This window comes from Patella vulgata, chromosome 8 (genome assembly GCF_932274485.2).
Source record: "Patella vulgata chromosome 8, xgPatVulg1.2, whole genome shotgun sequence".
Lineage (NCBI taxonomy): Eukaryota > Metazoa > Mollusca > Gastropoda > Patellidae > Patella > Patella vulgata.
Genome location: NC_065886.2, coordinates 51,978,047 through 52,106,835, shown reverse-complemented (window position 1 = coordinate 52,106,835; position 128,789 = coordinate 51,978,047). Strand labels below are relative to the sequence as shown.

The 128,789-nt window shown below is 37.8% G+C and overlaps 12 protein-coding genes and 3 long non-coding RNA genes across 16 annotated transcripts; 7 read left to right on the top strand and 8 right to left on the bottom strand.

Moving 5' to 3' along the window:
* Positions 1–11,577: 11,577 nt before the first annotated feature.
* LOC126831068 (uncharacterized) lies at positions 11,578–19,825 on the bottom strand. Its single transcript, XR_008789024.1, has 5 exons — positions 19,692–19,825; positions 18,036–18,209; positions 16,706–16,903; positions 16,030–16,091; positions 11,578–15,059 (listed from the first exon to the last, which is right to left on the bottom strand). It is a non-coding gene; the product is annotated as an uncharacterized LOC126831068 (long non-coding RNA).
* A 9,821-nt stretch (positions 19,826–29,646) lies between these two features.
* Positions 29,647–32,804, bottom strand: LOC130014062 (uncharacterized). Its single transcript, XR_008789025.1, has 3 exons — positions 32,704–32,804; positions 32,032–32,093; positions 29,647–31,061 (listed from the first exon to the last, which is right to left on the bottom strand). It is a non-coding gene; the product is annotated as an uncharacterized LOC130014062 (long non-coding RNA).
* A 266-nt stretch (positions 32,805–33,070) lies between these two features.
* On the bottom strand, positions 33,071–36,410 carry LOC130010527 (uncharacterized). 2 transcript variants are annotated; one of them, XR_008789022.1, is made up of 3 exons: positions 36,091–36,410; positions 34,500–34,673; positions 33,071–33,282 (listed from the first exon to the last, which is right to left on the bottom strand). It is a non-coding gene; the product is annotated as an uncharacterized LOC130010527 (long non-coding RNA). The 2 variants fall into 2 exon arrangements; XR_008789023.1 differs by having other exon boundaries at positions 34,500–34,751; positions 36,091–36,120.
* A 9,513-nt stretch (positions 36,411–45,923) lies between these two features.
* LOC126831067 (uncharacterized) lies at positions 45,924–57,298 on the bottom strand. The gene is made up of 3 exons (XM_050561689.2): positions 57,252–57,298; positions 53,454–54,051; positions 45,924–51,851 (listed from the first exon to the last, which is right to left on the bottom strand). Exons 2-3 carry the CDS (start codon positions 54,019–54,021, stop codon positions 51,256–51,258), a joined length of 1,164 nt encoding a protein of 387 aa, XP_050417646.2. The 5' UTR covers positions 54,022–54,051; positions 57,252–57,298; the 3' UTR covers positions 45,924–51,255.
* A 1,584-nt stretch (positions 57,299–58,882) lies between these two features.
* Positions 58,883–61,067, top strand: LOC126831077 (tubulin beta chain-like). The gene is made up of 3 exons (XM_050561700.2): positions 58,883–58,939; positions 59,212–59,511; positions 60,881–61,067. Exons 1-3 carry the CDS (start codon positions 58,883–58,885, stop codon positions 61,001–61,003), a joined length of 480 nt encoding a protein of 159 aa, XP_050417657.2. The 3' UTR covers positions 61,004–61,067.
* A 3,318-nt stretch (positions 61,068–64,385) lies between these two features.
* On the top strand, positions 64,386–66,512 carry LOC126830375 (tubulin beta chain-like). Its single transcript, XM_050560761.2, has 3 exons — positions 64,386–64,442; positions 65,008–65,307; positions 66,390–66,512. The coding sequence occupies exons 1-3, from the start codon at positions 64,386–64,388 to the stop codon at positions 66,510–66,512; spliced, it is 480 nt and encodes a 159-aa protein (XP_050416718.1).
* A 2,282-nt stretch (positions 66,513–68,794) lies between these two features.
* LOC126830376 (tubulin beta chain) lies at positions 68,795–70,492 on the top strand. The gene is made up of 3 exons (XM_050560762.2): positions 68,795–68,851; positions 69,011–69,310; positions 70,370–70,492. Exons 1-3 carry the CDS (start codon positions 68,795–68,797, stop codon positions 70,490–70,492), a joined length of 480 nt encoding a protein of 159 aa, XP_050416719.1.
* Positions 70,493–73,932: 3,440 nt separating this feature from the next.
* On the bottom strand, positions 73,933–75,903 carry LOC126831074 (tubulin beta chain-like). Its single transcript, XM_056102910.1, has 3 exons — positions 75,847–75,903; positions 75,069–75,368; positions 73,933–74,055 (listed from the first exon to the last, which is right to left on the bottom strand). The coding sequence occupies exons 1-3, from the start codon at positions 75,901–75,903 to the stop codon at positions 73,933–73,935; spliced, it is 480 nt and encodes a 159-aa protein (XP_055958885.1).
* Positions 75,904–78,122: 2,219 nt separating this feature from the next.
* Positions 78,123–79,894, top strand: LOC126831075 (tubulin beta chain-like). The gene is made up of 3 exons (XM_056102909.1): positions 78,123–78,179; positions 78,354–78,653; positions 79,772–79,894. The coding sequence occupies exons 1-3, from the start codon at positions 78,123–78,125 to the stop codon at positions 79,892–79,894; spliced, it is 480 nt and encodes a 159-aa protein (XP_055958884.1).
* A 3,700-nt stretch (positions 79,895–83,594) lies between these two features.
* LOC126831076 (tubulin beta chain-like) lies at positions 83,595–85,285 on the bottom strand. The gene is made up of 3 exons (XM_056102908.1): positions 85,229–85,285; positions 84,755–85,054; positions 83,595–83,717 (listed from the first exon to the last, which is right to left on the bottom strand). The coding sequence occupies exons 1-3, from the start codon at positions 85,283–85,285 to the stop codon at positions 83,595–83,597; spliced, it is 480 nt and encodes a 159-aa protein (XP_055958883.1).
* Positions 85,286–90,122: 4,837 nt separating this feature from the next.
* LOC126830377 (tubulin beta chain) lies at positions 90,123–91,931 on the bottom strand. Its single transcript, XM_050560763.2, has 3 exons — positions 91,875–91,931; positions 91,241–91,540; positions 90,123–90,245 (listed from the first exon to the last, which is right to left on the bottom strand). The coding sequence occupies exons 1-3, from the start codon at positions 91,929–91,931 to the stop codon at positions 90,123–90,125; spliced, it is 480 nt and encodes a 159-aa protein (XP_050416720.1).
* A 4,306-nt stretch (positions 91,932–96,237) lies between these two features.
* LOC126830379 (tubulin beta chain-like) lies at positions 96,238–98,361 on the bottom strand. Its single transcript, XM_056102907.1, has 3 exons — positions 98,305–98,361; positions 97,520–97,819; positions 96,238–96,360 (listed from the first exon to the last, which is right to left on the bottom strand). The coding sequence occupies exons 1-3, from the start codon at positions 98,359–98,361 to the stop codon at positions 96,238–96,240; spliced, it is 480 nt and encodes a 159-aa protein (XP_055958882.1).
* Positions 98,362–99,931: 1,570 nt separating this feature from the next.
* Positions 99,932–102,105, top strand: LOC126831078 (tubulin beta chain-like). Its single transcript, XM_050561701.2, has 3 exons — positions 99,932–99,988; positions 100,226–100,525; positions 101,983–102,105. Exons 1-3 carry the CDS (start codon positions 99,932–99,934, stop codon positions 102,103–102,105), a joined length of 480 nt encoding a protein of 159 aa, XP_050417658.2.
* A 3,258-nt stretch (positions 102,106–105,363) lies between these two features.
* On the top strand, positions 105,364–108,053 carry LOC126830380 (tubulin beta chain-like). The gene is made up of 3 exons (XM_056102906.1): positions 105,364–105,420; positions 105,645–105,944; positions 107,931–108,053. The coding sequence occupies exons 1-3, from the start codon at positions 105,364–105,366 to the stop codon at positions 108,051–108,053; spliced, it is 480 nt and encodes a 159-aa protein (XP_055958881.1).
* Positions 108,054–112,355: 4,302 nt separating this feature from the next.
* On the top strand, positions 112,356–114,622 carry LOC126831071 (tubulin beta chain-like). The gene is made up of 3 exons (XM_056102904.1): positions 112,356–112,412; positions 112,587–112,886; positions 114,500–114,622. The coding sequence occupies exons 1-3, from the start codon at positions 112,356–112,358 to the stop codon at positions 114,620–114,622; spliced, it is 480 nt and encodes a 159-aa protein (XP_055958879.1).
* Positions 114,623–128,789: the final 14,167 nt, after the last annotated feature.

The window sequence follows — 128,789 nt, the reverse complement described above, 5'->3', positions numbered from 1 at the left end:
CCTTGCCACGTACAACCGGGGATTCGAAACCACGCCAGTTGACTCAATGACAGACTTTATGATACAGCGCTCGCACGCTAACCATTCAGCCATCCAACCCCCCCACTAGGATCTGAAAGAGTTGTTATATAACAGGCGTTCTGAATGATGTGACGGATTAGCCAATGAAACGGTCTGTTACGGCGAGTTCTTGGCGTACTGTGCACGGAAGTGTGGGTAAACCACTAGAAACGTCAACGCTGATTGATTAATCAATGCTCGTATGACCTCTGACGCGACCCCCCACTATAACTGGTCAGATCTTCATGTAGTGTAGGCCATTGAAAGTATAAAAAACGAAACGAAATATAGATTTATATTTTAATCAGATTGGCCAGAACTTGAATCAATAAAAAATGGCGCAATTAAAACAAGTCAAAATGTTACCGATCACTACAATCAAAAAAGTGAGTGTGTGTATCTTTAAACGGTTATGGCATGGGAATGCCAAGGGGGACTTATGTCTGGACAGGAATATTAATAGAAATTGTTATCGATCGACGACATGCGAGTGTCCTTTTAAACGGACCTGACTGGACAGGTATATTTATAGAAATTAATAAGTATACATTCGATATAAAAGAGATATTAAACAAAGAGACAAATGGGGTTTAACGTCCACTCGACACAAACTAGGTCATTTCGAGACCAACATATGGTTCAATTTTAATGAGCTAATAATGTTCTTAACCATTGCTTCAAGAACATGCTGGCCACTAAACTCATCAATAAATACCAAGTTTTAGTTAAATGTTTTGTATCTACAGTGCTTTCAAGACCCACACCTTTGAGCTACATTATTTATGACCCACGTTAAATAGTATACATACCTTTAGATGTTATTGTTATGGAGACAGTCTTTGAAGAAACTCTTCCATCTTCATGTTTACACTGCCAGTGAGTTGTACCAGTATGGTTAGCAGATAGAATAATTAACTGATGGTCATAAGTATTGTTGTCATATTTGATAATGGTACAGTTGAATTCATTCATGTTGTCTACCTTACATGGTGCATCAACAGCCTCACGTCTTGTTTTAGCTATCCTTGTATTATTTCTATAGAAATCAATAGGAATGTATTGAGTTTTACACGTGACACTGTATGAATCTCCTATACTAACTTCTCTTACATTACTAGTTATAGTCATAAAATTCCCTGAAACATTGAAAACAATATAATATATTAATAAGATAATGTTTGAAATAACCCTTAAAATCGGTAAATTAATGTTCACATGAAAGTCTACAAGTCCATTCACCAGATAATATCATTAATTTGGTTTTGCAAGATTCGTATTTGGGGATTTGTAGTTAGAAATTGTTCAGGATTCGTTTTTAGTTTTATGTTTCTGACGAATTGTGTATTTAATTTTTTGATTTTCTACAATATTTGTTATCTTTATATTAAAATACAATTAAATTTCACAAAGATACAATTTACAAATCTGATATGACAAAAATGTCTGATATACAGACACGTTTTCGATATATAAACAGGGGCGGATCCAGGAATTTGTGCAGGAGGGGGTTTGCCAGGTTCCTGAGACAATGTATCTCCCCCCCCCCCTCCCAGATGGTGTATATTGTCATTTTGGCGTATATACATATACATTGAGCTTTTTTTGAACAGAGAAATTCAACACCTCGTTCAACGTCAATTTTTATTATGAATTAATACGATGACATTGTGATTCAATTTCATGGATGCAAAACATTAATTGTGATATCACATAATGTCTATATCATTATCTCGTGCTTTGAGTGCCCATCCTGTCCCACATCTGACGATAAAGGATAAAGCAAACGGCCGAGAAACTTTTCTCATAAAAGGTGTTGTTTTACAAAAAAAAATATGTAGCTGAATTAAGGACAATGAACTTAATGACCATGAATTAAGGCTCGTGAATTAAGGACCATAAATTAAGAACCATGAATTAAGGACCATTAATTAAGGGCCGTGATTTAAGGACCATGAATTAAGAAAGATGAATTAAGAACGGGGTGTTCTCATCCAGCTCAAAATATTGATTAAGGGGATTAAGGGTTTAGGGCTGGGGGTTTATGGTCTGTAGCTGAAATGTGTTCACCTAATTAGATATGGATTAACCGTTTAATAAGTGTCATGTGAACTGTGTTTAATAAGTGTCATGTGAACTGTGATTTTTTACAAAGTAATGAATCAATTTGGTTCAATTAAAACCTATTTAAGGGAGTGACATCTTCAGTTGATATGTCAAAATGGCAAATGTAAATGTTCAGGTGCGGTTCTTACCAACATCTAATGATGGTCGTATATGAAATGTTTAATTGCCCATATGAAATATATATTTTTAATGTTGATGCTCATTTCATACTGCTATTTAGTTATTTATTTTTTATATTAAGTTTTTCCATTTACATTAAAAGTGTTAAAATAAACATGTTTTACTATAATAAATGTTGAATAAAACATTATCAAATGATTTTGTTTTACTATTAGGTTTAACCTAATGAAATAAACAGTGCCCAATGTGAAACAGACTACAGCTAATCCTTCTTTAGAAATTCCAATTAACACCTTAGTCACGCTAACATGATTATTTAAGTTTTGAGCTGGGTGAGAATGAACCTTAAGAACAAAGAATTTTTTGCTGATCTAATATAGATATAAATAATGGACAACAATATTTACTGAAAAATATACAGGCGTAGATTTACATGGTTCCTTACATTTCTGGGCCTAAAACTATCATGTATATTTAAGTGACAACAAAAAAGGTTGGCATAATTGTACTCCAGAATTTTAGGCGTTATCAATACCATTTCATTCAATTCACATTTTGGGCATGTGCTTTTTTGATAAAATAAAATTAATTCATGGAGTTTCTTCACAAAAATAGATAAATATTATTGAATACATCATAATGGTTGATAGTATTATGAATAACGGTACAAAATGACACATTTACAGAAGTCATATCAGGGATTCGAGTTAGATAATTTTCGTTCTAAGCAAGATTCATGACGGCCAAACTTATCGATGCAAGTATTGATGTTTGCTTCCAATGCATCAAAGCGTAAAATGTATTTGATGTCAGTGCTACAAACACTGAGATTTTATTAAGAGGTCACTCCCGTTAATCAGTCAGTGGCTGCTTAATACAGATTCTACTGTATAAACAAATGCAATGTCTGGCTCTCTTAAATGTTAAAATTTGTTTTAGTGTGTCATAGAATTTGTTTATATGTGTCAAGTGTGAATTGAACGAAATAGGAAATAAAATGAAACGAAATGGGGTTTAACGTCCTACTGTTCTGCTCCTATACTGGCCTAATGAAGACGGGCATACGCCATACAGTGTGCTTTGAGGGAAATTTTGCCCGGGCAGCGGCACTATCGCCTACTCTTATATCGAATTCCAACTGCCAGGGGATCTTTTACGTGCATTCCAATATATACACGGGACCTCAGTTTTTCGTCTCATCCGAACGACTAGACAGCTGTCCTTGTCAGGCAGGCTAATACTGAGATGTTGATAACAATGACAGGTTTATCATATCGAACTGGCTGTAGATAATCAATTTATCAGCAACACATCAATATGCAGTGTGCCATGACAACCTGTTCTTTTGTTCAAACTAACAAATGAAAATCTTATAGTTGGTGACGTCAACCATCTAGTTTTTGAAATCTCCCAGTTGAACTTCAGTGCGACTGGCAATCTGGTTAAAACACAAATCCTATTTCGTTTCGTTTTTATAGTTCAAAATTTCGTTTTACTTGTCTTTCCTACACTGGGATCTGGAAGAGTTGTTATTTAACTCGTGTTCTGAATGGTGTCAGGGATAAGCCAATGAAACGGTCTGTTAAGGCGAGCTTTAGGCGTGTTTTGCACGGAACTGTGGGTAATCCACTAGTAACATCAATGCTGATTGATTAATCAAATTTCTGACGTCATAGGGTCATAAGTCGGTCTTTTGACCCCTGACGTGACCTATCGCTACAACTTGTCAGATCTTCATGTAGTGTAGGCCATTGAAAGTATAAAAAAACGAAACGAAATATAGATCTGTATTTAATCAGATTGTGCGACTGGTTGACAACTGGGGAGTCCCAAGATCAATCACAACAACTAAACACCCTCTCCCGATCAACTTGCTCGGTCAATGTAGGGTTCGAACACACGACTTACCAACTTAGCCACCGTGGCTCCTCTCAACTAGTTGCATTTACCCTATTAAGCTTAGACACCGACCGTGTATAACATACATACTTTCTGACAACGACCGGATTCAATAAATATATGTACAGTCAAATAGTTAAAGTAGTCGCTATCAATAGAAAATTGAATTTCAACTGTATTCGAGATTTTAAAAAGAAATGGATCCCATTAATAAGCTTCGCCAAACCGGTCCACAGTTTAAGCAATCTCATTAAAACACAGATCCTATTTCGTTTCGTTTTTTGTAGTTTTTTATATTTGTCTTTACTACACAGATCCTATTTCGTTCCGTTTTTTGTAGTTTTTTTTTATACTTGTCTTTACTACACTTGGATCTGGAAGAGTTGTTATATAACTCGCGTTCTGGTTGATGCGATGGATTAGCCAATAAAACGGTCTGTTACGGCGAGTTCTTGGCGTGCGAAGCACGGAATTATGGGTATCTCACTAGAAACATCAACGCTGATTGGTTAATCAAATGTCTGACAGCATAGGGTCAAAAGCCGCTGGACGTAAAACTTTAGGAACGAACGTATGACCTATCGCTACAACCTGTCAGATCTTCATGTAGTGGAGACCATCGAAAGTATAAAAAACGAAACGAAATATAGATCTGTATCTTAATCAGATTGCAGTTTAAGTCATTTAAAAAACATTTAAATCCCAAAGTACCCCCCAGCAGATATTTCAAACGAGTCGTAAAGTAGTAAATTAAAGAAAATAGATAACGTGTCATCAAATATCCTACCAACCCTTGTGTATTGTTTGGTGATTTGTTCGCGAGGATTTCCTAGTACTAATTTATAGTGGGCAGTAACCTCTCCTACTTTTTGGGGTTAAGATCCATCTCAGTGTATTTTAAACATACAGTAAAATTATTACGATTATTTATCGAGGGAGATCCTGACTGTATATTATGTATGTTTAAATTTGACAAGCTATCTTAAAGACCATATTAAACAATGCATGCATGATGTCGACAACATAATAAACGTGACCAGTTGATTTAAGGCCATCCCCGGCTGTCTTTTGGAATGGTTGTGGAATATGAAGCGCCTGTGTCATTAGACAGATGTATTCATATAACTTAATACCCCCAGTCGGCTAATGCAGTCAAGGTATCAGTTTTTATATCATCTCCCTTGATATTGTAAAAATGTCGTACTGTATGTCATCGATGGGGACAGTTATCAGTGAAGACGATGATTCGATCAACACGCAGCTTAATTATCGCCCTGAAAAGTTGTTCTTAGTGTTTAACGTCCGCTTCGACCGAAGGTGACATCGCAGACAAGTTGTCTTTTTTATTTTTATTATCTTAGCGCACGCGTAGGGGTCTTTCCTGTGCGGGGAAACCGGAGTATCCGGAGTAAACCCACGAGGTTGAGAAGGCGCCCCTATCTACAAACCACATTCGCTCATACCAGGGATGGAAACCACAACCGTAAGCCAGAGGTGACAGCAAGCCAGCTAGAGGTCATCCCAACCCCCCATCTATATCTGATAGGGAGAGGTGACAGCAAGCCAGCTAGAGGTCATCCCAACCCCCCATCTATATCTGGTAGGGAGAGGTGACAGCAAGCCAGCTAGAGGTCATCCCAACCCCCCATCTATATCTGATAGGGAGAGGTGACAGCAAGCCAGCTAGAGGTCGAAGCCGGACACCTTACAGATCACTAGGCCATTCTAACACCCCCCCCCCCCCCGCCCTAAAAGGCGATAACATTTAGCTATTCAGCAGATAAATCTGACAATATACGAAATATAAGAGTTCGAACCTACCTGAAGAATAAACAAATAAACTTTTTAAACAACAGACATATAATCCACACTTGTAAGCTGCCATCTTGATTTCTGAATCACAAGTTAAATTCGACTATTCGACGATATGATACATTTTTAAAGAATGTAGATTACAGTTATATGGCCACTTATGTCTAATTTACTTTCCCAATCTGTTCACATTGACATCTATGTCATACATTACTCAGAATTAAACAAACTGTAATAAAAATAGCACCACACAATGTCCGCCATGTTTCCGTTTTCCTCTTCCCCTGCATTTCAGTTAATTCAATTGAAGTGAATTAATAATAGTATTATGTGTGTGTGTGGTTTTTGCTTGTCATCTTAAACATACATTATGCAAGAGCTTAATCTGCCTGTTGCAGATCTTTCGTTACATCTGAAATGTTATCTAAATTATCAATTAGACATTATTAACTTATCCAGACCATAATCAACTCTCGATATGATCGCTAGTCTCCAATCTGCTGCTCAACGCTCAATGATGATTAAATCCAAAAATGGATAATCGAGACTATGTTATTTTTTTTTTATCTTATCGACTTTGGTAATGATGATCGAAGCTAGGTCTAAAATTCAAAAGCTGATATCTCGGTTCAGAGTGGAGCAATTTGACAAATTTGCAGCATATTCCCTTTACATTATCTAGTTTTTAACTATTATAGTGAGAACTGCCAGCTCTTTATCTAATCTTACATAATGACCCTTTAATATAAGTCTACTTTATAATACCGTTTATATTTTATATAAAAATACATAAATAGTGCATACATTTATAATACCGTTTCTATATTATATAAGAATACATAAATAGTGCATACATTTATTAAGTGAAATGGGGTTTAACGTCCAACTTTTCTGCGCCGACTGGGTTAATGAAGACGAGTGAAATTTGTTCGGACATCGACGCTACGGACTACCCCAATTTCTAACTCCATCTGTCAATGGTTCTTTAACGTGTACACGGGATCTTGAAAGTTCCATCCGAACATCTGGACACTGTCCTTGACAGACCAAGACCCCCCCCCCCCCCCCCGTCTTGCACAACTGATGCTGGAAAATCAGACAACTTTCACAAGGTTGCTTTTCAGCAGTAAAAAATTACTTGCCATTTTCCTACGAAGTTTTCATAGCCAATGTAAACGATTTCCCCCCCCCCCTCCACAAATCATTTCTACTTTCTACGATATTACTCTTTGAGAGGCAGTGGATAGGATTTCATATTTGGTCATAATCAGCTATGTATTCTTACCCTTAAATGACAGATTGTCTAATTTTGCGCTTGAGTATTTGGATGCCTGAGTAAATAGGAACCCTAGCGAATTGCCCTATTTTATGACAAACGGACTTAATGCTTGGGTTTAGAATACACGCTATCAGTTGTGGATCTAGAAGCTGTGGGGTAGGGGGTGGTTCCAAATCTAGGGCGCCATCCATAATCCCACCCCATAATAACTGGCTATAACTCTGCCTGAGCACCCCGGTAGAACATAGGTCTTATTACCTAAATTATATTATAGTTGTTCGTCGATCGTTATCTTGCCGACAACTAGTTTTATTCAAGTTGACATAAAGCTCATGTCATATTATTATTGATTTTGTTATTGATATTTGTCAACCTTAGAGAAGTGACAATAACGCCGAGGAACCTGAAAAGGAGGGGGGGGGCAGTGGGAGCTCCCCTGAGAAATTTTTGGAAATTTAAGCCAATATCCTGGTTTTGAAGTCATTCCTAGGAGCAAATTCTTGTGAACTAGAGGAACAGAAATGGTACAGAATCTTGAGATCTGCCTGACAATTCCGCCTGTTTTGTGGGAGGTGATATAATATACTGAGCGCCATGGAAAACGCATCACTTAGTTTTTCGTATAACAAAATGATCCTGTAAACATATCTTATTTATTTTGCTTCTTATTGTGAACAATATTCAAATGGGAACACGTCAATAACAACACATTTGTACACTTATGGATGTTTAATCTGTAATCAACGGTACAAAGTTAGAGGGGTCAAAACCAAAAGTACGACACAGATGTCAGTAGCGCGTGTGTCCTCCACGGGCTCTTACGCACGCTGTGCAGCGACATCGCATGGAATTAACCAATGTTTGAAAGAAGGCCTGGGGCAAATTGTTCCATTCTTGGACAAGAGCAGCTTTTAAAGCAGCAATGTTGTGCATCTGTGGTCTCCAATACAGACGGCGTCCAATCTCATCCCAGACATGTTCTATCGGTGCCATGTCCGGAGACATGGCTGGCCAGACGAGACATTGATGTTGTTAGCAGCCAGGTAGTCCATACTAAATCGGGCGGTATGCGGACGTGCATTATCCTGTTGGAAGTGCTGAAGGTGTGGGTGTGCTCGAAACATCGGAACAACAATTGGTTGCAAGACATCATCACGGTAGGCTACAGCATTAACGCGACCCCTGCAAATGTGTAGGGCGGTCCGATGATGAAATGTGAAGCCTCTCCAGGCCATTACACTTCCCCCACCCCATCGATTCGTTTCGAAGACGCAGCAGTCTGCAAGACGTTCCCCAAGACGTCTCCACACACGTTGACGGCCATAAGCGTGATAAAGATGAAAGCGACTCTCATCACTGAAGAGCACACTTTGCCAGTCTACTCTTCTCCATGTCTGGTGTCCTTGAGCCCATATCAAACGCCGCTGACGGTGATGATCCCCGAGGATAGCTCCAACATATGGTCGTCGTGCACGGAGTCCTACTTCTCTTAGACGACGTCTTACGGTGTTGGCACTTACTGGTCCTTGTCTTCCGACGACTGCTGCACTTGTTCGAGTCGTTGGGCGGAATCTGTCACGCAGAAGAGTGACCCGGATGTAGCGGTCTTGAGCCTGGGTTGTAACGCGTTCTGGACCAGGACGTTGACGGTCACGTGTTGATCCAGTAACTCGAACACGTTCCACCAACCTTACAATAGTGGACTGATGACAATTGAAGTGTCTGGCAATAGCGCGTGTAGACATGCCAGCCCGGGACATTCCCATGGCTTCATTCCGTTGATTTTCAGTAAGTCTCGGCATCTCTAGCTCGATTCCATCACACGTCCAACAACAAATTACGACAGATTGACGTTTCACAGTTCATGTACTGCACATTAAGTTGAAAACATGCTTTTAAAGGGCTCACACACAATGCTGCCCGTGAATATTGGGGTTTTCATGTGCATCTCGTGCAATTTTTTTTTGTGTGCACACGGGCCGATATTTTTTGCGTTTGGGAGCATAGTGTGAAACAATAGTTCATAGTATTGCATAATATTATACATACAAAACCACCTAGTAATAAAATATTTGGGAAAAAAAGTGATGCGTTTTCCATGGCGCTCAGTACTCACGAACTAGTGGTACTACTAACTGGGCGGTTTACTATAACCGTGGATATTGATGTGATATTTCCTGGCATTTGACTTCATTGATTGTTAATTCCACCGGTTTTGTTAAAGTTTGACAGAACATTTGACCCACTCTCTAGTGCTATTACTAACTGGACGATTCGCTATAACCGTGAATATGATATAGTGATGAGATAGTATATGATCACAGATCAGGAGTGGAAGAATGATGATATAATGGAATGGAGCGCCCTAGGCGCGAAAAAATTTCAGACAGCTACGTTTAATATTTATGTTATTGAACTTTTAGTGCCATATACGGAAACCCCAACGCATACCCTAAAGCTAACCTACAGTCTCGCCATGTGCCCTAACCTTATTTACATCTCATCGACCTTGACAAAATCTTGAGTTGGCCTGAAGAAATAGTTCTAGCCCCAGCAGGTCCTACTGGTCCCAGTATTCCCCACATAGATCTAGCCCCAGCAGGTCCTACTGGTCCTAGTATCCCGCACACAGATCTAGCCCCACCAGGTCCTACTGGTCCTAGTATCCCCCACACAGATCTAGTCCCACCAGGTCCTACTGGTCCTAGTATCCCCCACACAGATCTAGCCCCACCAGGTCCTACTGGTCCTAGTATCCACCACATAGATCTAGCCCCACCAGGTCCTACTGGTCCTAGTATCCCCCACACAGATCTAGCCCCACCAGGTCATACTGGTCCTAGTATCCCCCACACAGATCTAGCCCCACCAGGTCCTACTGGTCCTAGTATCCCCCACACAGATCTAGTCCCACCAGGTCCTACTGGTCCTAGTATCCCCCACACAGATCTAGCCCCACCAGGTCCTACTGGTCCTAGTATCCCCCACACAGATCTAGTCCCACCAGGTCCAACTGGTCCTAGTATCCCCCACATAGATCTAGTCCCACCAGGTCCAACTGGTCCTAGTATCCCCCACACAGATCTAGCCCCACCAGGTCCTACTGTTCCTAGTATCCCCCACAACAGATAAACAAACCGACAAACGACATTCACAAATATATATGTAGATAAATCAGCGGCTATCGTCACGTGACTACAAACAACATCTTTAATTGAATATATATATATTCTTTAAAGCAAGATTTTAAAAAATATAATCAAAAATATCATGAGTATTCTTTTAGATTACAATAACTTTACAATAAGATGCATTATGTAAGAGCTAAATCTGTTTTGGCTGCAAACACACACGCCTATAATCAACTCTCTAGACCATCGGGAGGCAGAGATTTGTAGGGATTAGAACAAAAATCGAACCCTGGCTGGATATAAAAATTTAACGATATAACAGATATACGAGACTAATTTTCGCTTGCCCAGTTCCGTTGCTACAATAATAAGCAATGCTACATCTTCCTACACTCGTAACTTCGCTCAGAATGAAGTAATTTGAATGAAATTTTCATTATATTCATTTTTCATTATCAATTTTTGGAACTATTATAGCAAGAGCGGTCAGCTCTTTATCTAAATCTCACATAATGCATTTTTAAAACCTTAACATATCAAAACAAAGACTAAATAGACTTTTAAATAAACAGGGTCACTACTCTGCGACGTTTCGATTAGGCTTCTATAGTCATTATCAAGCAATGTATGACTAGAGAAGCCTAGTGGAAACGTCGCTCAGTAATTAGCAGTGTTTGTATTCCATAGAATTGTCACCTGTATACTCTAGTTTAATTACTAAATGCCATTGAAACAATTTAAACATACTTTTATCAATATTAAGACTAAACCATTAAACAAAGCAAAAAAAAAGGGTCGTTTTTTTTTAAAAAAAAAAATACAATAACGTTACATTAATTATGTTAAAAGTCCCAAATATACGGAAGCGTATAGGGGTCATGCAAAATTTTGTAGAAGACCTCGAGATCCTGCGATCCTGTGATACTTTCTCGAGATCTCAATTTAATGTTCTCGAAATCCCCTAATAATTTTCTCGAGAATCTATCATCCTGTGTTAACGATCTCGAGAATTCGAGTTAATGTTCTCGGGATCTTGCCGTCCTGTGTAAATTTTCTCGAGATCTCGGGTATTTTCATATGCGTACACGTAGTTTTAACGTTTTCTCAGCGCCCCACAACCTGTCGTTTTGGAGCCCCCCCCCCCCCCACACACACACTTTCCCGAAAACCATAATAGGACGATAGAGCCTACAGTTTACTGTAAAGCATTGTGGCCATGAGAGGACGGTCCCTGTCGCTTCTAGCTTCCAGCGCACCTCATCAATCTGGAGTTATCCCCCTTATCCGAAAAACCTTGTTAACGCAATAGAGGCTACAGTTTTTAACTGATTTTGTTTTTTAAATGTGGTGTGAAGCACTAGGACCTTTCGATTTTCAGTACTCCGCAAACTTTGTCCGTATTTCTTTCAGATATGTGACAATGTGAGGACGAACCCTATCGATATTCAGCATTCGGTGACCTTCTGTTCCTTAATATACCCCGCTCCCCGCCCGCTCCCTGAAAGCTTTGTTCACGCCATAGAGGTTTCACTTTTACAATTTTGTGTGAAGCTTTGGGGTCATGAACTTTATCGATATTCAGTGGTTAACGACCTTCCGTTCCGGGGTTATACTCTCCATTCTTTGAAAACCTTGTTTTTAACGGATTTTCGAAATTCAGTGTTCCGCGACAAGGATGACCCCTGTTATTTTTCAGCAATATAAGTTTTTTTGTCCCAGAGATGTAACAAGCACGTGAACACGATAGAGATAAGATTTCTTGAAGAATGCTAGATCCTTATTCAATTTATTAAACATCCAAGTTTTCCTTTCGAATAATCTGCTGTTGAGGCATAGATTATTATTATTATTGTTCGATTTATATAGCGCTTCATTACACGTGAAGTGTTTCTAAGCGCATATCAAAAACATATACTTCAAACACACAGAAACAATCAAAATCAGGAGAACATAATTAAACACAGCTGTCTGTTAGGCGCTATTATTCAAAGGTTTATATCAACAAATCAACCGGCTAATCTCTATATTGAACCCAGTCGAGGTATTACCTGATGAACACCTACACCAAGTAGAGTTCAAAAATAAAAACGAAGTTTAAAAGAATCAACTTCATTAACAAAAATTAAACAATCAAAAACTAAACAGATAAATCAAATTCAAACGAAACAAAGAAAACAAAGAAAATGAAAAGAGCAGTTCATTTATGGAAGCGTATTTGGGTCACTATTTATTGAGACATGCTGCGTGGGCGGATCTCCACACTTTGTGTGGCTATCGTTCAAATTTATTTTGAATCATTAGTGTCATAAGCAGAGAAACCCTATTTATTTTCGGCGGAACAATGAACCTTATTGATTTGCAGCGATCCCTTATGAACGCGTTAGAGCCCAGAGTTTTTCAAGATTTTTGATTTAAAATCTGCCCCGAAGCATTTCTGCCACAAGTCAATAAACTCTGTGTCTAGCTTTATTCTAAAACAAAATATGGTCCGAAAACCATGCAAAAGATGACATATTCTATTAAACGTCGAAGAAACATTAAATTGAAATAATTTAACAAGCATGTCTGTAATTCAAATTTGGGCCATAAGACGATGAAACGTATCGATTTTAATCATATTTCAAATTGAGTGTAAATCATGGGTACCCTTTGTAACAAATGTTTTTTTTTTATCAAATCGGGTGCAAAGTATTGGGCCAATGGTTGCATCACTCCGCGGAGACACTATATCGTATAAGGTTTCATATTAACTCGGGATCTCGCGAAAATTTACACAGGATGTCAATATCTCGAGAATATTAACTCGAATTCTCGAGAAAATTTACACAGGATGTCAATATCTCAGGAAAATTATCAGGGGATTTCGAGAAAATTAAATTAAGATCTCGAGAAAATTATCAGGTGATCACGGGATATCGAGAAAGTATCACAGGATCGCAGGATCTCGAGACCTTATACAAAATTTTGCATGACCCCTATACGCTTCCGTAATAGAATAAAGAATAAAAAATATACAGTGTAATTTTAATTAAGGTCTACATTATCCTAATTCTGCCCATTCTCCATAAAGGTCATATTTTTAAAAAAAAAAAAAATCTTTGAATAAGTTATATCCCTTTAAAGGAAAATATTTTCAAAATCTTACTCTACACGGGAATGAACTTGTATTCGATTCAAGTAATTTCTAAATGAAGACAAATAGTTATATACCTAGCCGTATTATATGAAACCTGCATTAGTAAACCATGAATATAAAAACAACACCGCGCGTAAAAACGTTGCCAGGTCTCTTTGAAAGGGGTCAAATTTGTAACATTCTTTTAAAAATTATTTGCCCAGTTTGATTCACTAAAATATGTCTGGGACGAAATCTTTTAAGTTAAACCTGAAACATATAGCTAATATGTATATACGAATATTAATTCTGCATATTAATAAATTAGAGAATAATATAGCTAACATACAGTAATATAAAACAGTGTGGAATAATACAAACTAATGAATTATAGAATAATATTTATTTTTTTAGAAATATTTAACAAATCTACTATCATTTACATGACAGTTTATAAGTCTTCATGCATGCAAATTCTTAAAGTGAACAAATATAGCTAATATACAGATATATATTAAATATTGTGGAAAAATACAAACTAATAAATTATAGAATAATAAAACTTTTTATATAAATATTTAACAAATCTACTATATTACATGACAGTTTATGAGTCCCCATGCATGCAAATTCTTAAACGTGAATAATATATCTAATATAAGTCCTCGTGCATGCAAGTTCTTAAACCTGAAAAATATATCTAATATAAGTCCTCGTGCATGCAAGTTCTTAAACCTGAAAAATATAGCTAATATAAAAGAATGTTAAATATTGTTTAAAAATACATTTGGAATAATAAAGAAATTGTGGAATAATAAAAATGTTTTGTAAATATTAACGATGCATTATGTAAGAGCTAAATCTGCGAATTGTAGCTTTTTATTTTGGCTTTAAATCTTATAAAGTTTATTATTTAGACATTTATTCACATGACAAGCCTATAATCCATTTATTCACATGACAAGCCTATAATCCATTTATTAGACTGTCCATTGAAATGCGATCGCCATGTAATGGTTTAATATAAAAATGGAGAAGCGAGACTGAGTCTCGATTAACAAATAACGTTGCTACGGTAATGAACATTATTTGACACATCTTGTCAAAACTTCGAACAGTGATAACTTGATTAATATTTAATTTTGAATTATCTATTTTTGAACTATTATAGCAATAACGACCAGCTCTTTATCTAAATCTGGCATAATGCATCTTTAAAAAAAAATCAACCATAATTACATAGGGATATACTTGAGAGTTTTTGAGTCCTCGTGCATGCTATTTTTTTTAACGGATGAATGGCGATTAAAATTCTTGTCAACATTCGCTTACGAATTCGTCCGCGCTGTGACAGAAAACTAATATCCAGGACCTTGATAGTAATTCCAAGTAAAATTTGTCCGTGTTAGTTATGTTGCTTTTTGGTAGCGTAATTTATTTCTGCATATTCTACAGTTAGTGCGGCGGCTGGTATGTCTTGACTTTCAACAATAGGATTGCGTTGAACTTGTGAATAAATCTGTAAAAATATATGATAAATAAATAGAAGCAATACGGCAGTTACATCCTCATTCAGTGCTGGTATCGTTAGTTTCATATTGCTTAAAATACGATTCGGGTAAAGTACATTATTAAATCTAACGAAATACATCTTAAGTCCCGATCCAGTGATTTTGGGTGTGGAACTTAAAATTAAAATAGTAGCAATGTTTGTGGGCGTAAGCTGGTTGGAGCCTGGGATGTACACAATGTCTATCATCGATTCATGGCTAATGTTATCCTAGAATAAAAACATGGTATTTTTTAGCCATCTACGGGTGTATCTAATAAATGAATGCAATCTTGATCTAATAGATAAGTTTATCCGTGGTAAAACTCGCCGGTCATACATCGGCCATTTTGAATGTCACATGATGTATCCTTTCGTCGATCGCTTCACAAAGGTCCACGATGGCGGCTCAAACTGGCGTTTCTTCAGAAATTTCACGTATTTAGCCGAAGCACTCACATTGTGCGCTAAAAATAGTTCCCGGTAAATCATCAAATTAACTTTTGATGTGGAAAATGTTCCAAGGATCTTTAATATGTAACTCATGCAACGAATCGATGTATAATTGTCGAGAATTCGGCAGCAATTCATTCTAACAAATCCTGCCAATCAGTAGCCACTGGTGGCGGTGCTTAGGAACCGATTAAACGCTGATTAATGGCCGGCGAGTTTTACCAGAAATAAACAATGGGTTAAGTTATCTCTGGAATCGAGATTGAACTGAATGCTGAAATAAAGCGAATGAAAAATTTATTGTCAAAATAGCGTGTGTTTTACAATAAGCAGGGTTCTCGAAGATCAACATATAGTCAAGATGTAAGCTATTTTAATATATTAGAATGTATAAATTAATATGCTAAACATAAACTAGAATACAACAGAACCTGGATATCACAAAAGCCCACGATAACTCCACAAAGTATCAATTATAAAAACTTACCGCTTGTTGATCGGGTAAACTATAAGGCGGTTGTTCTGGGTTTTGCTGGAAAGTTGTGGTTCCTTTTTAACAAGAAAAAGTATATTAAGTTAACTACTACTAGATATTTGGGACTTTTGTATTTAAAAAAAACGCATTCAAGGTATTGCATGGTGGAGTTTTTCTGTCAGTAATTTAAAGTTCAAATTCATATTTTTTGGAAACAGTTCAGTAACACCAAAATGTTACTGTTACCCCGCGTGATTCTCAGATATAACCTTAATTATCCCCCCTTTGTCATTACTCATCCGCCATTAAAGATTCTATAACTAATCAAGGATACAGTGCTAGGACTACAGTTATTTCCCTTCATTTCCATAGTTTCTTTCATATTTCCCTTCAATTTTTGATCTAGAAATGTGGGGGAGAAAACTGATTTATATCTTTTGACAGGGTTTTTATCACAGTAAACAATCTTGGTATGGGAAAGCGAATTAGGACACCTCGGACTCATTTATTAAAAAATCTTGGTGGATCAACCCAATCCAGTATTCTTTCATATGATCATGGAATATTTGGATCCTTATGGTTAAAATGATTAATTAGAAACCATGAAAGGTTTACAACAATATAATAGTCTAAGAAAAGGCCTGAATTTAACACAGAAGATATCCACGCCGAAGAAAAAATAAATTACCTTTGTTGGTGTTTTTATTGACTACACCATAAATTTTATTAGGATCATAAGCACCAGTCTTGTTTGAGTTATCTCTGTTATCATTCCAGGCGGGTAAATCATCCATAGCCTCGTAATCTCCACCCATCGCGATCGTATTTACACTCGGGTACATCTTACTTTCCTCAACCACTGGGTCTGAATTCTCAGTTTTCTTTCCTGTTAGGTAAATAAAATAATTGTTACTATTTTAACGTAAAGGTATCTTCCTTTGAAATCTTTTACAGCAAAACATAGTCATGATGATATGACACAGACATTAGGTAACAATGCTCCTTCGTATAGTATAGTAGGATGCAGACCACTATTAATTTCCCTATTGACTTCAATTTAATTCTGGTCTCTTTGCCCTGCTTCATTTTTTTCCCAAATTTGCATTGGGCTGACTGCTTTTCACTACAGACAGAGAAGCAAATGGTCATGTATTTGCACCAAAATTTGTTTGAGGTTGCCCACCAAAATTTTGAGATACACAACCTTGAAGTAGCATATTAAAAACATGTAACTATTCGCCGTACATATCACCGTAACCAACCTGATAACTCTGTTATCCTCCTGCCTCTAAATCATACTGGAAAATGTGAATTCAAACCCTCTTCGTCCATTCTAGACCAAAACAATCAACAAAAATGGACATGCAAAAGGGGAGAAATATATAGGTCTGCCCCAGAACAGTGGTGTGCTAAATTTACAAGGGGCAGGATCAGCTCATGACTGAAGAATAAAAACGTCTGATAGTGAGAGTCATGGTTAAGTCAAAGGCTTTTCCAGGACTATCTGAGATATTCACGTGCTTTCTTGGGTGAGTCAGGATGAAACCTGAGTTCATCAATTTGACCCAGAGACAAAAGGTCGAAGTATACAGTCGAGGCCGGAAACGACTTCTTGGCGTCCGATGCACGGAACTGTAGGTACACCACTAGAAACGTCAACGTTGATTGATTGATCAATGTCTAACGCCATGGGGTCAAAAGCCGCTCGTACGACCCCCGACGCGACCTTCCAGTAAAACTGGTCAGATCTTCATGTAGTGTAGGCCATCGAAAGTATTTAAAAAAACGAAACGAAAAATAATCTGTATTTTAATCAGACTGAAGGACACTGTTTCGATAGAATGCCTATTATCACTAACTGAACAATTCAAGCATGTTAGAGATAAATATATCAAATAGTTCCACCTGTAGGTCGTTTACAGTAATCGTGGATGATACAATGGACAGAGGGGAAGATAAGTCAAATAAACTTCCACATAAAATGTTGGCGTATGAAAGAAATGAGAAATAAGCCTTACTTGGTTCTGTGTTCTGTTGTCTATGGCGACTGGCTACGTAAATAAAACATCCAATAAACAACAAACCAAACAGGCAACCAGCTCCAATTACAGCAAATAATGTAATATTTGAATCAGCAATATTTTCCATTTGGCCACCAGTGGTCGTGTTTTCAGCATTTTTCTGTGTTTGATCTGTGGTATATAATATTATAGATGTCACAGTACTAGTATATATTCCACCAGCATTCCTTTCCGCAACTGTCGTATGACCTATGTAAAAAGGTATTGTCACTTTCAAACAGACGATTAATAGTAGATACCCACTGATTTACCGATACTCTAAGTGAAATGAAATGAAATGGGGTTTAACGTCCTACTATTCTGCTCCTGAAGACGGGGGTAATCTGAGAATCTAAGAACTAGTCTTCTGAATAAAGCAGAAAACAGCCCATACATTAACTCTAAAGATGTATGTGTATCAAAATGGAATTGACAGTTCTGTCTGACATTCGACAAACCTGAACTCAATCTGATTAAAACGCTGATCCTATTTCGTTTCGTTTTTTAAAGTTCAAAATTTTGTTTTACTTGTCTTTACTACACTCGGATCTGGAAGAGTTGTTATATAACCCGCGTTCTGGATAATGTGAGGGATTACCCAATGAAACGGTCTGTTGCGGTGAGTTTTTGGCGTGAGGTACATGGAACTTGGCTGATTGGTTAATCACATATCTGACGTCATATGGTCAAAGGCCGCTCATATGACCCCTGAAGCGACCTTTCACTCAAACTGGCCAGATCTTGATGTAGTAGAGACCATCGAAAGAATAAAAAAAGGAAACGAAATGTAGATCTGTATTTTAGTAAGATTGACCAGAACTTAAATATGCAATAAAAAATGGCGCAATTAAAACAAGTCAAAATGTTACCGATCACTACAATCAAAAAAGTGAGTGTGTCTCTTTAAACGGTTCTGGCATGGGAATGCCAAGAGGGACTTATGTCTGGACAGCAATATTAATAGAAATTATTATCGATCGACGACAATCAACAATGTGCGAGTGTCCCTTTAAACGAACCTGGCTGGACAGGTGTATTTATAGAAAATTTATATATGATAGAGATATTATACAAAGTGTGCACCACCATAATTCCATAAAATAATTTAAAGTCAATAGTTTTTTATAAGCAATATGTTTATTCAGATTTGTATCTGAATAGGGATTGGGGAACATTTCAACATATTGTTTGCCAAATATATAATAAATTCACACATGTTAGAATTGCCAGGTATTAAAACTACAAGTCAGACAGAAGACAGATTGCTCAAATTTGATGGGGTTTTTTCCTTCCATTGAGTGTAAAATCATTTATAGAACAACATAGAATAATATATATATATATATAGAGAGAGAGAAATGGGGTTTAACGTCCACTCGACACAAACTAGGTCATTTCGGGACTAACATATGGTTTAATTTTAGGGGTCTTCAGCAGTGGGAGGAATGGTTAATGAGCTAATAATGTTCTTAACCATTGCTTCAAGAATATGCTGGCTACTAAACTCATTCACAAATACCACGTTTTAGTTACATTTTGTATCTACAGTCCTTTCAAGACCCACCTTTGGGCTACATTTATAGATTTATGACCGCCGTTAAATATTATACATACCTTTAGTTTTTATTTTTATGGAGACAGTCTGTGAAAAATATCGGGCATCTGTTATATGTTTACACCGCCATTGAGTTGTACCAGTACGGTTAGCTGATAGAATAATTAACAGATGGTCATAAGTAGCGTTGCCATATTTGGTTATGGTACAGTTGAATTCATTCATTGTGCTGGCGATTATCCTACAAGGTGCCCCAAGATTATCACGTGTTGTTCTAGCTAAGGGTGTATCGTTTCTATAGAATTCAACTAGATGGTATATAGTTCTACACGTGACACTGTATGAATCTCCTATACTAACTTCTGTTACATTACTAATTATAGTCAAATTATTCCCTGAAACATTGAAAACAATATAATATATTGTGCTGGTCATAAGTATCTTTGTAATATGTGGTTATGGTACAGTTGAATTCATTCCTGATGCTGGTGTTTACCCTACAAGATGCCCCAGCATGAACACGTGTTGGTCTAGCTATGAGTGTATCGTTTCTATAGAAATCAACTGGATTGTATTGAGATCTACATGTTACACTGTATGAATCTCCTATACTAACTTCTGTTACATTACTAATTATAGTCAAAACATTCCCTGAAACATTGAAAACAATATAATATATGTAGAGAATGTTTGAAAATAATATTGTTGCGAACGATATACATGTATGTATGAGAAATCCCGAAGTGGACTGGACCCATAAATATCAAACTCATGGCTTCGAGTGTTGATGGGTGAAAAAAATAACACAAAAACGATGTTGATGGTACGAGCTCTTAAGTGTATGACACATGCTTTATAAGGGATTCGACTGAGCTATTAGGGAAATTTTGCCCGGACAAAGGCGCTATGGCATACTTTTATATCGAATGCTGTTACACTTTTAGGTTCCTTGAATCGGTTCTGGATGACAGCACTGGTTTAAACTTCATATGATACTTTTATTTTTCTTTAAACATATCATGTATAAGGTTCCTTGTCTTTAGCAGCATTGTTTCCAGCTCGGCTCTCTGGCCATACTCCTCGCAGTGTTTCGTTTGATTATACCCAATCCCACTTAACACTGCTGTAAAGGAAACAAATTTCTGTTCCTAATTATGACTGGTCAATAGTCTGATTAAAAACCAATAGCTTACTGCGCAACAATATCATTACGCTTTAAAGAGAGCTCCAAAATGGACCAAATATGTTTACATTACGTTACGTCATGAGTCATGATTTTAATATGCCCAATTAACCAGTGCATAGCAGAATATTGCTGAAAACTAATTGCGTGATAAACGACGCTATCAAAACGAATACAATGTAAACAATACTGTTTTGAAAAATAATTTCGCCGTATTTAATACCTTAAATCACTGTCCAAAGTTTTAGAGAAGATCCCAAATTAAAAGAAGGGCTGTCATGTTGCTGTACTTGGGATAGATTTGATTGAACGGGAAGAATTATGGAAGCCTATAACTACCATTCATAATTTCTACTTTTCGCCTCTTCAGAACACAAAAGTCGAAAAGTCGAAGTTACGACAAAATGTGAGGCGACAAGACGGTATACAAGCCCAAATCAACTCGAAAATAGGAAATTAAGAAATAACACACAGCGATAATAGCGCACCTCGTTTTTTCCTAATTTCTTGTTTTCGACTTGCATTTTGGCTTGTATACCGTCTTGTCGACTTTCGACTTTCGATATTTTTGTATTTATTGATGTCAGTAAGAAGGCGCCAACACGCGTACCAAGCCAAAATGCAACTCGAAAAGTAGAAATTAGGAAATTAACACACCACGCTATTAGCGACTTTTCGCCTAGGAAGTTGTCTCAGTTTTCCAGGTCGCATTTGAATACGTGCAATCAGGGCTCACACTGTATTTCATTCTTTTCCGTCAAAATGGATAATAATTTTTATATAAAAAAAATGTTCATATTTTTTTCCGCCAACTGGGATATTTTATCTGCCAAAAATGTCTGATAACCCCCCCCCCCCCCAAAAAAAAACACCTTAGGCTATAACAATTTAATTTATTATATAGGCCTATTATAAAACAAATTTCCCGTACCGATATATACAATATACAACAACATACATGGGGATTGGGTGGTCTAGTGGTTTAACACGTGCGCGTGAAATCACAAGGTCTAACATTGATTCAAGTGGTGTGGTTTCGATTCCCCGCTTAAACATGACAAGGGAGTAGGGTCGCTTGTCCAACCTTGTGGGTTTTCTTCGGATACCCCAGCTTCTATCCACTGCTAAAGACACCAACGTGCAAACGAATTATTGAAATAATTTAGTTTGCAACGAATGGATGTTAAGCCAGCCTGGAGGTCGGGTGTTCGATCCCTGCATTGGCCGAGAAAGTCCATCCAGATTTTCTGGCGGATTCCCCCTTGTCAGTGATGCAGGACGGGAGAGGGACTTCTCGGGCTATTGCTTCAGGATATGGTCTCTGACCTGGATTCACTACAATCGTGTGTGTGTGAGTTAGTTGTATTTTACGTCCGCCTCCACCGAGGTGATATCGCAGACAATCGTTTTGATCTGGTCTTGTATAGTACTGGGCAAGATCGATGTCGATGCACTGTAACCTGATTGGTCAGTATTCAGTCTGGGATTGGTTACGCCCCGATCGGACAGATAGTTTTGACCAATCAGCTAAGGACAGGTGTTATATTTCAGACCATATTGTGGCCGGAGGTTGAAGTTGGTTATTATATAATACCAGGTTATGCTTTCAGTACAGATTACTTTAGAAGACAAAGGACATTACGTAACATGGACCAGCTGTAATGACTTCACTAATGACTTCCGCGTGGCCATTGGGCGTGTCCAGCCAGTGCCAATCTCGACCATCTGTGGGTCATAATATGATAAGGTTGTTTTAAACAATTTCATGTATGGAAGGTGTTAATTGACATTTTCCTAAATAATCTCAATTGTGTAATAATTCCAACTGCCAAGGGATCTTTTACGTGCACGCAAATGTGTATACGGAAACAGTTTTTCGTACCATCCGAACGACTAAACACTTTCTAACAAATAATAAAATAAATATGATCATGTGTACTATACATTTTGACTAACTAAAATGTCTGTTCCGTATGCATTCCAATGTGTTATTATTAAATTCCAGAGTTTCATATGTTGAGACGTCTTCACGCAGTCTGGAAAGGTCGATATTGAATTATTAATTACCGTATAGGAATTAAAATGGATACAAAATGGCGAACATGCTCTCCATAAAACCGAACGCAGACGAGGGAACACAAATCACGTGATTTCAAAATGGCACACATATCACATGACATTTTAATTTCATGTGATCCCTGATTCGTGCTGAGTGGAAAATAAATGTTCCGCGACTATTCAGCTTCAACGCAGACGACGAACTGATTTCCAAATATTTAACAAGTTCGATTGCACGAAAACTTTTTTGGGAACATTTTTGTTCGTGTTTTTTCGACCCGCAGACGGCGAACAAATTGATCGGAACAATGATTTCATGATTGTTTAGCTAGCACGTTCGGCTTATAGCTGAGAAACTTTAACCAAGCAAATAAACGTTTCTACTTCTGACACAACAGCGTCGTGATGTAATTTTAGTTAGTTTAAAATGTTGTTTTAAATCAGAAAAATAAACGAAATTTTAATTGGAGAGAGAGAGAAATGGGGTTTAACGTCCACTCGACACAAACTAGGTCAATTCGGGACTAACACATGGTTCAATTTTATTTCAATAATTCGCTTGCGCGTAGGGGCCTTTTAGCAGTGTGAGGAAACCGGAGCACCCGGAGAAAACCCACGAGGTTGGACAGGCGACCCTACTCCTTGTCACGTACAACCGGGAATATTCGAAACCACACCTTATGATACAGCACGCGCGTGCTATCCATTCGGCCATCCAATCCCCCCAATTTTAATTGGACTAGCATACTGTATACGTCTATTCATCTAACAGACTCTCTTCATAATAAATTACCGATTTTCTTCAGCTTACGAAATATTTACTTACTGGGGGCGGGGGTATATAAGGGTGATGTAGTAAATCCTTGGCCCTCTCTAACTCCTGCACCCCCACCCCCACCCCCTCCCAGTAAAAGTATTTTTATCCATATTATACCAGTGCAATGTTTTGTTAATCAGTTCAATCATTTAATAAATTAATCAACTTCCAGCAACATTAAAACTTTTAGTAGGTAAAATCTATAAAATATTACCTGCATCAGAATAATACCAATTCCACATGAAACAAAATAACACTCCTATCTTGTAGAACAACATGTTTACTACAACTGAACTGTAGTGTTAACTAACTGTAACATTTTAAATTTTAAAAATATTAAAAACAACACCACAATGTATCTTCCTAGTAGTGTCGACTATCAGGATGGTGACAGGGGCGGATTCAATTGCAAACACGGGCGACCCAAAAAGTCAAATAGGAAAAGGGCCATTTGTACCTCACTTTGGCAGATATTAGGAACATATTTTGTCAGTTGGTCTGTTTGTTTTGTTGTTTTTTAGGGGGGCGAGAGGATACGTACAGTTTGTTTGATAGAAAATTGAATAATTGGACCTGCCGTTATTTATAGTTTTGAAGGGATGTGCATTGTAAATTACATTCCTTGTATGCACATCAGATTTTTAAAATGTTTTGGTGAAGTGCAATGAACAGTTACGGTCAGATTTTTTAATATGCAATTTGATTTTTTAAGTAGCCTTTGAAACTCTCAATTGCAAAATTCCAAAAAGTCAGGGAGGGACATGGTACACGTGGTACTGAAAAGGTATTTGCAATGTCTGTGTAGTTTGTCTTTTCCGGGGAGACACGGTGGCTCAGTGGGTAGACGTTGGCTCGCTAACCGTGTTCAATTGCCAGGTCCCATTTACACATTGGCATGCACGTAAAAGAACAATTTGACGGTTTGAATCCGAAATAAGAGTAGGTCGTAGCACCGCTGTCCGGGCAAAATTACCCTCATAGTACACTGCATGGCCTATGCCCATCTTCATTAGCCCAGTTGGAGTATAGGACGTTAAACCCCATTTCATTTCATTTTATCTTTTCGGTTTTGTTTGTGTGAGTTGCCTCCCACACACCGGAACTTACTATTAGAAATAAATCAGTTTTATTTGACCCGATTCTTATAACTTCATGAATAGTTCAAATAACATGGCAAAACTAAATAAATAGAAAAGACAATAATACTATAAAATAAAATATCGTTTTACCCGACACATTAGTCTTGACATCGGCGGAGTATATATTACCATTTCATATTGTACCGACATACGTTGATTGATATCTAGATATTAATCTTGTAATAAAAATATCGTTTCAAGTTTAATTAACAATATTTAATCATACATTATGCAAGAGCTAGATCTGCCTATTGCAGGTGTTTTTTTAGGCCTGAAATGTTATATAAACTATTAAACATACATTATGCAAGAGCTAAATCTGCCAATTGCAAGTCTTTATTTTGGCCTGAAATGTTATATAAATTATTAATTAGACATTAATTAACTTATCCAGATCATAATCAACTCTGCGATATTTAGCGGATTGGAACACATTTTTTGAAAAATAATTAAACGTAAACGTGGATAATCGAGACTTTGTTTTTTATCGTATCGACTTTAGTAATGATGATCGCGGGTAGGCCTAAAATTTAAAAGTTAATATCTCAGTTCAGTGCCGAGCAATTTGACTAAAATTTTCAGCAAATTCCCTTTACATTATCTAGTTTTTAACTATTATATCGAGAACTAATCTCCCATAATGCCTCTTTACTGAAAATGAAGTAGAGTGGAATTAAAATCAATCAATTGTTGCTGTTCTTCTTGGTGTTTAACGCCCGCTTCAATCGAGGAAGATATTGCAGACACGTTGTCCTATTTTCATTTTCTTAGCGCCTTTTCTCCAAGGAACATACGCTCACGCCTGAGATTGAGATCGGCCAGCTAGAGATTGATGCCTGACACCCTAGACCCCTAGTCCCCCCCCCACCCCCAACTTAGTTTGTGATTGCTGTAGAAAACATATGCAATTACGGAAAACCATTAGGGCCAATCTCGTAATTACGACATAGGTAGTTCGTAATTACAACCCTTTTTTTGATCTCCACTTGTCTAAATGAGGACATGATATTAATGATGCATTTTAACGGCGTTTTTCTAGCTTCAAATGTTATATTAATTATTATTTAGACATTTATTCACATAAAAAGCTCTTAATCAACTCTCTATGGCATATTGAGTGCCGAGTTGATTAGACACGTCTGCCTTAAACAATAATATGACCGGCGTCGCAAAATTTGTGACTATTTTTGTCAAATTTCCGAATATTTGACTGAAATTTTCGATGTACTCATTTTACATTATCTATTTTTGATCTATTGTAGAAAGAACGACCAGCGCTTTATCTAAATACTAGCAGGATACCCGGCTTCGCTCGGGGGGTCATAACTCCGAAACCGGAAGTGGTAGAATAACACCACCTGGCCTATGTTACTCCCCGGTCCGAGCTACCCCTATACCCCAAATTTCAGACACGGGGCAGACCTAGTGTAGCCGCCAACCCCGAACAGACCGGCTTCGCTCGGGGGTCATAACTCCGAACCGGAAGTGGTAGACTAACGCCACCTTGGCTATGTTACTCCCCGGTCCGAACTACCCCTATACCCCAAATTTCCGACTCGGGGCAGGATACCCGGCTTCCCTGGCCTATGTTACTCCCCGGTCCGAGCTACCCCTATACCCCAAATTTCAGACTCGGGGCAGACCTAGTGTAGCCGCCAACCTCGAACAGACCGGCTTCGCTCGGGGGTCATAACTCCGAAACCGGAAGTGGTAGACTAACGCCACCTGGTCTATGTTACTCCCCGGTACCAGCTACCCCTATACCCCAAATTTCAGACTCGGGAGAGGATACCCGGCTTTGCTCGGGGTCATAACTCCGAAACCGGAAGTGGTAGACTAACGCCACCTGGCCTATGTTACTCCCCGGTCCGAGCTACCCATATACCCCAAATTTCAGACTCGGGGCAGACCTAGTATAGCCGCCAACCCCGAACAGACCGGCTTCGCTCGGGGGTCATAACTCCGAAACCGGAAGTGGTAGACTAACGCCACCTGGCCTATGTTACTCCCCGGTCCGAGCTACCCCTATACCCCAAATTTCAGACTCGGGGCAGACCTAGTATAGCCGCCAACCCCGAACAGACAGACAGACAATCGACAGTCACAAATATATATATACTAGCAGGATACCCGGCTTCGCTCGGGGGTCATAACTCCGAAACAGGAAGTGGTAGACTAACGCTACCTGGCCTATGTTACTCCCCGGTCCGAGCTACACCTATACCCCAAATTTCAGACTCGGGGCAGACCTAGTGTAGCCGCCAACCCAGAACAGACCGGCTTCGCTCGGGGATCATAACTCCGAAACCTGAAGTTGTAGACTAACGACACCTGGCCTATGTTACTCCCCGGTCCGAGCTACACCTATACCCCAAATTTCAGACTCGGGGCAGACCTAGTGTAGCCGCCAACCCAGAACAGACCGGCTTCGCTCGGGGATCATAACTCCGAAACCTGAAGTTGTAGACTAACGACACCTGGCCTATGTTACTCCCCGGTCCGAGTTACCCCTATACCCCAAATTTCAGACTCGGGGCAGACCTAGTGTAGCCGCCAACCCCGAACAGACAGACTTCGCTCGGGGGTCATAACTCCGAAACCGTAAGTGGTAGACTAACGCCACCTGGCCTATGTTACTCCCCGGTCCGAGCTACCCCTATACCCCAAATTTCAGACTCGGGGCAGACCTAGTGTAGCCGCCAACCCCGAACAGACAGACAGACAGACAGACAGACAAACGACAGTCACAAATATATATATAGATGATATATACAGATAGATATATCTACAGTGAATTATATTATAGTTTTGGAGCCCCCCCCCCCTCCCACACACACACACACACTTTCCCGAAAACCATAATAGCACGATAGAGCCTACAGTTTACTGTAAAGCATTGTGGCCATGAGAGGATGGTCCCCGTCGCTTCTAGCTTCCAGCGCACCTCAATCTGGAGTTATCCCCCTTATCCGAAAAACCTTGTTAACGCAATAGAGGCTACAGTTTTTAACTGGTTTTGTTTTTTAAATGTGGTGTGAAGCACTAGGACCTTTCGATTTTCAGTACTCCGCAAACTTTGTCCGTATTTCTTTCAGATATGTGACAATGAGAGGACGAACCCTATCGATATTCAGCATTCGGTGACCTTCTGTTCCTTAATATACCCCGCTCCCGGCCCGCTCCCGGAAAGCCTTGTTCACGCCATAGAGGTTTCACTTTTACAATTTTGTGTGAAGCTTTGGGGTCATGAACTTTATCGATATTCAGTGGTTAACGACCTTCCGTTCCGGGGTTATACTCTCCATTCTTTGAAAACCTTGTTTTTAACGGATTTTCGAAAATCAGTGTTCCGCGACAAGGATGACCCCTGTTAATTTTCAGCAATATAAGTTTTTTTGTCCCAGAGATGTAACAAGCACGTGAACACGATAGAGATTAGATTTCTTGAAGAATGCTAGATCCTTATTCAATTTATTAAACATCCAAGTTTTCCTTTCGAATAATCTGCTGTTGAGGCATAGATGCTGCGTGGGCGGATCTCCACACTTTGTGTGGCTATTGTTCAAATCATTAGTGTCATAAGCAGAGAAACCCTATTTATTTTCGGCGGAACAATGAACCGTATTGATTTGCAGCGATCCCTTATGAACGCGTTAGAGCCCAGAGTTTTTCAAGATTTTTGATTTAAAATCTGCCCCGAAGCATTTCTGCCACAAGTCAATAAACTCTGTGTCTAGCTTTATTCTAAAACAAAATATGGTCCGAAAACCATACAAAAGATGACATATTCTATTAAACGTCGAAGAAACATTAAATTGAAATAATTTAACAAGCATGTCTGTAATTCAAATTTGGGCCATAAGACGATGAAACCTATCGATTTTAATCATATTTCAAATTGAGTGTAAATCATGGGTACCCTATCGATTGTCCGTTTTTTCTTTCAGAAGTTTTCCTTTGTAACAAATGTTTTTTTTTTTTATCAAATCGGGTGCGAAGTATTGGGCCAATGGTTGCATCACTCCGCGGAGACACTATATCATATAAGGTTTCATATTAACTCGGGATCTCGAGAAAATTTACACAGGATATCAATATCTCGAGAATATTAACTCGAATTCTCGAGAAAATTTACACAGGATGTCAATATCTCAGAAAAATTATCAGGGGATTTCGAGAAAATTAAATTAAGATCTCGAGAAAATTATCAGGTGATCACGGGATATCGAGAAAGTATCACAGGATCGCAGGATCTCGAGACCTTATACAAAATTTTGCATGACCCCTATACGCTTCCGTAATAGAATAAAGAATAAAAAATATACAGTGTAATTTTAATTAAGGTCTACATTATCCTAATTCTGCCCATTCTCCATAAAGGTCATATTTTTAAAAAAAAAAAATCTTTGAATAAGTTATATCCCTTTAAAGGAAAATATTTTCAAAATGTTACTCTACACGGGAATGAACTTGTATTCGATTCAAGTAATTTCTAAATGAAGACAAATAGTTATATACCTCGCCGTATTATATGAAACCTGCATTAGTAAACCATGAATATAAAAACAACACCGCGCGTAAAAACGTTGCCAGGTCTCTCTGAAAGGGGTCAAATTTGTAACATTCTTTTAAAAATTATTTGCCCAGTTTTATTCACTAAAATATGTCTGGGACGAAATCTTTTAAGTTAAACCTGAAACATATAGCTAATATGTATATACGAATATTAATTCTGCATATTAATAAATTAGAGAATAATATAGCTAACATACAGTAATATAAAACAGTGTGGAATAATACAAACTAATGAATTATAGAATAATATTTATTTTTTTAGAAATATTTAACAAATCTACTATCATTTACATGACAGTTTATAAGTCTTCATGCATGCAAATTCTTAAAGTGAACAAATATAGCTAATATACAGATATATATTAAATATTGTGGAAAAATACAAACTAATAAATTATAGAATAATAAAACTTTTTATATAAATATTTAACAAATCTACTATATTACATGACAGTTTATGAGTCCCCATGCATGCAAATTCTTAAACGTGAATAATATATCTAATATAAGTCCTCGTGCATGCAAGTTCTTAAACCTGAAAAATATATCTAATATAAGTCCTCGTGCATGCAAGTTCTTAAACCTGAAAAATATATCTAATATAAATCCTCGTGCATGCAAGTTCTTAAACCTGAAAAATATATCTAATATAAGTCCCCATGCATGCAAGTTCTTAAACCTGAAAAATATATCTAATATAAGTCCTCGTGCATGCAAGTTCTTAAACCTGAAAAATATATCTAATATAAATCCTCGTGCATGCAAGTTCTTAAACCTGAAAAATATATCTAATATAAGTCCTCGTGCATGCAAGTTCTTAAACCTGAAAAATATATCTAATATAAGTCCTCGTGCATGCAAGTTCTTAAACCTGAAAAATATAGCTAATATAAAAGAATGTTAAATATTGTTTAAAAATACATATGGAATAATAAAGAAATTGTGGAATAATAAAAATGTTTTGTAAATATTAACGATGCATTATGTAAGAGCTAAATCTGCGAATTGTAGATTTTTATTTTGGCTTTAAATCTTATAAAGTTTATTATTTAGACATTTATTCACATGACAAGCCTATAATCCATTTATTCACATGACAAGCCTATAATCCATTTATTGGACTGTCGATTGAAATGCGATCGCCATGTAATGGTTTAATATAAAAATGGAGAAGTGAGACTGAGTCTCGATTAACAAATAACGTTGCTACGGTAATGAACATTATTTGACACATCTTGTCAAAACTTCGAACAGTGATAACTTGATTAATATTTAATTTTGAATTATCTATTTTTGAACTATTATAGCAATTACGACCAGCTCTTTATCTAAATCTGGCATAATGCATCTTTTAAAAAAAAAATCAACCATAATTACATAGGGATATACTTGAGAGTTTTTGAGTCCTCGTGCATGCTATTTTTTTTAACGGATGAATGGCGATTAAAATTCTTGTCAACATTCGCTTACGAATTCGTCCGCGCTGTGACAGAAAACTAATATCCAGGACCTTGATAGTAATTCCAAGTAAAATTTGTCCGTGTTAGTTATGTTGCTTTTTGGTAGCGTAATTTATTTCTGCATATTCTACAGTTAGTGCGGCTGCTGGTATGTCTTGACTTTCAACAATAGGATTGTGTTGAACTTGTAAATAAATCTGTAAAAATATATGATAAATAAATAGAAGCAATACGGCAGTTACATCCTCATTCAGTGCTGGTATCGTTAGTTTCATATTGCTTAAAATACGATTCGGGTAAAGTACATTATTAAATCTAACGAAATACATCTTAAGTCCCGATCCAGTGATTTTGGGTGTGGAACTTAAAATTAAAATAGTAGCAATGTTTGTGGGCGTAAGCTGGTTGGAGCCTGGGATGTACACAATGTCTATCATCGATTCATGGCTAATGTTATCCTAGAATAAAAACATGGTATGTTTTGGCCATCTACGGGTGTATCTAATAAATGAATGCAATCTTGATCTAATAGATAAGTTTATCCGTGGTAAAACTCGCCGGTCATACATCGGCCATTTTGAATGTCACATGATGTATCCTTTCGTCGATCGCTTCACAAAGGTCCACGATGGCGGCTCAAACTGGCGTTTCTTCAGAAATTTCACGTATTTAGCCGAAGCACTCACATTGTGCGCTAAAAATAGTTCCCGGTAAATCATCAAATTAACTTTTGATTTGGAAAATGTTCCAAGGATCTTTAATATGTAACTCATGCAACGAATCGATGTATAATTGTCGAGAATTTGGCAGCAATTCATTCTAACAAATCCTGCCAATCAGTAGCCACTGGTGGCGGTGCTTAGGAACCGATTAAACGCTGATTAATGGCCGGCGAGTTTTACCAGAAATAAACAATGGGTAAAGTTATCTCTGGAATCGAGATTGAACTGAATGCTGAAATAAAGCGAATGAAAAATTTATTGTCAAAATAGCGTGTGTTTTACAATAAGCAGGGTTCTCGAAGATCAACATATAGTCAAGATGTAAGCTATTTTAATATATTAGAATGTATAAATTAATATGCTAAACATAAACTAGAATACAACAGAACCTGGATATCACAAAAGCCCACGATAACTCCACAAAGTATCAATTATAAAAACTTACCACATGTTGATCGGGTAAACTATAAGGCGGTTGTTCTGGGTTTTGCTGGAAAGTTGTTGTTCCTTTTTAACAAGAAAAAGTATATTAAGTTAACTACTACTAGATATTTGGGACTTTTGTATTTAAAAAAAACGCATTCAAGGTATTGTATGGTGGAGTTTTTCTGTCAGTAATTTAAAGTTCAAATTCATATTTTTTGGAAACAGTTCAGTAACACCAAAATGTCACTGTTACTCTGCGTGATTCTCAGATATAACCTTAATTATCCCCCCTTTGTCATTACTCATCCGCCATTAAAGATTCAATAACTAATCAAGGATACAGTGCTAGGACTACAGTTATTTCCCTTCATTTCCATAGTTTCTTTCATATTTCCCTTCAATTTTTGATCTAGAAGAGTGGGGGAGAAAACTGATTTATATCTTTTGACAGGGTTTTTATCACAGTAAACAATCTTGGTATGGGAAAGCGAATTAGGACACCTCGGACAAATTAACAAATCTTGGTGGATCAACCCAATCCAGTATTCTTTCATATGATCATGGAATATTTGGATCCTTATGGTTAAAATGATTAATTAGAAACCATGAAAGGTTTACAACAATATAATAGTCTAAGAAAAGGCCTGAATTTAACACAGAAGATATCCACGCCGAAGAAAAAATAAATTACCTTTGTTGGTGTTTTTATTGACTACACCATAAATTTTATTAGGATCATAAGCACCAGTCTTGTTTGAGTTATCTCTGTTATCACTCCAGGCGGGTAAATCTAGAAGAGTGGGGGAGAAAACGGATTTATATCTTTTGACAGGGTTTTTATCACAGTAAACAATCTTGGTATGGGAAAGCGAATTAGGACACCTCGGACAAATTAACAAATCTTGGTGGATCAACCCAATCCAGTATTCTTTCATATGATCATGGAATATTTGGATCCTTATGGTTAAAATGATTAATTAGAAACCATGAAAGGTTTACAACAATATAATAGTCTAAGAAAAGGCCTGAATTTAACACAGAAGATATCCACGCCGAAGAAAAAATAAATTACCTTTGTTGGTGTTTTTATTGACTACACCATAAATTTTATTAGGATCATAAGCACCAGTCTTGTTTGAGTTATCTCTGTTATCATTCCAGGCGGGTAAATCATCCATAGCCTCGTAATCTCCACCCATCGCCATCGTATTTACACTCGGGTACATCTTACTTTCCTCAACCACTGGGTCTGAATTCTCAGTTTTCTCTCCTGTTAGGTAAATAAAATAATTGTTACTATTTTAACGTAAAGGTATCTAGGTATCTTCCTTTGAAATCTTTTACAGCAAAACATAGTCATGATGATATGACACAGACATTAGGTAACAATGCTCCTTCGTATAGTATAGTAGGAGGCAGACCACCATTAATTTCCCTATTGACTTCAATTTAATTCTGGTCTCTTTGCCCTGCTTCAATTCTCCCCGAAATTTGCGTTGGGCTGACTGCTTTTCACTACAGACAGAAGCAAATGGTCATGTATTTGCACCGAAATTTGTTTGAGGTTGCCTACCAAAATTTTGAGATACACAACCTTGAAGTAGCATACTAAAAACATGTAACTATTCGCCGTACATATCACCGTAACCAACCTGATAACTCTGTTACACAACCTTGAAGTAGCATACTAAAAACATGTAACTATTCGCCGTACATATCACCGTAACCAACCTGATAACTCTGTTATCCTGCTGCCTCTAAATCATACTGGAAAATGTGAATTCAAACCCTCTTCGTCCATTCTAGACCAAAACAATCAACAAAAATGGACATGCAAAAGGGGAGAAATATAGTGGTCTGCCCCAGAACAGTGGTGTGCTAAATTTACAAGGGGCAGGATCAGCTCATGACTGAAGAATAAAAACGTCTGATAGTGAGAGTCATGGTTAAGTCAAAGCCTTTTCCAGAACTATCTGAGATATTCACGTGCTTTCTTGGGTGAGTCAGGATGAAACCTGAGTTCATCAATTTGACCCAGAGACAAAAGGTCGAAGTAAACAGTCGAGGCCGGAAACGACTTCTTGGCGTCCGATGCACGGAACTGTAGGTACACCATTAGAAACGTCAACGTTGATTGATTGATCAATGTCTAACGCCATGGGGTCAAAAGCCGCTCGTACGACCCCCGACGCGACCTTCCAGTAAAACTGGTCAGATCTTCATGTAGTGTAGGCCTTCGAAAGTATTTAAAAAAACGAAACGAAAAATAATCTGTATTTTAATCAGACTGAAGGACACTGTTTCGATAGAATGCCTATTATCACTAACTGAACAATTCAAGCATGTTTGAGATAAATATATCAAATAGTTCCACCTGTAGGTCGTTTACAGTAATCGTGGATGATACAATGGACAGAGGGGAAGATAAGTCAAATAAACTTCCACATAAAATGTTGGCGTATGAAAGAAATGAGAAATAAGCCTTACTTGGTTCTGTGTTCTGTTGTCTATGGCGACTGGCTACGTAAATAAAACATCCAATAAACAACAAACCAAACAGGCAACCAGCTCCAATTACAGCAAATAATGTAATATTTGAATCAGCAATATTTTCCATTTGGCCACCAGTGGTCGTGTTTTCAGCATTTTTCTGTGTTTGATCTGTGGTATATAATATTATAGATTTCACAGTACTAGTATATATTCCACCAGCATTCCTTTCCGCAACTGTCGTATGACCTATGTAAAAAGGTATTGTCACTTTCAAACAGACGATTAATAGTAGATACCCACTGATTTACCGATACTCTAAGTGAAATGAAATGAAATGGGGTTTAACGTCCTACTATTCTGCTCCTGAAGAACTAGTCTTCCGAATAAAGCAGAAAACAGCCCATACATTAACTCTAAAGATGTATGTGTATCAAAATGGAATTGACAGTTCTGTCTGACATTCGACAAACCTGAACTCAATCTGATTAAAACGCTGATCCTATTTCGTTTCGTTTTTTATAGTTCAAAATTTTGTTTTACTTGTCTTTACTACACTCGGATCTGGAAGAGTTGTTATATAACCCGCGTTCTGGATGATGTGAGGTATTAGCAAATGAAACGGTCTGTTGCGGTGAGTTTTTGGCGTGAGGTACATGGAACTTGGCTGATTGGTTAATCACATATCTGACGTCATATGGTCAAAAGCCGCTCATATGACCCCTGAAGCGACCTTTCACTCAAACTGGCCAGATCTTGATGTAGTAGAGACCATCGAAAGAATAAAAAAAGGAAACGAAATGTAGATCTGTATTTTAGTAAGATTGACCAGAACTTAAATATGCAGTAAAAAATGGCGCAATTAAAACAAGTCAAAATGTTACCGATCACTACAATCAAAAACGTGAGTGTCTCTTTAAACGGATCTGACATGGGAATGCCAAGAGGGACTTATGTCTGGACAGCAATATTAATAGAAATTATTATCGATCGACGACAATCAACAATGTGCGAGTGTCCCTTTAAACGAACCTGGCTGGACAGGTGTATTTATAGAAAATTTATATATGATAGAGATATTATACAAAGTGTGCACCACCATAATTCCATAAAATAATTTAAAGTCAATAGTTTTTTATAAGCAATATGTTTATTCAGATTTGTATCTGAATAGGGATTGGGGAACATGCATAAGTCATTATGAAATACATTTCAACATATTGTTTGCCAAATATATAATAAATTCACACATGTTAGAATTGCCAGGTCTTAAAACTACAAGTCAGACAGAAGACAGATTGCTCAAATTTGATGGGGTTTTTTCCTTCCATTGAGTGTAAAATCATTTATAGAACAACATAGAATAATATATATATATATAGAGAGAGAGAGAAATGGGGTTTAACGTCCACTCGACACAAACTAGGTCATTTGGGGACTAACATATGGTTTAATTTTAGGGGTCTTCAGCAGTGGGAGGAATGGTTAATGAGCTAATAATGTTCTTAACCATTGCTTCAAGAAAATGCTGGCTACACCTTTGGGCTACATTTATAGATTTATGACCGCCGTTAAATATTATACCTACCTTTAGTTGTTATTGTTATGGAGACATTGTTTGAAACAAATCTGGTATTTGTATGTTTACACTGCCATTGAGTTGTACCAGTACGGTTAGCAGATAGAATAATTAACAGATGTTCAAAAGTACGGTTGCCATATGGGGTTATGGTACAGTTGAATTCATTCATGGTGCTGTCGTTTACCCTACAAGGTGCCTCACCATGACGACGTGTTGGTCTAACTATGAGTGTATCGTTTCTATAGAAATCAACTCGATTGTATTGAGATCTACATGTTACACTGTATGAATCTCCTATACTAACTTTTGTTACATTACTAATTATAGTCAAAACATTCCCTGAAACATTGAAAACAATATAATATATGTAGAGAATGTTTGAAAATAATATTGTTGCGAACGATAAACATGTATGTATGAGAAATCCCGAAGTGGACTGGACCCATAAATATCAAACTCATGGCTTCGAGTGTTGATGGGTGAAAAAAATAACACAAAAACGATGTTGATGGTACGAGCTCTTAAGTGTATTGACACATGCTTTATAAGGGATTCGACTGAGCTATTAGGGAAATTTTGCCCGGACAAAGGCGTTCGAAAAGTCGAAAAGTCGAAGTTACGACAAAATGTGAGGCGACAAGACGGTATACAAGCCCAAATCAACTCGAAAATAGGAAATTAAGAAATAATACACAGCGATAATAGCGCACCTCGTTTTTTCCTAATTTCTTGTTTTCGACTTGCATTTTGGCTTGTATACCGTCTTGTCGACTTTCGACTTTCGATATTTTTGTATCTATTGATGTCAGTAAGAAGGCGCCAACACGCATACCAAGCCAAAATGCAACTCGAAAAGTAGAAATTAGGAAATTAACACACCACGCTATTAGCGACTTTTCGCCTAGGAAGTTGTCTCAGTTTTCCAGGTCGCATATTTGAATACGTGCAATCAGGGCTCACACTGCATTTCATTCTTTTCCGTCAAAATGGATAATAATTTTTATATAAAAAAAATGTTCATATTTTTTTCCGCCAACTGGGATATTTTATCTGCCAAAAATGTCTGATAAAAAAAACCCCAAAACACCTTAGGCTATAACAATTTAATTTATTATATAGGCCTATTATAAAACAAATTTCCCGTACCGATATATACAATATACAACAACATACATGGGGATTGGGTGGTCTAGTGGTTTAACACGTGCGCGTGAAATCACAAGGTCTAACATTGATTCAAGTGGTGTGGTTTCGATTCCCCGCTTAAACATGACAAGGGAGTAGGGTCGCTTGTCCAACCTTGTGGGTTTTCTTCGGATACGCCAGCTTCTATCCACTGCTAAAGACACCAACGTGCAAACGAATTATTGAAATAATTTAGTTTGCAACGAATGGATGTTAAGCCAGCCTGGAGGTCGGGTGTTCGATCCCTGCATTGGCCAAGAAAGTCCATCCAGATTTTCCGGCGGATTCCCCCTTGTCAGTGATGTAGGACGGGAGAGGGACTTCTCGGGCCATTGCTTCAGGATTTGGTCTCTGACCTGGATTCACTACAATCGTGTGTGTGTGAGTTAGTTGTATTTTACGTCCGCCTCCACCGAGGTGATATCGCAGACAATCGATGATGATGATGATGAGTTAATTGTATTTTACGTCCGCTTCCACCGAGGTGATATCGCAGACAATCGTTTTGATCTGGTCTTATATAGTACTGGGCAAGATCGATGTCCAGCCTTGAATTCCAGATACAACACCCATGCACTGTAACCTGATTGGTCAGTATTTAGTCTGGGATTGGTTACGCCCCGATCGGACAGATTGTGTAATAATTCCAACTGCCAAGGGATCTTTTACGTGCACGCAAATGTGTATACGGAAACAGTTTTTCGTACCATCCGAACGACTAAACACTTTCTAACAAATAATAAAATAAATATGATCATGTGTACTATACATTTTGACTAACTAAAATGTCTGTTCCGTATGCATTCCAATGTGTTATTATTAAATTCCAGAGTTTCGTATGTTGAGACGTCTTCACGCAGTCTGGAAAGGTCGATATTGAATTATTAATTACCGTATAGGAATTAAAATGGATACAAAATGGCGTACATGCTCTCCATAAAACCGAACGCAGACGAGGGAACACAAATCACGTGATTTCAAAATGGCACACAATTTCATGTGATCCCTGATTCGTGCTGAGTGGAAAATAAATGTTCCGCGACTATTCAGCTTCAACGCAGACGACGAACTGATTTCCAAATATCTAACAATTTCGATTGCACGAAAACGTTTTTGGGAACATTTTTGTTCGTGTTTTTTCGACCCGCAGACGGCGAACAAATTGATCGGAACAATGATTTCATGATTGTTTAGCTAGCACGTTCGGCTTATAGCTGAGAAACTTTAACCAAGCAAATAAACGTTTCTACTTCTGACACAACAGCGTCGTGATGTAATTTTAGTTAGTTTAAAATGTTGTTTTAAAACAGAAAAATAAACGAAATTTTAATTGGAGAGAGAGAGAAATGGGGTTTAACGTCCACTCGACACAAACTAGGTCAATTCGGGACTAACACATGGTTCAATTTTATTTCAATAATTCGCTTGCGCGTAGGGGCCTTTTAGCAGTGTGAGGAAACCGAAGCACCCGGAGAAAACCCACGAGGTTGGACAGGCGACCCTACTCCTTGTCACGTACAACCGGGAATATTCGAAACCACACCTTATGATACAGCACGCGCGTGCTATCCATTCGGCCATCCAATCCCCCAAATTTTAATTGGACTAGCATACTGTATACGTCTATTCATCTAACAGACTTTCTTCATAATAAATTACCGATTTTCTTCAGCTTACGAAATATTTACTTACTGGGGGCGGGGGTATATAAGGGTGATGTAGTAAATCCTTGGCCCTCTCTAACTCCTGCACCCCCACCCCCACCCCCACCCCCTCCCAGTAAAAGTATTTTTATCCATATTATACCAGTGCAATGTTTTTTTAATCAGTTCAATCATTTAATAAATTAATCAACTTCCAGCAACATTAAAACTTTTAGTAGGTAAAATCTATAAAATATTACCTGCATCAGAATAATACCAATTCCACATGAAACAAAATAACACTCCTATCTCGTAGAACAACATGTTTACTACAACTGAACTGTAGTGTTAACTAACTGTAACATTTTAAATTTTAAAAATATTAAAAACAACACCACAATGTATCTTCCTAGTAGTGTCGACTATCAGGATGGTGACAAGGGCGGATTCAATTGCAAACACGGGCGACCCAAAAAGTCAAATAGGAAAAGGGCCATTTGTACCTCACTTTGGCAGATATTAGGAACATATTTTGTCAGTTGGTCTGTTTGTTTTGTTGTTTTTTAGGGGGGCGAGAGGATACGTACAGTTTGTTTGATAGAAAATTGAATAATTGGACCTTCCGTTATTTATAGTTTTGAAGGGATGTGCATTGTAAATTACATTCCTTGTATGCACATCAGATTTATAAAATGTTTTGGTGAAGTGCAATGAACAGTTACGGTCAGATGTTTTAATATGCAATTTGATTTTTTAAGTAGCCTTTGAAACTCTCAATTGCAAAATTCCAAAAAGTCAGGGAGGGACATGGTACACGTGGTACTGAAAAGGTATTTGCAATGTCTGTGTAGTTTGTCTTTTCCGGGGAGACACGATGGCTCAGTGGGTAGACGTTGGCTCGCTAACCGTGTTCAATTGCCAGGTCCCATTTACACATTGGCATGCACGTAAAAGAACAATTTGACGGTTTGAATCCGAAATAAGAGTAGGTCGTAGCACCGCTGTCCGGGCAAAATTACCCTCATAGTACACTGCATGGCCTATGCCCATCTTCATTAGCCCAGTTGGAGTATAGGACGTTAAACCCCATTTCATTTCATTTTATCTTTTCGGTTTTGTTTGTGTGAGTTGCCTCCCACACACCGGAACTTACTATTAGAAATAAATCAGTTTTATTTGACCCGATTCTTATAACTTCATGAATAGTTCAAATAACATGGCAAAACTAAATAAATAGAAAAGACAATAATACTATAAAATAAAATATCGTTTTACCCGACACATTAGTCTTGACATCGGCGGAGTATATATTACCATTTCATATTGTACCGACATACGTTGATTGATATCTAGATATTAATCTTGTAATAAAAATATCGTTTCAAGTTTAATTAACAATATTTAATCATACATTATGCAAGAGCTAGATCTGCCTATTGCAGGTGTTTTTTTAGGCCTGAAATGTTATATAAACTATTAAACATACATTATGCAAGAGCTAAATCTGCCAATTGCAAGTCTTTATTTTGGCCTGAAATGTTATATAAATTATTAATTAGACATTAATTAACTTATCCAGATCATAATCAACTCTGCGATATTTAGCGGATTGGAACACATTTTTTGAAAAATAATTAAACGTAAACGTGGATAATCGAGACTTTGTTTTTTATCGTATCGACTTTAGTAATGATGATCGCGGGTAGGCCTAAAATTTAAAAGTTAATATCTCAGTTCAGTGCCGAGCAATTTGACTAAAATTTTCAGCAAATTCCCTTTACATTATCTAGTTTTTAACTATTATATCGAGAACTAATCTCCCATAATGCCTCTTTACTGAAAATGGAGTAGAGTGGAATTAAAATCAATCAATTGTTGCTGTTCTTCTTGGTGTTTAACGCCCGCTTCAATCGAGGAAGATATCGCAGACACGTTGTCCTATTTTCATTTTCTTAGCGCCTTTTCTCCAAGCAACATACGCTCACGCCTGAGATTGAGACCGGCCAGCTAGAGATTGAAGCCTGACACCCTAGACCCCTAGTCCCCCCCACCCCCAACTTAGTTTGTGATTGCTGTAGAAAACATATGCAACTACGGAAAACCATTAGGGCCAATCTCGTAATTACGACATAGGTAGTTCCGTAATTACAACACTTTTTTGAGGTCTCCACTTGTCTTAACGAGGACATGATATTAAAGATGCATTTTAACGGCGTTTTTCTAGCTTCAAATGTTATATTAATTATTATTTAGACATTTATTCACATAAAAAGCTCTTAATCAACTCTCTATGGCATATTGAGTGCCGAGTTGATTAGACACGTCTGCGTTAAACAATAATATGACCGGAGTCGCAAAATTTGTGACTATTTTTGTCAAATTTCCGAATATTTGACTGAAATTTTCGATGTACTCATTTTACATTATCTATTTTTGATCTATTGTAGAAAGAACGACCAGCGCTTTATCTAAATACTAGCAGGATACCCGGCTTCGCTCGGGGGTCATAACTCCGAAACCGGAAGTGGTAGAATAACGCCACCTGGCCTATGTTACTCCCCGGTCCGAGCTACCCCTATACCCCAAATTTCAGACTCGGGGCAGACCTAGTGTAGCCGCCAACCCCGAACAGACAGACAGACAGACAGACAGACAAACGACAGTCACAAATATATATATAGATGATATATATAGATAGATATATCTACAATGAATTATATTATAGTTCTCGAGCCTTATTTGAGGGACTGTTAATCACACATGACACAATTATATAGAATACAAGTTACTTGAAGAGTTTATTACAGCGACGTTTCGACGAGGTTTCTCTCGTCGTTATCATGCAAAGAATGACAACCATAGTGCACTGAAGATATATATATACAAAATATGGAACAAAGACAAACACCTATATTCCATAATGCTGATTTAATGGGCTCATGGAATTAATTATTGATATTAATGAGAGCAGGACACAAACGCGCTGACTGCAACCTAGTTTTTGTATGGGCGATGGCCCAGCTATCCGGCAAATCTGTGTATGGCGACCTTTAAAACATGTCGTAATTAGGAGATGATTACGTCGTATTTTTTTTCCATTTGATTGGCACTAGTGATCTTTCATATACTTATAGGAACTTAATCCATTTTGTATTTTAGAAAAAGAAAAATATATATAAGCTTATTTTTGTGTGGAGTCTTACACAGTATAGGCCTATACATTCACATATAGGCCCATACTCTATTCTCATTTTAACTATTCTGTCTTTAGATCTACAACTGTATAATACAGGTATTTAATTAAATAAATAAAACAGAATTAAAGACATGTAAAAAAAATACAAGAAAATAAAACAAGAATGATATATGTTGTAGGTAGGTCTACAAGGCTTAATTATCCGGCCCTAATCTGTTACAGGGCCGGAATATGGTTACATGGAACACCTGTCTGAACATGTTACTGAGGTCCCTTGTATCTGGCCCTAATCTGTTACATGTCACTGGGGCCCTTGCATCAACAAGATACATGTTATATGTCTACATGGCTAATTATCTGGCCCTAATCTGTTACAGGGCCAGATATGTTCGGGTGGGACAAATACGTTCGGGTGGGACGAAAAACCGAGGTCCCGTGTACACATTGGCGTGCACGTAAAAGATCCCTTGGCAGTTTGAATTCGATATAAGAGTAGGCCGTAGCGCCGCTGCCCGGGCAAAGTTTCCCTCATAGCACACTGTATGACGTATGCCCGTCTTCATTAGCCCAGTTTAGGAGCAGAACAGTAGGGCGTTAAACCTCATTTCACAATCTGTACGTTGGTATGGTAGACATATAATCTATTTAATTGCCACAAACCTATACAACATAATAAATAAAATCATCAAATTATTAATACAAAATACAACACTTTTTAGGAGTAATCTGGTGGCCTCTGGCTGCGTCCTAGCCCCCCCCCCCCCTCCCACCCTTCTATAATTCGGCCCCGATCTTTTATGACTACTTTCCTTTTACTATATTGTCCTATCTTGCTCTAAGATGTAAAACTATTAAACATGCATTATGCAAGGGCAAAATCTGCTTATTACAAGTCTTTCTTTAGGCCTGAAATGTTATCTAAATTATCAATTAGACATGTTAAAACATATCCAGACCATAATAAACTCTTGATATCAACGCTAGCCTTCGATGTTGGCTGGATTAGATTCCTATATGCCGCTTAACGGCCATTGATAATTAAATCAAAACAGTGGATAATCGAGACTATGCTGTTTATATTAATGATTTTAGTAATGATGACCGAGACTATGCGAAAATTTCACCCGCTTCATTCTCGGCTCATAGTGGATCAATTTGAATGAAATTTTCAGCAAATTGCCTTTACGTTATCTAGTTTTTAACTATTATAGAGAGAACTGCCATCTCTTTATCTTATCTCCCATAGTGTATCTTTAATTAAGATTATTACAACAGATATGATGACTCTAGTCACAGTTGTACGGGATAACGATGTTTTCTAGAGTTAACCAATTCTCTTCATGTATTCATTAAAATATATCCGGGACGGCTCCTTGAATGACATATTTGAGTTGGTAATGTATTGTATTATATAAACTTGAAACCAGGAAGATATATCTGCTGGTATTCAGAGATATGTTGTAATCTACATCCTCTTGTACAGTCATCAGTTTCCTTTATCCTGGTTCTAATATAGCATACTTACAACCTACTATACTAAGCAGCAAAAGAAACGTCGGGTTGGTATGTTACTCTGAATAGACGCATTGCATAAAACTTGCCAAATGTTTTTATTGTATATTTGTGACCACATCTCCAACTTTACCTGAGCAATAAGGCTCCTTCCCAAACACAGAATTGAACCCAGGAAATGTTCTAAAAAAACGCAACCTGACTTCTGAGATGGTAATGTGTTCTCCATGATTTTCATGTAACTCATATTGCAAGTGCTGTTCAAAAAGGCCAGCCCTATAAAATTGATCCCCATACCTGGTTGAATCATTCACACTATGTCAGCGGAATGCCACGACTCACGGCAGCTCAGAGGAACCAGGTGCTTGGAAGACTCAACGCTGGTCACACTTCCCAAGCCGTTGTCAATCATTTCCAGGTCAATGTTTGGACCATCTACCGGATTCAGCAACACATTCGGGCCACCAACACCACGGATAATCGCCCCCGAACTGGTAGACCAAGGGTTACCACAAGGCGACAAGACCACCATGTTGTGCGACAGTACGTGCAGAATCCCTTCACACAGGCATCTGAGACAGCACGTCAGACAGTGGGAACACACGGAAGACCCATCAGTACCGATACAGTGTGCCGACGTCTCACCAGAGAGAACATCCATTGCCGTAGACCTTACCGTAGACCGATCCTCACCCCTCGCCATTGACGTGAACGTCTATAGTTTGCCCAACAACACCAGAACTGTCGACACAGGCTATGGAGAACTGTTTTGTTCACAGATGAGAGTCGGTATTGCGTATCAACTGCAGATGGCAGGACCAGAATATGGCGTCGACGTGGCCAGCGTTATTCTGACCAATGTGTCATGTAACGAGATTCATGGGGAGGTCCAAGCATAATGGTTTGGGTGGAATCGGCCTGTGGTCCAGAGAGAGGAGGTGACATCACAGCAGTGCGCTACATCAATCAAGCTCTCGGACCCACGTCATACCACATTTCGCACGTCATCTTTGGGGTGCAATTCACAGGAGACTTAATAACGCTGTACCGAGATTGCGCAAGGCTTTTCTGAGAGTGTGGTTCCAGGTGCCAATGACATTCATCAATCGTCTGGTCTGTGTACAGACTCTAAACCTTCTCGTAACGTCTTGGAATTGTGATGAATTAATCACTTGTGTGTCAACATACTGTTCACAAAAAATTGCCTTGATCCATTTAGTAAGTCGTTTTCTGGAATGATTTGATTAAAGTGCCTCTCTGATTTTGAAATCGTACTGACGTTTTTTTTTTGCTGTTTAGTATATATTTAACATTATAAACTATTATTACTGGCTCAATAACCAGAGGATCCGGGATTCAATTCTGGTGATTTCCTCTTGTTCATGATACAGCCTGGCAATGAACAATGTCTAGTCATTTGGATGGGACAAAAACTATGAGGGTTTGTGTGCTTGTTGGCGTAAAAGCAGGATCGTAACTAGCTCAGAGCAACAAGGGGGGCGGGATGTGTTCTCAGGGGTGCTGTAATATTGACGGACAATGTATATTTTTTAGGGTCGAAATTTTTTCACGGGGTGGGGGGGGCCGAAACTGTTTGCAGGGGAAAGCCCCCCTGTGCCCCCCCCCCCCACCTTGGTTATGGACCTACGTAAAAGAATCTCTGATAATTGGAATGGAAATAAAAGAAGCCTTAGCGCATCTGTCCAGACAAAATATCTCCCATATAGAAGACTTATTCTGATTAAAACACAGATCCTATTTCGTCTCGTTTATTATAGTTCAAAATTCCGTTTTTCTTGTCTTTTCTACACGAGGATCTGGATGAGTTGTTATCATTGACGTGTTCTGGATGGTGTTAGGGATTAGCCAATGAAAGGGTCTATATGTGAGTTTTTACCGTGAGCTGCACGGAACTGTGAGCGATCAACTAGAAACATCAACGCAGGTTGGTTAATCAAATGTCTGACGTCATAGGGCCAAAAGCCGCTCGTATGACCTATGACGTGACTTCCACTACAACCGGTCTGATCTTCATGTAGTGTAGGTCATCAAAAGTATAAAAAAACAAAACGAAACGAAATATAGATCTGTGTTTTAATCAGATTGCTTTTGAAATTGAAACCCCAAAATGTTAAAATTCAATATCCTGAAGTTCGATAGGGTTCTTCAGTCGGTCGACAACTCTGACCAGTAGGTTAGAGATTCCACAAGAAATTATGACAACAGTCATATGTAACGATTTGACGGACGAAGGTGACAATATACGTCCACCTTAAAGGTGGGCAAACTACGAAAATAAAGCATAGGTGCAAAAGATGTATATTTAAAAAGAAAAGTTTAACAAGTGAATAATTAAAATAATATAATATAAATTCCAGATCAGATTAACAGATATTGATACATATTAAAATTATTATCAAAGAAACTTCTTATTTAATTACAACCATTTATGATACAATCATTGTAAATTTGGTATAAAGTCCATTTAAAACGAAGGCATAAAAGTGAGCAAATATAATCAGTGAAACCAACAGAAACCCGAGAAGAGGTTGGAGGCAAGAAAGCGATCTGATTATAATTTTTATTTTGAGATTGTAATCAAACCAACTGTCTATCTATGATCAAGATATTCTGTCAGGTAACACATTCAATAGAGTCTCAGATTGTAATCAAACCAACTTTCTATCTATGACAATGATATTCTGTCAGGTAACACATTCAATACAGTCTCAGAATGTAATCAAACCAACTTTCTATCTATGATCAAGATATTCTGTCAGGTAACACATTCAATAGAGTCTCAGATTGTAATCAAACCAACTTTCTATCTATGACAATGATATTCTGTCAGGTAACACATTCAATACAGTCTCAGATTGTAATCAAAGCAACTGTCTATCTATGATCAAGATATTTTGTCAGGTAACACATTCAATAGAGTCTCAGATTGTAATTTAACCAACTTTCTATCAATGACAATGATATTCTGTCAGTTAACACATTCAATAGTCTCAGAGTGTAATCAAACCAACTTTCTATCTATGACAATGATATTCTGTCAGGTAACACATTCAATAGAGTCTCAGAATGTAATCAAACCAATTTTCTATCAATGACAATGATATTCTGTCAGGTAACACATTCAATAGTCTCAGATTGTAATTTAACCAACTTTCTATCAATGACAATGATATTCTGTCAGTTAACACATTCAATAGTCTCAGATTGTAATCAAACCAACTTTCTATCTATGACAGTGATATTCTGTCAGGTAACACATTCAATAGAGTCTCAGAATGTAATCAAACCAACTTTCTATCAATGACAATGATATTCTGTCAGGTAACACATTCAATAGTCTCAGATTGTTATCAAACCAACTTTCTATCTATGACAATGATATTCTGACAGGTAACACATTCAATACAGTCTCAGAATGTAATCAAACCAACTTTCTATCAATGACAATGATATTCTGTCAGGTAACACATTCAATAGAGTCTCAGATTTCCCTTATTTCATATGTGACCTATTATCAGGATGTAAAGTAATTTTGAATAATAGTATGATCATTGATTTCTTTAAAAAAAAATACAATAACAACTTATTTTTAACAAATCGCCCAAAATCAATAGAATTCTTCGTCTCATGACCTTAAACACTGTGTATAAATTTAAAGTCAATCGGATATTAACTTTGGCCCCTAGAGCGTCCACCGAGGGACGGAGGCGACGAAAATATACAACCACATTTACATTTAACAATTAAGTTAAAATTAATTATGTCAAAATCTCATTTAAAATATGGAAAGTTAAAATAAAAATCTTTATTGTTGCCATTGCCATAATATTAAATTAAATGACTCCAAAAGAAATTCTTAACACATTATATATGCATACTGTAAAATGTACATGTCTTGTTTAAGAAGCTACAATGTAGAACTTCGAAAATTGAGCTCATCGTTAGTTTGAAATTAAAAAATATAAAACTAAAATATAACAAAACTATAACACTAGTAAGACAATTTTATCACGAAAGGTGATACAGACAAGTGTGGTGCCAAATATTAACACAAAGCTTCCTCAACAAAACAAGCTTCATCAAACTCAACTGTTAAAAATAGATTGTTCAAACTCATTTGAAACAAACCAACTGTTAAAGAGGCATAAGGGAGATTAGATATCTAGAGTTGATTATGGTCTGGGTAGGTTAATTAATGTCTAATTAATAATTTAGATAACATTTCAGGCCTAAAGAAAGACCTGCAATAGGCAGATTTACCTTTTGCATAATGTATGTTTAAACAATTGTATAAGGTTAAAACCTTTAATGTTATGACAAATCTATAAAACAATTGCACTTCATTTTTTCACAACAGGCAAATTATTCTTAATATATAAAAGTAATACTTAAAGATAATAATATAATTCTAATGAACTAATTTTTTCTCAATAAGAGAGAGAGAGAGAGAGAGAGAGAGAGAGAGATAGATCATCCACTTGACACAAACTAGATCGTTTCGGGACTAACGCATGGTTCAATTTTAGTTCAATAATCCGCTTGAGTGTAGGGGTCTTTAGCAGTGGGAAGAAACCGAAGCACCCGGAGAAAACCCACGAGGCGGGGCAGGTGAATAGTTTCTAATGTCGAAACAACATCTGTCTTTTTTATATAACGGTATCTTTTGAAATTACATCAGTAATTCAAGTAGCAATATTGAAATTCGCGTGTCGCAAAAATGTAGTACATATTATGGTTACTCTGATTATGCACGACGATATTCAAGGGGGCGCTAGTTTCGCCAGCGGTAAAGTAGCAATCTGTTTCACAGAGAATTACGAGTCTCGTATAATAATATGTTTCACAGAGAATTACGAGTCTCGTATAATATCTGTCATAGATGACTGCCTTAACACGTGCTGTCACAGCACGCGGTGTGAATTATTGGCTGAATGGCGCGTGCATTGTTTACATAAGACATAACTGCTTCGGAGAGAATGCTGCATTTTAGTCATTTTAATACCCATTTACACTAAATCGGAAATAATTTTTAACTACAAATACGTCAAACGCCTTTATTTATTTTTCCAATATATACAAAAAATGCTTTAGAATTTAATTTGTCGCAGGAAAAAAGTTAATATTTCTAGCTAATTAAGCCACATCAATGTCATCCTTATCAGTGATTGTCGCGGCCAAGCAAATATTCACTGCGGATCAGTGTGGTAAAGTAGTGGTAAGGATTTACGTCATAATTGTATTGACGGTAATGTTATAAGAGATGGTCTAAAACGGATAATGTGTGCAATGTGGATAATTATATATTTATCTTATGTCACAACTCAAAATTACCACGGTCACTGTGTTTTCTATAGAGCACGTGGTAATACGTGTGAGTGACTGGAATGATTTTTTTTTTTTTCTACGGCCAATCCAGTTCATCATTTGTCTTTAACCAAGAAAGAAATTTCGATAATAAAAGCTATTTAAATAGCCAAAAGGGAATATATAGGTGAATATTCCATTAAATATTAATTATTATAAGCCCTATTAGTCCAATATTTAATTGTATGTGTACTGACACAAAGTGGTGTAGACAAAGGAATTCACGAAACCTTACCATAAACAAAAAAACACGGAATATAAATTTAATTTGAAAAGGTTTCGCGCGTTATAAAAAATGACCGACAGTGAGAATTTTGACGTGGGAACCATGGTACCCTTAAACACTGTCACCCTTTTGTTATTGTTATCTGAACACAAAACAGTTTACATCCACTTTAAATATGTGTATAGAAGAGTCGTACACTATCCCAAACAATACTTCGTGTATTGGCTATACAGACAAAGTAATTAATAACAATAAAATTATTAAACATAATATATCAAATTATTAAACATAATATTATCACAGTAATAAAATTATCACTAGTAATACAATTATCAAACATAATATATCACTAGTAATAAAATTATTAAACTTAATATATCAATAGTACTAAAATAAAATTAAGTGAAATGGGGTTTAAGGTCCAAAGTAGTAATAAAATTATTACACATACATATATATAAACAGTATTTACCATGTAAAATAAGGCTTTTTTTTAAATGTGGTTAATATACATTTACCTACAACATAATATCATTTTCCTCTAAAGGTAAATAATTGTAACCTGTCACACAAAACTTTAAGAAGAAACACGGCCATTGCAGACTCTTGTTAAAGTTTAGTCATAATCTTCTACCTATTAAAATAGTTTCAACAGTGCAAGACTTGAAGTACAAGCTATTCCACCTTTAAAGGGACATTAGGTAAGATTAGATAAAGAGTTGACAGTTCTTGATATAATAGTTAAAAAAAAAAAACCAGATAATGAAAATAGAATATGCTGAAAATTTCAGTCAAATTGCTTTACTCTGGACAGAGATAATAGTGATTCAATTTTAGCCTAGTCTCGATCATCATTACTAACATTGGTACGATAATAAACAAAGTCTTGATTATCCATTTTTACGTTAAATTATCCCATCACAAAATGTATTCCCATCTGCTAAATATCACAGGATAGCAAAGGCATCTAGAGTTGATTATGGTCTGGATAAGTTAATTAATGTCTAATTATTAATTTAGATAACATTTCAGGCCTAAAGAAAGACCTGTAATAGGCAGATTTAGCGAAATTGCATAATGTATGTTTAAGCAATAAATTAAAATGACAGTGACATGTGCGCATAATATAATTTTTATTCTTTCAACAAATGAGAGAGAGATTAGGTCATTTTGGGACTAACATATGGTTCAATTTTATTTCAATAATCCACTTTCGCGCATTTGTCTTTAGCAGTGGGAGGAAACTGGAGGACCCGGGGAAAACCCATGAGGTTGGACAGATGACCCTACTCCTTGTCATGTACAACAGGGGAATTGAAACCACACCAGATGACTCAAAGACAGATCTTATGATACAGCGCGTGCTACCCCTCCCTCATATTGTTTAGTGTATAAATCCCAAGCACCCCATTAGCAGTTCTGATAAAGAAGTGAAAGTTATAATATTTTCTTTGAAAAAAAAACAATAACAAATTTTGATAAATGTAACAACTTCTATTTAAGAATTAAGTTAAATTTATTCTGTCCCAATCTTGTTTAAAATAAGGAAACTTAATCCTCGGTTCAGTGTGGCAGTTCACAATTTCAAATCACTAAGACACAGTATGAAATCTACAGGAGTCTAAAGCAAATTGAAATAATTTCAAATCAATTTGTTTAAATCAACAGTAGGCTTATTCCAGATTTTGAAATATCAAGGCCGACAACAATAATCTTTATTTTTATTCTTTGCCTTCTATTCGTGGATATATATTTAAGAAAGAGTTTAATAAGATTAGTCCTTGTTATAAATCCACAACAGAGCAACCATAACTACATGTTTGTCAGACCCATATCCATAGATTTGTTCTCTTTAGAAAAAGAGTTAGGGGGAGAGAAATGGGGTGTAACGTCCACTCGACACAAACCAGGTCATTTCGGGACTAACATATATGATTCAATTTTATTTCAATAATTCGCTTGCCCATAGAGGTCTTTAACAGTGGGAGGAAACCCATAAGGTTGGACTTTAGAAATACCAACTCTTAATTCTTTACCTGGAGAGAATCATAAGATGGAGGATTGGGTCCTTGGGGTGGCATTTGAGGCATTGGTGGAGCGGCCCCTCCATGATAAACAATCTGTCTTTGAAAGAACAAGATGAATTTTATATCATATGAACCAGAAAATCCACCTTGATAATGAATTTCAGGAGTCTGGAGAACACTAGCCAATTCCCAACCATTTCGTCCCATTTCTTGTACCCTGCCTTCCCAACCACATTCAGAATGTGCTCCGCTAAAACCAGCTCTAACCGGCACCATATGTTCTACATACGTTCCCTGGTACCGTGGCCTTGGGTCTTGTGCTGCGGACGACGGCTTTTCGAAGAACCACATGCTGCTTACCGCCGAGGTGGTTGACAGAAATTTGGGATTTGTCTTGCCACTGTCGAGAAAAACTTCAACCAGTCGCCATCCCTGTGACAGATAGTTTCCCAATATTCCTGCCCAGTCACATCCAATCGTTATTGAACGTCCGAAGTTGACGTATATTTCTATGTTGACTGGTACTATTTGGTAAGTGTAGATTTCAGGATTGGGATGAGTTGGTATCTCATAAAATAAATCAACGCCATGTACTGGAAGAAAACAAAAACAAATAACATTAAAATAAATCAACACCATATATTGGAGGAAAACAAATGAAATAAAATGGGGTTTAACGTCCTACTGTTCTGCTCTGAACTGGGCTAATGAAGACGGGCATATGCCATACAGTGTGCTATGAGGGAAATTTTGCCCGGACAGCAGCACTACGGCTTACTCTTATATCAAATTCCAACTGTCAAGGGATCTTTTACGTGCATGCCAATGTGTACACGGGACCTCGGTTTTTCGTCCCATCCAAACGACTGGACAGCTCTCCTTGTCAGGCCCTTCGTCCTGCTGGAAGAAAACCAACAAATAACATTAAAATAAGTCAGAGAGAGAGAGAGAGAGAAACAGAGAGAGGGAGGGAGAGAGATGGGGATAAATGTCCATTAGACACAAACTAGATCATTTCGGGACTAACATATGGTTCAATTTTATTTCAATAATTCGCTTGCGCATATGGGGTCTTTAGCAGTGGGAGGAAACCAGAGTTTGGACAGGCGACCCTACTCCTTGCCACATACAACCGGGTAATAGAACCCACGCCAGTTGACTCAATGACAGACCTTATGATAGACCTTATGATACAACGCGCAAACGCTAACCATTCGGCCAACCAACACCTGCTAAAATAAATCAATATCATGTACCAGAAATAAAATACAAATAATATTAAAAATAAATCAATAAAATAGGTTATTGTGTGAATCAAAAGGACCAATGATTTTTTAGAGTATTCACAATGTTCTGATAACAACTGGGCCAATTTTGTATGATCCTGATTATCAATTCAACCAGAATGTTTGAAAAAAAAAATTTAAACATCAACACCATTTAAAGATACATTATGGGAGATAAGATAAAGAGTTGACTGTTCTCGCTTTAATAGTTAAAAAAAAAATAAAATAAAGTAAATAGAATATGTTGAAAATTTTAGTCAAATTGCTCCACTCTGAACCGAGATATTAGCTTTTGAATTTTAAATATAGCCTCGATCATCATTACTTAAGTCGGTACGATAAAAAACATAGTCTCGATTATCCATTTTTGGATTTAATCATCAATGAGCGTTGAGCAGCAGATCGGATTCAAATCCAGTAAATATCGCAGGCTAGCGATGGCACCAAGAGTTGATTATGGTCTGGATAAGTTAATTAATGTCTAATTAATAATTTAGATAACATTTCAGGCCTAAAGGGTCATTATGGGAGATTAGATAAGAATTGACAGTTCTCGCTATAATAGTACAAAAAATAGATAAAGAAAACAGAATATGCTGAAAATGTCAGTCAAATTACTCCACTTTGAACCGAGATATTAGCGTTTGAATTTTTGGCTAGTCAATAAAGTCGGTACAATAATCCATTTTTACTTTAATTATTTTTCAAAAAATGTATTCTAATCCTCTAAATATCGTAGGCTGGCGATGACATCGAGAGTTGATTATGGTCTGGATCAGTTAATTAATGTCTAATTAATAATTTAGATATCATTTCAGGCCTATAGATCATAGACCTGCAATAGACAGATTTAGCTCTTGCATAATATATATTTAAAGAAACAAGAAAATAGTTGAGCGAAAAACTTACTTGGGGAGCGTCCTGCAAAACCTGCAGAAAATCCTTGAGATATTTCTTGTCCTGTCAATTCCACACACAGTAGACGGCCACCAATTTGTGTATTATTAATAATAGACTGTGTTAGTGATGAAGCATCAGCTACAGATGCTGAATTACAACTGATGATTCCATTATATACAAATTGTGTTTGAATAACAGATTTTTCCACCTGTAATCTCCATCCCTCGTTTTGATACGGATAACGACATAAAATACCTTGAAAAGGTACACTGACAGACGTGCAAAACAAACCTCCCTCGCGAAGCTGTTGTGGAGTCCTGACAAAACTCAACAATCTAAAACCCTCTGCATATTGTGAAGCTAGAAATGGGTAGTAGGAATCTACACTGCTGGTAACTAGTTCCTGACCAGCTCCACCACCAAAAGCAAACTTAGCACCAATGGAAACATTTGTGTTGATAAATTTGTATTCTGGGGCTGGACCAGGATAAGGAGGCTCTTGTTGTTGAACATATTTTGGTTCTTCACCAGATTTACTCAGCACCTGTCCTTTGTTACTACTCTGCTCAGCACCCATTGTAATTATTCTTTAATTATTCTTTAATTCCTAAAACATAAAATAGTCAAATATTTAGAAAATGCAAATAATGTATGAATAATGAAATTAACAATAACAAAATGCAAAACTGACCTTCATCGACAGTCGTAAAGAATATCATTTCATTACTGTACTTTTTTTAAAGCCTAGAAAAATTATTGCCCAGAAATGAAATGAAACAGGAACGTCTTACTGCGACTGGGCTAATGAAGACGGGCATACACCATACAGTGTGCTTTGAGGGAAATTTTGTCCAGGCAGTGGACAGTCAAGGGATCCTTTTTACGTGCACACTAATCTGTATACAGGACCTCGTTTTTTCATTCCATCCTAACAACTATAAATTGTCCCTTGCCAGGGCCCCGGTCCTGCACCACTGACCAGGAAGAACCATTCCGAAAAATCCAGATGAACTTTCTCGGCCAATGCAGGGAATGAAAACGAGACCTCCAGGATATAGCGAGCCAACATCTTACTCACTGAGCCACCGTAGCTCCCCAGGAATTACTTGCGTAAGTAGGTGTTTAAGTATCAATAATATTTCATCAGTTTGAAAGGTGAATCTCTATATTGTCTTCTCAGACAAAATATCAACTTTATCCTACATAGTTGAACATAACAGGGGAGATAACTCTGAAATTGGAATTGAACAGTTTGGAAATGAAATGAAATGGGGATTAACCTACTATTCTGCTCTGAACTGGGCTAAGGAAGACTGCTATACAGTGTGCTATGAGGGAAATTTTGCTCATACAGCAGCACTGCGGCCTACTCTTATATCAAATATTAATTGCTGAGGGATCTTTTCGTGCACTCCAATGTATACACAGACATCGGTTTTCGTATCATCCGAACGACTAGACAGGTGTCCATGTCAGGTTCTACACCACTGACAAGGGGAAACCATATTGGAAAATCCCGACGAACTTTCTCGGCCAATGCGAACATTTTAGATTTCTTTTAGATACTCCTTTACCACCAAGAAATGTAAATTTGAAAACGATCTGACAAGAACTGTAATGTGCAGCGCTTTCACAGAAAAAGTTGGACAGTTTGTATTTATAGTCAAACTACAATCCTGTTCACCTGTTCCCTTGGGTAAATTCAGTGATAAATAATTACTTGTAAAGATATTTTCCTTCAATGGCCTATATTTCATGTAGTACATAGTCGATTATGACTCACACTAGTATTATACAAAGTTTGGAAATTATTCCCTTGTTGTTAGCCCGTTTCTCATTTTGAGTAAAATCTGTATCACTATGGAAATGAAATGAAATGAAATGGGGTTTAATGTTTTACTGTTCTGCTCCGAACTGGGCTAATGAAGATGGGCATACACCACACAGTGCGCTATGAGGGACTGCAGCACTACAGCCTACTCTTATATCGAATTCCAACTGTCAAGGGATCTTTTACGTGCACGCCACTGTGTACACAGGACCTCGGTTTTTCGGCCCATCAGAACGACTAGATAGCTGCCCTTGTCAGGCCCTTCGTCCTGCATCACTGAAGGGGGAACCACACCTGAAAATCTGGATGAACTTTCTCGCCAATGTAGGGATGGAACACCCGACCCCCAGGCTAGCAAGCCAGCATTTTATCCACTTAGCCACCGTGCCCCCCATTATCACTATAGGCCAAGGACTATACTGTGCAGCGGACGCTTGCAGCTGGCCCTGGATCCATTTACTGATCTGATATCGTTGTTTGTTTGTAATGTATGTATATTGTCTTATCCGTAAATTTGTGTTGTGTAATTGTCAAGGAATCATGGGGTTTAACATCCACTCTTCAACACAAACTAGGTCATTCCGGGACTAGGGCATGATTCAATTTGTTTTTCAATAATACGCAAGTGAGAGAAGAGAGAGAAATGGGGTTTAACGTCCACTCGACACAAACTAGGTCATTTCGGGACTAACATCTGGTTTTAATTTTATTTCAATAATTCGCTTGCGCTTTAGCAGTGGGAGGAAACCAGAGGACCCAGACAAAACCCACGAGGTTGGACAGGCAACAATACTCCTTGTCACGTACAACCGGGGATTTGAAACCACGCCAGTTGACTCAATGACAGGCCTTGTGATACAGCGCGCAGGTTTTAACCATTCGGCCATCCAACCCCCCCAATACGCAAGAGTCTTTAGTAGTAGTAGGAGGTAACAAATGACCGGAGAAACCCATGAGGTTGGACTGGTGACCCCCTTTCTAGGTAAAAACAAACATGTCTGTAGTTATAGGCTAAATTTTGATCTATGTTACGGGATGGATAAGTTGTTTGGCTCTCTCGTGGTAGCACTTTAAAATAAACCTTTTGTAAGGCCTACCTGTAGTGGTAGTTGCAGGCCCGGGACTGTACAGGCAGTGGACGCTTATGGCTGGCCCCCAGATCCATTCACTTGATTTGATATTTGTTTATTTGGTGCAATGTCTATTTTCTGTCTTGTCCGCAGGTTTATCTTGTAGGTTTTTGTTTTATGTGTAGTGTGGTCCTCCTGCACTTACTACTATATTTAGTAACGATTTCTGAGTGATAGAGGCTAGGGCTTAGTTATAGGTTAGCCGCCTCTATCAGACATCATTACTAAAGTATAAGGAATTTTGAACGGCACACTACGAAAATTATTCACTAAAGAAGCCAGCTATTTGATTCAATTGATTGGTGAAATTCGAAACACTGCAATAAGTAGCCTAAGTCCATAGCTGTGTTTGTCTTTATTTAGTCTGAGTCATTCTATGTGTCTATGACTAGTCTAGGGTTGTATACAACGTCTATGACTTGTCATGTCTTCATTTTGCAAAATTCTGATATTTTTCATATATATAATATATTTACAAGTGTGCCACTATTTTTTCATGTGTTCCAAGGTGTGCCGTTGGCAAAAAAAGGTTGAGAACCTAGGGGCTGCGGTACATATAATCATATATATAATTTTATATACACGTATACCTATCGATTATCACGATAGGACGCATAGCATAACCATGGATGATGGATTGATGGACCGTATCGTATCTAAGCTCAGATCATGCAGCCCTGGACTCGATCACGTTACCACTCAGTCGAGTTTAAAAAAAGTAAACTTGATTTTGATTTACGTTCAGTCGTACCAGAAGACTTACGAAGTTACGTTCAGTCGTGTCGTATGACATAAAGCCAACATACTGTTACGATATAACAAATTATTTTGACATGCCATATTTACCTTGTTCAAGTCCAATTTGACCTCATTTCGCAACTTAACAACAAAGGGTAAATAACTCAGTAGTAGAGCAGGATTCAGACTAGTAAATAAGTAATTACAAAAGCAACAAAGGGCAAATAACTCACTAAATTAAACAGGGATCAGACTAGTAATTATCTTGACTTCAAAGTTAGATGCATGTTATTCCGTGGCCTATAACATTTTTATGAACATTCCGATGATTTTTATTTTTTTTTTAAACACAAAAAGCCTTTATCCGATCAAATATTGAAGGTGTTGACCATCTCGATTTTTTTGCTATCACCGATAAAAGAAATCTATAGACTGACAGAAAATATAAATTCAAACTATCTTCTACGATTCTAGACGGATGAAAGTATACCTACCACCTAAGTATACCTAGTATAACTACCACCTAAAAGAAAGATCCGATATAGGAGAGGCTCAAGATTGTCCCATCGATCGATGGCTGTTAAATGTTGACTGCATGGAGAGAGAGAGAGAGAAAGAGAGGGAGAGAGAGAGAAATGGAGTTTAACGTCCACTCGACACAAACTAGGTCATTTCGGGACTAACATATGGTTTAATTTTATTTCTATAATTCGCTTGCGCGTAGGGCCTTTAGCAGTGGGAGGAAACCGGAGGACCCGGAGAAAACCCACGAGGTTGGACAGGCGACCCTACTACTTGTCACGTACAACCGGGGATTCGAAACCACGCCAGTCGACTCAATGACAGACTTTATGATACAGCGCGCACACGCTAACCATTCAGCCATCCAACCCCCTTGACTGCATGGCGACCAGTTGTTTTCAGTAATACTGTTTAACAAGGCTAATATACAACCAGACATAAACATAATAATATAGGTTAGGCTTACTACACAGTGTATATTACAAAGATGTCAGATATTTTGTCTCAAAATAGTCCCCGGTTGTACGTGACAAGGAGTTGTGTCGCCTGTCCAACCTCGTGGGTTTTCCACGGTTTCCTTCCATCGCTATAGATCCCAACGCGCAAGCAAATTATTGAAATAAAATTGAACCATATGTAAGTATCGAAATGACCTGTTTTGTGTCGAGTAGAAGTTACCCCCCTCTCTCTCTCTCTCTCTCTCTCTCTCTCTCTCTGGGCATTGGACTCCATTTACTAAATCGGCAGTAAATCACACAATTATGAGATATATCTAATTATTTAGAAATTGTTCCTGTTTAAACTCGATTACATACAATAGCTTGCAACAGAATCGCTTGTTTATCAAACGTCATTTTAGCCTTTATTTGATTTGATTTAAGTATTTGAATTTTCCAACACCCTATTTGAGAAATGTTGAGGTTTGAAACCGTAAGCTGTAAAATATAGTATATTTAACCCAATCCAAAAATTGGATATGATTTGGTTTCATGAAGTAATAACGACACTGTTACTATAAACTATAAAAACAAAGAGAGATTATCTCGTTGTGTATTAATCCATTTAATCCTCTTATTTAATACGATTAATAGGATTAATATTACCTTGGAGACACGTGGCATGATGTATATGTATATAAGTTAACATTGAATCTATCTTCCATATTCGCATCAAGACTTCCGCAGTTGTCTTCACAGTTAACCCTTTAAACTTTCAACATGAGAGAAATCGTTCATATGCAAACTGGTCAATGTGGTAACCAGATCGGAGCTAAGGTTAATATACTGCAATCTTTGAGAGAGAGAGAGAGAGAGAGTGAGAGAGAGGGAGGGTGTTAACGTCCACTCGACACAGCCTAGTTCACTTCGGGACTAACATATGGTTCAATTTTATTTCAATAATTCGCTTGCGCGTAGGGGTCTTTAGCAGCGGGAGGAAACCGGAGGTCCCGGAAAAAACCCACGAGGTTTATAATCATGAATCTTTTTGTTATAAGATTTAAAAATGGATTCCAGATCTTTAATCAAATTGTAATCTTATTTTTCAGTTCTGGGAAGTAATCTCTGATGAACATGGTATCGACCCAACTGGAACTTACCACGGTGATTCTGATCTTCAGTTGGAGAGAATCAACGTTTATTATAATGAAGCTACAGGAGGAAAATATGTTCCCAGAGCTGTTCTCGTCGATCTGGAACCTGGTACCATGGATTCTGTACGATCAGGACCTTTTGGTCAGATCTTTCGTCCAGATAATTTTGTCTTTGGTCAGAGTGGTGCTGGCAATAACTGGGCTAAAGGTCATTATACAGAAGGTGCCGAGTTGGTTGATTCAGTTCTGGATGTGGTCCGTAAAGAAGCTGAAAGCTGTGACTGTCTACAGGGATTCCAGTTGACCCATTCTCTAGGTGGTGGAACTGGTTCTGGTATGGGAACTCTCCTCATCAGTAAAATCCGTGAAGAATATCCAGATAGAATTATGAACACCTTCTCTGTCTGTCCTTCACCTAAGGTAAGAATATTTAGCTGTATACTTGGACAAAATCGTGCTGTATTAAAATTACTTTCCTAAACAGTGTTGCATTTGGCTACTAACGCCAACATTCGATTTTTGCAATAGTCCAGTATGAGAAATGAAATGAAATGGGGTTTTAACGTCCTACCGGTCTGCCCCGACTGGGCTAATGAAGACTTGATATGAGGGAAAATTTACCCGGGCAGTGGCACTATGGCCTACTGTTATATTGAATTCCAACTGCCATGGGATCTTTTACGTGCATGCCAATGTATACACGGGACCTAGGTTTTTCGTACCATTCGAACGACTAGACAGCTGTCCTTGTCAGGGCAGCCGTACTGCACCACTGACAAGGGGGAACCACGTCGGAAAATCCCGATGAACCTTCTCGGCCAATGCAGGAATTGAACACTCGACCTCCAGACTAGTGAACCAGCGTCTTACCCACTTAGGCACCGTGGCTCCCAGTTTTTTTTAAAACCATCTTATTTGTGTATAATTTCAGGTATCTGATACAGTTGTAGAACCGTACAACGCTACTCTCTCAGTTCATCAACTTGTAGAAAATACAGACGAGACCTACTGTATTGATAACGAGGCTCTCTATGATATCTGTTTCCGTACCCTCAAACTGACCACACCTACATACGGTGACCTCAACCATCTGGTGTCAGCCACCATGTCTGGGGTGACCACCTGTCTACGATTCCCTGGTCAACTGAATGCTGATCTACGTAAACTGGCTGTCAACATGGTACCTTTCCCACGTCTACATTTCTTTATGCCTGGTTTTGCTCCCCTCACCTCTCGTGGTTCCCAGCAGTACCGAGCTCTCACTGTACCCGAACTCACCCAGCAGATGTTTGATGCCAAGAACATGATGGCTGCCTGTGATCCTCGTCACGGACGTTACCTAACAGTAGCTACCATGTTCAGAGGTCGTATGTCCATGAAGGAGGTGGATGAACAAATGTTGAACGTTCAGAATAAAAACAGCAGCTACTTTGTTGAATGGATTCCCAACAACGTAAAAACAGCTGTCTGTGATATTCCACCAAGAGGTCTGAAAATGTCAGGAACATTTATTGGTAACAGTACAGCTATACAGGAACTGTTTAAGAGAATATCTGAACAGTTTACAGCTATGTTCAGAAGAAAGGCTTTCCTCCATTGGTATACTGGTGAAGGTATGGATGAGATGGAATTTACGGAAGCTGAATCTAACATGAATGATCTGGTATCTGAATATCAACAATACCAGGATGCTACAGCTGAAGAGGAAGGAGAATTTGATGAAGAAGAAGGCGAAGAAGAAGGTTAAATATCAGATAGAGAAATCTAAATAAAGTATTATAAATTGTTTTAATTATTGTTATATATTTATTATGCAGAATGTAAAACAGGAATAAATTGATTCATTGTCTTTTTGTTCTCATGTTACTAATGATAATGCATGTTTAATGTTTGGCATCTGTGGGAAACTTGGAACAAAACATGTAGCGTTTAACTGACAGACAAAAATATTATGATCCTTCTTCTTGTTCTGCAATCTGATTAAAATACAGACCTAAATTTCGTTTCGTTTTTTTATACTTTCGATGGCCTACACTACATGAAGATCTGACCAGTTCTGCTGGGACGTCGCGTCAGAGGTCATGCGAGCGGCTTTTGACCCTATGGCATCAGATACTTGGTTACGTCAAAAATTCGCCGTCACAAACCGTTTCATTGGCTAATCCATCACATCATCCAGAACGCGGGTTTTATAACAACCCCCTCCAGATCCTAGTGTAGTAAAGACAAGTAAAACAAAATTTTGAACTATAAAAACGAAATGAAATTATCTGTGTTTTAATCAGTTCCTTGCTTTGCTTCTGTTTGTTATCATAAATCGCCAGTACGCAAAGTAATGTTCTCGATTACCAAGACCACTTTTTACATAGGGAGCTGAGATGCTGAATTTGCAGAAGAATAACCATTATCAAGAACTGTTGTGCTCTTGGTTTTTCTATTTGATTGACAAAGAAAAAAGTTTTGAACAATTCCTTAATAGTAAGTTCAGGGGGACTGCGCCACACACAAACAATTACACAAAACAAATCTACGGACAAGACACAAGACACAAAACACAGAAATCACAAACAAACATATATTAAGTGAATGGATCCGGGGTCTAGCCGTAGTGTCCACTGCGCTGTACAGTCCTGGGCCTAATACTGATACTGACGTCACTCAAAAATGAAAACCAACAATAAGGAGGAATATATCCCAGAAACATTGTATAATACTAGTACAAGTCATGATAGCATTCAAAATGTTAGGTTTAAAAATAAAGACACAGCTACCGTGATGTCTTTGTTAATTGCCAAATATATATTTCATATTTCGTACCAAAGTCCTTTGGAAGAGGTGTGTCTGCGTTAGAATACAGGGTCTGTCATTGAGTGACAAGGGGTAGGGTCGTCACTGATAAAGTCACCTACGCGTGTAACTGAACCTATGCTGGTCCCGAAATGACCTAGTTTGTGTTGAGTGGACACTTTAGATGTCATTGTTTACTTAGCTAAATCCATTTCTGTCACTTTAAGCATAATTAAGGCCTTAACGGTGTTTATTTAGAAGATCAAAACACATTTGTAAGTGAGATAATTTCGTTAATTTCGCTAAATCCATATCTGTCACTTTAAACATAATTTAGGTCTTAACGATGTTTTCGTAGAAGATTAAAACACATTGTAGGTGAGATAATTTCGTTAATAATAGGGGATAAAAATCTAGTATAATGGTAGGGTAGTCTGTCTAACCTCGTGGGTTTTATCCTGGTCCTCGGGTTTCCCGCCACTGCTAAATACCCCTACGCACAAGCGAATTATTGAAATAAAATTGACCACTGTGCTTCTTGTCACGTACATCCGGGGATTCAAAACCACGTCAATTGACTCAATGACAGACCTTATGCTAACCATTTGCCCCCCCCCCCCCCACAATTGATTTAGCAGTTCATTATTGTGTTATACATTGATACAGTGCACGCCAAAGACACACGTTTGTAAACTGTATTTTATTCATTTTGCTAAAAGTGATAACGCATCTTTAAAGTATAAATTATTGATTTTCATGTTCAGATTAAAAAACGTCACGTAACATGGGTCTTATTTTCTTCCGTTTCAAGATTTATAATATTGTTAGCGCCGCCTAATACTTGTCATAGATTGTGAATATTGATAGCATCGTCGATTGTGGTTAGAAACTAATGTAGAAGTTTTGTCACCAGAACGATATTTGACTATCGCTATTTTTTTCCTCATTCAGCCGTCGTCATATTTTAAAATAAAGATATCATTAATAATGTTTCTATGTCTGCTCAAAATACAATTGTTGAACTTAGATAAATATGAATGGTTCATGAGTTAATGGTTTGTTCAATCGGCATTTGGTTCTTTCTAAAATATAATTGTTTAATTTTCAGGATTGTCTGCTACATCCTTGACCAGATCTGATTAATCTAGATTTTGTGGGAACCGCGATGGCATACACGTAAAAAAGACTTGTGGAATTCTAGATATAGGCCAAAAAATACAAACCGATCTCAATTCACTTCACGCCAATAGAAAAGACCAAGAGCGACTTTGAAACTACAGAAGAAATTAAAACGTTTAGGCTAACGAGAACAATTCTGGATTGACAAATTGAAAACAATAGCCTCCTAGGTTTGAATATCCATACGGCTAGCGCAATAGCCCTTTTGTAGTTCCATTTAGCGCATCAGCAGCAAGTGCATCCAAAATCATCAGAAAACACTATACTGATCTCCATGAAAATCACCCTAAAGTCTTTGCACAGAAACTTATAATTGCATATTCTAAAAATAAAATTCTGAACGACATCCCAGTGCATAGTGAATTAGATTAAATAACGCCAGTCCTCACCTTTTCCCTACGCAAAGAATTTATCAAACCCTAGCCCTAACCCTTAGTAAATAAAATGAACTAGTTATAACAATCCCTAGCCCTAACCCCGGGATAGTGAAAAAAAACTTATTTTCAGAAAATCCAATCCTAAGTAAGAAACACACTAATGTGGCTATCACCCGAGAGCCTCAACTTTATTCTTCAGAAACCAAAATACCAGAATACCACAAGCGGCACCGAAGGAAGACCACCAGCGCCACCAACATCAAAAAACAACGAAACCAACTTTGTATATTAATCTAATGTATTGCATGTATTTTTTAACAAAACTAGGAAATATCACGAACCAAATTTACATCTCAGCGACCTTGACAAAAATTGAGCTGGCCTTAACAAATAGAGTAAGCCTTTATAGCACACTGTATGGCGTACGTCCGTTTCCATTAGCCCAGTCATTTCTATAATTTTTTGAATAGTTATACTGTATTTAATACCCGTATTGAAACTTTGTATTATTAATCTAAATATTCTCAATGGGACTTTTAAACATGTAAATCACACTTGCCATTAATACCAGCCGAATGGATTGCTTGATTAATCCCATTCTATTTCGATAATTTGTTAATCCCCTCACTACTATTGGATTATATACTTTATTTACCTAAAACTAATATTACCTTGGAGACACGTGACATGGTGTATATGTATATAAGTTATCACTGAGTCTATCATTAACATTCACTTTCTGTCTTCTACAGTTTGTCTTCACAGTTAACCCTTTAAACTTCCAACATGAGAGAAATCGTTCATATGCAAACTGGCCAATGTGGCAACCAGATCGGAGCTAAGGTAAGTTTAATATGCGACAGTCTTTCTGAGTACATTGTTCATAATAAATATATGTACGTCAAATTTATTCCTTTCTGGTCGACGCTACAATGCAATTATTTCTGTTGACCGAGTTGCTTAATCAGGGCAATAAAAATTGAGCATTACGCCGAATGTTTAAAAAAAAAAATTGTTTATTATCTCAGCAGCGTTACATGTTAATCAAGACACATCCTCGCTTCTCCATTTTTAAATTAAATCATTAAATGGCGATTGTATTTTGAATTGTTTACATCTGCTTCCTCCTATGTTCTAGAGGGTTAATTATAAATAACTTGATTTGATATTTGTTTATTTGGTGCAATGTCTATTTTCTGTCTTGTCCGTAGGTTTATCTTGTAGATTTTTGTTTTAAGTGTAGTGCGGTCCTCCTGCACTTACTCATAAAGTATCTTTAGGCATCCTATTGTTTGTGTGATTCACATATATAGCTATTGTATATCCACTTTAATAGCCAATAGCAGATATAGGAACTGATATTTACTTAAAACAAGAAACTCTAACACTATGGCGTTTTATCTTTCAGTTTTGGGAAGTAATCTCTGATGAACATGGTATCGACCCAACTGGAACTTACCACGGTGATTCTGATCTTCAGTTGGAGAGAATCAATGTTTATTATAATGAAGCTACAGGAGGAAAGTATGTACCCAGAGCTGTTCTTGTCGATTTGGAACCCGGTACCATGGATTCTGTACGATCAGGACCCTTTGGTCAGATCTTCCGTCCAGATAATTTTGTCTTTGGTCAGAGTGGTGCTGGTAATAACTGGGCTAAAGGTCATTATACAGAAGGTGCCGAGTTGGTTGACTCTGTTCTAGATGTGGTCCGTAAAGAAGCTGAAAGCTGTGATTGTCTGCAGGGATTCCAATTGACCCATTCACTTGGTGGTGGAACTGGTTCGGGTATGGGAACCCTCCTCATCAGTAAAATCCGTGAAGAATATCCAGATAGAATCATGAACACCTTTTCCGTCTGTCCTTCACCTAAGGTAAGATATAGAATTTTAAAGTGACGGTGTTTTTACAATACATCTATCTGTTCAAAGATTCCGTTTTTAAAAATATGCAACGCTTTACCCCTGACTGAAGCTCTATGTATATATTTTAGATTCTGACATATGTCACTTTTTGGGTATGGATGATGGTCCCTTAATAAAATGTGCTCTCTGTTTTAACCATCTTAATAATTATTTTTATTTGTATTTATCTTCAGGTATCCGATACAGTTGTTGAACCGTACAACGCTACGCTCTCAGTTCATCAACTGGTAGAAAATACAGACGAGACCTACTGTATTGATAACGAAGCTCTCTATGATATTTGTTTCCGTACCCTCAAGCTGACCACACCTACATACGGTGACCTCAATCATCTCGTGTCAGCCACCATGTCTGGCGTGACCACCTGTCTTCGATTCCCTGGTCAACTGAATGCTGATCTACGTAAACTGGCTGTCAACATGGTACCTTTCCCACGTCTACATTTCTTTATGCCAGGTTTTGCTCCCCTCACCTCTCGTGGATCCCAGCAGTACCGAGCTCTCACTGTGCCCGAACTGACCCAGCAGATGTTTGATGCCAAGAACATGATGGCTGCCTGCGATCCTCGTCACGGACGTTACCTAACAGTAGCTACCATGTTCAGAGGTCGTATGTCCATGAAGGAGGTAGATGAACAGATGTTGAACGTTCAGAATAAAAACAGCAGCTACTTTGTTGAATGGATTCCCAACAACGTAAAAACAGCTGTCTGTGATATTCCACCAAGAGGTCTGAAGATGTCAGGAACATTTATTGGTAACAGTACAGCTATCCAAGAACTGTTTAAGAGAATATCTGAACAGTTTACAGCTATGTTCAGAAGAAAGGCTTTCCTCCATTGGTATACTGGTGAAGGTATGGATGAGATGGAATTTACGGAAGCTGAATCTAACATGAATGATCTGGTATCTGAATATCAACAATACCAGGATGCTACAGCTGAAGAGGAAGGAGAATTTGATGAAGAAGAAGGCGAAGAAGAAGGTTAAATAAAAGATACGCAAATCTAATTAGTAGAAATATTTAAATTATTATAAATTGTTTAATTATTGTTATGTTTATTCTGTATTTATGTAAATTGAGAATAAATAAGTTAAAATATAACAAATTCTTTTATTTGACTTCAGTGGAGTAAGGGGTGGGGGTGGATGGCCAAATGGTTAGCATTGAGTCAACTGGTGTGGTTTCGAATCCCCGGTTGTACGTGACAAGGAGTAGGGATGCCTGTCTAACCTCGTGGGTTTTCTCCGGTTCCTCCGGTTTCTTCCCACTGCTAAAGACCCCTATGCGGAAAAGAATTATTGAAATAAAATTGAACCATGTGTCAGTCTCGAAATGGTCTAGTTTTTATCGCGTGGATGTTAAACCCCATTTCTCCCTCTCCGTGTAACCAACAAAAAAAATAAATTTACAAGTTTCATAGAAACATTATAGACATGATACTGGGAGTGGGATGGGGTAGGCTAGGTAGGTTGCTAAACCCGTTTTCAAATCCACGTCTTTCGAAAAGCGATTGTTAAACCGACCACTGTATGAACGCATAACTATGAAGTCGAAGTGATTTCTCGTGCACTATAATGCTCGACTTAACCACCGCCGACGAAATGAAACAAAATGGGGTTTAACGTCCTATGGTTCTGATCCAGTCGGGATCAATTGGCTAGGAGTGAAATTTCAAATTCTAACAGTCACTGGTTCTTTTACGTGCACGCCAAGATTATATGGGTCTCGGGTTTTCATCCCACCCGAACGACTAGACACTCTTTCCCTCCTGCCCTCCATCTACATCGCTGACAGGGGGGACAACTCTGGAATATCTCGGCCAACACCGTTATCGACTTCCTGGTCGCTGAGTCAGCACGTCACTCCCACCACCGTCGAAAAAACGTCGGTCACCAGAAGAGAGTTCGACATTCAGTATAATGAGCGATGGTGGTCAAAAACGAGAAATCCAACAATAATAATTCTTAGTGTGTAGATGCTAGAAAAGACCACTATCATGAAAAGGGGGTCGCTAATTCTTGGCGTAGTTTAAAAACACTTCGTGGAAATTAGCCAGACTTTTCAATTATGATAGTCAATATAGTATTTGATATTTTTCATAATGACTTTTCAATGTCAGAATTTCAGACATGGGTTTTATTTGGTGTCCAGTCAAAAGATGTTGCTTATGAACTGTTAAATCTCCTTTTTAGTTGATTAAGGCAAGCTGTTTATAGACATCGTATTTTAATGATGAATAGGAATGTGTCTGTTCATTTAATAGAACTTTTTAAAAGAATTTAAAAATTAGCGTTAGAAGAAGTTCAAACACATTTTAAATCTAAAGCTATAGATTTTAAAGGAAAGTTTTTCTCCTTCGTCTCTTCTATTGTATTAAACAATAACGTGGTTAATGGTTAATTCAGGACTGGGGTCTGGCAAAGGAAAACGTATAGTCATTCGGATGGAACGAAAAACCGAGGTCACGTGTACACATTGACGTGGACGTAAAATAACCCCTGATAGTTGAAATTCAATATGTCTCCCATAACACACCGCATCGCGCATGTCTGTCTAGCAGAAAAGCTGGACGTTAAGCCCCATCTAATTCCATTTTTTCTCCTAATTATTAGTCGTTAATAGTTTGTAATTCAAGCTATGGCCATTTGAAGTTTACAGTGTTGTCTGTTGATTCTCTATGTGTCTGTGGGAATGGAAATTCTAACGAATGCTGCTATAATTTTAATTAGAATACTCTCCTTTCCCCCACCCCACCCCACGGAGCATTGCCACTGTAAAACATACCTCAAGTCTTTTATTCTATATTTAACACTGGCCATGTTAGTATAAACTTTTACGGGATCCTTTTAGATGACCAGAAATAAACATTATTCCATTATTTGTTTTTATACAAGGTACATATACTACTACCTCGAATATTTCCCATTATCATGGGTAAAGTCGGTGTGTTAAAACTATCATAAAAGTAATCATGAATTATTTTTGGCCAATGCAACGGACAACTACATCTGCAATACACAGGTAAAGTTTACGCACGTATTATTAGGACTCGCATACTTTAGATTAGTTAAAGAAATTGGGGATTAAGCTAAGGATTATATGATTGGATATAAGGTGAGATTATCAGATTAATTCTTGTTGGTTGTATTATCACCTTGGAGACACGTGAGATGGTGTATATGTATATAAGTTATCACTGAGTCTATCATTAACATTCACTTTCTGTCTTCTACAGTTGTCTTCACAGTTAACCCTTTAAACGTTCAAAATGAGAGAAATCGTTCATATGCAAACTGGCCAATGTGGCAACCAGATCGGAGCTAAGGTAAGTTTTATTCATACTGCATTATTTGATTACATTTCAGATAAAAACAGACAAAAGAATTGTTTAGACATTATACATGAAAAAATATAAATATCTAATAAAATTACCATGGAAGAGAAGGTAATTATCTTTTAACTCTTCAATTATGTTTATTTTCAGTTCTGGGAAGTAATCTCTGATGAACATGGTATCGACCCAACTGGAACTTACCACGGTGATTCTGATCTTCAGCTGGAGAGAATCAACGTTTATTATAATGAAGCTACAGGAGGAAAGTATGTACCCAGAGCTGTTCTCGTCGACTTGGAACCCGGTACCATGGATTCTGTACGATCAGGACCTTTTGGTCAAATCTTTCGTCCAGATAATTTTGTCTTTGGTCAGAGTGGTGCTGGTAATAACTGGGCTAAAGGTCATTATACAGAAGGTGCCGAGTTGGTTGATTCTGTTCTAGATGTGGTCCGTAAAGAAGCTGAAAGCTGTGACTGTCTGCAGGGATTCCAGTTGACCCATTCCCTAGGTGGTGGAACTGGTTCTGGTATGGGAACTCTCCTCATCAGTAAAATCCGTGAAGAATATCCAGATAGAATCATGAACACCTTCTCTGTCTGTCCTTCACCTAAGGTAAGAACAATGAACATATTTTTGTTTTGGATCAACATTTTTTGCAAACTTTACATATGGCTGCCAATGTTTGATTTTAAGATTGCCTTTACTAGTATATAGTTTGGGAATGCAAAACGTTAACTTAATGCAATATTTGTAAATTAAATCTTCCTTGTTTTAACAAGTTTAATAGTGGTTTATATTTGTTTATAATTTCAGGTATCAGATACAGTTGTTGAACCGTACAACGCTACCCTCTCAGTTCATCAACTGGTAGAAAATACAGACGAGACCTACTGTATTGATAACGAGGCTCTCTATGATATCTGTTTCCGTACCCTCAAACTGACCACACCTACATACGGCGACCTCAATCATCTGGTATCAGCTACTATGTCTGGAGTGACCACCTGTCTACGATTCCCTGGTCAACTGAATGCTGATCTACGTAAACTGGCTGTCAACATGGTACCTTTCCCACGTCTACATTTCTTTATGCCAGGTTTTGCTCCCCTCACTTCTCGTGGTTCCCAGCAGTACCGAGCTCTCACTGTACCCGAACTCACCCAGCAGATGTTTGATGCCAAGAACATGATGGCTGCCTGCGATCCTCGTCACGGACGTTACCTAACAGTAGCTACCATGTTCAGAGGTCGTATGTCCATGAAGGAGGTAGATGAACAGATGTTGAACGTTCAGAATAAAAACAGCAGCTACTTTGTTGAATGGATTCCCAACAACATAAAAACAGCTGTCTGTGATATTCCACCAAGAGGTCTAAAGATGTCAGGAACATTTATTGGTAACAGTACAGCTATCCAAGAACTGTTTAAGAGAATATCTGAACAGTTTACAGCTATGTTCAGAAGAAAGGCTTTCCTCCATTGGTATACTGGTGAAGGTATGGATGAGATGGAATTTACGGAAGCTGAATCTAACATGAATGATCTGGTATCTGAATATCAACAATACCAGGATGCTACAGCTGAAGAGGAAGGAGAATTTGATGAAGAAGAAGGCGAAGAAGAAGGTTAAATAGAAGATACGCAAATCTAATTAGTAGAAACATTTAATTTATTATAAATTGTTTAATCATTGTTATATTAATTCTGTATTTATGTAAATCGAGAATAAATAAGTTAAAATATAAAAAATTCTTTTATTTGACTTCATTGGAGTAAAAAGATGGTCGGTTTCAGTTTCTCATTGTTAGGTGTAACACGACGTATTTGATTCTAAACATGACCGTTTTGATTTGCATTGTAATAGCTGTCGTCCGGGATAAAGTTAGAAAGTCAATTTCTCCGAACCTTTGAAGGATTTTAAGAATTTCCACAACGAGCGCCCTCACAAGTCCAAAATCTTCTAAAAATTAGACTACAATTTCGCTTCGTTTATGTTTTTCCATTATAATCTAGAGCCTTTTATCAAAACAGTTTTTTGACAGGAAACTTCCATGTTAATCATCAGTATTACCTTGGTATTAAAAGTTCCATCATAATCATCAGTATTACCTGGGTATTAAAAGTTCCACCATAACCATCAGTATTACCTGGGTATTAAAAGTTCCATGATAATCATCAATATTACCTTGGTATTAAAAGTTCCATCATAATCATCAGTATTACCTGGGTATTAAAAGTTCCATCATAATCATCAGTATTACCTGGGTTTTAAAATTTCCATCATAATCATCAGTATTACCTAGGTATTAAAAGTTCCATCATAACCATCCGTATTACCTGGGTTTTAAACGTTCCATCATAATCACCAGTATTACCTGGGTTTTAAACGTTCCATCATAATCACCAGTATTACCTGGGTATTAAAAGTTCCATCATAATCACCAGTATTACCTGGGTATTAAAAGTTCCATCATAATCATCAGTATTACTTGGGTTTTAAAATTTCCATCATAATCATCAGTATTACCTGGGTATTAAAAGTTCCATCATCACCATCCGTATTACCTGGGTATTAAAAGTTCCATCATAATCACCAGTATTACCTGGGTATTAAAAGTTCCACCATAATCACCAGTATTATCTGGGTTTTAAAAGTTCCACCATAATCATCAGTATTACCTGGGTATTAAAAGTCACATCATAATCGCCATTATTACCTGGGTATTAAACGTTCCATCATTCCCCAGAATACGCAGTTTTATACAGTAATACGGACAATTTCATTGGTCTGTAAGTTCACGACGTCATGAAGTACAATGTACGTTCGTTCGTTCGTTTCTAGAGTTTTACGCCCACTTCCACCTAAGGTGATATCGTAGACAAGAGTTAACCCATTATGCATATTGGTACTAGTGGGACACTTCACGCCACGTTAACCGCCATACATTTTCTAAAATGGGTTGCTTTCTTTAAAAAAAAGACACCATTTTATGAATAATTACATGATGGGCCGATTTTGATTAATCATGGATAGGGTACGGTTTAAATAGTGTCAAGTAAGCAAAGGCGTCGAGTTCACTACTTCTTTTTATTCTAAAGAAACAACCATGCATTGAAATACACGTCCCATGCGGTAGATCGCATCCATTATTAATTTCAGTTGTCTTCATACGTTCGTTTAATGTTGCTCTATATGGTGGGGGGGGGGGGGGGGTGGATGGCCGAATGGTTAGCACGTTGAGTCAACTGGCTTGGTTTCGAATACCTGGTTGTACGTGAGAAGGATTAGGGTCGCCTGTCCAACCTCGTGGGTTTTCTCCGGGTCCCCACTGCTAAAGACCCCTACGCGCAAGCGAATTATTGAAATAAAATTAAACCATATGTTAGTCCAGAAATGACCTAGTTTGTGTCGAGTGGATGTTAAACCCCATTTCTCTCTCTCTCTCTATTCTATATGCTTCCTATATAACAATACGGTACTACAGGGACAGGTTTCTTTCGCGAAATAAATAAAAACGTTGTTTTTTTTTGGTTTTTTTATTGGGGGGGGGGGGGTTACCACACCCCAATTTCAGCTCTTCATACTTAAGAAAAATAATTGTTTTGTCTCTTTTTCGATTTAAAGGCTCAATACCACTCTTGTTGTAACTGAATGATATGTCCCAATCTTTATTCTAGTCAACAAATTGTACTATATTACAATATTCCAATTAATTGATGATACAAATTTCATCTTAACACACCTAATTTAAAAAATTGGAAAAATTCAACTAAAAAATGATTTGAAATTCCTGACGTAAAGCTTTTCAAATGTGACTTGGATTTAAAAATATTTTTGAACCCTCTGGACAAGTAAAATAGGATTTAGACACTAACACATCTAGTACTTAGAATAAGGCTATTTTTTTTATTTTCTGGAGCTGACAAGCCAGCAAGAGTGTTATTGTCCCTTTAAAACTAATCTACTAATCTGTTTATGTTGAATATCCCCCAATTGGGTTGATCGTCTCTTTTTCGAGTTAAAACAAATCTGATTATGTATGAAAACACCAAATCCTTTTTTTTTTTTTTTTTTTGGACGAATATTAAATAATATATAGTTGATTGTGGCTGCTGAATCTTTGATATTGGCAGAGTAATGACGGTTTGTTGCCAGATGAGCTAAGATCTCGTCTATAAGTCATAGTTGGAGTTTAAGGGGTGTTGTTATATCTGTGAGATAGTGAGGAGGTGGGGGTGGCTGTGGTTATCAAATCAATTAAATTGTATATTTTTTACGCCATCAACGTATGACGATCGCATTTAAATGACCGGGGTCTGCTCCCAAAAAACATGGTCTTCTCCCAACAAACCGTGGTCTGCTCCCAACAAGATTATGAACAAGATAAGTCGGATTTCTTTTGTTCATAAAAGTTATAATTTGACCAGGACACATGACCTGACAAGGACAGTCCCTAGTCCTTTAGATGAGATAAAAACCCGAGGCCCCGTGTACACCATTGTAAGCACGTAAAAGAACTCTTTACGGTTGGAATTATGTTGCTGTCCTGGCAAAATGTTCCTCATATCAGGGCCGCGGTGGCTCGACGAGTATTGTTCCGGCTTACCAACCAGGAGTTCAGGACTTCGATCCGGGTGTTGGTCCGCTGGATTTTCCAAGTATGATTTCCAACTTTTTTGCTAATGATCATGCAGTATGAGCCACGAGACTTCTTTTAGGTGCACGTTAACCTGTACACGGGAGTTGGGTGTTTCGTCCCACACCTACGCTAAAGCTAATCATTGAAATGACTTGGTTGGTGTCAAGTGGGCGTTAAACCCCATTTCTCTCTCTCAAAGCCAGTTCAACAATTTTAGATTTTCCTTTTCCCCATCTATATTAAAATATACTTGGACGCTAAAAATAATTATCGATATTCTTTAAGCCCGTGGGTAAAATAAAATGTAGATACTTATTTTACTTTAAATCATTTATTCCTGATTTATATAATACAGAATAAACATAACAATGATTAAAATAATTTATAATAATTCAAATATTTCTACTAATTAGATTTGCGTATCTTTTATTTAACCTTCTTCTTCGCCTTCTTCTTCATCAAATTCTCCTTCCTCTTCAGCTGTAGCATCCTGGTATTGTTGATATTCAGATACCAGATCATTCATGTTAGATTCAGCTTCCGTAAATTCCATCTCATCCATACCTTCACCAGTATACCAATGGAGGAAAGCCTTTCTTCTGAACATAGCTGTGAACTGTTCAGATATTCTCTTAAATAATTCTTGAATGGCTGTACTGTTACCAATAAATGTTCCTGACATCTTTAGACCTCTTGGTGGAATATCACAGACAGCTGTTTTTACGTTGTTGGGAATCCATTCAACAAAGTAGCTGCTGTTTTTATTCTGAACGTTCAACATCTGTTCATCCACCTCCTTCATGGACATACGACCTCTGAACATGGTAGCTACTGTTAGGTAACGTCCGTGACGAGGATCACAGGCAGCCATCATGTTCTTGGCATCAAACATCTGCTGGGTGAGTTCGGGTACAGTGAGAGCTCGGTACTGCTGGGAACCACGAGAGGTGAGGGGAGCAAAACCTGGCATAAAGAAATGTAGACGTGGGAAAGGTACCATGTTGACAGCCAGTTTACGTAGATCAGCATTCAGTTGACCAGGGAATCGTAGACAGGTGGTCACTCCAGACATGGTGGCTGACACCAGATGATTGAGGTCACCGTATGTAGGTGTGGTCAGTTTGAGGGTACGGAAACAGATATCATAGAGAGCCTCGTTATCAATACAGTAGGTCTCGTCTGTATTTTCTACCAGTTGATGAACTGAGAGGGTAGCGTTGTACGGTTCAACAACTGTATCTGATACCTGAAATTATAGAAAAATATTAGAATTGTTAACATAAAAGGGCAACAGATATGAACAACTATTCGCAATGTGTCTTGAACTCTGTGGTAATTATTCAGCTATCTTTTTATTCAGTAATACAATATCGCTATTATAATATGTCAACATATTCTTACCTTAGGTGAAGGACAGACAGAGAAGGTGTTCATGATTCTATCTGGATATTCCTCCCGGATTTTACTGATGAGGAGGGTTCCCATACCAGAACCAGTTCCACCACCAAGGGAATGGGTCAACTGGAATCCCTGCAGACAATCACAGCTTTCAGCTTCTTTACGGACCACATCTAAAACAGAATCAACCAATTCGGCACCTTCTGTATAATGACCTTTAGCCCAGTTATTACCAGCACCACTCTGACCAAAGACAAAATTATCTGGACGGAAGATCTGACCAAAAGGTCCTGATCGTACAGAATCCATGGTACCGGGTTCCAAATCGACGAGAACAGCCCTGGGTACATATTTTCCTCCTGTAGCTTCATTATAATAAACGTTGATTCTCTCCAACTGAAGATCAGAATCACCGTGGTAAGTTCCAGTTGGGTCGATACCATGTTCATCAGAGATTACTTCCCAGAACTGAAAAATAACATAATTGATATATTTCCTTGGATATTTTACTGAAATATTTGGAATCTACTTCCAAATCTTATAACTTTTTTTTTAATTCTATAGTACAGTCTTGTGATAATATTTTCGTATGGTCATTTTCATTATTGATGATAAACAAAACACTTGTCAATTATTGCAGCATTCAAAGGATTTATAACTAACTATATAAAGTCCTTAAATGAGAAATATTTAAAAAAAAAATGTTTATAACTAACTATATGAAATCCTTAAATACAACAGTATTACAAAGGTTTATAACTATATAAAGGTTTATATTAAACAGGTTAATAACTATATAAAGGTTTATAACTATATATTAAACAGGTTAATAACTAAGTATATAAAGTCCTGAACAGAGAAGTGGTATCAGATGTTAAATGACTCTAAGTGATTTTACTTCTCTGATTGCTAGCACGTTTAGATGGGTGAAAACAATTAAACCTACCTTAGCTCCGATCTGGTTGCCACATTGGCCAGTTTGCATATGAACGATTTCTCTCATGTTGAAAGTTTAAAGGGTTAACTGTGAAGACAACTGTAGAAGACAGAAAGTGAATGTTAATGATAGACTCAGTGTTGACATATATACATAAACACCATGTCACGTGTCTCCAAGGTAATATTGTTTGTAAGTAAATAAATAAATGGATTAACATAATCCACTAACGTAATGAGCCGGAATCAATCACGGTAGATTGATCAACATTTTGCTTAATGAGACGACAACGCTTAAAGATAGATTATGTAAATTTAGATAAAGAACTAGCCATTCTTGCTATAATAGTTCGAAAATAGATAATGTAAATGAATAATTTGAACATTTCATTCTAATTGCAGTGGTTATCAACCTTTGTTTGCCAACGGCACACTTTGGATCAAATGGAAAAGTAGTGGCACACCTGGTGAAATATATATGAAAAATATTTGAATTTTGCAAAATAAAAACATGGCAAGTCATAGACGGCATACAACCGTAGTTGAACTTAACACTAGAGGAAATATGTATACCGGTGTAGGTTATACAATATGCGAGCAATATGTGTTGATAGTTTGGTTTATTAACTTAGCTGCAGAAGTTTTTTCGGTTTATAAATCAATCCCTGAGGAAAATCGAAATTATCTAATCTTGACGTGGCATACAAATTGATTAAAGCTTTTGCTGCATCGTTTGTGTAACACATTTTACGGATATTGTTTGTCTGTGCTTCCATACTCATACGGAAATCGGGGATCACGTGGCTAAGTGGGTAAGACGCTGGCTCGCTAGCCTGGAGGTCGGGTGTTCGATCCCTGCATTGGCCGAGAAAGATCATCCAGATGTCAGTGATGCAGGACGGAGGGCCTGACAAGGACAGCTGTCTAGTCGTTCGGATGGGACGAAAACCCGAGGTCCCGTGTACACATTGGCGTGCACGTAATAGATCCCTTGGCAGTTGGAATTCGATATAAGAGTAGGCCATAGTGCCACTGCCCGGGCACACTGTATGGCCCAGTTTAGGACCAGAACAGTAGGACGTTAAATCCCATTTCATTTCATTTCATACAGAAATCAAATATTGTTGTTCTTAGTGTTTAATATCCGCTTCCACCGAGGGTGATATCGCAGATAAGTTGTCACATTATCAGTTGTATTATATTAGAGCACGCGCAGCGGTCTTGCCTCTTGGGGGAAACCGGAGTACCCGGATTAAACCCACTAGATTCAAAAGGCACCCAACTCCAAGCCAAATACGCTCACACCCGGGGTCGAAATCTCGACCGCAAGCCAGGGGTGATCGGACAGCTAGAACTCGAAGCGCGACACTCTACACCACTAGTTCACCGCCCCCACCCGAAAATCAAATATTTGTAGGTCATTTTCTCTTTTATCTAGTCAGAAAGAGAGATTTTAACGTCCATTCGACACAAACCAGATCATTTTGGGACTAACATACGATTCAATGTTTTATTTCATTAATAAATTTGCGCGTAGGGTCTGTTTTAGCAGTGGGAGGAACCCAGAGGACCCGGAGAAAACCCACGTGGTTGGACACACGACCCTACTCTTTGTCACGTACAACCGGAGAATCGAAACCACGCCAGTTGACTCAATGACAGACCTTATGATACAACGTGAACATGCTAACCATTTACAAGTTTCATAGAGACATTATAGAAATGATAGTGGGGTGTGGTGGATGGGTAACTAAACCTATTTTCAAATGCAGGTCTTTCGAAAAAGATTGTTAAACCGACCACTGTATGAATGCTTACATTAACATAAACATATAACTATATGAAATCGAAGTGGTATTCCTTGAATCAGTTCAGGCTTCTTTGATTTGAAATCATCAATGACAACACACTGTCCGTAACACGTGTTAGATGTCTATGCAGTGACTATGTTATTATATTTCATCATTACCCACTCATCCGCCAATGCAATATTCTAGACCACTAGAAAAATCCCCCCGCCCACCCATGGTCTAGATTGAATTTAAATACATTGGATTGCCCATTGTTGTCTCATTAAGCAAACTGTTGATCAATCTACCGTGATTGAGTCCGACTCATTACGTTAGTGGATTATGTTAATCCATTTATTTATTTACTTACAAACAATATTACCTTGGAGACACGTGACATGATGTATATGTATATAAGTTATCACCGAGTCTATCATTAACATTCACTTCCTGTCTTCTACAGTTGTCTTCACAGTTAACCCTTTAAACTTCCAACATGAGAGAAATCGTTCATATGCAAACTGGCCAATGTGGCAACCAGATCGGAGCTAAGGTAGGTTTAAATATTTTTACCCAGCTAAAGGTAAGAGAAATAATGTCAGATATAATACAGATTGATAAATATGATGACAAAATTTTAAGCTCTTGTCGAGTTAATATAACATGATTTTAAAAATGAAAGTAGAACTGCGCTAAAATGATATATTGAATTTGTCTTTATTTTCAGTTCTGGGAAGTAATCTCTGATGAACATGGTATCGACCCAACTGGAACTTACCACGGTGATTCTGATCTTCAGTTGGAGAGAATCAACGTTTATTATAATGAAGCTACAGGAGGAAAATATGTACCCAGAGCTGTTCTCGTCGATTTGGAACCCGGTACCATGGATTCTGTACGATCAGGACCTTTTGGTCAGATCTTCCGTCCAGATAATTTTGTCTTTGGTCAGAGTGGTGCTGGTAATAACTGGGCTAAAGGCCATTATACAGAAGGTGCCGAGTTGGTTGATTCTGTTCTAGATGTGGTCCGTAAAGAAGCTGAAAGCTGTGACTGTCTACAGGGATTCCAGTTGACCCATTCCCTGGGTGGTGGAACTGGTTCTGGTATGGGAACTCTCCTCATCAGTAAAATCCGTGAAGAATATCCAGATAGAATCATGAACACCTTCTCTGTCTGTCCTTCACCTAAGGTAAGATATAGAATTTTAAAGTGAATACTATGTATTTAAAATATGTTATGATGTTTTTACAATACATACATCTGACTGAAACACTATATATTTTACATTCTACAACAATTACTGCAATATTATTTGCACCGATATATCAATTTTCTGAATGTCATTATTAACGACGACGCATTTAGGCCATTTACTTGGCAGATAAACTGCATAAATTGTTAACTGTTTTAACTATTCTAAAATATGTTTTTATTTGTATGTATCTTCAGGTATCAGATACAGTTGTTGAACCGTACAACGCTACTCTCTCAGTTCATCAACTTGTAGAAAATACAGACGAGACCTACTGTATTGATAACGAGGCTCTCTATGATATCTGTTTCCGTACCCTCAAACTGACCACGCCTACATACGGTGACCTCAACCATCTGGTGTCAGCCACCATGTCTGGAGTGACCACCTGTCTTCGATTCCCTGGCCAACTGAATGCTGATCTACGTAAACTGGCTGTCAACATGGTACCTTTCCCACGTCTACATTTCTTTATGCCAGGTTTTGCTCCCCTCACCTCTCGTGGTTCCCAGCAGTACCGAGCTCTCACTGTACCCGAACTCACCCAGCAGATGTTTGATGCCAAGAACATGATGGCTGCCTGTGATCCTCGTCACGGACGTTACCTAACAGTAGCTACCATGTTCAGAGGTCGTATGTCCATGAAGGAGGTAGATGAACAGATGTTGAACGTTCAGAATAAAAACAGCAGCTACTTTGTTGAATGGATTCCCAACAATGTAAAAACAGCTGTCTGTGATATTCCACCAAGAGGTCTGAAGATGTCAGGAACATTTATAGGTAACAGTACAGCTATTCAAGAACTGTTTAAGAGAATATCTGAACAGTTTACAGCTATGTTCAGAAGAAAGGCTTTCCTCCATTGGTACACTGGTGAAGGTATGGATGAGATGGAATTTACGGAAGCTGAATCTAACATGAATGATCTGGTATCTGAATATCAACAATACCAGGATGCTACAGCTGAAGAGGAAGGAGAATTTGATGAAGAAGAAGGCGAAGAAGAAGCTTAAATATCAGATACGCAAATCTAATTACTAGAAACATTTAAATTATTATAAATTGTTTAATCATTGTTATATTTATTCTGTATTTATGTAAATCGGGAATAAATAAGTTAAAATATAATTTTCTTGTCAATGAAGCGCTGTAGCTTGTTGTTACACAGTAAGCCAGAAAGAGCTGGCCAGGTGAGACAGAACTTAGGTAAACTGTACAACGAACGACTGTGTATTTAATCTCCAAACAGAATGTCACTCAAAAGGACACCATTTTATTCCTTCTTTAACAGTCATCCCGGTGGGAGAGTATATACTGAATTGAATCCAATCTGATGATAAGATAATTGCAAGAGTTGTGGTTTTATAATTCGATCCATCCAGTGGTCACTTGGCGTGTGGTATCGAGTGTTCCAGAACGATAATGTATGTCGCAACTGAAAGCTACGGATCTCTAAAGTTGCCGAGTTTAAAGAAACAGTAATACTCTAACCAGATTAAGAATGCAAATGTAGAAAAGAATACTTAAAATTATAGAAATATACTCTTCAAAAAAAGTAGGGGATATATACTTTGAGATGCTTTGAGAGTATGTTCACAGATGAAGAACTACTGAGCTGCAAGTGCGACACGTGGGAGGGGTTCATTATCAAATTTGACACTTCAAGGAAGGGTTGATGAAAACTGCCGCGTGCTGGTTTATCCTATCCATGTTTGCTTTCCTATCGGTTCTTGCATACGATTTACTGTTTAGCATATCTTTGCTTTAGTCTGTTACGTTTAATTTGCAATGAGACGTCTTCAACATGATGGACGTCTACGTGCTATTGCTTCAAATTGGTTCTACACAGCAAGCAATAGCCAACATGCTTAATGTGTCGCAGTCTGTGATCAACAGATTGTGGAACCATTACCAATAAACACACAATGTTGATGAAAGAACTCGTTCAGGTCGCCCTAGAACCATTACACAAGCCCAGGATCGATACATTCGTACACAGGTCCTGGGAAATCGCGGACAAACGGCCAATCAACTCTCTGTAAACTTGTACTAAGTTACAGGAATTCGAGTTACACCCCAAACGATTAGAAATCGGCTACATGCAGCCCATTTCCATGCGCGATGACTGCGTGTTGTGCCTCCATTAACTCGCCAGCACATGGCAAACAGGCGTCAATGGTGTAGGCAGCGTAAAGATTTGGGTAATCTTCGATGGGCGTGTGTAATGTTCTCAGATAAGTCCAGATTTACTCTGGATTTCACTGATAGGCGGGCTCGCGTTTGGAGGCGTGTAAATGAGCGTCATGCTAACGTTAACGTCAGACGGCATGACAGATACGGGCGTGGGTCTGTTATGGTGTGGGGAGGAATCGCCATGATTGGCAGAACGAACTTGCATATTGTTCAAGGAAGGATCACTGGTGTATTACCGTGACCACCGATAGCTCTGCCCTTTGCACAACGTGCAGGTCGACCTTTCATCTTTCAAGATAATAATGCCGTGCCCATCGCGCTCGTGCCGTGAATGACTACCTCCAAGGTCACCATATTGTCCATATGCCTTGGTCCTGACCTTTCCCCTATAGAGCATGTCTGGGACATGATCGGGAGATGTGTTCATCGACGTCAACGTCAACCGACAACACTGCAAGAATTGGCCATGGCACTGCAAGATGATTGGGTCAGATTGACCCAAATCGTGATTGCACGGTTGATTAGGAGCATGCCACGACGAATTGCTGAATGTCTGAGGATTGGTGGAGCAATTACTCATTATTAAGACAAAAATAAAAAAAACCTCCATTTTTCACTTTTGACAGTGTATATCTTTGCGAGTGAAATGGGGCCGTCAGATAAGCCGCCTATAGAAACTGTTTATGTTCATGTGTAGGCAATTGGCCTGTTATTAACATACACTGGTTACCTCAGTGCATTTCCGGAGTTTTGTATTGTTTCTGAATATCCCCTACTTTTTTTGAAGAGTATATGTTTAAATCATTGTCATAAATAACGTCTAGCGCCACTATAGAGTAGTCACTCTGCTTTATGCGCGACATTTTTTCTGGCATCATCGTATTTTTTTTCGTCAGTTATTTCGGGAAGTGAAATTTCCGGTGTCCGGTGAATGCTGTTGCAACAACCTGATTGATTGGTCAATGGGAATTTAGGTTGGCAAAGAGTGAAAGAGGGGGAGATCGGTTGCAGAACTACATAAATAAAGCCATACTGGACCTTCAACTAGCTGTACACACGCGTCTAATTTTCATATTTTTCTGAGGGAAGCCCCCACCCCCCATACCCCCAGACCTGGCAGGTCACAGATCCATTAACTCTAAACACGAATATTTTAGGCATTTCATTTATGTCGCACTCCTCTAGAATCTGGAATCGGGGTGGACGACTTTCAGGTTGTTGTACTCATGGAACAGTAGGAAAATATCTAATTTTCAAGTGGAGGCCAAATACTCCCGGTAGTACCCTTCGATTGTTGTCAGGAAATCTTTGCGAACATTTAATTTCTTCCCCCACCCCCCACCAATTCATCGGGCTCGTACGCCTATGAACACCATGTTTGAGTATTGGGGACATTCCATTCAGGGACTAAGTGAGAGGGATGCAATGACGAGCTTTGCGTCATGGTTTTCAGTTTTTGCACCCCTCGCAAATGGCAAAAAAAAAAGGCGGTTTCAACGAGGTTTTCAACATTATAATCATAATCATAATGCCAAACCTGTATCAAACATATACTGTGGGTCAGATATGCTACAAATGGACTCTAGCATGTTCCACGCAGCTCAGTATTACCTGATGGCACTGGGAGGGACCCCTTCTTCCCCGCACACACATGGGGATAACTACGTGAGGAACTTCATTTGTGTTATCCGTATTTGTGTCTATCTGAGGTGAATGTGTCATGATAGGGATGACCAAACACGTTTTAGGGGCCAGTAGTATCAACGTCCACTCGACACAAACTAAGTCATTTCGGGACTAACACATGATTCAATTTTATTTCAATTATTCGCTTGTGCGTAGGGATCTTTAGCAGTGGGATATCACCACATACTACCCAATACTAGAACATAATGATGCAAAATGTGCATATTACTTGAAATTTTTCAAAAAATTTTGTGTTATATATCGCATGAAAATTACTTCAAATATGACTACCGATATCTGGCTGTTCCATTTGCCTCCTTATATCACCCAAAACTAGCAAACAATAACCTAATACTACCAAACACTTATTAAATACTACACCATAGTATTAATTAACAACCTAATATCTTCAAATAACACATCATTTGTATAATTACTGCAACGAATATTCGATAATTTGCAAGAAATTGAAATATTTACGCAGTTATGCCCCTTTACAAAGGTAGTGGTAATTTATTGTACCTGAATCTTTATTATATTTTCAGGCGTGTTGGGTAGTCGAATGGTGGCCTAATGAGTGACATGGGGTTTGGGGATCCAATATACAGACGTTGTACAGTTTCCCAGAGTTCTGTTTCCAAGATTTCGATCAGCTCTTGACCAACTCTTTCCCCCTGAATTTGTACCAGCAAGCTACAGCGCTTCATTGATAAGAAAATTATATTTTAACTTATTTATTCCTGATTTACATAAATACAGAATAAACATAACAATGATTAAAATAATTTATAATAATTTAAATATTTCTAGAATTTAGATTTGCGTATCTTCTATTTAACCTTCTTCTTCACCTTCTTCTTCATCAAATTCTCCTTCTTCTTCAGCTGTAGCATCCTGGTATTGTTGATATTCAGATACCAGATCGTTCATGTTAGATTCAGCTTCCGTAAATTCCATCTCATCCATACCTTCACCAGTATACCAATGGAGGAAAGCCTTTCTTCTGAACATAGCTGTAAACTGTTCTGATATTCTCTTAAACAATTCTTGAATAGCTGTACTGTTACCAATAAATGTTCCTGACATCTTCAGACCTCTTGGTGGAATATCACAGACAGCTGTTTTTACGTTGTTGGGAATCCATTCAACAAAGTAGCTGCTGTTTTTATTCTGAACGTTCAACATTTGTTCATCTACCTCCTTCATGGACATACGACCTCTGAACATGGTAGCTACTGTTAGGTAACGTCCGTGACGAGGATCACAGGCAGCCATCATGTTCTTGGCATCAAACATCTGCTGGGTGAGTTCGGGTACAGTGAGAGCTCGGTACTGTTGGGAACCACGAGAGGTGAGGGGAGCAAAACCTGGCATAAAGAAATGTAGACGTGGGAAAGGTACCATGTTGACAGCCAGTTTACGTAGATCAGCATTCAGTTGACCAGGGAATCGTAGACAGGTGGTCACGCCAGACATGGTGGCTGACACCAGATGATTGAGGTCACCGTATGTAGGTGTGGTCAGTTTTAGGGTACGGAAACAGATATCATAGAGAGCCTCGTTATCAATACAGTAAGTCTCGTCTGTATTTTCTACAAGTTGATGAACTGAGAGAGTAGCGTTGTACGGTTCAACAACTGTATCTGATACCTGAAGATACACACAAATAAAAACGTATTTTAGAATAGTTAAAACAGTTAAAGATTTATGTATTTTATCAGCTAAAGAAATGGTCTAAATACCTCGTCCTTAATAATGGCATTTGTAATATTTATATATCGGTACAAATAATATTGCAGTAATATTTGTAGAATGTAAAATATTCTTACCTTAGGTGAAGGACAGACAGAGAAGGTGTTCATGATTCTATCTGGATATTCTTCACGGATTTTACTAATGAGGAGAGTTCCCATACCAGAACCAGTTCCACCACCAAGGGAATGGGTCAACTGGAATCCCTGTAGACAATCACAGCTTTCAGCTTCTTTACGGACCACATCTAGAACAGAATCAACCAACTCGGCACCTTCTGTATAATGACCTTTAGCCCAGTTATTACCAGCACCACTCTGACCGAAGACAAAATTATCTGGACGGAAGATCTGACCAAAAGGTCCTGATCGTACAGAATCCATGGTACCGGGTTCCAAATCGACGAGAACAGCTCTGGGTACATATTTTCCTCCTGTAGCTTCATTATAATAAACGTTGATTCTCTCCAACTGAAGATCAGAATCACCGTGATAAGTTCCAGTTGGGTCGATACCATGTTCATCAGAGATTACTTCCCAGAACTGAAAATAAAATACAAATGTGTTTAGCTTGATAATAGCATCGATTGTCGATTCAAACGATTGGCGATTTCGATTTTAATACAATGTAGGCTAAAACCTACAGCACGACAGTTTATATAATTTAAAAGTAGGGTGTTAAACCCCATTTTATTTCATTAAAATATTTAAACCTACCTTAGCTCCGATCTGGTTGCCACATTGGCCAGTTTGCATATGAACGATTTCTCTCATGTTGGAAGTTTAAAGGGTTAACTGTGAAGACAACTGTAGAAGACAGAAAGTGAATGTTAATGATAGACTCAGTGATACTTTATATACATATACACCATGTCACGTGTCTCCAAGGTAATATTAGTTTTAGGTAAATAAGGTATATAATCCAATAGTAGTGAGGGGATTAACAAATTATCGAAATAGAATGGGATTAATCAAGCAATCCATTACGGCTGGTATAAATGGCAAGTGTGATTTAAAAGTCCCATTGGGAATATTTAGATTAATAATAGAAAGTAATACGGTATAAACTATTCGACAAAATTTAGAAATGATATAAGATTTAAAGTCCTACTTTTCTGCGCGGACTGGGCTAATGCTACGTGTCTCCAAGTTGATAATAGCAGCATACGTTAGAATTTCCATTCGCAGAAACACATATAGAAATCAACTGACAACAGCTCCAATTCCAAACTATAAACGACTAATAATTAGGAGAAAAAATGGAATTAGATGGGGCTTAACGTCCAAATGTTCGGCTAGACAGGCATACGCGATGTGGTGTTGGGGGTTATTTTCCCCAGAGAGCGACGCTACATATCGAATTTCAACTGCCAAGGGTTCTTTTACGTCCACGTCAATGTGTACAAGTGACCCCGGTTTTTTGTTCCGTCCGAACGCCTATACGTTATCTATTGCTAGACCCCAGTGACGTATTAACCATTAAGCAAAAAAAAAAAAACACGTGCATATAGCATCATGGGAAGGGGCGTCACAAAATTTCTGCTTGACGAATTCAAAATATTTAAATTAAAAATTGATTAAGAATTTTTAATTAGTTTTCCATTGTTTTTGTCTTTTCTTACTGTTACCTTCTTTGTCTCAATATATAATGACGTATATCAAACCACGTGCTTGTCTCAATATATAATGACGTCTCAGAAAAACTCTAACCACGTGCTTGACGGGTTGTTTATGGTTTATTATTTTGAATTGTGTGCTATATGGGGGCATTAAAATCATCTAACTGTTTAGGGTCTCTATAGGTGTTAATCCGGTCCTGCCATTACCCCTGTCCTACACCAATGACAAGCGGGAACCAAACCGCAAAATCAAGATGAACTCTCTCGGCCAATACCGGGTTCGAGCATGGGACGACCCGGTTTGCGAGCCAAAGCCTTTTTTTATATCTTTGTAATATATTTATTCACAGAATATATATATATAGAGAGAAATGGGGTTTAACACATGGTTCAAGTTTATTTCAATTATTCGCTTGCGCGTAGGGGTCTTTAGCAGTGTGGGGGGGGACCAGAGGACCCGGAGAAAACCCACGAGGTTGGACAGGCGACTCTACGCCTTGTCACGTACGACCGGGGAATCGAAACCCCGCCAGTTGATTCAATGACAGACCGTATGATACAGTGCAGCGCGCACGTGCTAACCATTCGGCCATCCAACCCCCCTCACAGAATATAAGTATACATTATAATATTTACAATATTTGATGATTTCCAAAAATTCGGTTCAGGCAGAAACATTTTTAAATACAAAAACAGGTATATTTGTTTATTTATAATATGTATAGTTATATACAACAGTAATATACAATAATAAAAACAAGTATTTTTGATTATTTATAGTATAGTATAGTTTAAGAGTTTATTATGTATAAAAGAGTAAAAAGTAAAATATAATATATACAAATAAAATCATTGCCTGTCATTTACACAGTTATAATACAAGAGAATTACATGTATAACGGTTTAAGTTCAGCCGGTGTCAATAACAAAAATATGTTTTTAATTACTAATTATAAATCTTAATGCTACAAATATTTGGTGACTCTAGACAGAAATGAAAAATATTATGAGAAAGGCAATTGTATTACATAAAGAAAGTTCAGGTAATTTCTTAAAAACAGGTTGGCAATAGGACTTTTGAATGTAGATGTTTTGATAATCTTTAAGAGGCATTTAGTAACTGGATAGGGCAATAAACTATAACATATACTTATGGAAAAACAGCTACTTATTTATTTGAGCGACGTTTGAGTGATGAATACACAGTGTCTGTCAGATAATATGCTTTAAAATTAAAATACACCTTGCCCACTGAGCCACCTAATAATTAGAGATGCTGGCCAAATATTTTATTGACTATCATAATTGAAAATTTCATCTTTTCCACAGAGGAGTGTTTAAAAAATACGCCAAGAATCCTGGACCTAGCCCCAATGCTTATCCTAACCCTAACCTACAATCTCGCCAACAATCACGTGCTCTAACCTTCTGTACATCTCAGCGACCTTGACGAAAATTGAGCTGGCCTTAATAAATAGATTAATCGTTTTGGTGGGATGAAAAACCGAGGCCCATATAATCTTGGCGTGCACGTTAAAGAACCATTGACTGTTGGAATTCGAAATTTCACTCCTAGCCAATTGATCCCGACTGGATCAGAACCATAGGACGTTAAACCCCATTTTTGTTTCATTTCGTCGGCGGTGGTAAGTCGAGCATTATGTTTGCTGCACGAGAACTCATTTTGACTTCATATATGTTTATGTTTATTTAAGCGTTCATACAGGGATCGGTTTAACAATCTTTTTTGAAAATGGGTTTAGCAACCCACCCACCCCACGCCCCGTATCATCATTTCTATAATGTTTCTATGAAACTTGTAAATTTATGCTTTTTGTTGGTTGCGGGATAGTGGAGTTGTATCTGATGAAATTCATTGTTTAATTCGGGTCACGATATGCGGGGGGGGGGGGGCGAATGGTTAGCATTTACGCGTGGTATCACAAGGTCTGTCATTGAGTCAACTGGCGTGGTTTCCATTCCCCGGTTGTACGTGACAAAGAGTAGAGTCCCCTGCTAACCTCGTTGGTGTTCTCCGGGTTCTCCGGTTTTCTCCCACTACTTGAGACCCGTATGGGCAAGCGAATTATTGAAATAAAATAGAACCATATGTTAGTGCTGAAATGACCTAGTTTGTGTCGAGTGGACGTTAAACCCCATTTCTCTCTGTCTATCTCTCCCGATATGTGGCACAAGTCACCATTGACACCCCGACTTTTCAAAATTTTATTGGACGAAGACCCCAACCACACTGCGCCTCCCCGAGCCCCGAGCCCCTTACCAAATATCCTACGCCTGCTACTGAACCCGTTCTTTGTCCACCATTTAATGGTGACCCGGACGTCGCACTATATAATTTTCACCAGATTAATGATTATTTGTCGATGGTGTCAAATCGCCAACAACTGATCATATAAATTACATTGCCATTCATGGGATAGGGTGGGGGAAACAACTAGGGGTGAGGGCTGGAATAGGAATATTCTGTATACTAGCCCAATCTGTTTTACAGACCTAATGCGACATCCGTCTTTTATCTCTGTCCAAGATGACTGACCTTTAAAAGGTCAGACCGCTATAGTTCTAAGGATGACGTCACATCACAATGTTTACCAACAAAGCAAGATGGCATCGATAACGCCAAAAAAGATTACTTCTGAACGAATTCAGAGTAAACAAACAGAAAAAAACGTCAAATTGATGGTCACACGTGCGTTGTTTACATCGAACGTAGTAATATGAACAGGTACGGGCAGAATTATATCGTTTTAGCCATTTTACGCCTCCGCGTACTATTTTCTGTACCTATTTACACTAATTATGGAATATTTTTTATCAAGATATACTTCAAACACCTTTATTTATTTTTCTAATACTAAAAAAAAATGTTTCAGAATTTAATTTGTCGAAAGAAAAAAGTTAATATTTTGTAGTCATTAAGTCGCATCGATGTCATCCTTCTCAGTGATTGTAGCGGCCAAGCGAATATTCACTGCGGATCAGTGTGATACTAGCCCTGTACAAATTTTAGTAAATCAACATTATCAAGAACTAGATAGTTTTAGATAAATCATTCTGAGATTGTATAAAATTTGTAGAGTTACCTCCCTGGACATATCACGATTGACGCTACGACTGAAATCGTGGTTTTAATCGTGGAGTAATCGTGGTGATCCTATCAGGTCTTATCATAGATTGCGATCAGACGGAGTAGTCGTGTTGATCGTATCGAAACGTATCCGAACTTATCTTCACGTCCCAGATCGTGGACTCAATAGAGACAATCCTATCGTAACGCATTACACTACAGTGGGAACCTAACATAACAATATTAAAGACCTGATAATAAACAGTGTGATCTCAACAACAGATATATCCCTCATATCTCGTACTTTATTATACATGTATTTCATTTTCGGGGGGGGGGGGGGCTATGATCCAATGACAAACCTTGTGGTTTCACATGCACGCGTTAGATCATAAGGTCTTTCATTGAGTCGAGTGACGTGGTTTCGATTCCCCGCTTGTACGTGACAAGGAGTGACATCACCTGTCCAACCTCGTAGGTTTTCTCCGGGTCCTCCGGTCCCCCCCACTGCTAAAGACCCCCTACGCTCAAGCGAACTAAATTGAACCGTATGTTAGTCCTGGGATGACCTAGGTTCTGTCGTGTGGACGTTAAACCCCATTTTCACTATTTATTTATTTTATTGTCAATGCTGGAAGCACGAGCATGATTGCGAAATGCCCCCTTCACAGTTCAAGCTTCAGGTTTTCAAATATGAAGGATCGATCGACAGTAACAGACTGGGATACAGGATTTTAGAAAAGAGGGTGGGATACAGGACCAGTGACCATGTAACAGGCAAATAGTTTAAATTGGTTTCAATTATTTATTCCTGATTTATATAATACAGAATAAACATAACAATGATTAAAACAATTTATAATAATTTAAATGTTTCTACTAATTTGATTTGTGTATCTGATATTTAACCTTCTTCTTCGCCTTCTTCTTCATCAAATTCTCCTTCCTCTTCAGCTGTAGCATCCTGGTATTGTTGATATTCAGATACCAGATCATTCATGTTAGATTCAGCTTCCGTAAATTCCATCTCATCCATACCTTCACCAGTATACCAATGGAGGAAAGCCTTTCTTCTGAACATAGCTGTAAACTGTTCAGATATTCTCTTAAACAATTCTTGAATAGCTGTGCTGTTACCAATAAATGTTCCTGACATCTTCAGACCCCTTGGTGGAATATCACAGACAGCTGTTTTTACGTTGTTGGGAATCCATTCAACAAAGTAGCTGCTGTTTTTATTCTGAACGTTCAACATCTGTTCATCCACCTCCTTCATGGACATACGACCTCTGAACATGGTAGCTACTGTCAGGTAACGTCCGTGACGAGGATCACAGGCAGCCATCATGTTCTTGGCATCAAACATCTGCTGGGTGAGTTCGGGTACAGTGAGAGCTCGGTACTGCTGCGAGCCACGAGAGGTGAGGGGAGCAAAACCTGGCATAAAGAAATGTAGACGTGGGAAAGGTACCATGTTGACAGCTAGTTTACGTAGATCAGCATTCAGTTGACCAGGGAATCGAAGACAGGTGGTCACTCCAGACATGGTGGCTGACACCAGATGGTTGAGGTCACCGTAAGTGGGTGTGGTCAGTTTGAGGGTACGGAAACAGATATCATAGAGGGCCTCGTTATCAATACAGTAGGTCTCGTCTGTATTTTCTACCAGTTGATGAACTGAGAGTGTAGCGTTGTACGGTTCAACAACTGTATCTGATACCTGAAATTATAAACAAATAAAATTGTTTAAAACAGGGAAACTTCACTTTACAGATATTGGATTAAGTTAACGTTTTGCATTCCCAAATTATATACTAGTAAAGGTAATCTTACAATCAAAATGTTCACTGTTCTTACCTTAGGTGATGGACATACGGAGAAGGTGTTCATGATTCTATCTGGATATTCTTCACGGATTTTACTGATTAGGAGAGTTCCCATACCAGAACCGGTTCCACCACCCAGGGAATGGGTCAACTGAAATCCCTGCAGACAGTCACAGCTTTCAGCTTCTTTACGGACCACATCCAGAACTGAATCAACCAACTCGGCACCTTCTGTATAATGACCTTTAGCCCAGTTATTACCAGCACCACTCTGACCAAAGACAAAATTATCTGGACGGAAGATCTGACCAAAAGGTCCTGATCGTACAGAATCCATGGTACCGGGTTCCAAATCGACGAGAACAGCTCTGGGTACATATTTTCCTCCTGTAGCTTCATTGTAATAAACGTTGATTCTCTCCAACTGAAGATCAGAATCACCGTGGTAAGTTCCAGTTGGATCGATACCATGTTCATCAGAGATTACTTCCCAGAACTGAAAAATAATATAACAGACACGTTAAAAGATAATCCTCTTCTCTTCCATGGTGATTTTTGAAAAAAGGTTTTGACCTTTTCCCTCTATAATATCTGGGGCATGTTTCACGAAATTTTAACTAAGATAAAATCCAAATTTTAGTAATTTGATTGGATAATATTAGATTGATTTTAGTGCTTAGCCAATCAAAATTGAAGTATCTGCTAAAAATTTGGATTTTATCTTTAGTTAAGATTTCGAGAAACAGGGCCCTGAAGAATATATAATCAAATTCTGTTGAATTTCTTTTTTGAAATGTAATTCAAATTATGAAGTCATCAATAAAACTTACCTTAGCTCCGATCTGGTTGCCACATTGGCCAGTTTGCATATGGACGATTTCTCTCATGTTGAAAGTTTAAAGGGTTAACTGTGAAGACAACTGTAGAAGACAGAAAGTGAATGTTAATGATAGACTCAAAGTTGACTTATATACATATACACAATGTCACGTGTCTCCAAGGTGATAATACAACCAACAAGAATTAATCTGATAATCTCACCTTATATCCAATCACATTAGCTTAATCCCCAATTTCTTTAACAAATCCGTAGATAAGCGCAAGAATACGAGACATAATAGTCCGTCTGCAAGCTTTACCTGTGCATTGGAGTGTATTATCCACAAATATTTTATGATTACTCTTAAGATAATTTCAATTCATCCACCTGTTGAAATTATTACGGAGGATGGATGGCCGAATGGTTAGCGCGTGCGCGCTGCGTGATAAGGTCTATCAATGAATCAACTGGCGTGGAATATGGTCGACTGTCCAGAGAGAGAGAGAGAGAAATGGGGTTTAACGTCCACTCGACACAAACGAGGTCATTTCGGGACTAACATATGGTTCAATTTTTTATTCCCATAATTCGCTTGTGCGTAGGGTTCTTTAGCTGTGGGGGGAAATCGGAGGACCCGGAGAAAACCCACGAGGTTGGACAGGCAACCTACTCCTTGTCACGTACAACCGGGGAATCGAAATCCCGCTAGTTGACTCAATGACAGACCGTATGATACAGCGCGCGCGTGCTAACCATTCGGCCATCCAATCCCCCTGGTCGACTGTCCAACCTCGTGGGTTTTCTCCAGGTCCTCCGGTTTCCTCCAACTGCTAGAGAAGCCTACGTTCAAGCGAATTATTGAAATAAAATTCAACCATATGTTAGTCCCGAAATGACCTCGCTTGTGTCGCGTGGACGTTAAACCCCATTTATCTCTTTCTCTCTGAGTTTATTACAATGAGACATGAATTGTCAAAGAGTTGACAGGATGATCCGTTTTATTTTTCTGTTGGGTACTTCATTTTAGAATGTGTTTTCCACCGTGGAACAGATAGCAGAATTTGCATTTCCACAAACACATAAAGAAATCATTTGAAACAATGTAAACTTTAAATGACCATAATATGTCGATTTGTATGCGAAATTATAAACTCTTACCATACAGACCGACTAATAATTAGAGATGTTGGCCAAGTACTTTACTGACTATCAAAATAGAGATTTTTGGCTTATTCACACAAAGTACGAAACTATACGAAGAATTAGGGAACTCTTTTTTATGACAGAGAGCTGTTATGGTTCGATTTTTCGCTGGCAACCATCATCCATCATAATACTCTTTCTAGTGATTGACTTATCGTCGACGGTGTTTCTGTGTGTGTGTGTGGTGGGGGGGGGGGGGCGAATGAGTCAAATGGCGTGGTTTCGATTCTCCACTCGTACGTGATAAGCAGTAGGGTCGGCTGTCTAACCTTGTTGGTTTTCCCATAGTCTTCCGGTTTCCTCTCCCACAAGTTGATAAAGTAACAAAAAACGAGGCTCTGCCGAGTTTGTTTTACTTTATCAACGAGTGTTTATATTTTTTGATATCAAAAAATACGAGTGGGAGATTTTATTTATCACCCAATCCTTTCTGACGTGCACAAATAAATAAATATAATTCTTTGCTATAGACTTCACTTTTACAGAACCTGATTACATTACGGCGTAGTGATACATCATGTTTTGACAGCAATTCAATCATTGCAAAGTCCTTTATATTGACCCAGTGGTTCCATCAAATATCAATTAAATAAAAATAGTTCATTTTTAATAAAAAAAAAAAGTTACTTTTAATAAAAAAAAAAAGAACTGTTCTTTGAAAATACAAAAAAGTAGTTCCTTTTTAACTGATCAATCAAATTCATACAGATTATTAAATTTATCACACGAGCGATATCTACTGTAGAATGTATTATTGGGTGATAAAGCTATTTCACACACTCGTATAAAGTCAATGGTTAATTTAATTTTTATCACTTTCATAACCAGGAAACAAAATACGGATAAAACAAATACGGATAAAATTTTCCTGGTAATTTTTGTTTCTGGAATTTTTTACGTTTTTTTAACGGATTTGTTTGTTAAAATTTAACCATATGCTATCCGAAATGACCTTGCGCGTAGGAGTCTTTAGCAGTTGGAGGAAACCGGAGGAACCGGAGAAAACCCACGAGGTTGGACAGGCGACCCTACTCCTTGTCACGTACAACCGGGGATTCGAAACCACGCCAGTTGACTCAATGACAGGTCTTATGATAGGTCCGGCATTATTCTGCGTGATAATTCACTTCGTCTTCAAAGTTATGATGTTATTATACGCCCACATGGAAATGTGGACGTATATTGCCGTCTCCCCTGTCCGTCCGTCCGTCCGTCTGTCGGTCTGTCGGTCCGCCCGTCCGTCCGTTGTCCGCAATTTCTTCTGAAAGTTCTAACCCCAAAAGTTTTTATCCGATTGTTTTAAAATTGATATTTAATTTCAATAATTTCTGTTCATTACGTCTAGAGTTATGGCCCATGTTTCACTTTGTTGAACCTTGTGAACGCTATTACGGCAAAAGTTATCATCCTATTGAATTTACAATAATTACTTCTAGACCCTTGTTTTACTCTGTTCAACCTTGTTAATGCTCGATTGATGAAAGTTATCATCCGATATGTATGAAATTTATATGCATCATTTAAATTTGAGAACTGAAACAGAGGTCTATTGAATTTCAGCAATTTCCGTCATTAATTTCTAAAGTTATGGCCCTTGTTTTACTTTGTGCACCTTGTGAATGTTTGAATGACAAAAGTGATCACCCGATCTGTATGAAATTTATATGCATTATTTAAATTAGTAAAATTTCAACAATTTCTGTAGACTACTTCCAGAGTTGAGGCCCTTGTTTCAGTTTGTAGAACCTTGTGAACCCTCAAACGACAAAAATTATAATTTGATCTGTATGGAACTGTCTTGTAAAGGCCCCCAATTACCTACAAAGGAATAAATATGCGACAACCCTTATCGACTTTTCGTATGTTTCGTTGCTTGGCAACCTATGTTTTTTAGTTCAGCGTTCATACAGTGCTAGGTTTCTTCAGAAATAAACATGGTGCTAAACAACAAAGATCCACATAAAGCATCCCACCCGCCGCCCAACCCGACTAAATAACACTAGTCCTCTAAATAACATCCACTCAACACAAACTAGGTCATTTTGAGACTAACACAAAGTTCAGTTTTATATCATTAATACTCTTGAGCATTTGGTGGGAGGAAATCGGAAATCCTGGAGAAAACTCACGAAGTTGGACAGGCGACCATTTTCCTTGTCACGAACAACTGGGGAATAACGACCCCAGCCCCCCGGAGGGATCATAATCCGGTGAGCGCCCAGAAGTGGCACTGCATAAAATCTTTAGGATTAAAAGAATAGAATCTAGTCTTCGGAATCAAGCAATCATTGGACTGAACGAATAAAGAGTTTTGTGTTAATTTCATTTTATTCTTCTGTCATGGAATGCCCCCATTTACGAAGGTAACGGTGGCAAGGGCGTGTCGGATAGGTGCTTACCCTGCCCTAATAAATCCAAAAACAAAAGAAACTGGAAAATTGTGATAACGTTCGAACTCCATGATATTTCCAACCAGGGTATAATGGGTGGATTTGGCCAGGAGTCCTCCCTTCCGAAATAGGGCCGTCACTTCTGAAAACATTCCCTTCGATTTTCGAACCAGTTACCTCAAATACTCATGGAAAGGGCCGTATACTCATTAATGTTTTTCTGCCCGGATTATGCCATTATAATTTTCATTGGGTGCGAAACTTAGCAGGTAACATTTGTAAAGAATACCAGTCACTTTATTTGGTGCTCGATTTTATCTAATCGTAGACCGCTTAGTTCTTGGTTGCTGTTCGTGTTCAGATCTTCAGGACTTAATCATAATACCTCAAACAAGTAGCAAAGTATGGTATGTAATGGTTCAGAAGCAAATAGTTCCCAGTGCTGTGCCCCCGCCCGCACACCCTCTAATTGCCCGAAGTTGGGTCTTCCTACCCCCCTTCGGAGTCCCCAGCACGTCTCCGAACGGTGGCTACCCAGACCTCACTGCTGTTTGCGAATGGTCCCCTTAACAGGGGCGATCGCCACTGCTGACAAACTCGGATACAAGATTTTAGAAAAGGGGTGGGATACAGGACCAGTGACTATGCAACAGGCAAATAGTTTAAATTGGTTTCAATTATTTATTTCTGATTTATATAATACAGAATAAACATAACAATTATTAAAATAATTTATAATAATTTAAATATTTCTACTAATTACATTTGTGTATCTGATATTTAACCTTCTTCTTCGCCTTCTTCTTCGTCAAATTCTCCTTCCTCTTCAGCTGTAGCATCCTGGTATTGTTGATATTCAGATACCAGATCATTCATGTTAGATTCAGCTTCCGTAAATTCCATCTCATCCATACCTTCACCAGTATACCAATGCAGGAAAGCCTTTCTTCTGAACATAGCTGTAAACTGTTCAGATATTCTTTTAAACAGTTCCTGAATGGCTGTACTGTTACCAATAAATGTTCCTGACATCTTTAGACCTCTTGGTGGAATATCACAGACAGCTGTTTTTACGTTGTTGGGAATCCATTCAACAAAGTAGCTACTGTTTTTATTCTGAACGTTCAACATCTGTTCATCTACCTCTTTCATGGACATACGACCTCTGAACATGGTAGCTACCGTCAGGTAACGACCGTGACGAGGATCGCAAGCAGCCATCATGTTTTTGGCATCAAACATCTGCTGGGTGAGTTCGGGTACAGTGAGAGCTCGGTACTGCTGGGAACCACGAGAGGTGAGGGGAGCAAAACCTGGCATAAAGAAATGTAGACGTGGGAAAGGTACCATGTTGACAGCCAGTTTACGTAGATCAGCATTCAGTTGACCAGGGAATCGTAGACAGGTGGTCACTCCAGACATGGTGGCTGACACCAGATGGTTGAGGTCACCGTATGTAGGTGTGGTCAGTTTGAGGGTACGGAAACAAATATCATAGAGAGCTTCGTTATCAATACAGTAGGTCTCGTCTGTATTTTCTACCAGTTGATGAACTGAGAGTGTAGCGTTGTACGGTTCAACAACTGTATCTGATACCTGAAATTATAAATACAAAAACAAGGTTTAGAATTGGTAAAGATCCTGATGAGTTACAATATTTAAAATCTATCTTAACTGTCACTTTTTAAATTAGAGAGATGGAGAAAACCCACGAAGATGGACAGTGGACCCTACTCCTTGTCATATTTCGTCCTGACATAACAAGACTTTCTTCTCTTTCCATACAATTTGAGTGAATTTAGCTGTGATCCCAATGACCTAAGGATGCACCAATAAAAGCAATGAAGATCATTGTCCAATATATACATAGTATTCACTTTAAAATCCTTTAATTTACCTTAGGTGAAGGACAGACAGAGAAGGTGTTCATGATTCTATCTGGATATTCTTCACGAATTTTACTGATCAGGAGAGTTCCCATACCAGAACCAGTTCCACCACCCAGGGAATGGGTCAACTGGAATCCCTGTAGACAATCACAGCTTTCAGCTTCTTTACGGACCACATCTAGAACAGAATCAACCAACTCGGCACCTTCTGTATAATGACCTTTAGCCCAGTTATTACCAGCACCACTCTGACCAAAGACAAAATTATCTGGACGGAAGATCTGACCAAAAGGTCCTGATCGTACAGAATCCATGGTACCGGGTTCCAAATCGACGAGAACAGCTCTGGGTACATATTTTCCTCCTGTAGCTTCATTATAATAAACGTTGATTCTCTCCAACTGAAGATCAGAATCACCGTGGTAAGTTCCAGTTGGGTCGATACCATGTTCATCAGAGATTACTTCCCAGAACTGAAAAATAAAAATTCATTCAATATACGAGGTATTTGAGGTTACCTATTATTAAAGCAAACCTACGTATATATTTTTTTTAAATGACATTTGCTCACGACAGTTCGTGCTTAACTGACTCTTTAATCTCTAAAACCACTCAATCAATGTTACTTAATTTATTCATATAATAATGTAATATGAATGTATATAAACTAATTTACATTCAATCGTTTTCGTTATTACTCTAATTTCAAATCAGTTATGTTCGGTGAAATACGCCAGAAGTCTCAATCGAATGGCAATCTCTAGCGTCTGGTTATTCCAGACTAAAACGCATTATGGTACACGATGTTTATTTTGTCTTAAATAGTGGATATCAGAAGCCCATCGTTTCCTGGTAGGATCACAACATCAATGTTGATTTAAATTGACAAATAATTCGTGTTTTCAATGTCGAATACTTTCGATGATATTGAGTTAGAGACTTAGCTACTTTAACTTACCTTAGCTCCGATCTGGTTGCCACATTGGCCAGTTTGCATATGGACGATTTCTCTCATGTTGAAAGTTTAAAGGGTTAACAGTGAAGACAACTGTAGAATACATAAAGTGAATATTAATGATAGACTCCGTGCTAAGTTATATACCCTATGTCACGTGTTAACAAATAAATCGTAGGCGTGGTTATAACTAATTATTTTGAATTAGATTAATTAAATGTAAGGCCTAATCTTATTATGGTCGATAGATAATTGAAGGTGTCAACTGCAAGGGAAGACAACTCTGTTTGATAACGTTTTATTATAAACCTATTAACAGTTTTAATCTTACTAACTCAGTCTATATTACTTACATCCGATACGATTGTTTTCGACAGTTCATGCAATATATTTTATAATATCATTCCACACCCCACCCCAACTATATTCTTTTTTTAATCTAAATGTCCAAAATTGTGCCCAAAGGTATCATGGCAAAAACTGAAAATTATTTATAGAGCTACCTTACATAAGAATTGTATATATCGAAAAAATACATGGTATTTATATTTACAAGGTAACTTAGGCTAAACCTATTTGTTCAGGCCAGCTCAATTTATGTCAAAGTCGCTGAGATGTAAAAAAGGTTAAGGCATGTGATTGTTGGCGAGATTGTAGGTTAGATTTAGGGTAAACATTAGGGCTGGGTCCAGGGTTAGGGTTAGGTCTGGATTAGCGCTAGCCATTAGGGCTGGGTCCAGGGTTAGGTTTAAGACTAGATCTAACCCGGTAACTTATGAACTGGTGTGGGATTGGTTATGCCAAAATAAACTTGGGGGGGGGGGTAGTTATGCCAAGATAAAATTTATCCTCTATCTTTGACTCTTCCTATTCATTGACACATATATTAATAATTTGATTAATTCAAGTGTATAATTCTTTTTTTTTTAAAGTTGGTACAAAACCACAGAAAATTAATTGCACGTTATTTTTAATAAATAAAATCCGTACAGCCTTTTAACCCTTTTAACTTGACGCTGTGTTTCGATATATGTAGAAGCAAAGGCTGAAATTCTGGCAAGCTTCTTGTCGAATTCTCATTTTTTTTCAACTAACGTTGGCGGCGAACCTGAGACATTTCCCTTGCAGTTAAGATTTAAAAAAACAAGTGTTCCTCGCAACATCAGAAATCACCCCACCCCACCCGCCCATTTGTGAACATTATAACCGTGAATGAAAAAAACTGGTCTGGTACAACAAAACCATAAATATCTGGATTACATCTAATAGATGAAATGAGGTTTAACGTCCTACTGTTCTGTTCCGAACCGGGATTATCTAATAACTAAACCCGAGAATCAGTTTTACGCGTCAGTGATTAGCGACTCTAATTACATAATCTCTTATTGTAACAAATCCTGATTAATACCGATAGATTAGTCACTTCTTAATTACAATACGTAATCGTGACAAACTAATCATCTATTATCAATATGACCCACGGCGTCAATAACAAAACAAACCAACATTACCTGGTAACCCTGCTTTAACAATAAACATATTGTGTATAAATAGTAAAACACAGCAAATATCAATATTCACTTTCTGTCTTCTACAGTTGTCTTCACAGTTAACCCTTTAAACTTTCAACATGAGAGAAATCGTTCATATGCAAACTGGCCAATGTGGCAACCAGATCGGAGCTAAGGTAAGTTTAAATATTTTCACCCATCTAAACGTGCTAGTAATCAGAGAAGTAAAAACATTTCGTGTCATTTAACTTGAGAAGTGTTTTGTTTATCATCAAGAATGAAAATGACCTTACGAAAATATCATCACAAGACTGTACTATAGAATTATAAAAAAAAGTTATAATATTTGGAAGTGGATTCCAAATATTTCAGTAAAATATCCAAGGAAATATATCAATTATGTTATTTTTCAGTTCTGGGAAGTAATCTCTGATGAACATGGTATCGACCCTACTGGAACTTACCACGGTGATTCTGATCTTCAGTTGGAGAGAATCAACGTTTATTATAATGAAGCTACAGGAGGAAAATATGTACCCAGAGCTGTTCTCGTCGATTTGGAACCCGGTACCATGGATTCTGTACGATCAGGACCTTTTGGTCAGATCTTCCGTCCAGACAATTTTGTCTTTGGTCAGAGTGGTGCTGGTAATAACTGGGCTAAAGGTCATTATACAGAAGGTGCCGAGTTGGTTGATTCTGTTCTAGATGTGGTCCGTAAAGAAGCTGAAAGCTGTGACTGTCTACAGGGATTCCAGTTGACCCATTCCCTTGGAGGTGGAACTGGTTCTGGTATGGGAACTCTCCTCATCAGTAAAATCCGTGAAGAATATCCAGATAGAATCATGAACACCTTCTCTGTCTGTCCTTCACCTAAGGTAAGATAAAGCATTTTAAAGTGAATACCATGTCTATGTTGGACAATTATCTATATATTGGTGCATCTTTAGGTAAATTCACTCAAATCGTATGGGTCGAGAAGAAAGTCTCGTGTCAGGGCGAAATATCTCAGTATCTTGTACAAATTGGCACTGCAAGTTTAGTAATAGATCCCTTCGCTATAGGTCATTGAGTCAACTGGCGTGGTTTTGAATCCCCGGCGGTTGTACGTGACAAGGAGTAGGGTCGCCTGTCCAACCTCGTGGGTTTTCTCCGGACATTCCGGTTTTTCCCCACTGCTAAAGACCCCTACGCGCTTTTCTCCGGGTCCTCCGGTTTCCTCCCACTACGCGCAAGCGAATTATAGAAATAAAATTGAACCATGTGTTAGTCCCGAAATGACCTAGTTTGTGTCGAGTGGACGTTAAACCCCATTCCTCTCTCTCTCTCCTTCGCTATAGAACATATCTCTCTCCCTACTTCGCATTGCATAGATTATCATACGCCCGTGACAGTTGCTTAAATGTTTAAATGTACTGTTGATTTTATATTTATAAAACCACTCTGTTTAATTTTTTTTATTTATTTATAATTTCAGGTATCAGATACAGTTGTTGAACCGTACAACGCTACACTCTCAGTTCATCAACTGGTAGAAAATACAGACGAGACCTACTGCATTGATAACGAGGCTCTCTATGATATCTGTTTCCGTACCCTCAAATTGACCACGCCTACATACGGTGACCTCAATCATCTGGTGTCAGCCACCATGTCTGGAGTGACCACCTGTCTACGATTCCCTGGTCAACTGAATGCTGATCTACGTAAACTGGCTGTCAACATGGTACCTTTCCCACGTCTACATTTCTTTATGCCAGGTTTTGCTCCCCTCACCTCTCGTGGCTCGCAGCAGTACCGAGCTCTCACTGTACCCGAACTCACCCAGCAGATGTTTGATGCCAAGAACATGATGGCTGCTTGCGATCCTCGTCACGGTCGTTACCTAACAGTAGCTACCATGTTCAGAGGTCGTATGTCCATGAAGGAGGTAGATGAACAGATGTTGAACGTTCAGAATAAAAACAGCAGCTACTTTGTTGAATGGATTCCCAACAATGTAAAAACAGCTGTCTGTGATATTCCACCAAGAGGTCTGAAGATGTCAGGAACATTTATTGGTAACAGTACAGCTATTCAAGAACTGTTTAAGAGAATATCTGAACAGTTTACAGCTATGTTCAGAAGAAAGGCTTTCCTCCATTGGTATACTGGTGAAGGTATGGATGAGATGGAATTTACGGAAGCTGAATCTAACATGAATGATCTGGTATCTGAATATCAACAATACCAGGATGCTACAGCTGAAGAGGAAGGAGAATTTGATGAAGAAGAAGGCGAAGAAGAAGGTTAAATAGAAGATACGCAAATCTAAATTCTAGAAATATTTGAATTATTATAAATTATTTTACTCATTGTTATGTTTATTCTGTATTGTATAAATCAGGAATAAATAATTTAAAATAATTTAATCTTCCGATTACTGAAAGTTTGGAAACGGTTATTTCCATATTACCGGCGGTCCGGGGCCAATAAGCTGTCAAGTTTTGCCATGTAACTTATAAATGATAATAATAGTCTGACCAAAGGGCGGCCATGATGAGCACACGATGTAATTGTATGAAACCCATCTTCCACACAGTTCTGTTGACACTTGTGGATTTAAATCAGATGTTGATATATTGCTGGAAATAACATTAATACATTTAGAGCAATATGGTCCCCCCCCCCAAAAAAAAATAAATAAAAGTTTAACAAGGAAAGCAAATAAAATGAAATGTGGTTTAACGCCCTACTTTTCTGCACCAAACGAACTAATGAAGACGGACATATGCCATACAGTGCATGTGGTGTAAGAGAAATTTTGTCCAAACAGCGACGCTACATTTCGAATTCCAATCGACAATGGTTCTTTGGCGTGCACGTCAATTTGTACAACAGTCCTCTGGTTTTTGTCCCATTCGAACAACTAGACACTATTCCTCGCCAGACTGGTATCGAATGAATAGACCAGACTCGCGTGGCGTGCACGTGAAATACATCCGTAGAAGAATAAACGAGAAACAATGCTGCCAGGACAAAATTATCTTCACCATCATGACATACATAGCCATAATTAATAAAATTGTCATATCTTAGTCCCATTCTGGCTAAAGTATTGTGTCGAAATGACGTTAACGAACTTTCAATTCCATTGAGTCGCAGTTGTCATTCCTATTCTTAATATATATAATAAAGTTTGTGTCTGGTTAATCTCGTTTTCATTTATTATGAGGTAATTGTCCTTCTTAGAAAATGACGTTCAGTTTTTAATTTTACGGTCCTTTTGGGAATCGTGAGTCAAAATAGCAGCACATTCGAAATCCCTTTTTATGCGGTTTGCATCAGAATGGAAGAAACAGTTCTCTAAAAATGTGCCCGGTATGTGAGCGTTTAATAGGAAATTTATTAAATATGTTCCCATTAAATACATAACTAAATCATGTCGCGGGGTAATTGTGCTAGCAAAATTGAGAGCTTGGGGCGGGGGGTGGTGGGGGTGGGGGCAGCCCAGTGAATGTCACTCGGCTTTATGGGGCGCCCATACTGGGCACGACGGTCGTTGGCTTCGCATTGAGTCAAATGGAAAGGGCGCGGTTCGGCGGTTGCCCCCCACCCCCCGCTAGCTACGGACCTGATTATATGTAATCGGTAATAAACGTAATACGTACATAGTATGCACCAAACAAATCAATGTCATTTACCTTCAACCCCACACCGATGTTGATAATCTAGAATGATAATTGAATCAGTCATGTCCATTATAATTTTGATGATCTAGAATGATAATATAATCAAATATGTCCATTATAATGTTAGCATTGATTGCTATAATGAAATGAAATGAAATGGTGTTTAACGACCTACTGTTCTGCTCCGACTGGGATAATGAACATACGCCATACAGTGCGCTATGGGAGAAAGAGAAATTTTGCCCTGAAAGCGGCGCTGTTCGGTCTACTCTTTTATCCAATTCCAACTGCCAGGGGATCTTGCACCACACCAATATGTACACGGGACCTCGGTTTTTTGTCCCACCCGAACAACTAGACAGCTATCCTTGTCAGACCCTACGTCAGACCCTCTGTCCTGCATCACTGACAGGCAAAACTAAGCCGGAAAACCCCGATAAACTTTCTCGGCCATCAACGAGCCCGTGTCCTACCCATTTAGCCACCTTGGCTCTCCTTGATTGCTATAACAAATGGCCTAATTAGCAGCTATCACAGGTATGTCTCGAGACATTTTGAAAACGTTTCATTTCCTTCCCTTAGCTTAATAAAGAGGGTATCCTTACGTCCACTGGATCTTTAGCAGTGTGTGGGGGGGGGGGAACCGGAGGACCCAGAGAAAAACCACGAGGTTGGGCAGGTGAACCTACTCCTTGTCACGTACAGACAGGGAATCGAAACCACGCCAGTTGATTCAATGGCAGACCTTATGATACAACGCACACGCACTTACCATTCGGCCATCCACCCCATCCCCTCACTTGGAAGAAAAAGACGTCTAATATTGTAAGTGCCTTAGGGCCGCACTTCACGCAAAACAAAATCGATAAGACAAACCTGTGGACGAATATCAAATCTAGTGAATGGATCCGGGAGCCAGTTGTAAGATAACCCTTCAGAGGAAGATGGCATTAAATTAAATAAATTAATTTCAGACACACATATAGTATTGGACAGTTATTGTTTCCTCAGAGCACCATGTAAAAGTTTCAAGAATTATTAATATTAAATGAAACGAGTTTATTAGACTATGGTAAGGCTGGGTTTTGTTTTCGTGGTTTATTTCACATTAAGCATAATTAATGAAATGTACATCACATCAATGTTTATATGTACAAAATAATAAATAAATGAAGATGCCCTTTGCCTGTTTTTATGTTACGTTAGATTTTAACATTTCTTCAGACAAAATATGGGTCAAAACCCTTTGTTTGTTTTTATGTTACGTTAGATTTTAACATTTCTTTAGACACAATGGGTCAAAACAATCTTCAAGTTCATGTTGCCCTACAAGTTAATGGCGGCTAAATCTATTTGTTAAGGCCAGCTCAAGTTTTGTCAAGGTCGCTGAGATGTAAATATGGTTAGGGCCCGTGATTGTTGACGAGATCGTGGGCTAGGGTCGGGGTAAGCACTGGGGCTAGGTCTAGGGTTAGGGATGGGATTAGCGCTAGCCCTGTTTGCATCTTGTGACCTATACGAAAAATTGAGCTGGCCTAACCAGTTAATCACGGTAAATCACTAAGATTGACCAATTGTGTTGCCATTGTAATATCTACCTATGAAATGAGCTGGTGTCAAACCGTCTGTGGGAGTGAGATACAATGGTTGTATAAGTACATGTAATAACTATTATATAACATCTAGTTAAACAATCGATATATACAGTAGTATATAGCTGGATTAATGACCAGGTATTATCTCTATCTAACTTATAAAACACCTTGACAACCTAATAACCATGGATACATTGAATATATAAAGCAATACCAAGCTGTCTTCAACATTCACTTTCTGTCTTCTACAGTTTGTCTTCACAGTTAACCCTTTAAACTTTTAACATGAGAGAAATCGTTCATATGCAAACTGGCCAATGTGGCAACCAGATCGGAGCTAAGGTAAGTTTTATTCATACTGCATTATTTGATTACATTGCAGATAAAAACAGACAACATTATTTGATAACTTGATGATTTGAAATACATTTCAGAAAAAAAATTTCAACAGAATTCGATTATAAATTGTTCAGGTATTATAGAGGGAAAAAGTCAAAATATTTTTAAAAATCACCATGGAAGAGAAGAGGATTTTCGTTTAACGTATCTGTTATATTATTTTTCAGTTCTGGGAAGTAATCTCTGATGAACATGGTATTGACCCAACTGGAACTTACCACGGTGATTCTGATCTTCAGTTGGAGAGAATCAACGTTTATTATAATGAAGCTACAGGAGGAAAATATGTACCCAGAGCTGTTCTCGTCGATTTGGAACCCGGTACCATGGATTCTGTACGATCAGGACCTTTTGGTCAGATCTTCCGTCCAGATAATTTTGTCTTTGGTCAGAGTGGTGCTGGTAATAACTGGGCTAAAGGTCATTATACAGAAGGCGCCGAGTTGGTTGATTCTGTTCTAGATGTGGTCCGTAAAGAAGCTGAAAGCTGTGATTGTTTACAGGGATTCCAATTGACCCATTCCCTTGGTGGTGGAACTGGTTCTGGTATGGGAACTCTCCTCATCAGTAAAATCCGTGAAGAATATCCAGATAGAATCATGAACACCTTCTCTGTCTGTCCTTCCCCTAAGGTAAGAATATTTACACATTACTGTTTTGAAATTACAGGCATAGGTATACCGCATTATGTAATTAACAGTTATATACCTGAGGCAATAATCTTTTGGGCAATAGACGGCCGAATGGTTAATGTGTGTGCACTGCATCATTAGTCTCGAAATGACCTAGTTTGAATAAATATAACGGATTGAGATTATTTGTAACGGGTGTAGTCATTTGGGCTGGACGAAAAACCATGGTCTCCTGTAAATAAATGTAAAGATTACGAAAATTTTTCTCCCCGTATTGCATTCAATTATTATTATCCAGCTGTCTTGCTCATTCATAATTTCTTACATCAAATCTTTGTTCTATCTGTACCTTAAAGAAGCATTATGTAAGATTTGGATAAAGAGCGGACAGTTCTCGCTAAAACAGTTTAAAAATAGATGAAAAAGGAATATATTGAAAATTTCATTTAATTGCTTTATAATGAGCGGTGTTTGAAGTTTTGATAAGAATAGTGTAGTATCGATTTCATTGTTACCACTGTTACGATAATAAACAAAGTCTTGGTTATCCATTTTTAAATTAAATTATTAAATGGCGATCCTGTTTCAATCTATTAAAAATCACTACCACCCGATGCTCTAGAGAGTCATTATGCAAGAGCTAAATCTGTCTATTGCAGGTCTTTCTTTAGGCCTTAAATGTTATATAAACTATTAATTAGACATTAATTAACTTAATCAGACCATAATCAACTCTAGATGGCATCGCTAGCCTGCGATCTTAAGTGGATTGTGAGCCGATTTACTGCATAACTTTCCTTCTCGATTAAACGATTAAATGGATAATCGAGACTATGCTGTTTATCGTACTGACTTTAGTAATGATGACTGAGGCTGGGCAGAAATTTCATTCGCTTAGTTTTCGGTTCATAGTGAATGAATTTAAATGAAATTTTCAGCAAATTGCCTTTGCGTTATCTAGTTTTTAACTATTATAGTGAGAACTGCCAACTCGTTATCGAATCTCCCATAATGTATCTTTAATCAATAATTTATTTAACATTTGGGGCTATAAGAAAGATCTGCAATGTATCTTTAATAGTTTAGATAATGTATCTTTAATAGTCGTTTATATTTGTATAATTTCAGGTATCAGATACAGTTGTTGAACCGTACAACGCTACTCTCTCGGTTCATCAACTGGTAGAAAATACAGACGAGACCTACTGTATTGATAACGAGGCCCTCTATGATATCTGTTTCCGTACCCTCAAACTCACCACACCCACTTACGGTGACCTCAATCATCTGGTGTCAGCCACCATGTCTGGAGTGACCACCTGTCTTCGATTCCCTGGTCAACTGAATGCTGATCTACGTAAACTGGCTGTCAACATGGTACCTTTCCCACGTTTACATTTCTTTATGCCAGGTTTTGCTCCCCTCACCTCTCGTGGATCCCAGCAGTACCGAGCTCTCACTGTACCCGAACTCACCCAGCAGATGTTTGATGCCAAGAACATGATGGCTGCCTGCGATCCTCGTCACGGACGTTACCTAACAGTAGCTACCATGTTCAGAGGTCGTATGTCCATGAAGGAGGTGGATGAACAGATGTTGAACGTTCAGAATAAAAACAGCAGCTACTTTGTTGAATGGATTCCCAACAACATAAAAACAGCTGTTTGTGATATTCCACCAAGAGGTCTGAAGATGTCAGGAACATTTATTGGTAACAGTACAGCTATTCAAGAACTGTTTAAGAGAATATCTGAACAGTTTACAGCTATGTTCAGAAGAAAGGCTTTCCTCCATTGGTATACTGGTGAAGGTATGGATGAGATGGAATTTACGGAAGCTGAATCTAACATGAATGATCTGGTATCTGAATATCAACAATACCAGGATGCTACAGCTGAAGAGGAAGGAGAATTTGATGAAGAAGAAGGCGAAGAAGAAGGTTAAATAGAAGATACGCAAATCTAATTAGTAGAAATATTAAAATTTTTATAAATTGTTTAATCATTGTTATGTTTATTCTGTATTGATGTAAATTGAGAATAAATAAGTTAAAATATTACACAGTCGTTTCAATAAGTTAAACTCAATTACATTTTGTTCATTTAAAGCCGTGGACTTTCTAATGTCCCATCAAATATGATAGGCAGGGGGAACAAGATTCCGCCCATGCCCCCAAAAACAATATCTATATGTGTGCGGGGAAGGGGGGGGGGGGGTCCCAGTGCCGTCGAGTAATATTGGGCTGTGTGGAACATGCTAGAGTCGATTTGTAGCAAATCTGGCCCACGGTGTATGTTTGATAATGGTTGAGCATGATTTTTACTTATTTGCCAAGGGGGCGCAAAAACGCAAAACCATGACGTCAATCTCACTGAGCCCCTGATCAGAGGTTTTATGATACCCTGGGTCAAAGTATAAGGTATAATACTGAGAAATATGACAGAGCAGATACAATAAACTATTTATATAACACTATAGGGTTATTTTAGGTCTAAGAATTAGTGTTCTGTTTAATATAGAAATCTTTACCTACAGGATGTGTGACGAAAACTAGGGTAATGAAGTAGCTTGCATTATCCTACTATTAACGGAGAGTCTAGACTTAGACTAACTCACCCCCAGTTATGTCAGTACCCATTTCTGGAAAGTAGGGTACTACAGTCCAGTCCAGATTAGTACAATTAACTAGAATAATGTTGACGTTAAATGGTGCCTATATGAAACACGTACACAAAAATAGTAAATGTCCCGCCCTAAAAGCTAATGCATTATACTTCTATATATTATAGAGCGGGTTTTATTTATCCTCAGACAATCATTCGGAGCTCAAGGGGAACATACCTATAGCCTCCTCGGCTTAGAGGCTAGGGTGAACACATCATCCTAGCGCGAACGTTATGTAGAACTATCAAGAAGTATGTGGCTCTTGCCACGTTTAAGCCGTTAGGTCTGAGTTAGAAAGGACATTAAACTCAGACCGTGGAGATTTAAATAACTCGAAAAGTAACTATCATAGAGATTGTAGTTTCGTGTATGTAACCTTTGTAGTTTGCTGTATTCGTTAGATAAACTTAGTAACAACATAAACTGTGTTCCAGAGTCAATTAATTGATGATTGAAATAATTGATCCAACAACGTGAAGTCCAAGCTGGTCCTAGACCATCAACTGTCCCCATGGTGTCACAGCTAATTCCTTTTTGGTACCGCGACACAGGATAGTGTCACATCTAATTCCTTTTTGGTACCGCGACACAGGATAGTGTCACATCTAATTCCTTTTTGGTACCGCGACACAGGATAGTGTCACAGCTAATCCCTTTTTGGTACCGCGACACAGCATAGTGTCACATCTAATTCCTTTTTGGTACCGCGACACAGCATAGTGTCACATCTAATTCCTTTTTGGTACCGCGACACAGGATAGTGTCACAGCTAATTCCTTTTTGGTGGCCGAGACACAGGATAATGCCATATTTATTAAATTTCATACTTTGTTTGGATTCCCAACTGAAATGGATGCCTGGGGCCATCTCACCGCCCCCCCCCTCCCCCCAGGATACTATTACAAACTACAACGATCTATACCTACCCGAATAACCCATATTCTTTGGAAAAAAATGCGTATAAACGACTAGGGTAAAGTAGCCGTCTCTAAAGCCCTTATCCGAGGGCTGGGACTTGTAATTTGCAATGGGTTCAATTCTACTTTGGAACTATTACAAGAAGAAGGGCCAGCTTTTCACTACAGACAGGACCACCAATTAGTCATATGTTTGCTCCCATATTTTTAAGAGGTTGACAACCGGAATTTTGAGATACTCAATCTTGAGGTAGTATACGACGTACTATATATACATGTAACAAACCGACGTACATATCGTCGTAAATAACATCTAAAAGGAGCTAAGTCTCTAACTCAATATTTTCCATAATATTCGAAATTAAAAACACAAATTAGAATTCAATATTGGTCAATTTCAATCCATATTGATGTTGTTATGTTACCGTGGAAATGTGGGATCCTAATATCCAATATTTAAGACACAATGAACGTTTTAATATATGGTACACGAGTCGTGTGCCATATCGTTTCGGGTGCAAAACCAATGAACAAAGAAACCCATATCCTAAATTACAATACGACAGCAAATAGTAATGGCTGATTCACAAATGATAAAATAATAATAAAATAATGTTTAGAGCGGACGAGCAGGCGTAAACGACTGTCGTTCAGTTTGAACTGTTTCACCGAATATAATTCATTAGAAATTATTTTTTTTATAAAAATTGATTATAAAACACTTTATATACACTCATATTACATTAATATGTACTTTTATACCAACATCTATGGTTCCAAAAAATAACCACATACGCCCTTTAACTCTGTTATCCTTCCTCCATCAAATCAAAAACTAGCAGAAAATGTCAATTCAAACACACTTCTTCGAGTCTTCACCAAAATGTCAATAAAATGACATGCAAAAGGGTGTGAGTAACTATTATATTACAATACACTGAATAATTTATACACGGTGAATACAGTCAATACAGGGGGGGGGGGGGGGTGTGGATGGCCAAATGGTCAGTCAGTGCGCGTTGTATCATAAGGTCTGTCATTGAGTAAACTGGCGTGGTTTTGATACCCCGGTTGTACGTGACAAGGAGTAGGGTCGCCTGTCCAACATCGTGGGTTTTCTCCAGGTCCTCCGGTTTCCTCCCACTAGTACTAAAGACCCCTACGCGCAAGAGAATTATTGAAATAAAATTGAACCATATGTTAGTCCCGAAATGACATACTTAGTGTCGAGTGGACGTTAAACCCGATTTCTCTCCCTGTCTCACAGTCAATACACAGTAAGGAACAAATTTCTAAATGTTATGATTTGTATTCTGAAAGAAAATATTTCATTTAAGGTAGGATTGTTTTACATTTATTTCATATGTAACTTACTTCAATTATAATTTACATTTTTTAGATTGAAATAAAAATATTTAAATCAAATTGCGCATTTTAATCGGTGTTAAGACGACTTTTATGAATTTAAATTTACAAAATTTATTTAAACAAAAATTCTTTGTCGAATATCCGATACACATCATCCCCTCCCACAACCTCTCACTTCGACTTTCTTCGGTTTTTGAAATAAATAGAGAGAGTTAGGTGGTTTTGAACTAATGCTTGCACCTGGTGTATCATGGTCTTCATCATTGAAATTGTCATTAATGTTTTCCGACTCTAATCTGTGTTTCTTTGCCAAAATATTGTCCATTAATCTAAAACCACTCAGAATCTTATGAATTTGTTCATCGAGATTTTCCGGCGTGGTTCCCCCTTGTCAGTGATGCAGGACGGAGGGCCTGACAAGGAAAGCTGTCTAGTCCTTCGGATGAGACGAAAAACCGAGGTCCCGTGTATACATAGGCGTGCACGTAAAAGATCCCTTGGCAGTTTGAATTCGATATAAGAGTAGGCCGTAGTGCCGCTATCCGGGCAAAATCTCCCCTCATAGCACACTGTATGGCGTACGTCCGTCTTCATTAGCCCTGTTCGGGGCAAAACAGTAGGACGTTAAACCCCATTTCATTTTATTTCTTATGAATATGGTTTTACGTTTAATTTGATCTTTTACGAGAACCAGTGTCCTAAATATAATCACCAGTTGATTTTTCTTTGTTTTTGTTTTTAACGAAGGAGGAGGGAGTGAGATATTTTAAAATGTTTAATAAACTAACATTAGGATTTTGACGTTGCAGATAGCACAAATCAATGAATGAATATCTTATTTAGCTCTCTAAGGAGAAATGATAAATTCGACGATCCAGCGTGCAATTCTGATGTATTAAATAATCTATCAACATTCTATTTTTAGCATTTTGCAATTTCGTTCAGCTTACATGTTAAATTGATTAAAAAGGCTATCGACTTTAGTTGCAGTAAACATTAATAATTGACAAACAATACTGGTACTATCAAGGTAATCAAATTACCAGTAAATAACTATGTATAACCGGTATTATCCACTTAGCTAATAAAATATAAACTGCTATAACATAGCTTTAACTGTGATTATAATTAAAACCTACAGGATTAAAGGATTAACCTTGGCAACACAACTAGAGGTGTTTTTTAACCTTGGATACACCACGGGTTGTAATGTATATAAGGTAAATGCATGTCGTATTCAATATTCACTTTCTGTCTTCTACAGTTGTCTTCACTGTTAACCCTTTAAACTTTCAACATGAGAGAAATCGTTCATATGCAAACTGGCCAATGCGGCAACCAGATCGGAGCTAAGGTAGGTTTAATTCATTGTGACTGTGACGCCAGTTGATTCAGTGACAGACCTTATGATACAACGCACACGCGCTAACCGTTCAGCCATCCAACCCCCCTAGTTAGTTTAAAAGGGCGTATATTAAATTGAGAACAACAATTGTTGACAGTAAAATGACATTTTGCTCTTTTTCAGTTCTGGGAAGTAATCTCTGATGAACATGGTATCGACCCAACTGGAACTTACCACGGTGATTCTGATCTTCAGTTGGAGAGAATCAACGTTTATTATAATGAAGCTACAGGAGGAAAATATGTACCCAGAGCTGTTCTCGTCGATTTGGAACCCGGTACCATGGATTCTGTACGATCAGGACCTTTTGGTCAGATCTTTCGTCCAGATAATTTTGTCTTTGGTCAGAGTGGTGCTGGTAATAACTGGGCTAAAGGTCATTATACAGAAGGTGCCGAGTTGGTTGATTCTGTTCTAGATGTGGTCCGTAAAGAAGCTGAAAGCTGTGATTGTCTACAGGGATTCCAGTTGACCCATTCTCTTGGTGGTGGAACTGGTTCTGGTATGGGAACTCTCCTCATCAGTAAAATCCGTGAAGAATATCCAGATAGAATCATGAACACCTTCTCTGTCTGTCCTTCACCTAAGGTAAGAATATTTGGATACTATTGTTTTGAAAGAGAGAGAGAGAAATGGGGTTTAACGTCCACTCGACACAAACTAGGTCATTTCGGGACTAACATATGGTTCAATTTTATTTTCATAATTGGCTTGCGCATACGGGTTTTTAGCAGTGGGAGGAAACTGGAGGAACCGGAGAAAACCAACGAGGTTAGACAGGCGACCCTACTCCTTGTCACGTACAACTGGGGATTCGAAACCACGCCAGTTGACTCAATGACAGACTTTATGATACAGCACGCACGTGCTAACCATTCAGTCATCCAACCCCCCTGTTTTGAAAGGACATGCATAAGTAACAGTATTCAATTAAAAATATGTGTGGTTTAGTGGTCAAGAGTGAGACATTGAGTAATATATTGAAACAACACGAGGGACATCAGTCCCGAGTTGTTGTTTCAATATACATGTATTAAGCAATGTCTTAGGGGCTAGACTATTGAACAACTTAAAATACAGACACTCGAACGTGCTTTGCAATGAAATACGTCACGCGAGTATAACAATGTACGCCTGGCACATTGCTGGTACCATTATTTGAAATAATGGTACACCAACATCAAAGGATGACGTCACATCTGTATTTTAAATATAGATAATGAACAATGTTTGAAAAGCACTTTAATCGCTTATGTAAAACAAAATTTTCATAATTCAGTATATCAAATTATTATTCTTTCTGTATCTTAATAGTTGTTTTTATTTTGTATTTATAATTTTAGGTATCAGATACAGTTGTTGAACCGTATAACGCTACCCTCTCAGTTCATCAACTAGTAGAAAATACAGACGAGACTTACTGTATTGATAACGAGGCCCTCTATGATATCTGTTTCCGTACCCTCAAACTGACCACACCCACTTACGGTGACCTCAATCATCTGGTGTCAGCCACCATGTCTGGAGTGACCACCTGTCTACGATTCCCTGGTCAACTGAATGCTGATCTACGTAAACTAGCTGTCAACATGGTACCTTTCCCACGTCTACATTTCTTTATGCCAGGTTTTGCTCCCCTCACCTCTCGTGGTTCCCAGCAGTACCGAGCTCTCACTGTACCCGAACTCACCCAGCAGATGTTTGATGCCAAGAACATGATGGCTGCCTGTGACCCGCGTCACGGACGTTACCTAACAGTAGCTACCATGTTCAGAGGTCGTATGTCCATGAAGGAGGTAGATGAACAGATGTTGAACGTTCAGAATAAAAACAGCAGCTACTTTGTTGAATGGATTCCCAACAACGTAAAAACAGCTGTCTGTGATATTCCACCAAGAGGTCTGAAGATGTCAGGAACATTTATTGGTAACAGTACAGCTATTCAAGAACTGTTTAAGAGAATATCAGAACAGTTTACAGCTATGTTCAGACGAAAGGCTTTCCTCCATTGGTATACTGGTGAAGGTATGGATGAGATGGAATTTACGGAAGCTGAATCTAACATGAATGATCTGGTATCTGAATATCAACAATACCAGGATGCTACAGCTGAAGAGGAAGGAGAATTTGATGAAGAAGAAGGCGAAGAAGAAGGTTAAATAGAAGATACGCAAATCTAATTACTAGAAATATTTAAATTATTATAAATTATTTTAATCATTGTTATGTTTATTCTGTATTATGGAAATCAGGATTAAATAAGTTAAAATATAATTTAAGCTTTCGTTCATTTTGGGAACTGTTATTTCCATATTAGTTGCGGTCTGAGACCAATCAGCTGTCGAGTTTTGTCATGTAACTTCTATATGATAATAAGGGGGTTAGATAGCTGAGTGGTTAGCGCGTGCGCGTTGTATCATAAGGTCTGTCATTGGGTCAACGCGTTGGTTTTTATTCTCCGGTTGTACGTGACAAGCAGTAGGGTCGCCTGTCCAACCTCGTGGCTTTTCTCCAATCTAAAAAATTATTATAAATTATTTAAATCATTCTTATGTTTATTCTCTATTTATGCAAATCGGGAATAAATAAATAATTTAAAGTAAATAAATAAGTAAGAAAATATAACCGAATGTGTCTAAGATTCCTATAAATAAATATAACCTTACATCTATCTCAATCCTGCGAATTGAGATGTGTGGAGGCGTACCCGTCCTGTGTATGTGTGTGTGTGTGTGTGTGGGGGGGGGGCTTTGTGTGAATCGTATAATCGTATAACCGAATGTATCTAAGATTCCTATAAATAAATATAACCTTACATCTACCTCAATCCTGCGAATTGAGATGTGTGGAGGCGTACCCGTCCTGTTCGCAAAGATCGTGGAGGCGGGTGGGTGTGTGTATGAGTGTGTGTGTGTGTGTGGGGGGGGGGGGGGGGGGGCTTTGTGTGAATCGTATAACACTTATCATAGGAATATAGTTAAAAAATATGGTTCAATTTAGCCTTTTTGTTATACTGGCTGCTGATTTGTTAAAGACTTATTTGGGGGGGGGGGGGGGGGGTGATGCAAAATTTGATCCTCTTGACATATTAAGAAGTAATCCTGATGTAATAATGATCTTTATTCACGAAAATTCATTAAATTTCATTTTACATTTTCATTATATTCATATATTCATTTCACATCAAACTATAAACGATTTAGATTTAACATTTATTAATAGTACCTTAAAATAATATCTATACATTTTATTAAACCTCAGACTTTTTCTTAACAGTATTTACTTTTGTGGGACCGAGAAAAATGGCAATATATTTTCAATGAATTTACAACATATTTATTAGTTTATGTAAGTGGGTAGTGATGTCAGATGTGTACTGTTTCTCAAACATTCGGCACAAACAAATGATCCTCCAATCGGACTTCCATCCCGTTTGGAGAAAGAAATCACCATATTTATATGATCGCTGTGGGTACGAATCTGCTACTGTCTTGAGGACATTCGGTGTGAGAAAAATTTGATGTTTCGTCATCATTTGGTGCATTTGTCGAACACCCGACCTCCAGGCTAGCGAGCCAGCGTCTTACCCACTTAGCCACGTGATCCCCTGCATTGGCCGAGAAAGTTCATACAGATTTTCCGGCATGGTTTCCCCTTGTCAGTGATGCAGGACGGAGGGCCTGACAAGGACAGCTGTCTAGTCCTTCGGATGTGACGAAAAACCGAGGTCCCGTGCACACATTGGCGTGCACGTAAAAGATCCCTTGACAATTGGAATTCGATATAAGAGTAGGCCGTAGTGCCGCTGTCCGGGCAAAATTTCCCTCATAACACACTGTATGGCGTATGCCCGTCTTCATTACCCCATCATAGGAGCAGAATAGTAGGACGTTAAACCCCATTTCATTTCATTTCATATTGACGAAGCACGGTTTCCGGAGATGTAGGTTTATAGAGAGGGGGGTGGGGTGGTGGCAGTGTGTTTTTCACCGCGTGGGTTCCGAACTGTTTTTCCAATATTTGACTGTCGGCAACACGATTTACCGGACTCCGGACATAATTTGACAGGTTCAGATTAGCTCTTCCCATTATCCCATTACCTTGTGAAATCGTGAGCAATAGCAAGTGGAATTAAAACTTCCTGAATTATCATCACACTTACACTTTTATAACACGAAAATTGTCAGATCAGAATTACATTTATAACGGCGGGTTTGCATCCCTTACAGTCTAAAGAAACGTCCAAAATCGATTCAAAAGCAGACAGTTCTATATTGTAACCTGCGTCTAATGATTTTCTTTCTAACTCATCAACTGATGATCATAATGATCTTGCACAGTTTCCTCATATAATCTTCTCAGATTCACGAGGATACATACCATTTTTTTCATAACACGGATACAGATTTTCGAAGCCCGTTAAAAATGAAATGAAATGAAATGAAATGGAGTTTAACGTCCTACTGTTTTGCTCCGAACTGGGCTAATGAAGACGGGCATACGCCATACAGTGTGCTATGAGGGAAATTTTGCCCGGACAACGGCACTACGGCCTACTCTTATATCGAATTCCAACTGTCAAGGGATCTTTTACGTGCACGCCAATGAGTACACGGGACCTCGGTTTTTCGTCCCATCCGAACGACTAGACAGCTGTCCTTGTCAGCCCTCCGTCCTGCATCACTGACAAGGGAGAACCACGCCGGAAGCGAAGCCCGTTAAAATAGGCTATGCATGTAGTGCCTCTATATAGCACCCCCTCCCCTCCCCCATTTACCCCCCCCCCCCCCCCCGACCCCCTTTATGCATGGCAATTTTTGTTGACTTTTTGGACTAGAGTCGAGGATGAGTGTTTCAATTTTCATTTTCTGTCAGGTTTTAGTAAATATTCGTGATTTTGAGGCGGAAGGATCTGGAAATAAACAGACATGAATTAGAGTGATATGTTGTGCACTTTGTAGTTATAGGAATGTTCAAAATAAATGTTCTATGCTAAGAAATGTCATGGATTTAACACTGAAGTCATTGGGGGGAGAATTACAGGTCTGACTCCAGACGCTTGTTGTAGTGCTAGGAGAGTTGCGTCCCTTTCTACTAAGATAGACTTCGCCGTCATTAATTTATCCATACACCAAGAAAATATAGTTCCCTTAAGCATGTTGTCATAAAAATAGATTACAGGTTTAGCTTTATCTGTTTCTCTATTTTTAAAACATCAGATCCAACTGTCTTGATACTAAGACTTGTTCGGTATATATTTAGTGCTCAAAAAGCAGTATTTCTCCCTCTGAAAAGAAGTTCGGCGTGTATTTATACAGAAAAGATCTACCGCGTCCGCGTGCCTAGTAGCGGACTTGAGTTGCTAAGCCTATTAAAAGTCCAAGAATACTAAGATGGATTTCACTGTTTTTAAGCGAATCCTCTGAAAATTTCAACGTTCTATTGTTAAAATAATGTAAGTATTTGTATAATGATTTAATTACGTTGTTTATTTTTTTTTACAATTTAGTTCTAGGCCTATATAATAATATTGTTTGTGCAGAAAGAAAACGGAGATACTCCTTCACAATCTTTTCTTGAATCAGTGCGTCTGCTTCTTTGCTTTTGACAGTCAGGTATATGGTTGGTTTGCAATAACTATTATTATTATCAATTTGTAAGCACTCATAAATGTTGGCTAGTACTTAGTACTAGAACCTACCCATCGCCAATAATAATTCAAAATTATACATAGTTATTATAGGCCTAGATCTGTCAATGATATTTACACTACTATTTATTGATATTTATCGGGACTTAAGAAACTGCCATTAATAATTAATGTAGGCCTACTCAAGTCAATGAATGATTCACTTGCATATAGCCTAGTCTGGAAAGAGGTAGGCTCCTTAGGCCTATGCCAATTGAACGACAGCATGGGGACGCTTGCATTGGTGAAGCGGGGGCCTTGATCTTGATTGTCAGTAATATTCGTGCATCATGCGTCATTTCATTTCTTTTTTTGTAAATCGAAGCACAAAAGTGAGTACCGGGTAGTATGTATATTAAAGAATATGTCTATAGGCCTACTAACTAGGCCTAATTGCACAAGAACAAAGAAAAAAGGCGACATATACATTCAAAAAATCTTGAACCGTTGTCAGCTATATAATCATGTGTGTGATGCCATGCTTCATTCATTCATTACAGTTTAACAGAAACTTCCTGGCTATAGTACCTGGTTTGAAGGCAGTCTATTTAACTTACCTTTCAGTATCCAGTAGATTACGTCTAATATTATATTATCAGTCACAACTCTAAATGTCGAAAACAGTTTGCATAAGACAAGAGGATGCCCCGATTTCACATTAACGCCATCGCTAGTTCTTTATATATTGATTTTGCATAAAAGGACGCCCTGATTTCATATTAACGCCATCGCTAGTTCTAATCAATTCAAAAGAATAACCTTACCTTTTATTTTTCCCAACTAAATCTAGGGCCCTGTACATGAGGCGTGAGGCACATTCTAAAAACATTGATTTCAGGAAAACGAATGATATTTAAATTTTATGTCTTGTTCAGGCAAAACTAATTAGGACTTGCCAAGCAGACAGGTTTGGGTATCAGTAGTAAAGCCGTGTTAGGTGGGAGATAGGGCATACGACTTATTATACTATGCCTACGCTACTTGTTAATCATATCCAAATCAATGAACGTAATTTTATAGGGTACCACTTAGAATGCAACTTTAAGAAAAGGAAACCATCTTAAAGTTATACTTTCATATAAACTTATGAACATATAAACTTAACAGTGAATGAAATCTTTTATTTTTCAGATTTGGTACCGAAAGAGACAACTTAAAAAGGTTATAAATCTGGGTAATCCCCAGAATGGAGGAGGAGGAGGGGGAGGAGGAACTGGGCGACACCGGTCAAAATAAAGATGTGTTAAATGAAAAACAAAAACCGTCTCTATCTCCCAAATCACCTAAATCTCCCAAATCACCTAAATCTCCCAAATCACCTAGGCAAAAAAGACTTTCTGTTATCAGAAAACGCCTAACAGACAATGTCGGTAAAAAACAAAAACCTTCTACGTCTTCAACAAGATCATCTAAGCAAAGAAGACTTTCTGTTATCATCAAACGTCTGTCAGAAAATGTCGGTGAAACCCGTAAAAATAACGCAGATGTAATTAAAAAACAAATACTTTCTACGTCTTCAACCATATCACCTAACCAAGGACAATCTATTATCCGAAAAAGTTTCTCAGAAAATGTTGGTAAAACCATTAAAAATACTGAAGATGAGATTGATAAACAAGTACCTTCTACCTCTTCAGTAAAGTCACCTAAGCAAAGACAATTTCATATTAGGAAATGCTTGTCAGAAAATGTGAGTGAAGCTTCAAAGGTGATCAGAAAAGACTCAAGAAATCCTAAAAGGAAATCCAGAACGGCTGTTTATAACAGGAGGGTTAAGTATGATAAGTTGATGGGTAATCAGACTGCAGAAGGAGGTGAAGGTGATGACGAACTAAGTGATGATGATGATCATAAAATCAAGGAACTTATTCTTCCTAGAAAGAGTAAATGTGGCAGAAGGAAAAATAAAGTGCAGGTTTATGGAGATGAAAAGGGTGAAGACGCCGATGATGAACTAAGTGATGAAGGAACCAGAAAAGATCTAAATAAAGTTCCTATAGTCAGCACAGAGCTGGCAGAAACCTCGCAAATTGATATAGCCACATCAACAGAAAGCCTTAATTCCAATGATCCAAGATATATTCCAACAAATGAAGAAACCCTTTCAGCAACTTGTGATCAAGGAAGAAGTGAGCCCCTTGTGATTACAACATCAAAGGACAATTCAGAAGATGATGATAAGCCAACTGTAAATACTGAAGATGATGAAAAAGAAAAACCACTTGAGGTTTCAAAAGAACCAGTTGATGCTAACAGCAGCGGTATCAATGGTAGTTTCGATTCAGCACACCAGATCCCAACAGAGGTACTCAAGACATTGGGTATTATTAGAAAATATCCATCATCAGAGCATATTGATACCAATTCTTCCAAAAGAATAAGACTTGGTCCAAACTTCGTAGAAACATCTGAGAATCAGCAGACTGTAACAAGAAAAATGGAAGATGAACCTTCTACTAGTGGAAGAAGCACACACCAGGAGACTGCAGACAATGCTGTTCCTTCAACAAGTTATGATAGCAGAGATAGCAGGGAAGATATGCAGATGAGAAGAATTTTAAAGCGTAGAACAAAACAACCACCAATTTACACAGGAAATGAACCTTCAACTAGTTCTGCAGCCTTTGAAAAGCAAGCAGTAAGTTATACACATTCCAAAGAAATGGAAGATTCGGATGTGGACATGCTTTCAGATGATGGTGATGATGATGATGATGATTCATATATTGGTGATATCAAAGACTCTGATGATGTTGATGACTCTGATGATGTTGATGACTCTGATGATGTCTCTGATGATGATGATGATGATGACTCTGATGAAGAGGGTTATGTGATCAATGACAGTCTATCCTGTTCTTCCAGTGAAATAAACCAGCCAGGTCATGGTATGATGTACATGACTCTCACACCAAAAGGACTAATGCCACCAGGTTACAATGATGTACAATATCCTTCAACATCTTCACAATTTGCACCACCAGAAGCCAGATTATCTTCATCTGAACCTGCTTTTTATCAATCACCAATCAGATCAGCATCAGATAGTTCTTTTGAAGATCTAACCGATGAACAACTGCTCCGTGCAGCACAACTACCAGAAATAAAACTTAAAAAGCATCCGTGGCCAAAGTTAGAACCTATGGATATATCAGCAACCCAGACTAATACAAAATATCTAGAGGAAGCTGCTATGTATGAAGAGGCCTTTTCACGTTCTCTAAGAAGACGCTCTAAGAACAACAGAGTTGGTTCAAGTCATAACACCACAAATCACCAAATTCGCAAACCCTTAACTGCTGAGGAGTTATATGTTGATGATACTGATTCCAACCACAGAAATATTAACGCAGTATTTGATGATCTGATGGATGATGATGAAGATGAGTTTCCTATGGATAATTTTAAGTCTACATCTGGTAACGTAGGAGATATGCAGAATATCGTGGGAACTAGTGGAACTTTAGTACGTTCACAAGGAATTGTTGAAATTTATCACGAAAATGATGCTGCTGTAATAAAGAAACATTACATTTACAAGCAATACAGTGATAATGGTGATAATAAAGAAAACGATGCTGCTGCTGATTCTGGCAATCACGAAATGGTTTATTATGAAGATTCTGTGAAAACCAGTGAACCATATTGCATTAGTACACATGGAAATCCAAATCAGTTTGAATTTAAAGAAAGATACATTGATGATGTCGGTGTTTTTGCCAGTGCCGATGCCACAAACATTCAGAAAGTTAATCAAACTGTAAGTAATCATACTGCTAAGAATGATGAGGATGATGTTGCTAAAGATGTTGAGAATGAGCATGGTGATGATGATTCAAATCAGATTGAATTTCAGGAAAGATACATTGATGATGGGGATGTTTATGCAAGTCCAGGTGCCACAAGTATCCAGAAAGATATTCATACTGCCAAGAATGATGAGGATGATGTTGCTAAAGATGTTGAGAATGATGTTGATGATTCAAATCAGATTGAATTTCAAGAAAGATACATTTATGATGGGGATGATGGTGGAGGTGCTTATGCTAATTCAGATGCCACAAGCATTCAGAAAGATATTCAGACAGCAAGTGATGAAAATGCCAAGGATGATCTTAATCAGTTTGAATTTCAGGCAAGATACATTGATGATGGGGATGATGGTGGAGGTGTTTATGCTAATTCAGATGCCACAAGCATTCAGAAAGATATTCAGACAGCAAGTGATGAAAATGCCAAGGATGATCTTAATCAGTTTGAATTTCAAGAAAGATACATTTATGATGGGGATGATGGTAGAGGTGTTTATGCTAATTCAGATGCCACAAGCATTCAGAAAGATATTCAGACAGCAAGTGATGAAAATGCCAAGGATGATCTTAATCAGTTTGAATTTCAGGCAAGATACATTGATGATGGGGATGATGGTGGAGGTGTTTATGCTAATTCAGATGCCACAAGCATTCAGAAAGATATTGCAAGTAATGATAATGCCGAGGATGATGTGGATAATGATGATGCTATTTTGTATGGAGGTGATAGTGGAGGGTCATTTGATGAACTAAGTGATGAAGGAACCAGAAAAGATCTAAATAAAGTTCCTATAGTCCGCACAGAGCTGGCAGAAACCTCGCAAATTGATGTAGCCACATCAACAGAAAGCCTTAATTCCAATGATCCAAGATATATTCCAACAAATGAAGAAACCCTTTCAGCAACTTGTGATCAAGGAAGAAGTGAGCCCCTTGTGATTACAACATCAAAGGACAATTCAGAAGATGATGATAAGCCAACTGTAAATACTGAAGATGATGATGATAAAGAAAAACCACTTGAGGTTTCAAAAGTAACAGTTGATGCTAACAGCAGCGGTATCAATGGCAGTTACGGTTCAGCACACCAGATCCCAACAAAGTTACTCAAGACATTGGGTATTATTAGAAAATATCCATCATCAGAGCATATTGATACCAATTCTTCCAAAAGAATAAGACTTGATCCAAACTTCGTAGAAACATCTGAGAATCAGCAGACTGTAACAAGAAAAATGGAAGATGAGCCTTCTACTAGTGGAAGAAGCACACACCAGGAAACTGCAGACAATGCTGTTCCGTCAACGAGTTATGATAGCAGAGATAGCAGGGAAGATATGCAGATGAGAAGAATTTTAAAACGTAGAACAAAACAACCACCAATTTACACAGGAAATGAACCTTCAACTAGTTCTGCAGCCTTTGATGAGCAATCAGTAAGTTATACACATTCCAAAGAAATGGAAGATTCGGATGTGGACATGCTTTCAGATGATGGTGATGATGATGATGATGATGATGATTCATATATTGGTGATATCAAAGACTCTGATGATGATGATGACTCTGATGATGTCTCTTATGATGATGATGATGATGATGATGATGATGATGATGATGATGACTCTGATGATGATGATGATGACTCTGATGAAGAGGGTTATGTGATCAATGACAGTCTATCATGTTCTTCCAGTGAAATAAACCAGCCAGGTCATGGTATGATGTACAAGACCCTCACACCAAAAGGACTAATGCCACCAGGTTACAATGATGTACAATATCCATCAACATCTTCACAATTTGCACCACCAGAAGCCAGATTATCTTCATCTGAACCTGTTTTTTATCAATCACCAATCAGATCAGCATCAGATAGTTCTTTTGAAGATCTAACCGATGAACAACTGCTCCGTGCAGCACAACTACCAGAAATAAAACTTAAAAAGCATCCGTGGCCAAAGTTGGAACCTATGGATATATCAGCAACCCAGACTAATACAAAATATCTAGAGGAAGCTGCTATGTATGAAGAGGCCTTTTCACGTTCTCTAAGAAGACGCTCTAAGAACAACAGAGTTGGTTCAAGTCATAACACCACAAATCACCAAATTCGCAAACCCTTAACTGCTGAGGAGTTATATGTTGATGATACTGATTCCAACCATAGAAATATTAACGCAGTATTTGATGATCTGATGGATGATGATGAAGATGAGTTTCTTATGGATAATTTTAAGTCTACATCTGGTAACGTAGGAGATATGCAGAATATCGTGGGAACTAGTGGAACATTAGTACGTTCACAAGGAATTGTTGAAATTTATCACGAAAATGATGCTGCTGTAATAAAGAAACATTACATTTACAAGCAATACAGTGATGATGGTGATAATAAAGAAAATGATGCTGCTGCTGATTCTGGCAATCACGAAATGGTTTATTATGAAGATTCTGTGGAAATCAGTGAACCATATTGCATTATTACACATGGAAATCCAAATCAGTTTGAATTTAAAGAAAGATACATTGATGATGGCGGTGTTTTTGCCAGTGCCGATGCCACAAACATTCAGAATGTTAATCAAACTGTAAGTAATCATACTGCTAAGAATGAGGATGATGTTGCTAAAGATGTTGAGAATGAGCATGGTGATGATGATTCAAATCAGATTGAATTTCAGGAAAGATACATTGATGATGGGGATGTTTATGCAAGTCCAGGTGCCACAAGCATCCAGAAAGATATTCATACTGCCAAGAATGATGAGGATGATGTTGCTAAAGATGTTGAGAATGATGTTGATGATTCAAATAAGATTGAATTTCAAGAAAGATACATTTATGATGGGGATGATGGTGGAGGTGTTTATGCTAATTCAGATGCCACAAGCATTCAGAAAGATATTGCAAGTAATGATAATGCCGAGGATGATGTGGATAATGATGATGCTATTTTGTATGGAGGTGATAGTGATAGTGATAGTGGAGGGTCATTTGATGATGGTATTTTGTATGATGAGGACAGTACCTGCCATAAGATTGTTGCTGCTGATAATCTGAAAGCTGTAGGAGAGTATTACAATGATGTGGAATTGGCAGAAGATACTGTTGAAGTCAGTGAAGCATATACTATAGAGGTTAATGATGATGATTATGAAATTATCCAGGTAGAAAGAGATAATGGATAGGTACTGACACAGTAGATAAATTGTAAAGTGTCTACGTCTTTAGTGTGTGTTTTTTCTTTGCAATATTTTTTATTTAAACTAAGCTTATAAAAAAATTAACAAAATAGGCTTGAAACCTTTTCATGTAGATAATATTCTGTCTGTGATACTGATTAATACTTTCTTTTTTTCATCAAATTATTTAAATTACAAATGTCTCAAGATTTAAACAAATTTTTTTTAACAAGGGAAGATTTTAGATTTTAGATATATTTCATTCTTCTGAAATAATATTGTGATACCCAAAATAATCCCCTGAATTAAAATTTTGTTTAAATAATATTTTATTCTTTCAATGAAGAAGTTTAAAGACAAATGATGCCGCATAGTCCACAATTATGTCACAAGTTTACTATTTTATTACTATAACCACTGATAGTCTGATAAACCACATTCTAGCTAAATGCCTTGCTTGTAACAAACTAATTACAGATTTAAAACTATTGAACATACACAAAGCTAGCTACAGATATTTGTTGCTAAGAAACTTCAATTAAATAAGAAGTAACAAGTGTTGTAGAAAGAATAAGCACATCCTGCCTTGTGCACGTCATCTGAATCTACTTATACCAATAATCTGACTCAACCAGGACCGGATTAACACCTTTTTTTTAGGCCCTAAGCCCTAAACAGATAGTGATGCCCCTATAGACTCCAAAATGTAATTTAAAGTAAAGGTTGCAGTATTTTTATTTTGAATTACTTTCAGTCTATCAGCGACACCATAATCTGTTGAGTGCTTTGGACGTAAAGAAATCTGTTAATCTCGCCATGCCTAGTGCCTCGCACTCATCTAGGCAACGGAGTGAGATTGTCGTTATAAGTAGAGACAGGTGTCATGTACAATGCAGAGTATGCTTACTCTGTATAGAACACCTGATACCAGCCTTAATTTATATTTGAAAGTTTGCGAAGCTGTGAAATTTTGTACATTTGTGTTTGAACAATATTTTTATTTCTGAAATTACTTTGATACATGCAAGACATTTAATATAGCTATTATAAAATAGGTTTATGTGCTCGGATTTGCGATATTAGATTATTACAACAGTCTTTCTAGTAATATAATATATACATGTGATGTATATTTGTGACCTTTAAGCTTCTTCATTGGGAGAATGAAATGTTATGTAAGCAAAATATTCGTTCAAGGGATACATTCGGGTAACTCAATATTATTACGCAAGAATGAAATGTCCCTCTGTGCTGTGCATCTGTTCAAAAAGCTTACAAATTACGTAAATACCCTTTATCTTACAAAATATTTCAAAATGTTATCATTTTAGTGATAATTAGCAATGCCATGAAAAGGTTTTCATTTCCAAAATAAAATAAGCTTAACAGTCAATTCTTGATTCTACTTCTGATAACCAGGTCCGCAGCTAGCGGGAGGGCAAGAGAGACAGCTGCCTCCCCTGGGAAAAATTGGCGCACCCAATGGTACCTTAGGCGCCCGTTCCATTGGATGCAATACGAAGCCAACACCCAACGTGCCCCTCTTGCCACCCCGGTAGCTACGGGCCTGATAACAGTTTTTATAAATTTTATAAAACAATAACATTCTTTGAAAAGGTAAAGAAGCATATAAATTTTTATGAAAATACCATTTTTTTTAATTTTTTTTTTAAAGTAAAAATATCTCATTTTAGAAATATACTCTAGAAATATACTTGTTTAGGAAAATGAATAATATATATATTATTATTTTATACAGATGTTTATATAAAAAATTAATCTACTTATACATAGTTTTATAGATGTGTTTTTATACGCGCACATTTTCATGTGGATGTATACTGTGGTCGCACCTGCCCATCCGTGTATCCATGCGTCTGTTCACATATGATTGTGGACAGTCTATCTGATTTTGACGAAACTTGAAATATAGGTCTATCTCCTAAAGATCTTGGTTCCTTTCAAATGTATCGGACCATAACTTCATGGATTATGGTCTCTGATTGTACGAAAAATCATGCTTTTAGCTTGTGGACACTAGAGGTCACAATTTTCATCTGATTTTGATAAAACTTGAAATTTATGTTTATAACCCAAAGATCTCGGTTCCTTTTGATATTCGCTCATATCAGACCCTAACTTCCTGGATACAAAAAATCACATTCTTTTTTTTAGCTCGTTCTCTGTCCATCTCTTGCAAATTGTGGGCGTATCTTGCATGGCCAACGCTTATTGAAAAAGTACAGAAGTATATATTTTTATGAAAACAGCATTTCTTTTTTTTTTAAAATAAAGATATCTCATTTTAGAAATATACTCATTTAAGAATATGAATAATATTTTATACTGATATTTATATGAAAAATTTATCTACTTATATTTATATCTAACAAAAGATTAACCCTTTTTTACAACATTTTTAGTATATAAATAAGCAATAATACCTCATTTTATGAATGTATCAATATATATATTTTCTACAGATATTTTTATGAGAAATTTATAGATCAATAACATTTTATCTAATAATACATAACAAATGATAACAGCTTTTGTATCTTTATGAATGTATAGCCTTTACTCTGAATGTTTTGTATGCTTATGAATGTGCAGCTTTTGTACTTTTTTGTATGTTTATATATGTAATGAATAATGATAATATTTATTAAATGATTTTGTTTTCAACATTTTGTGAATTTCTATATTTTATAGTTAGAATGAATAGTCATTATTATTGGGGACATTCTGTTTATCATACGATAATACTTAGCAGGATATTTGCATAGACATTGTGAAATTTGCTGAAACAGCAACTTGAATGAATAAATGAAATGGGCTTTAATGTCCTACTTTTCTGCGTCAACTGGGCTAATGAATTTGGGCATGCAGTGGTCTTTGTGGGAAATTTTATCCAGACAACTATTGGAATTAATTTCCAACTGCAATGGGGTCTTTTACTTGCATGCGGAAGTGTATACAGGACCTCGGGGTTGTTTTTTTTTGTCCCATCCGAATGACGAGATGCTGTTCCTTGTCAGGCCTGCCCTTTTCCATCCTACATGACAAGGAGAAACCATGCTGGAAAATTATGGGAACCCGGAATTGATTATTTTGCCAGTGCTTTTTCACTTAGCCTCCACAGCTCCCTGAATCAGATTTCAAAAGCAGCGAAAAAAAAAATGTGCAATCTTACTATTAGGACCAGTCAATAAAAGTCGAGCAGTTTCTGAAACTGTCACATGGATTATCCAGTCGAAGGTACAATATGGTGGAACATTCATGTAACATCTTAGTAAGACGTGCTTGGGTCATAAAAGAGCATATGATAATGTAAAATTGCTGTGAAAGGTAGCGTGGGATGTTTGACTTCTAGAGAAAGTATTCACATGGAAATGTGCCCACACAGCTGCTACATCACGACAAAAATATAGACAGTGGCTTTATCCAAGTTTAATAATGGTCCTTTATGCATTCAAGAAATCTAACCTCTATTGGACACATAATATATCTCTGGAACAACTCTTGTAATGATGAAAATTAACAAGGTTCATCCTATTCCTATTAAATCCCTATGCTTCACACCAAATTTAAAATTCAATAGGGTTAAGCCGTTACAAACTGTAGTCTCTATCATGTTAAG

What these genes read in the sequence shown, in the direction of transcription:
- LOC126831067 (XM_050561689.2), bottom strand. Translation starts at nt 54,021, where the DNA reads ATGGGTGCTGAGCAGAGTAGTAACAAAGGACAGGTGCTGAGTAAATCT. An exon ending in TTTTGCAGGACGCTCCCCAA is followed by an intron (nt 51,852 to 53,453) that starts GTAAGTTTTTCG and finishes GTTTTCTTCCAG; the next exon opens with TACATGGCGTTGATTTATTT.
- LOC126831077 (XM_050561700.2), top strand. Translation starts at nt 58,883, where the DNA reads ATGAGAGAAATCGTTCATATGCAAACTGGTCAATGTGGTAACCAGATC. An exon ending in GTAACCAGATCGGAGCTAAG is followed by an intron (nt 58,940 to 59,211) that starts GTTAATATACTG and finishes CTTATTTTTCAG; the next exon opens with TTCTGGGAAGTAATCTCTGA. An exon ending in TTGATTCAGTTCTGGATGTG is followed by an intron (nt 59,512 to 60,880) that starts GTCCGTAAAGAA and finishes GGTATGGATGAG; the next exon opens with ATGGAATTTACGGAAGCTGA.
- LOC126830375 (XM_050560761.2), top strand. Translation starts at nt 64,386, where the DNA reads ATGAGAGAAATCGTTCATATGCAAACTGGCCAATGTGGCAACCAGATC. An exon ending in GCAACCAGATCGGAGCTAAG is followed by an intron (nt 64,443 to 65,007) that starts GTAAGTTTAATA and finishes TTTATCTTTCAG; the next exon opens with TTTTGGGAAGTAATCTCTGA. An exon ending in TTGACTCTGTTCTAGATGTG is followed by an intron (nt 65,308 to 66,389) that starts GTCCGTAAAGAA and finishes GGTATGGATGAG; the next exon opens with ATGGAATTTACGGAAGCTGA.
- LOC126830376 (XM_050560762.2), top strand. Translation starts at nt 68,795, where the DNA reads ATGAGAGAAATCGTTCATATGCAAACTGGCCAATGTGGCAACCAGATC. An exon ending in GCAACCAGATCGGAGCTAAG is followed by an intron (nt 68,852 to 69,010) that starts GTAAGTTTTATT and finishes GTTTATTTTCAG; the next exon opens with TTCTGGGAAGTAATCTCTGA. An exon ending in TTGATTCTGTTCTAGATGTG is followed by an intron (nt 69,311 to 70,369) that starts GTCCGTAAAGAA and finishes GGTATGGATGAG; the next exon opens with ATGGAATTTACGGAAGCTGA.
- LOC126831074 (XM_056102910.1), bottom strand. Translation starts at nt 75,903, where the DNA reads ATGAGAGAAATCGTTCATATGCAAACTGGCCAATGTGGCAACCAGATC. An exon ending in GCAACCAGATCGGAGCTAAG is followed by an intron (nt 75,369 to 75,846) that starts GTAGGTTTAATT and finishes GTTATTTTTCAG; the next exon opens with TTCTGGGAAGTAATCTCTGA. An exon ending in TTGATTCTGTTTTAGATGTG is followed by an intron (nt 74,056 to 75,068) that starts GTCCGTAAAGAA and finishes GGTATGGATGAG; the next exon opens with ATGGAATTTACGGAAGCTGA.
- LOC126831075 (XM_056102909.1), top strand. Translation starts at nt 78,123, where the DNA reads ATGAGAGAAATCGTTCATATGCAAACTGGCCAATGTGGCAACCAGATC. An exon ending in GCAACCAGATCGGAGCTAAG is followed by an intron (nt 78,180 to 78,353) that starts GTAGGTTTAAAT and finishes CTTTATTTTCAG; the next exon opens with TTCTGGGAAGTAATCTCTGA. An exon ending in TTGATTCTGTTCTAGATGTG is followed by an intron (nt 78,654 to 79,771) that starts GTCCGTAAAGAA and finishes GGTATGGATGAG; the next exon opens with ATGGAATTTACGGAAGCTGA.
- LOC126831076 (XM_056102908.1), bottom strand. Translation starts at nt 85,285, where the DNA reads ATGAGAGAAATCGTTCATATGCAAACTGGCCAATGTGGCAACCAGATC. An exon ending in GCAACCAGATCGGAGCTAAG is followed by an intron (nt 85,055 to 85,228) that starts GTAGGTTTAAAT and finishes TTTTATTTTCAG; the next exon opens with TTCTGGGAAGTAATCTCTGA. An exon ending in TTGATTCTGTTCTAGATGTG is followed by an intron (nt 83,718 to 84,754) that starts GTCCGTAAAGAA and finishes GGTATGGATGAG; the next exon opens with ATGGAATTTACGGAAGCTGA.
- LOC126830377 (XM_050560763.2), bottom strand. Translation starts at nt 91,931, where the DNA reads ATGAGAGAAATCGTCCATATGCAAACTGGCCAATGTGGCAACCAGATC. An exon ending in GCAACCAGATCGGAGCTAAG is followed by an intron (nt 91,541 to 91,874) that starts GTAAGTTTTATT and finishes ATTATTTTTCAG; the next exon opens with TTCTGGGAAGTAATCTCTGA. An exon ending in TTGATTCAGTTCTGGATGTG is followed by an intron (nt 90,246 to 91,240) that starts GTCCGTAAAGAA and finishes GGTATGGATGAG; the next exon opens with ATGGAATTTACGGAAGCTGA.
- LOC126830379 (XM_056102907.1), bottom strand. Translation starts at nt 98,361, where the DNA reads ATGAGAGAAATCGTCCATATGCAAACTGGCCAATGTGGCAACCAGATC. An exon ending in GCAACCAGATCGGAGCTAAG is followed by an intron (nt 97,820 to 98,304) that starts GTAAGTTAAAGT and finishes TTTATTTTTCAG; the next exon opens with TTCTGGGAAGTAATCTCTGA. An exon ending in TTGATTCTGTTCTAGATGTG is followed by an intron (nt 96,361 to 97,519) that starts GTCCGTAAAGAA and finishes GGTATGGATGAG; the next exon opens with ATGGAATTTACGGAAGCTGA.
- LOC126831078 (XM_050561701.2), top strand. Translation starts at nt 99,932, where the DNA reads ATGAGAGAAATCGTTCATATGCAAACTGGCCAATGTGGCAACCAGATC. An exon ending in GCAACCAGATCGGAGCTAAG is followed by an intron (nt 99,989 to 100,225) that starts GTAAGTTTAAAT and finishes GTTATTTTTCAG; the next exon opens with TTCTGGGAAGTAATCTCTGA. An exon ending in TTGATTCTGTTCTAGATGTG is followed by an intron (nt 100,526 to 101,982) that starts GTCCGTAAAGAA and finishes GGTATGGATGAG; the next exon opens with ATGGAATTTACGGAAGCTGA.
- LOC126830380 (XM_056102906.1), top strand. Translation starts at nt 105,364, where the DNA reads ATGAGAGAAATCGTTCATATGCAAACTGGCCAATGTGGCAACCAGATC. An exon ending in GCAACCAGATCGGAGCTAAG is followed by an intron (nt 105,421 to 105,644) that starts GTAAGTTTTATT and finishes ATTATTTTTCAG; the next exon opens with TTCTGGGAAGTAATCTCTGA. An exon ending in TTGATTCTGTTCTAGATGTG is followed by an intron (nt 105,945 to 107,930) that starts GTCCGTAAAGAA and finishes GGTATGGATGAG; the next exon opens with ATGGAATTTACGGAAGCTGA.
- LOC126831071 (XM_056102904.1), top strand. Translation starts at nt 112,356, where the DNA reads ATGAGAGAAATCGTTCATATGCAAACTGGCCAATGCGGCAACCAGATC. An exon ending in GCAACCAGATCGGAGCTAAG is followed by an intron (nt 112,413 to 112,586) that starts GTAGGTTTAATT and finishes GCTCTTTTTCAG; the next exon opens with TTCTGGGAAGTAATCTCTGA. An exon ending in TTGATTCTGTTCTAGATGTG is followed by an intron (nt 112,887 to 114,499) that starts GTCCGTAAAGAA and finishes GGTATGGATGAG; the next exon opens with ATGGAATTTACGGAAGCTGA.